The 144,179-nt window shown below is 38.1% G+C and overlaps 8 protein-coding genes and 1 pseudogene across 17 annotated transcripts; 4 read left to right on the top strand and 5 right to left on the bottom strand.

Annotated features, from left to right (window-relative positions):
• Window positions 1-27,452: 27,452 nt before the first annotated feature.
• On the bottom strand, window positions 27,453-52,050 carry LOC148851810 (TOM1-like protein 3). 3 transcript variants are annotated; one of them, XM_088946368.1, is made up of 10 exons: window positions 51,526-52,050; window positions 50,820-50,966; window positions 50,185-50,263; window positions 46,238-46,336; window positions 46,036-46,149; window positions 35,400-35,545; window positions 32,632-32,713; window positions 31,967-32,052; window positions 31,697-31,888; window positions 27,453-28,412 (listed from the first exon to the last, which is right to left on the bottom strand). In XM_088946368.1, exons 2-10 carry the CDS (start codon window positions 50,927-50,929, stop codon window positions 27,731-27,733), a joined length of 1,590 nt encoding a protein of 529 aa, XP_088802494.1. In that variant the 5' UTR covers window positions 50,930-50,966; window positions 51,526-52,050; the 3' UTR covers window positions 27,453-27,730. The 3 variants fall into 3 exon arrangements, with proteins under 3 accessions (XP_088802494.1, XP_088802495.1, XP_088802492.1); XM_088946369.1 differs by having other exon boundaries at window positions 51,480-51,882; XM_088946366.1 differs by lacking the exon at window positions 51,526-52,050 and adding an exon at window positions 51,206-51,439.
• An 8,800-nt stretch (window positions 52,051-60,850) lies between these two features.
• Window positions 60,851-87,573, top strand: LOC148851809 (U2 small nuclear ribonucleoprotein auxiliary factor-like protein). Of its 2 annotated transcripts, XM_088947421.1 has the most exons (7): window positions 60,851-61,400; window positions 61,788-61,908; window positions 78,684-78,845; window positions 82,425-82,471; window positions 83,820-83,973; window positions 86,871-86,937; window positions 87,017-87,573. In XM_088947421.1, exons 1-7 carry the CDS (start codon window positions 61,203-61,205, stop codon window positions 87,069-87,071), a joined length of 804 nt encoding a protein of 267 aa, XP_088803547.1. In that variant the 5' UTR covers window positions 60,851-61,202; the 3' UTR covers window positions 87,072-87,573. The 2 variants fall into 2 exon arrangements, with proteins under 2 accessions (XP_088803547.1, XP_088803548.1); XM_088947422.1 differs by lacking the exon at window positions 78,684-78,845 and having other exon boundaries at window positions 60,964-61,400.
• Window positions 87,574-88,288: 715 nt separating this feature from the next.
• On the bottom strand, window positions 88,289-91,200 carry LOC148851808 (uncharacterized). Its single transcript, XM_088942922.1, has 2 exons — window positions 90,184-91,200; window positions 88,289-88,531 (listed from the first exon to the last, which is right to left on the bottom strand). The coding sequence occupies exons 1-2, from the start codon at window positions 91,002-91,004 to the stop codon at window positions 88,447-88,449; spliced, it is 906 nt and encodes a 301-aa protein (XP_088799048.1). The 5' UTR covers window positions 91,005-91,200; the 3' UTR covers window positions 88,289-88,446.
• A 9,407-nt stretch (window positions 91,201-100,607) lies between these two features.
• On the top strand, window positions 100,608-117,471 carry LOC148851807 (Tetratricopeptide repeat (TPR)-like superfamily protein). 6 transcript variants are annotated; one of them, XR_016099740.1, is made up of 3 exons: window positions 100,628-101,459; window positions 107,980-108,014; window positions 116,987-117,471. XR_016099740.1 is itself a non-coding variant. In XM_088947141.1 (3 exons), the coding sequence occupies exon 3, from the start codon at window positions 111,582-111,584 to the stop codon at window positions 113,718-113,720; it is 2,139 nt and encodes a 712-aa protein (XP_088803267.1). In that variant the 5' UTR covers window positions 100,628-101,459; window positions 107,980-108,014; window positions 111,290-111,581; the 3' UTR covers window positions 113,721-114,373. The 6 variants fall into 6 exon arrangements, 4 of the variants coding, with proteins under 4 accessions (XP_088803268.1, XP_088803267.1, XP_088803269.1 ...); XM_088947141.1 differs by lacking the exon at window positions 116,987-117,471 and adding an exon at window positions 111,290-114,373; XM_088947143.1 differs by lacking the exon at window positions 116,987-117,471 and adding an exon at window positions 111,251-114,373.
• On the bottom strand, window positions 116,643-122,371 carry LOC148851806 (putative ferric reduction oxidase 1). The gene is made up of 8 exons (XM_088947140.1): window positions 121,504-122,371; window positions 121,294-121,396; window positions 120,992-121,195; window positions 120,644-120,878; window positions 118,350-118,677; window positions 118,013-118,256; window positions 117,187-117,896; window positions 116,643-117,093 (listed from the first exon to the last, which is right to left on the bottom strand). The coding sequence occupies exons 1-8, from the start codon at window positions 121,694-121,696 to the stop codon at window positions 116,954-116,956; spliced, it is 2,157 nt and encodes a 718-aa protein (XP_088803266.1). The 5' UTR covers window positions 121,697-122,371; the 3' UTR covers window positions 116,643-116,953.
• A 538-nt stretch (window positions 122,372-122,909) lies between these two features.
• LOC148851805 (pentatricopeptide repeat-containing protein At2g21090 pseudogene) lies at window positions 122,910-125,795 on the bottom strand (annotated as a pseudogene). Its single transcript, XR_016098780.1, has one exon. The product of XR_016098780.1 is annotated as a pentatricopeptide repeat-containing protein At2g21090 pseudogene (transcript).
• Window positions 125,604-128,609, top strand: LOC148851804 (Tetratricopeptide repeat (TPR)-like superfamily protein). Its single transcript, XM_088942939.1, has one exon. It carries the CDS (start codon window positions 126,207-126,209, stop codon window positions 128,217-128,219), a length of 2,013 nt encoding a protein of 670 aa, XP_088799065.1. The 5' UTR covers window positions 125,604-126,206; the 3' UTR covers window positions 128,220-128,609.
• Window positions 128,610-131,212: 2,603 nt separating this feature from the next.
• SLO2 (Pentatricopeptide repeat (PPR) superfamily protein) lies at window positions 131,213-133,815 on the top strand. The gene has a single exon (XM_088943396.1). It carries the CDS (start codon window positions 131,483-131,485, stop codon window positions 133,604-133,606), a length of 2,124 nt encoding a protein of 707 aa, XP_088799522.1. The 5' UTR covers window positions 131,213-131,482; the 3' UTR covers window positions 133,607-133,815.
• Window positions 133,816-141,298: 7,483 nt separating this feature from the next.
• LOC148851802 (ABC transporter G family member 5-like) lies at window positions 141,299-143,549 on the bottom strand. The gene has a single exon (XM_088942570.1). The coding sequence runs from the start codon at window positions 143,330-143,332 to the stop codon at window positions 141,425-141,427; it is 1,908 nt and encodes a 635-aa protein (XP_088798696.1). The 5' UTR covers window positions 143,333-143,549; the 3' UTR covers window positions 141,299-141,424.
• Window positions 143,550-144,179: the final 630 nt, after the last annotated feature.

Genomic DNA, 144,179 nt, shown 5'->3' with positions numbered 1-144,179 from the left:
TACTAACAGGGCAGTGATGTGGCACTGGATAATGGATACCAGTGCTGAAAACATTTTATAGAGCATTGGTACCAAACAGAAAAAAATCACTATTGCTCCATAAAACGTCCTTCCTACAACAACAATTTCAAACAAAAAAACAGACCATTTTTCTGGAAAACAGTGCTTGCAATCCATCATCAGCACCGTTTTCTGTAACAATTATATACAAACAATAAAGACCCATTGTCAACACATGGCTATAGTTTACTGGTGAGAATTCCACGTTGTGGCCATCGAGACCTGGGTTCGAATCCCATGTGTCACAATCCGACTTTAGCCCAGTTGGTAGAGCGGAGGGCTGCAGTGGGAAGCGCCCTTCACCATCATTAGGTCGCTGGTTCGAATCCGGTAGTAGGATCTTTTACAATTTTATTGTCACCAATTTTTTTGAATCAATTACTAAATGTGCATCTGCTTTACACATGGAAATTTAAAATTACATTAAAAATTATTGTTATTATTAGAATTTTATTAAATTTTGTATTTTATTTTCATTACTAATAAAAATACTTTTATTTTAATAATTCTTTTTATTTAATATGATAAATATATAATATTAGAAATGACATTCCCAAATACTTTTCATAAAATTCTGTACTTTTTCATTTTTTGTATTCTATTTATTTTTTTTAATATTTATTATTCAATTATAACATTATAAATTGATTCGAAAAGTTGGATGGTTGACCTGATTCACCGTCTAAATAGGAAAATAGCTTTGCTTTTACATTAGTTTTAAATTATATATTTTATTTATATTATATAAATAATTTTTACTTGTCACACCTACTTTTAATTTGATATAATTAATATATAATATTAGAGATATGTTCAATATTTTCATAATTTTTTAGATAAATTACAAAGACCCCCCTGTTACTATGGGGTCTGTGACAAAGACGCCCTTGTACTTTGTTTTGTGAAAAAGACCCTCCTGTATTATGATCGTGAGACAAAAATCCCCTTGGCTGTTAAGTGAGATGACAGAAAGCACTAAATTACTAAAATACCCCATTAAACTTTTTCTATTTTCTTTTTTTTTTTGCCTTTTTTAATCTAAGAAATGGATTTCTGGTCCTGCAGAAGAAACTGCTTCTGGAAAACAGGGCCACAAATTAGGAAAACAGGGCCAATGGGCGTCTTTAAATGTATATTGTTTTCTACCCTTCTTCAAACTAATGCAGGAAACTTGCCTTGAAAGAGTTTCCTTCTCCTACATATTGATTGGTTGAGCACGATTCAAATAATACATCGGTGAGTGATTATAGAGTTTTTCTACTCTTTTCCAAGCTTTTGGAGGGATGAAACGCTACCCACTTCTCAACGCGTCTCACTGATTGTGATCAGTGAACCAGATCAATTCAAATATTATTATATTTAATACTTATCTAACGACAGAGCTGGAAAAATATTGATTTTGGGGAGAAAACCAACCCATCTGAGCCACCTGAGAGGCCCTGCTACGTTACTGTCGCTGCTCTGTCGAGCGAACAACTGAACATAGATCGGGCCAAGAAGGAGATCCAAGATGGGTTCTCAAGTCGGGTTATCGTTGGGATATTCGGGACAGATACTATTGGATGGCGGCTGGCAACCTGGTTGGATGGAATCCCTAGTTGAGTTTGTCAGCAACGACATCCTGCAAAAGCGGTTGAGAAACATAAACTTGACGGACACACAAAGTGATTATATGACCACCGAATAGTCACTACAATTAGAAATGAATCTAATTTGATATATAAATTCAGGTTATCATGGCTGATAGATCCAGTTTTGCGGTTAAATAGAGTGCTGAGAACTGGAGTTTAATTAGCACAGTAACTAATGCTATGGTCAATCCGATTTGAGCCATTTGAGCCACCTGAGAGGCCCTGCTACGTTACTATAGTCGCTTTGTCGGGCGAATGGCTTTGTCATAGATCGGGTCAAGAAGGTGACCCAATAAGGGTTTTCGGGTTGGTTTGTATAGGGTATTCGGTTTGGGTTATCGCATGTTATCCTGCTCTACTTTTTGGTTATCAACTTTTTAAATTTGATTTCTGGATTATTGTTCACTAATTAGTTATTGTTTGTTAATATTTCAGTAATTTCTGAGAAAATTTTTCGGTAAATTACACATACCCCCCTATGGGGTATGTGACAAAACCCCCTGTATTTTGTTTTGTGACAAATAGGGTTAAAATTGTTCGAATAATTATTATAAAGGCAATATGAAAATTAAAAAAATATTGCAACGGTGGACTTTTCATCTTTTTGGAGGAAAGGTTAATGGAAGGGGGTCTTTATCTCACAAATTACAATCATATTATAGAGGGTTTTTGTTACAAAACAAAGTATTGGGGCCATTGTCACAGACCCCATAGTAGAGGAGGTTTTTGTAATTTATACTAATTTTATATATTCTTTTGATTTTTTGTATATTTTTATTTAAAAAAATATTATTTAATTATCATATAATCATTCAATGTCATTTGACCCAAATTACTAACTCACCACCCAAAAGGAAAATGATTTCATTCTAGATTAATTTTAAACTTTATATTATATTTTCATCATTGATAAAATCAATTCTTATATAATACTTGTTTTGTTTAATATAATGAACCATAGTATTATATATGCATCAAATATTTTATTTTGTAAATATATAACAACAAATATCTGCCCAAAATTTTTTTCTAATTTTTATAATTTTTTGTAAAATAAATCTCGTAAACTACCCTTACCATTCACAAAATTGACCAAATGTACCCTTATTGTTTACATATTTTCTTAAGCTACCCTTAATGTTTCTAAAAATTGACATCGCTGTTAAGTATTAACGGGGAGAAAAGAAATGTCGAATTTGCTCTTCACTATTTCTCAAATTTCAAAATAAAACTCAATTACAAATGTCGAATACGCCGTCCGTTTCCAAGCAAATCATGGCCCGGCTGCAAGCTTTCATTAATCCAACAACTGAAACCATTGATGCGTAAGCAGCGGCACAGGAGAGATTGACGGCAGTAAAGTTCACACCATCTCGCTAGCCTAAATGATCGTCCGCCATGATCGCTACAATGAACAAGAAGAACAAAGGGCTTTCTTTGTTTTGACGGAATCTAAAAAGGCCCATCGAAGAGGAAATGCGGGTGGCGAGCTCTTCATCTACTTCACTTCTAGGCTTTCTTCCTCGTCCATGAAGATCTCGATTCTCAGCCCGGGCCGTGCGGATAAGTTCCGGGTTTTCAATACTCTTGGTTTCCCGATTACAGGTTCCAAGAGTGCTTCCAAGTGCCTTCCCAAAACAGCGACCTTAAGTTTCCACGTTTGTCGATCCGAGAGATCTGCTGAGTTCCTCCTCGTAACGGCGCAGAACATTACGTCTCTAGAGATAACATCGGCAATCTCTTTAGTGAGTGTCAGATTCTTTGTTGTGTTGCCAGAAGTCGGAGCACAGAGAGGAGCTCACTGTAGAGGGTGTCAACAACAGAGACTGGTAACCTCAAGAACCCAGATTGAAACATCACGTCTCTGCAAAACCTCGAGAGCCTATATAGGAAATCACTGTTCATCCCTTTAATCTTGCAATGAGAACAGCGGCGGCGACTGTAAGTTCTTTCTCCGATCTCTTCTCTCTCTTCCTCTCTTTCTCTCCTTCCATTTCTTTTTCTTCTTCCAAGGAACAGAGAGTTGAGCAGCTACAGTACAAGTACACACTGTTCATCTCTTTAATCTTGCGACGAGAACAGGGGCAACGACTATAAGTTCTCTCTCCGATCTCTTCCCTCTCTTCCTCTCTTCCGCTTCTTCCACTTCTTTTTCTTCTTCCAGAGAACAGAGAGTTGAGCACCTGCAGTACAAGTCCGCACTGTTCATCTCTTTAATCTTGCGACAGAACAGGGGCGGCGACTGCAAGTTCTCTCTCCGATCTCTTCTCTCTCTTCCTCTCTTTCTCTCCTTCCACTTCTTTTTCTTCTTCCAGAGAACAGAGAGTTGAGCAGTTGCAGTACAACTCCGCACTGTTCATCTCTTTAATCTTGCGACGAGAACAGGGGCGGCGACTGCAAGTTCTCTCTCCGATCTCTTCTCTCTCTTCATCTCTTTCTCCCCTTCCACTTCTTTTTCTTCATTCATTCAGAAAACAGAGAGTTGAGCAGCTGCAGTACAAGTCCAAAAAATTACTGAACACATCAATCTTGCGATCCTAATCTCTGATGGTCCATATTTTTTTCAGTCTGGGATTTAACGTCTTGTCGAGCTGGTGTATATGCACTATAGGTATACCCAAGACAAATTCGGAGGTCACCGCTCGAAGATGGAGTCGTCAGAGGCAGAAACGGCATTTTCAAAGCGGCATTATCACGTTCTGGCCTCTCTCTCATTTGGACTCAACAAACCCAACTTCAGCTTGCTAACGCCTCCAGAAATGGCAGAAACGGTTCAGTTTGACTATGCTGTAGTTTCACTTATACCGGTCATCAGTGATGTTGATACAGGTGGTGGCAAATACTGTCAATGGTCAGAGGACTGTCCAGTACTTATTTGCACCGTCACCGCTGCAACTTTCAATAGCGGCGGTGAACAAGAGTATTTTAAGAAATTTAAATATAATGATTACATCTGAATGGAGTGTGATGGAAAATTAATGGAAAGTAAGGTTTTAGACAATTATAAACAGTAAGGGTATATTTTGTCAATTTTGTGAATATTAAGGGTAATTTAAGAGATTTATTATTCTTTGTATTTCGTGTTTTTAAAAGTTTTATTATTTGAATATGATATCATTTTATTTTTATGTTGATTTTAGATAAGGCATTCCATTTACATCATTTATAAAATTGCGTTTTACATATCATAATTATTCTAATTTATATAATGAATATATAATATTAGAAATATGTCTAATTCATTCTACTGTATTTTTTACTTTATTTAATTTTAATTTTTCATTATTTAATTATGGATGTTGGTTAACCCATTTGATCCAAATAGCTGAATTGCTTATCCACCACCAAGAGGGAAGAAATTAAAATGGTCGTGTTTTTCATATTATTTTTCAAAATATTTGTTTTTATATTATTAAAATTAATACTGTGGATTTAATTAGTAGAATTTAATGATGAGAAAATACATCTTACATCTAGGATTTAATGAGAGAGTATACTTTAAATATAAGATTTAAATTTTATATTCCATTTTAACAATTAATAAAAATATTTCTTATTTATCATGCTTAGTTTTGTTTAATATGACAGATGTATGATGTATGATGTTAAATATGTTCCCAAATTTTTCTTTAATTTCAATGTTTTTGCGTTTTATCTATTTTTTAATTTTTATTACTTAATTGTAGCAACATTAGTTGATCCATTTGACCCAAAATGGTTTAATTTCTTACTACCACTTAGATGAAAATAGTGTTTTTTCAAGATCGATTTTAAAAATACAAGTTCTAATGTTATTGAAATTAGGAGTGGATCCGAGCCAAACCCACCAAGGTAGTACAAGGCTCGAGATCGGCTCAAGTCAAAAGCTCATAAGCTCGAGCTCAACTTGAGAAAAATGTTTTATAAAAATATAAAAAATTATATATATAAAAAATATTTTTTATTTGATATTTACAAAATTAAGAATTATAATAATTAGTTATTATTATATATATAATATTATATATATTATTTTCTATAATTTTATATTTATTATTATTATTATTATTATTATTATTATTATTATTATTATGTAGCTATTCGAGCCAGCTTGCGAGCCTCACGAGCCGAGCTTTATTAGGCTCAAACTCGGCTCAATGCTCGGTTGAAACTGAGCCAAGTTGAACTTTTCATGAGCTGAGCACGAGTAGTTCGTGAAGAGCTCGGCTCTTGGCCACCCCTAATTGGAATTTTTATGTATGAATTTAATTAGTGGAATTTAGTGATGAGAAGAAACAAAGTTGTCTTAAATATATGATTTAATGAGGGTGAATGAGAGTTAATACCTAAAATGTATGATTTAATTAGGGGAAAGTAAATACACTTAATAATAGTATTCAAATTACATTTTTTGCCCTCACAATAAAGAGGGGTCATATTTCAAAAAAGGGTATTTAGTCAAGACAAATTCAAGAAATTTGCATTAATACAAATGCATAATAGTGTAAATGAAGAAAATGCAAATTCTTATTTAATTTTGTTTTGGGTTTTGCTTTATTGTGTTTCATGTCTTAATTTACTTCATGTGCAATGCAATCAAACAAAATAAGCCAAATTTGAAACAAAAAAATATCATAATTTACACTCAAATCTTTTGCACTGCCATGGTTTTGCACCAGTGTAAATTTATTAGCATTGCAACCAAACACAAACTAAGGTAAAAAGTGTGAACCCGTGATAAAGTGATACATGTAGTTGACATTTTTAACATTATTGAAATGTAATGTCTTTAACACGATTGGAGTGTCTCTTTCTCGACCACACTACTATTAATTGGGTTTGGCTGAAGCATCTTACAACAAAATTCTTGACTAAACATGCATACATGGATCTTCAATACCACACCTTTCAAGCCACTTCTCCAGTACAAAAAGTAATGTTTTAAATGGATCTGAAAACTTACCCTCCCTCTTGGTACAAACTAGACATGTTCATGGGTCGGACTCGGGTTTGGCATTTGTCAAGATTCAAATGGGCCCAGCCCAAAACCCAAACTTGAGATAATGTAAAGTTAGGCCCGAAGCCCAACCCATGAACAGGTCTACTACCAACTATTTATGTGGAGATTAGTTAATGAGTTCTTACCTATCAAAGATGACCTCTTTCATACTACTTTGGATATTCAATGTATTCAATGTGTTTTATGTAATCAAGGTCACGAATATATTAAGCACCTTTGTTTTTTCTATTGTGCCTTTTCTCAATTAAAATACTAGAAAATCGACCAACTCGGGTCGAGTTGATCAAGTTGGTTGGTTTCATTAGTTTGATGAATAAATCTAATTGAAATTAATTATTGTTATTTTTGTACTATAAAAATTATTAAAAGTAGTATATAAAATATGAATAATTATTAATTATTTAAAAAGTTGAAAATATAAAACAATTTTATACTCTTGTGTGTTTCTATTAGAGTCATTTACTAGAACACACCTTATAATTTTATATATTTACTTAAACCTACCTTATAGTTTTCATTTTACTAAAATATCCCATATATTTTACAACTTATTTACTTAATCAACCTTTCATTAAGGAGTGTTTGTTTTGCCATTAGGCCTATGAATTTTTATTCTAAAAATACCCTTAACACGTTTTTGTACAAAAAAACAAAATTGACCAAATATATCCAATAGAGTGGTTGTCCATGTCTTCTTAGGGGTAAAATTGGTATTTTGTTTTTATTTTATTTTGATTAAATTTATTTAAATAAACATTAGGGTCAATATTATCATTTTTCATTGTCATCTAATGGAAGATTAATTAAATCCATTGCAAATTATAAGTGGTGTTTTAGTAAAGGGAAAATCTATGACACGAGAAAGATATGGTATTGGAAGAGTTTTGACCAATCAATATCCACCCATGATTTTTAATAAATAACACCTGATTGGTGATGAAGGAAAATTTGGCCCGACCTCTTTATTATGAGACATGTGGCAGAAACGACAGCTCGGCAAAAGGGGTCAAGCCTAGGCGGCAACAAGGGCACACTCTGCCGAACTAACCCACCTTGTAACAGCTCGGGGTAGACTTCGCCAAACTGTCACCTTGTAACAACTCGGGACACACTTCGCCGAACTGACCCACCTTGTAATAGCTCGGGGTAGACTTCGCCGAACTGATCGCCTTGTAAACAGCTCGGGGTAGACTTCGCCGAACTGCGCCTTGTAACAGCTCGGGATAGACTTCGCCGAACTACCATCTTGTAACAGCTCGGGGTAGACTTCGCCGAACTGCCACCTTGTAACAGCTCGGGGTAGACTTCGCCGAACTGACCGTCTTGTAACAGCTTGGGGTAGACTTCGCCGAACTGCCACCTTGTAACAGCTCGGGGTAGACTTCGCCGAACTGACCGCCTTGTAACAGCTCGGGACACACTTCGCATCATCTTCTAGGCACCAAAGCCAAACAAGTCGTACCATGCCTGGCACTAGGGAATTCCGTGCCCGAGGGCACCACGCCTGACTGACTTGGGATCTGACGTTTTGGCAGCAGCACTCTAAACGGCCACCTGCCACCGCCACTGACACCGCCATCTCCAGTTAGACGGTTAGGCAGTGACGGTTCTGTCTCAGCAGAAGGGACGACAGCCGAGTTGACAAGCGCCAGAGTAATCATACCCGATCTGACAAGGGCCTCGGGACGAGTACGCGAAGCGACTATAAGAGCCCCCTACCCCCCGATAAGAGAGGTATGCAAAAACTTTGCGCTATCTGGTATTACCTTGCTTTAGAAAGATTCTAACTTGAGCTTCGGAGCCTCTACACCGGGTTCCCCCCGGAGCTTTCCCATCTCTCCCGTTTCAGGATCCCCGCTACCTCATTCGAAAGCAAGGCAGCGGACAGCTAAGACCAGCCGGATCGCGCTCCATCAATTGGCGCCGTCTATGGGAACACGCTACAAAAAGCTAAGTTCTCATCTTGTCAAAACTAAGTCCTCACTTTTTAGAAATTGAAGCTATCGCTTTATAGTTTATATTTTTTATAAACTCAGAGACTATGCAGGGAGCTAACGGACTAAGTAGCTCTACCAGCCTTACTTTCAATTCAGATAATGCCACATTAGTCCTCTCCACAAGGTCCCCCCTACAAAGATGAGCTCTTCGTGGCTTCCGCGGGAGTTGGCGGCCAACTGACTACATAGGCGCCCTTACTGGTCGAGCCTTCCAAGGCTCCCGTGTGAGTTGGCAACCTAAAGTTAGTAGTGTTGCCCCCGAAGGTCGAGCCCCTAGTAGCTTCTTGTAGGAGTAGGTGACTGGCATTACGAAGTTGATGCAGGCCAAGCCTACGGGCCACATTACTACATAACACCCGGTCGCCTCTCCGACACGGGCAAAAGTCAAAGAAGAGTAGACTACGAGTCGCTCCAAAAGCCTACGGGCCACACCAGTAATTGGATCAGCACTTACTAGTCCATCGACTTACGGACCAAAAGAAATCTACTTCCTTCGCTGAGTTACTATCAGTTCAGGAGTGGGGGGCTATTGATGAGGGCAGATTTGGCCCTCCAGTGAAATTGTGACACGTGGCACCTCGTGACAACTAGGAAAACACCCAGTCAACAAACTTACGAAGTTGGTGACCCACCCGGGCACCAGTCTGGCCGGCCTGGCGTGATCTGCGCGCGGCCTAACGCGCACCTGCACGACCTGCGCGGCCCACGCGCAGCCTGCGCGAGCTGCGTACGGCGTGCAGCCTAGCCGACCTGGACCAGCCTAGCACATGATCTGGCCAAGCCGCCCATAAGGCGCCCACCGACAAACCTGGCTAGACACTGACCCGCCGACTGACACAAGCGCCAGCTTAATGACCTGGTCTAGACACTGACCCACCGACTGACACAGGCGCCGACCTGACGACCTGGCCTAGACACTGACCCACCAACTGACGCAAGCGCCCCTCTGACAACCCGGCCCAGGCATCGACCTGGCCGCCTGACACAAACGCCAGCCTGACGACCTCGAGGAGTTCACCACCGTACCCCGATTCTGACAAGATGCGACGAGTCTTACCGTTTGGAGGCTTTTCACCCACCTAATCCGCGAGGACTCCGGTATATAAAGACCTCACCCCCCAAAGGGGAGGGGGATGAAAAAAGGGAACTAACCCCTACTCTCTAGCTCTCTCATATTATCTACAAAGCTCTCTACAATAAGAGTGCTAACTTAAGCGTCGGAGAGCCCCCACCGGAATACATACCCCGAACTCAGTGAACTCAGCGAGTACTATCTCCAGTACGATCTCCAGTACGATCCCCATCGAATTCAGCGAGTACAATCTCCAGTACAAACCGAGAACCGCTATCAAGGCCCAAGCTTTGGCAGATTTTATCGCCGAGTGCACTTTCAGCCACGAAGCCCCGCAGGTCGAGCCCGAGGTCCCCATTTGCGGCGAACCCGGAGCTCCTGAGCCCATAGAGTTCGAACCCCGTGAAGTAGCATCCAGTGTGGCATCTCTCCTGATCAGGCGAAGAGCGAATTGGGATGAGGAGCCCTGGATCCTTCACGTGGATGGTTCCTCGAACCGACAGGGCAGCGGAGCTGGAATAGTCTTGTGCGGCCCGAGCGGCACAAAAGTAGAGTACGCGCTACGCTTTGAGTTTGCGGCATCCAACAACGAGGCAGAGTACGAAGCACTAATCGCCGGGTTGGACCTAGCGCGAAAGTTAAAGGCAAAACACTTTGTCATCTGCAACGATCTCAGCTCGTGGTAAACCAAGTTACCGGCGAGTACGAAGCACGCGATCTCTCCATGATCGCATATTTGGCCAAAGTAAAAGAAGCCCTGCTCAACTTCCGGTCACACATCATCAGGCAAATCCCGAGGTTCGAAAACACTGAGGTCGATGCCCTGTCCCGGTTAGCCAGCACGAGTCACAACAATATGAGAACTGTGTACATAGAGGACTTACCTCGGCCTAGTATTCTCGGGGGGACAGAGGAGGTCGCTCCCATCTTAGAAGCAGAGCCGAGCTGGATCGATCCACTCGCGAGCTTCCTGATAGGCAGAACCCTCCCTGTAGAACGCAATGCCGCCAAAAGGGTGCAGCGCCAGGTGGCCAAATATGTCATAATAGACGAACGGTTATACCAACGGTCGTACACGCTCCCCTATTTGCGGTGCCTGCGACCTACCGAAGCCGAGTTTGTACTCCGCGACACTCATGAAGGCCTGTGCGGCGGACACTTGGGGGGCAGAGCACTCGCCCAAAAGGCACTTCGACAAGGATACTATTGGCCAACGATGAAGGCAGAAGCTGTCGAGCTCATCAGAAAATGCGACAAGTGTCAGAAGCACGCTAACATCCACCATCAACCTGCCTCCGACCTCAAAAACCTCGCCAGCCCGTGGCCCTTTGCACAATGGGGCATCAACCTCCTCGGGCCATTCCCACCAGCAGCAGGCGGGCGAAAATTCTTAGTTGTTGCGGTAGATTATTTTACGAAGTGGATAGAAGCCGAACCTCTGGCAACTGTTACGGCCCGAAACATACAGAACTTCTTTTGGAAGAGCATAGTATGTCGCTTTGGATTACCTCAGGTTCTAATTTCCGACAACGGCAAACAGTTCGAGTATATCAATTTCCAAGAATGGTGCCAGGACATGGGGATTCGGAAAAATTTCACGTCAGTCGCGCACCCACAGGCAAACGGTCAGACGGAAGTAATGAACAGAGCCATCCTGCGCGGACTGAAAGCACGTCTGGATCGAGCTAAGGGACTGTGGGCCGAAGAGCTACCAAGTGTCTTATGGGCTCACCGAAAGACCGAAAAAGCAGCCACGGGAGAAACCCCCTTCAACCTCACCTACGGCACTGAAGCGGTGATCCCGGCGAAAATCAAAATACCAACGTTGCGATTAGAAATGTACGACGATCGGACGAACGGAGACGAGTTACGCACCAACCTCGACCTACTGGACGAGGTAAGGGACCTCACGCACATCCAAACAGCGGCATACCAGCAGCAGGTAGCCCGCTACTACAATAGCAGAGTAAAGCGACGAAGCTTCCGAGTCGGCGACCTAGTCCTCCGAAAAATTATGGTGCCCGAACCCGGCGTCGGCAAGCTTGGACCTAATTGGTAAGGTCCCTATAAAGTAAAAATAGCGCTCGGGGGCGCATATGAATTCGAAAACTTGGAAGGCAAACGAGTACCCTGAACGTGGAACATCGTGAACTTGAGGCGATACTACCTATAAACCACCTAGCGAAGTGGACGAAGTCAGGCCGTGCCACAAGGCAAGCCAAGGAACTTTAGCGCATTATCAGCTCGGCAAAAAATCAGTTCGCAGCATAAAAGACTACGGAAATCTAAAAACCCGGCAAAGAAACAGCTCGGGGAAGATGAGCAAGGGGAAAAAGACTCCATTGCAAGAAACAGTACATTAAAAAAAAAAATTTACATTCCCGGAGCTACTTCTTCGCCATCGGAAGGCACTTCAACAACACCCGAAGGCCCTGCCTCTCCTTCAGAGTCCGGCTCGCCATCGGCAGCATTGGCCATCTCTTGAGTTATGCGCGAAGTGGTTATGGCACTTACATCGAGGTCGGGGTATGTATTCCGGATCATCCACCGGCTCAACTTGAACCCCCTCCTGTAAGAGTCCACCATCCGATCGTCAAAACGCGGGGAGGCAATATAGTCTTCAACTGCCTTCTTTTTGGCATCTTCAATGCCTTGGGAGAAAATCTATGTTCTCTCCCTAATGTCCTCCTGAAGATACTCAACTTGATGCTGCAAAGTCCACCATGTGCTTGACAACTACCCCCATGGCCTCGGCGTCACGCTGAGACCTCACCTGTCTGGCCATCGCGACGCGAGCAGCCTTTTCAGCAGCGTAAGCAGCCACCTCAGCAGCCCGGGTATTTGCCTCTGCAGCACGGAAGGCTTCTTCAGCCGCATGAGCAGCAGCCTCTGTAGCTCGCGCCTGTCGCGAGCTCCTCTCCACTTGGGCAGCCAAGGCATGAATTGAAGAATTCACCTACCAAAAGAAACAAGTGAGCAAATAACAGTAGAAGCAACAGAATAAAAAAGGGAGACGAAATCTCACTTACCACCATGGCATGTGTTACGGCACGGCAAGCGACCTGATTCAAGGGAAGATCGGTCCACGCCGCGACCTCCTCGGGGAAAGTAGCATCCCTACTCTTTTGAAGAGCGTAGTTCGATCAACACGCTCCTAAACTCCCCTTGAGCTCCCGAGCCTGAGGGCCCAGCCCGCGTATGAGCAGACCCAGAGTGAGGAGCACTTGAGTACGTAGGAGCGCCCGTATGAGTGGTTTCAGTGAAAGGTGCCCCGGCAGTCTCGTGCACCGGTGGAGTCACTTCGGGCTCCCTGGGCAGATCCTCTGTCGTATGATCTGGGGCTTGGGGCTCCTCATCCAGGGGCAGCTCGGTACGAGTTTGCTTGGCGACCCGCTTCCTCCTCTTCATACCTTGGAACAAACGCCCGCCGCGAGTTCTCTCCGCATCCATCACACCTGCAGAATGAGTTCGACATAAGAAAAAATGAAGGAACAGAGCAAGCAAGAAACCGCATAGCCAGAAACCTACCCGAACTCAGGCCGGCTGCAAAAAGCTTAGCCTCCGTTAAGTAGTGGTGGCACTTTAAGCCTTGCCGTGTCCACTGCCGGAGACCCTTCACCGTCTCTTTATCAAGGATTACGCCCGAGTCGGGAGCGGCCTCACCCCACCCGGTCTGAAAGGGCCATCCTTGTGCACTTCGCACGCCGAAATAGTCCCGTTTCCACGCCGGGACCTTGTTAGGGAGATCATGCAGAAGCTTAAAACCCTGGCGAGGAGAAAGGTAATACGCCCGTCTCCCCCCAGGAAGAGGACCCGCCTGCCTCTTGAGCATCAAGATAGAGGAGAATATCTCTAAGTCCAAGGGGAAATTCTGCTCGAAAAAAAGGGATATCGTCCCCACCAGGTTCCGAATAGAGTTCGGATGAAGCTGGCCAATGGTGACACCGAAGTGGTTTATGACTTCGACGAGGAGGGGATGAACCGTGTTCCCAAGGAAAGCTACCCGAAGGAATGGAATATGTGTACCCCCCAGGAAGATTGTAGGACAGAAGTATGGATTGAAGCCCCTCAGGCGTCATGGTCGAAGGACCAAACCTGTCTAGCATCCGACCTCGGCGGGAGGTAGATGCCAAACTGCCCGAAGCAACTCGGCCCACTAGTTCCTAGTCTTCAAGCTCCACCTCGGGGTCACTGAGGCAGTCTGGGGACACGGCTCGGTTGGTGGAACCTACGTCGGCCCTACTCGAAGAATCATCTGAGCTATCAAAGCTAGACATTGGGGAAAAGATAGGTTCAAGAAAGTACTCACCGGAAAGTTTGAAGAACAAGCTAAAGAACCGTGAAGACTGTATAACCAGCCTTGACGCGAGCTGGAAGAGACAGACGCGAGTTGGAAGGTTGGACGCGAACTCGATAGACAACCGCAGAAGTGACAAACCAACCGGGGTCCCCCACTATTTATAGCTACAGTAACCAAGAATCGACCGTGCAAACTGAAGACGATCTGACGGCCCACGTTCTTACCAACCGCGCAACCCTTAAAGTCGAGATGTGATTGGCGCACGTCTTTCCGAAAAAAGTGAAACGTCAGCACGTCTTTTTGAAACCGATGTCGCTTCGACACGCGTCTTTTCGAAAACGTCAGTACGTACAGTCGACGGCGTACGTACAGCAGTGGCGTGCCTTTTTGAAATGACCCGCTATCACGTCCCAGCGGCGCGAGTTGGTTTGAAATTTAAAACGCATGGTCACAACCACCAGCGTTTTTGAGTAAGGCACGTTTCCAGCCTTCTCGAAAATCGAAAAAAAACCCTAGCAAAAGCATCTCGTACAGCGAAGGTTTGAAGGACGGGAAAAATCTACAACCACCTCGTGAAAACTCCCCGCACCATGGCAAGGCCCTCGGTGCAAGGAGTGGGGGGCAATTGATGAAGGAAAATTTGGCCCGACCTCTTTATTATGAGACACGTGGCAGAAACAACAGCTCGAAAAAAGGGGTCAAGCCTAGGCGGCAACAAGGGCACACTCTGCCGAACTAACCCACCTTGTAACAGCTCGGGGTAGACTTCGCCGAACTGCCACCTTGTAACAGCTCGGGACACACTTCGCCGAACTGACCCACCTTGTAATAGCTCGGGGTAGACTTCGCCGAACTGACCGCCTTGTAAACAGCTCGGGGTAGACTTTGCTGAACTGCACCTTGTAACAGCTCGGGATAGACTTCGCCGAACTACCATCTTGTAACAGCTCGGGGTAGACTTCGCCGAACTGCCACCTTGTAACAGCTCGGGGTAGACTTCGCCAAACTGACCGTCTTGTAACAGCTCGGGGTAGACTTCGCCGAACTGCCACCTTGTAACAGCTCGGGGTAGACTTCGCCGAACTGACCGCCTTGTAACAGCTCGGGACACACTTCGCATCATCTTCTAGGCACCAAAGCCAAACAAGTTGTACCATGCCTGGCACCAGAGAATTCCGTGCCCGAGGGCGCCACGCCTGACTGACTTGGGATCTGACGTTTTGGCAGCAGCACTCTAAACGGCCACCTGCCACCGCCACTGACGCCGCCATCTCCAGTTAGACGGTTAGGCAGTGACGGTTCTGTCTCAGCAGAAGGGACGACAGCCGAGTTGACAAGCGCCAGAGTAATCATACCCGATCTGACAAGGGCCTCGGGACGAGTACGCGAAGCGACATAAGAGCCCCCTGCCCCCCGATAAGAGAGGTATGCAAAAACTTTGCGCTATCTGGTATTACCTTGCTTTTGAAAGATTCTAACTTGAGCTTCGGAGCCTCTACACCGGGTTCCCCCTGGAGCTTTCTCACCTCTCCCGTTTCAGGATCCCCGCTACCTCATTCGAAAGCAAGGCAGCGGACAGCTAAGACTAGCCGGATCGCGCTCCATCAATTGGCTTTCATGTTTATGATTCCAATTGAATGGTGAGAAGTTTTTAAGTTATCATATCTTTCCCATATCATTAGTCGAATCCTTTAGTAAAATACAAACTATAGGATATATTTTAGTAAATCGATGAAACTATAGGGGGTGTTTTAATAAATGACCATTTTTATTATTTATCTTTCACTTAACAAATCCTGTGTATCATAAGGGTCCCCGCTAGTTATATAATATTTGGTTGGTTCATAATGCAAAAGCTTTCAATTGAAGAAGAAGGGACTTTCATCTCGAATTAACTCAACATTCCAATCTTTGTTGATTACACCCCCTAATAATGTTCCTCATAGTCCATCTAATGCAAAAGTTATATGCACTATCTATTCCTGCAGGACTAATCTCGTTCTATTTACAAATGGTGGTGTAGTTTCAGATACTCGTAGTTCTTTTGGTGGCATTTGCTTATCCAGTTTATGGTATGTTTAGGTGCATTTATTTGGCAGGCGATTTCCAAGTAAAGGTCTTTAAGAAGAGGTAGAAATTATGGCCATCTAAGCCACCAGGGCCTCCCATTAGAGCTTGAATCTCCTACCCACAAATACTTCCCACATCCCTATTTCTTCTCCCCCCCCCTCCTCCAATCTACTTTAGATTTTGGCCCCCCTCATAAAAATTCTTAGCTCTGCCCCTGATCTTTGGGTAGGGATCTAGAAAAAATCCGTGGGTCTGAAGTGCTCCAGCTAGCTGCGATTCATGCTCAACAAGGAATCCTGTTTTGCATGGACTCACTTCTTGCGTGATCAATGCTCTAAAATCTGGCTGGCTTCTTCCCTGGCCATGTCTTCTTTTGTTCTCAAAAATGAAGGATCTTCTCTTTCACTATTCTCGAACCTCTTTTTGTTATGTAAATACATAGTTTAACCCACCTTCTAGCCCAAGCTGCTAAATTTGCTGATCAGGATGTTTGCCCCTTTTTTGTTTAACTCTCATCCAGCTTGGCTGCAAGGTGTACTAAACTTTGTATCATTTTAATCTTTATAGGGTCATTTAGTAAAACACCCTATACAGTTTCATGGACTTACTAAAACCTACCCTATAGTTTACTTTTACTAAAATACCCCCTACAGTTTGCAATCGATTTACTTAATTGACCTTTCATTAGATGATAGTGGAAAATGACAGTTTTGACCCTAATGTCCATTCGATAAATTTAATCAAAAGAAAATAGAAATTAAAATATTATTTTTGCCCTCGTTAAGATACAATCAACCACTCTATTTGGCTCTATTTGGTCGGTTTTGTTTTCCATATGAATAAGTGTTAGTAGTACTTTTGGAATAAACAATCATGGGTCCATGTCCTTGAACATTTTCCACTCAGTTTAGGTGATCATGTTACTATTTTCAGATGGCAAAACAAATGTTTCTTAGTGAAATGTCAATTACGTAAATAAATCGTAAACTATAGGGGCATTTTAGTAAAATGAAAACTATAGGATAGGTTTGAACAAATCCATGAAACTTAGGGGTGTTCTAGCAAATGACCCATTTTTAAAATTTAATCAGTATGTTTATAAAAATAGGCATCATTTACTACAACACGGTATTTTCATGGATTTACTAGAATCTACCCTTTAGTTTGCATTTAACTAAAATACCCTCTATAGTCTACAATCATTTACTTAATCGACTTTGCATTAGATGACTGTGGAAAATGACAGTTTTGACCCTAATGTCCATTTAAATAAATTTAATTAAAAGAAAATAAAAAAAAAATCCATTTTGCCCCTTAATCAAAACAAGCAATGCACCATTCTGTTTGGCTCTCTTTGGTCTATTTTGTTTTATGTGCAAATAAGTGTTAGGGGTAATTTTGGAGTAAACCATCATAGGCCCATGCCCTTGAACATTTTTCATTCAGCTTAGGAAATCATATTACCATTTTAATATGGCAAATCAAACACTTCTTAAAGATAGTTCAATTAAGTAAATAGGTTGTAAATTATAGGGGATGTGTTAGTAAACGAAAAATGTCAACTGCAGGGTTCATTAGTGAAGGAAATTTCCGTTCCTGAGTGGCGTGCTTCGATAGGAAATTTACATCTGCGCCTCAAAACATATCTCAACCGTGCATTGAGAATATCTTCTAATGATAAGTACGAGAGATGTGTATGTGGGATGTTTGTGAGGCACAAAGTAGGGTTATGGCTGTAAAGAAAATTAATTAATGATATAAGTTATTCATACCTTTCTGCCACTCTTTTTGCCCTTTCATGGTTTCTAAAAATTTGGGGCCTTCAAATTAGAATTCACATCTGCATCCTAGGATGCCCCACAGGACATCTCAACTTTGTATTGGGGATATCTCCCAGAACATAAGAGACCAGAGTTTAAGGACGGATTGTTTTTTAAGCACAGTTGATCTGAACGGTTGAATCATCTTCGTCAGTAATGTAATGTCACGGGGTCTTTTTTTTTTTTTTATTTAAAATCTGCAGATTGGTAAAAAATTATTGACTTGATCAGAGACCAATTGACGATCTTGGTGGTTGAACTGGTGATCCTCTGATCCTATTATTTAATCATGAGTTATGCACTATAATGTATTGAGACTTTCATACGCCATACGCCCATAACTTTGGACTTTAATTGTTGGATTGGGGTGATCTTGAAATCCCAACTCTAGATTTTGCTCTCTCACTTCCTGAAACTCCGAACCTGTTCTTTTAAAATAAAAGGTTTCATCTACTGCAAAGAAATTCCTCCTTATTCAATATTTGTGCCTTGTGTGACCATTTAGGGTTCAACTATGGAAAAGATGTGATATCGAAAAAACAATTGATTAATAAACTGAAATTATAAACGTGGTAATAAATAAAGTGTTATTTATCAAAATTCATGGATAGATTTTGATTGATCAAAACTCTTTCTATATCATATCTTTTCTGCATAAATAGATTTTCCCTGAAAGTTGAACTGTTGCAATGAAAAAAGAAAAAAAAAATAACTGTATTGTTAGTTGTTCTGTCAAGCTATTAAGAAATCAGAAAACTTTTGTTGATTGTTTGCTATAAACAATATGTTAACAACATGGTTGATTGGGGGGATTTCTCAGCCTGAAGTTGTTCAATTCATAGAATCAATCAACGTATATAGACAAAATTAATGGGCTTACAAATTATAAATGAAAACCAAACAATAGATCCAATACTTACAGAACCCAAATCTCTCTGCAACAGACTAGACAAGAAATTATCAAGAAACACCTGTCAAATTTAAGGATGACTTAGATGATTCAACACCCACTCCTCCATGTACCAATTCCAATTCCCAAACTCAAGTGTACAATTTAGACAATGGACACATTTGTTTATTAATGACTAATGAGAAAAGTAATGGCGAGGTGGACACTAAGTTGTTGCCTTTCCTTTGCAAATTTTATCAAATATGTTTTGCACCGGTGTAAATGCATAGGAGTGTAAATAATTTTCAATCCAATTATTAAAAATTTGCATCCAAATCTGATCCGAAATCCAATTAGATTTGAAGACTGTGCATTTGAATTCGAAACTTAATAAATGGACTTAGATTTAAATTCGGATTTAATCTGATTTTGCTTTACTTTTTTAAAATACCAAAATATTAAAAAGATGATTACTTTTCAACTTTTATATATAATAAATTAATATAAATATAGCATATTGGATTTATTACATATATAATAATATGTAAAAAATATTTTTTTATAATTTTAAGTAGAACTATATAAATTATGTATATATATATATATATATATATATATATATATATATATATATATATATATATTAAAATCAATAAATATTATATTATAACTAGATTCAGACTTTAATCCGATCAGGTAGATTCAAATCTGAATCTGTTCTAATTATTAGTCAGATGCATAATGCAAAATTCAAATCCAATTCAATTACATAAATATATGATTCGAATTTGAGATAATCCCATCAGATGTTGAATTGGGCTGCAGAGTTCTGGGTATCATTATCAGGCCTATTATTCTTGTTTCAGATTTGACTTTGTTTTGTTTGTTCTCAAGAGGTAATATGGAAAGTAAGACAATGTGGCCACATAAGGTAGGAAGCAAACTTCAAACACAAAAAAAAGGAAAAAAGGTATGAAGCAAATCTATATGGTCCCCACTTTATATGAGAGAGGCAAAATGATGCGAAATTTACATCATTTTTTAGATACAAAATCTGCACTACGAATTGATGCAAATAAGCAAAAAGTGCAAACTTTACATAAGAATGCAAGTTGTAGTTACAAACAAATAGATGCAAAACTAAACTAAGCACATTTCCAATAAACGAAGCCTAATTAGTTTTTGCAGCTCTAGGCCTGTAAGAAGGGAAAAAAAAAAAAGAACGATTGTCCTGATAGGCTGAACTGAGAAAGAAGTCCGATACTAGACGGAAAGGCAAGCAGTACACCGATAGATTGATAATTATGTTACCCAAACCCAAAAATGTAAGTAGAAATTTCGGGTTTGGATTGGGCTGCCTTTAACCCAAGCCCAAGCCAAAGTTAACCTAACCCTAACCTTACCTTCAGTCCATCTAAGCCGAAGCTGCAATCCTAGTTAATTGGAACTGCTTGGAAAATAAATGCCCAGATTTAGTGGGAAACGATGTGACACCTACAAATTCAGGCTAAGCACAGAAGAGTACAAACCATATAAAACTGGGCCCCATATTGCACCGAGTATTAATTCAAAAACAGTCATTGTTTTCCAGTCTGGGGATGGGTAGGTAATATGGGATAAGGGGAATAAAATCAAATTGTTTGAATGTGGAGCGGGTCCAACCAAACCCAAATAACATCCGCATCCGGGTGAGTGAAACGAATTCATATGCAAGTTTGAATCATAATTGACAAGAAATCACATCCAATCCATTTCGGCATAGTATTGCTCTGTGCATATGGTTGGGGCATCCAAATTTTGATCGCATCTATGTAGAATATTTGTTAAAATTACATTGGAATGTGAATGCATGCCTATTGATGAGGGTCATCCGTCAAGTTTTGGGTCAACCCGATCCATTTCGTGCCTACATGGCATGACTCGTTTACGATGACAAAGTTTGTATTGTAGCACAGACTGCAGAGGAAATTTCGTCGTACTCGTATACACCACGCTCATGGCCCCACCGCCCTGGTCCACCACCAATGAGTCAATGATGACAATCACCCTATCCCACTGCTATAAACAAGGATCTACACCAACATCGCTTAACTAGTATCAAGTATCAACCACAAGAAACCTCTCTCTCTCCCCTTGTGGTTCTGGGCCTTAAACTGGGCCAAACGATGCCATCAAAGAGACAGAATGGGTGTTTAATTCCTAGGATCAAGAGAGATGGAAGAAAGAATTAAGCGCCGAATCTTCTCCGAATTGATCCAAATTCTGAAGCTCTTGTGCCGCCACGCCCTATATTTCTGCACTCGGAACCATACGTCTGGTCCGATTTAAAACGCTGGTACACCAGCGAGTCAGCGACCGGCTTAGCACTTCGGTTCTGGGTTTTCCTCTTTCTTTTCTAGTTTCTTAATATTGAGATCGTTCGTTCGGGGTTTTCTCGCTTTGTTTTCCAAATTCCAAGTGCCTGATTTGAAAAAGATCGCTCACTTTGTTGGATCTAATTAAGTCTCAGATGATTTGTTGAAGATCCTTCGGAAGTTCAAATTCTCCTCTTAGTTTGAAGTCCCTAAACTCTTTCTGGCAGCTGGCAGTTTTCAGAAATTAACATATCAAGGCTTCATCTAATTTGTAAAATTAGATTCATGGAGAGAGTTGATTTAAGAAATAAGATGCCTCTCTGTGTTTCTCTCTCAATGGGAGGAATGGTTTCATGCCAATCTGTTTGCTTATCCTCTCTTGGCCCAGTACCTGATCTTCAAATAACCTGTGAATTCGATGACTGTTGCGTCTGGGACTGCAAGGCTTGAGTTTTCTTCTCTTTTTGGAAACCTACATATTGTACATAACAGCAATAAACATGAAGTAGTACGACGAGAATGACAGTCAGGAGTTTTTGTTATGTTTTGTATTGTTCTACTTCCGTCCAGTTGGTTTCTTTGTTAAACTCTCAGCACCCAATTGAAGTATTATACTGATAAGAATCGAAAGAGTTATATATGACAAAATTGAACAGATATTATCTCCCAAATCATAACCGGAACTGAAATGGTGACTGAGCAGTAAGCCACCCTTGATACTTGCAAGTTGCAAACTGGATCCAAATTTCTGAACAGAGTTCATTTCATTTGAGGCTTCATATCCCAAACCCACTTCGGCAAACTGCAAAATATATGCTAAATTCCTCTCACGGGACATTATATCTCAAGTAATTAAGATACAAATATAAGTTAATGTTCTCAGAACTTTTCTGGAGATGGGTTCAAACTGTGATTCATCAATTGACTAACATTCATTCTGTGCTTGATGATAAACATATATTCTTCCCCATTTTCCATTGTAGGATTCTGAACTTAGCCTCTAACTTATGCCTCTGAATGAGTCTTTCTCATTTGGATTGATGCAGATGTTTCATTTTATTATTCAGGCGCTTCATTGATGTTTACATAAGATCCAACCAAATAAGACAAGTGCCGATTTTATTACTCAGTATTCAATTTGCATTCTGTGAAGTCCTACCCAGGTGGTACTGCTCTCTCAGCTTCAAGTAAAGGTAGCTTTTGGAGGGAGGGTGTGAAGTGGACGTCAGAAGAGAAGGAATCTGGATTTTGTTGGGTCTACTTCGTCGATCTCCAGTCATGACTGTTATTTTTTTTTAGTTTATTTCAGAGTTCCAAGATCAACGGATATCATTTCTCTTTGAATCATCCTGGAGATCGAATATGATTTACTGAAATCATCTGGTCAAAAGAAATTGGATTTTTTTGCTTATTGTGGTTCAATGTCAAATGCAAGCGCGTGGCTTGCATTCGATCTTTATCATCACCCAACAGTTTTATTTCAAGAATTTTTGTGCCTGAAGTTGCCATCGAATTTCTAGCTTTTTACTTTTTATTGAGGGAGGAAGGACCACATTGGTCAAAGCTGTACTTCAAGCCATACTTCAAAAAAGAGCCTACATACAATACAATTCCATGCAGGGTGCAAATGGATCGGATAGGTACAATCTTATTTTATTCGATTTGGATATATTTTTTCTTGGATTTTCGAATCGGATCTAATTAAAAATTTGATCGAATTCGAATCATCCGTATTCATATGAAAAGATTAGACATTTGTATATTTTATTAAATATGTATATGTATTTGCATATGAAAATATCTTTAAGATAAAATTATTTATAATTTATGGACAGTTATAAGTGGGGGCAGTTTCTAAAATGAGAGTAAATGATATATATGCCCTCTTTATGTCCATTATATGTTTAGACAAAAAGGATTGAAGACATCCATGAAAATTCAAGAAAGAAGGGGCATTCGCTTTTATAAGTAGTATAGATTATATTTTGTTTACTTATTTATAAATATTTTGTTAAGACACATGTACTCTTCCACTTTCGATGACTTTCATTCTTGAGTTCGAATCACGTGGGAGTCTACGTATTATTAAACTAGGGTTCGATACATTTTCAGATCGATACATATTGGTCGATACCATACGATACACACTGATACGATAACGAATTGATACACACAACTAGAAGAATATATCTCTATTTGTAGCGTATTGTATCCTATATCGATATGGTCCTATACCGATACGATACGCCCTATATCCGACATATTGTATCAGTACTTTAATCCTTAATTACAATGTACAATCAGGATATAAATTCCTGATAAAACAACTACCATCTACTTTAGGTCCAAGAGATTGTTGGAGCCTAATATGAAACGCCAGAGTCCCTTTTTGGCTCCAATTATTCATGTGGAAGGCTTGGTGGGAGGGGGTGAAGACAAGATAAATTACACTTCCTACACGATACAGAAACTTTGCTCCTTTTGTAATAAGGAGCAAGAGAATCGGCAACACCTACTCTTTTAATGTTATCATGCAATGGGAGTCTAGGTAACAGCCAAACAGGAATTAATCTAAATGAACTACAAACTTTGAGACAATCCTTCTACATAGCCAAAATTTCCATACTGTTCTGACTCATTTGGGACATGAGAAATGCAAAAATCCACAACCAACATATATTGGATATTTGGGTCCTGTCCAATGCTAGAAAGAGCCAATTCATTTACTTATCCCATAACATGTGCCTTTCAAAGTGAACAACTTTTAACAGTGTGCCACCCACAAACGCCAAAGATACTTGTTTGTGCAGATGGCTCTTTTTATCCTCTAACAGACGTTGCAGGTAGAGGTTTCATTGTTTTAACATATGATCATTCTATCTTGTGGACAGAAAGTAGAAGCATCAGGGCTTTCTAGTGTAGTTTAGAAACATGCAAAAAATTATCTTGGTAAATACGAACTAAGATGGATTGTTGAAAGCCAACTTAATAAATGTTTATTCAATTGGGCTGATTCCCGCACTGCATCACTTTGTTTAGTTGCCAAATAGAATGGTGAGCAGTGACTCATGGCCTTACAAATGCTCAATCATGGAAAGAATACTATGTGACTCTCTTTTTTGATGCTCTAAGCATTTTAAATAGTGCCTATTATGAAGAGGATAGCGAGGACTGGCAAGTGAAACATCTTACGGAGTCTGTCTGGAACCTAGTTTGGCATTGATGATGATATATTTTAAATTAATGTTTTTCAAAAATCAGTTAAGTTTGTTATTTGGTATCATTTCTGCCATTAAGCCGATTTTTGAGAAATCAGTTTTGACTTTGTTTAGTATTAATTCTCAATGGTCGATTATTTTTCTATTAGAGTTATTATTAAATGCCATACTGGATGCCATGCCATCCTCAAAAAAATCGAAATCAGATAGAAATCAGGAAATTACCAAAAAAAAAAAAGGTGATCCTTGAAGAGGACTGATTTCAAGAATCGATTTTTGGCTGATTTCCCAAAAATCAACAAAATTAGCCAATCAAACAGAAATTTCAACACCAATTCCTCTAAGGCTGACATGGCTCTAACATGGCAATGATTTTCAAGAAACCATCAACGATGCAAACATCACCTAAGTCTTTTGGATAATGTATGTATAAAACATATAAGCAGATGAGGTAATTTAATTGCCCATAACCTAGCATATAATGCTTGTAAATATAACTAGACAATACAAACAAGAGGGCAGTATATCATCCTCCTATATGATTTTGGATATATTAGTTAATGAATCACTTCCTTTTGTAAAAAATAAAAAATAAAAAATAAAACTCATACTTGGGTGCAAATTGTAATATAATTGTAGTGTTCTTTGCTCATTGTGACCCCCTCAAATAGTTTTCTATGCATTTTTTAAAGATAAAAGTAATAAAAAGATATTAAATGTCTATTTGATTCATGGGAATAGGGGCCTAGAATTGGAACCGTTTGATTGGGCAGAATTAGAATCCCATTCCTATTCTCGGTGGAATCACGTTTGAGGGAATGGTCATTCCGTCCCCATCCCTTGGGAATGAGATCGCATTCCATCTGATTCCAATTCCGCTTCTGATTCTAGCTATGAACCAAACAGACCCTAAATACAAAACTAATAAAGATTAGATGTCTAATAATATTCAGAACAAATAAATCAGTTTATTTGGATAGCTCATCCCTAACCAAAACATTCTATGCATTAGATTAGAAAATGCTAATTTAAAGTATTAATTCTCTCTAAATTTAATTTTATATTAATCCAATATTTTATGCATTTGACTAGAAAATTATTTTAATAAAAATAAATATAACGATTAAGAAAAAAATATTTGTAATATATACAAAAAGGTTTTGACAATGGTATTGGAAAACATGATACTAGAAAAAGGTTATTAACCAATCAACCAGCCAATCAAGTGGTATTCATTAAAATTAATTGGATGTTTGGTCAAAGTTTCCTGCAAAAAAAGTATAAATTATTGAAGAGGCATTTTTCAAATTCTATAATTACAACCCCTTTGCCCAAACGCAACCATCTAGGTCTATGATGTCATAAATATGCAATAAAAAATATAAAAAATGTAAAAAAATTATCTTATTTTATCATTATATATTCATCATATTAGAATTTAATATCTGACCTATGACCCACAAGAAGGGTTAGATTTGATTAGGGCTATACTAAAATGGATTGGATACGAATCTTATATATAGATCCACTCAAATCCAAATCTAGATTCAATAAGGCAAGACAAGGACTAAAAGCACAAAACCTCTAGATTCGGGCTCAGATTTTGTCTGATGTCACAAATATTAACTACTTTATTGTCCCTATGATTTTTCTAAATTTTGCATTTTTTATGTTTAAAATATAAAGAAAATATCAAATATGAGGTTAATTACATCTGAACCATTTCAATGGTTCTTCTTATCTGGATGGTGATACTGAATCTAACTGCTATAGGGCATTTTGACCAATTACTCCTACTAGATATTAAAAAGACTTCGAGATTTTATCAATTGACGAATTCCGTGATGTTTGTAAAATAATAATACTCTTTATTTTAGAATTTTTTATTATTCTTTTTCTTTATTAAGTATGCTAGTTTAAATTTCAACCTACGCGGTTAGAACCTAGAAGTTAGAAGTAGAGGTGCTATCCCGTGCACCGGGAACATCTCCCTATGCATAACGCCATGTAATGGCCTAAAATGTTCTTCATGTATTGTGGAGATCTTATGTGGATAGATGTAGGTAAAATTGTCGTGGGTAGAAAATCCGGACTCATTGATTTGCATGCATAAATAATGCAGCAAAAATCAACGTGGCAAATTGGTTTGGATTAAATTTGGCTATGTTTTGGCCCAAACCTGTTCCATGTAGTCAAAATAAAATCCCTCTAATTGAAACTTTCAAACAGCAAAATGGGTTTAGCAAAGATGACCCATCTTCATGATAAATACACGTGGCAAAAAAAATACACCAAATGCTAAATACGTAGGAATGTCAATGGGTCAGGTTAAATGGTAAATCGAGTTTGACCCGATCCTATATGTCAGGTTAGGGTAAGATATATTCAGCTTTAGGGTTTTCATTCTTTGATGTTTGATCCAAATTGAATTTGGGTTTTGGCCAATCTGCCCCACCAGCTTATGATACAAGTATTCTTATAACCTTTTTACTTCTAAATCCATAGCCTTAAAGATTAAGATTTCTTTACATTTTGATTTTGACCTTTTTTTTTTAATGGAAAAAGTGATTCCTTAAAATCTATAAAACAAATTCCTCGCTTAAATTAATGACTTTTAAGTTTTGAAAATATGTTAAAAAATACAATTAAAATTTTGAAACGGGTCAGGTTTGTATCGGGTTAGACCCTAAGCATTGTTGACTAGCATTCCTCCTTCCCTTGTACAGAAAAAATAGAGCTTAATCCATAATGACAAGAACAACATCGAAGCTAGATAATGCCCATATCAGATAACATGAAGTAGGTATAAGAACTCAAGATCATGCTTCTAATGTAATGCCACTTTGACCATAGTTCCCCCATAGACGCTTTAACACCCTGGTCACTAGATTATGATCATCACAATAATACTCTCAGATCTATGAAGAGCCAATGACTTTCCTAGTAGAATATATTCGAGTGTCAAGATGCAAATCTAAAGAGAAAATTTGCACAAGGATTGTCCAGAAAGGAGGTTTAGGTAAATTGAAAAGGGAGGGGGAATAAGAACCAAAACACTATAATACATTCATAAAACATGTGTATATTGCATAAGAGTGTAAATTTACAAAAAACCAGTAGCCAATAGTGGAAGACAACCCAGACACCCTACATCCTAAACAAATGACCTGCTATAACATGGGCAAAACACCTGCCAAAGCACTCATGACTCACCCCCGCTTATTCAACATCAAAGTTTCATCCTGGTGTAAAAAGCCAGAAAAACCAATAGGTATGCATAAATATTATGCCTCAATAATCTACAACCGCTGAACAAGCACTCAAAATGATCTCTGACCACCAGGTTTAGACGACGATGAAGACTTGGCCTTTGCAAAATCAACCAGGTCCTTGAAGAGGGCATCCTCTGGTTTAACTTGTTTTGTTTCTATCAATGGATCCCGAGTCTTGGTCTTTCCTTGACTAAGAGAGAGATTCTGGGTCTGTCCTGCTAAGCCATCATATGAGAATCCTGATCCACCACTAGCATTGGAAGCACCATGGATCAGAGTTTGTTCAAAGAACTGTTGTCGTTGATTATATTTGGAAGGTGGGGGTGGCAAATAGCTAGGAGATTGGATGTCCCAAGGTGCCAAAGAGGGGAGATGCTCAGCAGATTTTGAACTTCGTACAGGTTCATCATATTTGGGCTGCTCTGTGAAAATGGACGATGATGTTGATTCCTTCACTTGAGATGGAATAGATGAGAAAGAGTATGTTGGAACTGATGGTGAAGTGGGGTTTGTGTAGTTTGAATGAACTGCAGGGGATGTTTTCTCTGGTAGTTCAGAGGCTCTTTGAGATCCATAGACATCACCACTTAGATAATCAATCATGCCAGCATCTGCACTGACCGGTTTCTTGGATGAAGGTGGCGGAGGAAGAAGTGGACTAACAGGCATCTGGTCCTTCTTAGCATTGACAGCCATCCTAGCCTGCGTAAGCTCATTATCTCTTGAAGACCTGCAATAACATGATTATTACTATCTAGCATGAGTTTATAAAAAAGTCGCACAACATATCGGAGCAATAAGCTGTTTGCTGAATAGAATAAAATTCAAAGATCAAACTTTTCAGCGAAGGACTAGCATGGCATGTACTACAGGCACACACTTTACTAACAGAGAAAAGAACCATATCACTTATTTTTGGTATTAAAGACAGGTGAAATCAACCGAAGTTTGAAGTCAATACTGATGCATCTGCAACCTCAATTATGTGTTTCTCATATAACTTGCTATCCACCTGGATAGACCAGTTGGGTGATAGATTTTTAAGCATGTATTCTATATGAAAATAGGCCTACCTAAGGGACAAAGTGACTGTTGTTCCCACCCATGAGTATTTTAGACCACCTCATAAGGCAACATTTTTCTTGGGTTAATTTGGAATTCACCCACATACGGAATACTACAAATCTTCAAATTAATAGTGAAACTTCAACTTTTCTCTGGTAAAGAGCCTATGAAGAAAAATCCTTTGCGTCCTTATTCTTAGTTTTTCTTTTTTTCAAAAAAGTAAATAAAAGAACAACGGAAGAAAGAAAAAGCATACAAGTAGATAAAAAAGAAGATTAAGCCTCAAAAGTCAAGACAGGAAGAAAAAATAATTGTCAAATTTTTTCTAGGATTATGACACATCAATTTCCCAGAAGATTTTCTAATGGATAACTTGTTAGACTAGTACTAATTGTGGGAAAAAAAGAAAGATGTACAAAAGTATGTCTAGCACCCCTAAATTTCAGGCCAGCCCCTACTTCCCAGACCATTAATCATCTTTTACATGCCCAAATCATGCAAGTCCCAGGGCATTCCCGCAAATATTACTGTTATTTTTGTACTCCCTGTTAGCTAGCACGATCAGCTACACTATTTGCTAAATGACAAACCCAGGAAAACATAATTCTTCATTGCCTTGTCAGATAACTTATTTCTCGTATGTTATGCCTGTTGTTATGAAACCACCTCTAGTTACTTTTTGAGTCACCTTCTACCAAGGCCCTAGACTGTTTTTGTGAAACTACCTCTAGCTACTTCGATACTTTCTGAGTCACCTTCTACCATCGGACTATCATAGTTGAGAGATATCAATTTCATTCCTTCTAATTTCATTACTTCAGCCCTTAATGAATTACCAACAGTTGGGCTGGCTCCATTACGACCTATGTGACCAGGGTTCAAAACTTGGAAAGAGCATCTCTGTATGTGCAGGGGTAAAGCTGCGTACATCTGTCCCTCCCCAGACCCTGCATTGGCAAGAGCCTCATGAACTGAACTGCCCTAACACCTAATTGATGAACCCATGAAAATATTATTTGTGATTGCTCGCCCAGTTCTTTTATTTATCTTATGAAATGTTTGTATTGCAATGGCCCTAGACTGTTGTTAGTGAACCACCCCTAACTACTTTTGGGTCATCTTCTACCAGAAGATTATCATAATTGAGAGATCTTCCCAGCTTCATTCTTTAAAAATGTCGTTACTTGAGCCCTTATTGAATTACCAATTCTCATGGGTCTAGAGAGAATGGCTATTATTTTTTCCATCACAGTTCCTAAAAGCTACTCTAACACCCAAGGCATCTAGATTTCCCATGCAAAATCCATCAAAATTCAGCTTAATAATATCAGTGGGAAAGAGGACCAAACCATGGGTAGTATATTCCTCTTGGCACTTGTTGTGGATGAGGCTGGATATATGTCACCATTCTCTAATGATGTCATCATTAAACAAAGCAAAGAAACTCAATGTCATCACCCAATGGACCACTTTAACACAACCAATGCTTCTTTCATTTGGATGCTCTCTTTGAATATCCTTGCATTTCTTACTTTCCGAACTGTCCACAGGACTGCTTTCTTGTGCATCTCCATATAATTTTCTCTCCTATTTGATGGAGAGAAAAAAAAAAGGTAAAAAAAAAAGTACTTCTCAATTTCAATTTACCAAAAGTTTAGAATAAGAAGCTTCTTCTGACAATTATACTGTGACCTTTTTAGAACCCTTGGGAATCCACTAAATATGTGATCCAAGTATAAAATAGACAGCTTAGAAAATAGAACATTTTTTATTTAATGATCAAAATAACCTATCTATTGTAGAATTGACTTGAGTTTGCTATGTGATGTGACAAAAAAAGCAGTTACAAGACAAACATGCACACACAAATATGAAAAATGTTTCTCAGTCAGGTCAATATGTTTCTTTTCTACAGTAACAACATCCTATGTTTGCCATGAAGAGAGAGGATAGGGCATGCATTCATGTATTCAACACAAATGCATACGTAGAAATATTACATTGAATATAGATGCTGAGAAAGGTTTCTAGATGAGGTCATTTGGGTTTCTCGCAACATAGCCAACCCTATTTCTGACACATTAAGGGATGTTAAGGGATGGTGGGTCAATTAGGACTGCCCATTCAATAAGGGACCCTCTGGATTGGATACATGTTCACTCTCTCAGGCCAATGGCAGCACTATATTCCATCATCCATTGGAGTTCTTGCAGGTAATATTAACCAAAATTTTAAATTTTCTAATAACATAAACGAAAAAGACAACAGAATTGCTTAGTTTGGAACATGGCAGAGTCTCTTGGACTGGAACTTACTGCAATTACATGTTAAAGGGAAAAAATGCAGGAAAACAAAAAGTTGTGAGCCTATGCAACACTGTACCCTGATCATTTTCTACATTAATAAAACAACTACCAATCACTCATCAAAAAAGGGGATAAAACACAGAACCCTTTTAGAGCCTACAATTATAGAGCTATATGGTACCTGTGTTATTTAGGGGGTGTTCTGTACTGTGGCCACAAAAAGTGTGGTGTGTTCCAGGCTACCGTACCCCACTGTTGTGTCTTTGAAATGACAGGTTTTTGGAGCTCACCAAACTTTTGGTAATGATCTATACTGTAGTGGTGTGGTGTGTTCTAAGGCATTGGGACGTAAAATATAAATATTTTTGTCAAAATATACCAAATCAATGTTTATTGAATGCCCCAAAGTGTGGTGTGCTCTGGAACATGAGATTTTGGTATTCCCAAATCTGTGATATTTTGTGTTCCAGAACGAAACTCATCCAGTTCCAGAACACCCATGGCTTAAAAGAAAGTGTGCCATACTGCATTTCAGAACCAAATGAAATGGTATGTGGCCACAGTAACAAACACCACCTTAGGCTATGTATTTGTGTGTGTGATTGTTTATACTGGACAGAAAATGGAAACCTCAAAGTAGCACCTGTGAGCCAGCTGGGTAAAATCATCTTCTGACTCATCGTCCTCATGGTTGACATTCAAAAATGGTGCAACTGAATTGTCTGTAGTTCCTACCCAACCAGTAGGTTTTCCTTTCACTATGTCATCATGTCGGCAAAGCACACGTTGTAGGTCATCATTTAATGTCAACCCTTGACACAGAAGCTCCTCATCCCTGCAAGATAAACAACCAGAATTGTCACTTCAAAAAAAATTCAAGTAAACAAATTAAAATTTTCAGGCATTGGCATACGTTGTATTGTTAACAAGAATCATGACACGCTTTTGGTAAGAACGGCACTGGTCAACAAGGTCAACAATTACTTCTTGTTTCACCCCCTGCCAGAAGAGATGGACAATTAGAAGAAGCCTGTAGAACTGATTCAATGAAATGCAGTAATGAATTCAACCATTCGATACTATCTTTTTCATTACCTATGAATCTACAAATATATCTCAGGTCCCAGTGAGATGAAGGTTCCACCAAGTCTATCACATGCTAGAGATAATTTTAACTGGAAACCACATCCTTGAGAACTTTTCAAACTCGCAATCTTCACTCAATGGTTTCACCATTGTCCCATAAAAAAAATGCACTTAATTGCATACTGGAAAGATTTTTAGAGCAATTCTAAACAGTATTCAAATGGATTTCAATTTCTACAACAGTATTTCAAATCCAAGATCCAGAGACCAAACTTTAAGTATTGTATTCACCAAGAAATTCCCCAAGTTACCATTACAGCAAAGCTTACAGTAGTAGATGGCAAAAATTTTCAAAAAAAAAAATAAGAATAAGAAAACTAAAATCCATCTCCTAGTGTAGTGAAAAGATTAACTAAAGCAGGAAGTGGAGAAGGCAGAATAATCAAGCAAGATCTTCTCCACTCTATAAAGCAATCTGAAAGATGAAATTACCTCAGGATTATGAGGATCCAATGCACCAAGCATTTCCATTAGTACATCTGCTAGGCCACATGCATTTTGAATTTCTAGCAGGCTATAAAAAAAAGGCAGTTTTTAGAATATGATCCCACAGTAAACATAATGTAAAGCAACATAGTTAACTAAGCCAAAATATTTCACAAGAAGGTGAATTAATACATTAATCCCAATCTCCCAGATTTCATTTGCCATATCACCATCTACATTCTACAGTAGGAAATATAAGTCCAAAAGCAAAGGTCAAGTTAAATGTCTCCTTAATACAGATAAGTGATGCATAGACAAATAAGGACAAAGAATACGTGTTATTCTTAAATACTGAGCAATCCCTTTATTTTTGTTTTCTCTGTTCTTTTTTTTTGGGGGTGGGGTGTAAAATCTAGCAGAAGGACTTAGGCATGTTTAAGTTAGTCAATGGTCAGTTTGACTTGACTTATTTTTTACCCTACATTTAACCTAGGTATTACAGTTCAACCAAGGATGACGAACAGAAACAATTTAACATTTTCTAAGTTTAGTCATGTATCATGAGGTAGCCAACGGTGTAAATCAAAAGGAATTAGTATAAAACTGGCAAGACTAAAGAAAGTCCAATAGTGTTCATTAAGATTCTTTCTTTTTATTTCAGTTTGTAGATGGATCAAGATTATGAGAAGTATAAAAAAAAATTAATAGTTCTAGCCAAACATTGTGATGGTATAGATAATTAAGGATAAAGAAGACATGTAAGAAACAAATATGAAGCTTTTCTTTTCCATTTTTCTTGGGGTGTCTGAAATATAGCAGCAAGATTTAGGCATGGTTAAGTTATTTAACACTCAAAGGTTGACTTGCTATAATTCTTCACCCACATTTTAAATTAGGTGTCAAAGTTATACCAAGGGAAATGAACAGTGATAGCTTAACATCTTCATAGAAGTCTAATCTTGTGTGTTCTGAGATGAACAAACCATAGTTGTCAAGGCGACGCCTAGGCGACAAGACACCCTTGGAGGCTCACCTCACGTAATCGCCAAGCAGTATTGTACTTTCTATTACTATTTTATTCTTTATTTCGAGATTATAATTATAAATAGGCATTATTAAACTAAAATATTCATTTTGTGTGCTTATATACTAATTTCTTTTTATTATTTTCTTATTTCTTAGGTTTGATCAACAGAAACATTGCTAAATGCTGTATTGAACCCTCAAAGATTTCAAAACCTGAACCAATAAGGTATAACCTAAAATTTTGTCTAATCAACACATTTTCTTCTTCTTCTTTTCTTTTCTCCTACTTTTTCTTCCATATCTTCCATGCCTTCTACTAACAAAAATAAGGGTTCAGCCGCTATATTTTTTCAATTTTCTTTTCTTTCTTCTTTTTCTTATCATGAATATGTTGATTTTCTATACTTGAACATGAACTTTATACGTTTCTTATGAAAATTGTGAATAATTATTAAGGAAATATGGTTATGGTACCTAGGGAACTACCCTAGGATCTATGTTTTTTACATAAAAAAAATCCATCTCCTAGGCAATGCCTAGGCGACTAGGTAACAAGGCGCCCCCCCTGTCACCTAGCTTTGCCTTGGCGCCTTGAAAACTATGGAACAAACAGATAAAAGCCTTCAGTATCAACAAAAGAATATTATTACAAAGGTGACAAGACTAAAGAGTCCGTTAACATTCATACAAAAGGTTCTCTTTTTTCTTTCAGCTTGTAGATCAATCATGATTATGAGAAACTTGATAGACATGAATAATTGTAGTCCAACATTGTGATTCTCTTTATTCCCTTTTTCAGGAACTAACAGTAATTATCTGAAAAGGTCCTCTATACATGAGGGGATTCATGTACTGTTAAACTATCTTACAAGGTGTTTAGCTAAATAACATAGAAATATGTGATAATTGTATAAGCCTTTCATGATTAATTGAGAAACTATTAGAAATTCATGCTCATCAGGGGTATATAGGTTGGTTTCTTAAGAAGCTCGTTGAGGTTGATGTATTATGTTTTAGTGAGTAAAAGATTATGCTAAGGTTTTTTTTTAACAGCTGCAGAAATGTGATTTCCAATAACTATAAAAAGGTGTATGGGATCCCCTAATTGAGACTACGCTATTGGGAACCCCTTACATCTGGGTGCATGCAGACTGCAAGGTTCCCAGGCACAGAGCCCAGGCATGATGCATGGATTCACATGGACCTCAATACACGTTTTCTCGGTAATTCATATCCTTGATACATGATAACTAAAGTTCAAATCATTTTGACCTCCTAGTCCAATAGTGAAATCAAGAATATAATGAAGGTTGAGATAAGGTAGATGATCATCAAGTCAAGAGGATAAAATATCTTACTTAAGGAAATAAAATAGGGGCCATTACTTGGTGTAATGGTAAAATCTTGGGCTGTCAAGAGTAAGAACATGGGTTCAAGCCTGAGAGTAGCCGCTTTGTGCAAAAGAATGCTAAAGGTTAGAACCGTATCCATCCCACCCCTCCCAAGACCCCAGATGGCTGGGACCAACATTGAGTAGTGGCCTTTTCAATTAAGGAAATAAAATAACAAACATCTTCTTTATAAAAATGTTATACCATTCAATGTTTAATGCATCAATCTCAGAGCAAAAATGCAGTAGAAGGGAATAGTAAAAGAAGAAACTTCATGAATTTAGCACAAAGAAATTGTCTGTTCTAGGCGCAGTGGCAAGGGTGAAATAGAATAGGACTTAAGATACAGAGCAGTACCTGAGACCAGAAGCATCAGATGGAAGAGATACCTCTACAGCTGCTTCTTCATACATTGGGGCTGAACGAAGTATTGGCTGGCTTTGAGGTGGAGTGAACAAGGGTACACTGTTCTCCTCTCGAGGTGGAAATTCAACTCCAGCAGACTGTCAATTATTAATAAACTTGGCTTGATATTCAATGAAATATGATGAAAAGAAAATTAAGATATAAACTTTTACGCACTGAAAGCAGATAAGAATTGGAAATTAATGATACTGGCTATGAAGAAAAGAGCACACCATATGTGAAAAATGGAATTCACGGCAGAATGGAAGCCATTTAAATATGTGTTTTTAACTTCATATTATTAAATACAAAGAAAGCAAGTAGGCACATCAGTTTAAAATTTCAGTAACAATTCACATGTGCAAAAATAGGTAGAAATTAGATACAACCAGCTGAGCATACATTAGGTAAATATCTTTCACTATCATTTTGGCAATGGAAGTGACACAAGAAACATTAAAAAAAGAGCAGTGGACAAAGCAAGAAATACATGTGCATGCATTCATATAAGAATGCAAACCAATGAATATATCAAACGCTGAAATAACATAAATGGCATGAAATAGTTAAACATAATAATCAGTCAACAAAATGAACAAGATATAAGTATTGACAAAAAAAACAGAAGTATGCAGAAGGCATAAAAACTGAAGCAAGGAGACAGATTATCCCTTTAGAATTTTCCCTAAAAAATTGCATGGCCAAAAGACACAATTAAAGTTAACGCTTCTCAACCCAAGGATTTTAGACCAACTAATTTGGTTAGTGAACTCTACAAGATTATTGCTAACATGCTTTCCCTTAGGATTAGGAAGTAACATCCCAGTCTCTTGGAGTTTTTATACAGAATAGATTGATAATAGATCAAATCCTTATAGCCAATGAATGTGTTCAAGAGACTAAGAGAGTGAGGAAGAAGGGATGGCCTGTGAATTGGATCCAGATAAAAGCTAATAACAAGGTGGACAGGTCATTTTTGGAAATGTTTACAGAGAAAACAAGCTCTGGGCCCAACTGGAGGAAATGGATCATGGGATGCCTACATTTGAGTCACTACTCCATTTCGATGGTCAGAAAAGGATTTCTTTTCAGCCAAAAGAGGTCTCAGGCAAGGTGACCCTTTATCCTCATTCTTGTTCATCATAGTAGATGATGTTCTTGGTCATTTAATCTCTAAAGTTGACACTTGGGCTTGCTAAGGCCATGAGGGTAGGACTATAATCAGATCGATTTGGAATCCAAATCTGACCTGAGTTCGATATTACGGATTTTGGATCAGATTCAGGATTTAATTTGATCCTGCTCTAAAAATATAAATTAAAAGGAGATAATGCTGACTGAGCTCCGAACTAAGAAGACCCTAGAGACAAGCATCACCCATCAGAAATTCAGAACAGAACAAAATCAAATGAATACATGGACTGACACAAATAATTTTGAGGGAAATCATTAGATACATATATCTGACCCTGTTTTATTGTCACTAAAATATAGAAAAATAAAAAACAATTAATTATTTTTACCTTATACATACATAAAAATGATTATAGATATAGAATATTATGTATAAAATCTATATAAATATATTTTATAGTACTTATAATCAGACATCCATATCTGAGTAATCAGATCGGATGTCAGATCAGGTGTCGGATTTTCAGAGTCTGCTGACAGCCGTACATGAGGGTAAGGAGAGATGAGGTGGTCTCTCATCTGCAGTTCATGGATGATATTATCATTCTTTACAAGGGGAAATTGCAATCCAGAACCTTAAAATTCTTACTCAAAATGCTTTGAAAGGATTTCCAACTTGAGAGTAAATTTGGAGAAAAGTAGCATAGCCAGCATCAATTTGGATAGGGCAGTAGAGAAGGTATATGTTGAAGTTGTGGGGTGTGCAGCTGTGTCCTGGCCTTAGTTCTATCTTTAATCACCCTTAGGTGGCAATCCTAGATCCCTTAGCTTTTGGAACCCAGTCTTGGATGGGTTCTCAGTTCTCTAAAAACTTGCCAAAAGGATTTACATCTCCTTGGGTAGAAGGATTACATTTATTAAATACACAACTCCACACTTACTAGTGTATTATCTTTCTTTTTTAAAACTTCTGGTCCTAGTGGGTAAGAGGCTAGAGAAGACTATGTGGGATTTCCTTTAGGATCTGGGGGATTCTAAAGGGATCCATTTCAATCTTTTTAGGTTTGGGTGGTTTGGTGAAAAGAAACTCTTCTCTCCACCAGAAGTGGATTACATGGTTCCCATTTGATGCTAATAAGTTGTGGAAAAATGTAATCAAGAATATTCATGGCCTGGTTGTGAATGATTGGAATGTTGGAGTAGTTACTGCAGTACTACCTACTAACAACACCATCGTATCCCCTTGGAAATCTATTCATTCCCTCTATAATTTGTTTTTTCCATTTGTCCAGTATGATGCTTTTTGTGCAGACAAATAAATTTTCAAAGTACCTGTTGATAGGGAGGGTGTTTTCTGCTTAAATATAAATGTTGTTTTATGTATTCCCTCTCCATTTTATAAATAAATCCATATCCCAGCATGTATCTTTGTTTGAGACAAGACCTTGGAATTTGGGTTGAGAGAAGCTTAAGTGATCCTGAAGTAACTTTAACTCTCGATTTCTTATCATATCTTGAGGAGGTCTTTGTTCGAGACAAGACCTTCTTGGAATTTGGGTTGAGAGAAGCTTAAGAGATCCTGAAGTAACTTTAACTCTTGATTTCTTATCACATCTTGAGGAGGTCTTTTATGATGTAACTTTGGATGATCACAGAATTTGGACCTTGGCGAACTCTGGTTCTTTCACTTTCACATCTTTCTTTTCCACCCTTTCCTCTTCTCCCCTTCCCCATAGGCCTTTTCCTGTGATGACTATTTGGTGCAGGCCAATACACCCAAGATCAGTGCCTTCTGTTGGGAGATTTTCCATCAAAGGATTAACACTTATGAGGTCCTACAAAAAAAAGGAGACCTAGTTGCTCTTGTCTCCCCATATCTGCTTGTTATGTAAAGCAAATGATGAATCTACATATTTTCCCTCTTTGGATCCAGGTGGACAGCCCCATGGGAAGTGGGCAGCTTGTTTATAGATAATTTCTTCTCCCCACTAAAGAAGGATGGAAAATTACTATGTAAATGCACTAGGGCTGTGTTGGAGTCGGCTTACAAGGGTAGTATAGTCCTTTTATGTTTAGTTATATATGAGTTGTTCAGCTGATGTGGCTGTCACTTAAGCGAGGGCACAATGGTAATTCTTGTATACCTTAGAAGAGTATAAATAAAAGAAGGGCCGACTAGAGGGATTTGGATATTTTTTCTCTCTAGTTCGGTTGTGACCTTTTCTCCTTCTTCTTCTCCTTCTTCTTCTCCTTCTCTCTCTTCTTCTTCTCTTTCTTCTGATCTGAACTTATACAAACATCTAATCTGAGTTTTATCATGGTATCAGATCCAGGTTAATCAGTTCAGATCAGTCGCCTCGTTTTTTTCTCTGTTTTGCGCATTCTTTTCTAGGGTTTTGCAGAATTCTCATTGATAACTAGATAGTTTTCCAAAAAGAAAGAAAAGGACTGGTCGTTTTCTCCTTCTGGGGGTTTCCATGCCCCCAATGAGTGCAGTTGTTGTGGTTTTGTGTGGTTGGTAGAAAACCCTCTACTCGGCAGTTCGAAGAGAGCTGGTTTTGTGATGGTAACAGTGCAGATTTGGTACCCTCTACTCGACAAGTACATGATCTTCGAACTAAGCTGTGGTATGTAGCAAGTTTTTTTTATATGTTGCAGAACTGAACATCCTATTCGTGAGGTGTGTTGTGAGGGTTTCTAGTGCTGACAGTAGATGGCAACAGTGGTGCTGTTGCTAAAAGTGGTGAAGAGTTGTGAGTGTTGTACCTGATACTAGGAAGCCTAGTGGTGTTCAGTCATTCGTGTGGAGTGTGGTGATTTATTAGGGCAGTAGTAGAGTGACAATCTAGTGGTACAGTTTCCCCTTGTTTCCTTGTGCAGTCATGGGAGACAGCAGTGAATGCAAATCAAGTGTGATGGTGCCTTCTGATTATCTGAATGTGCAGATGACCTCTGTAAAACTGAATGGTGAGAATTATGTTCCTTGGTCTAAGTCTGTTGAAATTTTGCTGAAAGCCAAAAAGAAAGTGAAACATGTGAGAGAAGATAAACCCCCAATTGATTCTCCGAGATATGATGAATGGGAGCAGGAGGATGCTCAAATTATGACTTGGCTATGAAATAGCATGGAGTCCAAAATCGGTGTGAACTTCATGTTTTTAGATACAGCCAAGGAAGTCTGGGATCATGCAAGGAAACTACATTTAGGACAAGATAACACTACTAGGGCTTATCAACTGTACTAAGAGTACTCATCTATAACAAGGGAATCAAAGTCTTGAAAACTATTATGCCAGTATGAGAAATTTACGAAATGAGTTAAATGCTTATCATCCTCTACACCTGATGTCAAAATTCAGCAACAACAAAGAGAGAAGTTGGATGTGACCAGATTTTTAGTAGGGCTGAAGTCTAAGTATGAACCTGTAAGGGCACTGATACTAGGTGGATCTGCTCTTCCCTCTCTTGAGGAAGTGTTTACTCATCTTTGGAGAATTTCAGTTGGACCCACAGAGACTTCCACTATGTCAAATAGGTTTGCATTTGCAGTTACGAGAGGGGGAGGTCGTGGTGGTAGAGGAGGTCAGCATGGTCATGGTAGTGGTGGTGGTCGTGGTGGTGATGGCATGTATAATTGTGGTGGTGGTCGTGTTGGAGGTCAAGACTCAAGGGGAGCATGTGGTAGAGGACGTGGTAATACTCAGAGAAGGTGTACTCATTGTGGTATGGAGAGACATACTATCAACTTTTGTTATTATCTACATGGCCCACCTTCAACCTGGGCAAATCATGCAGCTATAAATGGTGGTAGCTCAAGACAAGAATCTCAAGTTACTAATCAGATCCCCACTACATTTACAAATGCTTCCAGAAAAGAGACAATGAGTATGAGCGGTTCATTCAGGGTACATCTCAATAGAACACGGCTACCCTTGCACAGTCAGGTACGGCTTGTCTGGCATCCACACCTTCCCGTTGGATTATAGATTATGGAGCTTCCGATCATATGACTAGAACTCCAGGTGTGTTTTCATCCATTTCTCCGTCCTCTACTTCCCAATCTGTTACTCTTGCCAATGGCTCTACATCAGCCATATGTGGTGTTGGTAATGTTGACATAAACCCATTATCCCTCTCAGTTTTATATGTTCCCAAGTTTCCCTTTAACCTGATGTCTGTTAGTAAATTGATTAAGTCTCTTAATTGCTCAATAACCTTTTACCCTTCCTCTTGTGTGCTTCAAGATCTCAAGACGGGGATGAAGATTGGTGGAGGGCATAAAGTTAGTGGACTGCATTATCTTGATGGAGGTGGTTCGGCAACAACTCTTCAATCATCTCTTTCCCCTCATCAGTGGCACTACAGACTTGGTCATCCATCTCTTAGAGCTCTCCAGTTACTTGTTCCGTCATTGAGTCGTGTCAGTTTGGGAAACATCGTCATGTTTCCTTTAGTCCTAAAGTTGATAGTCATACATCGAGTCCTTTTTCTTTAGTCCATTCGGACATCTGGGGACCAAACAGAATAGTGTCTTATAATGGTTACAAGTACTTTGCAATTTTTGTTGATGATTATTCAAGGATGACATGGATTTACCTTATGAAAGAAACGAGTGAACTGGTTTCTATCTTCCAGAAATTTTATGTTGAAATTCGCAATCAATTTGGTGTACATATTAAAATTCTTCGTCCTGATAATGGCCACGAGTATTTTTCCACACCCTTTCAAGAATATTTGGAACAACATGGCATTATCCATCAAACCTCGTGTACCTACACCCCTCAACAAAATGGGGTGGTTGAAAGAAAGAACTGTCACCTTTTAGAAACTACTCGGTCCCTCTTACATCATATGAATGTCCCCAAACCCTTTTGAAGTGATGCTATTCTTACATCCTGCTTTCTTATTAACCGCATGCCCATGTCTATCCTTGAAGGTCAGTCCCCTTTCTCTGTTTTGTTTCCCACGTTGTCTCCCTTTCCCCTTACTCCCAACGTTTTTGGATGTGTGTGTTTCATTCATAATCTTGGGCCTGGAATGGACAAGTTGGATGCTAGATCCACTAAGTGTGTCTTTCTTGACTATTCTAGGACTCAAAAAGGGTATAAGTGTTATAATCCTCGTTCTCGGCGTTCTTTTGTGTGTTCTAATGTTACATTTTTTGAGTTCGTTCCTTTCTTCTCCGGGTCGGATACTTCTTCTCCTTTGTTGCCATCACCCCCTTTTCCAGTTCCTATTGAGGACCCCATTCCTCTTGTTCCAATTGTGACTCAGTCTTTGCCTCCAGTGCAGCTACCTGAGAGAGGACCACCTATCCAGCAAGCGTATACACATCGTCAGGCACTGACTCCTCCTCCAGCTTCGTCACCGTTGACAAATCCGGCAGTTGTTGCCACGCCAATCCCAACCCCAATTTCTGACCTTGACCTTCCTATTGCTTTACAGAAAGGTAAACGCAATTGCACTCTCCACCCCATTTCCAATTATGTTTTTGTATCTCACCTTTCGGCTTCCCATCGCCAGTTTGTTTCTATGTTATCCTTTGTCTCTATTCCCAAGGATGTCTAGGAAGCCCTCACTTCTCCAGGGTGGCGCCAAACAATGGAAGAATAACTCTCGCCCCTAACTCGTACTCATACGTGGGACCTCACCACTCTTCCTCCCGGTAAGCATGTTGTAGGCTGTAAGTGGGTCTATATGGTTAAATACTTACCTGATGGGAGTGTTTAACGGTTGAAAGCTTGGTTAGTTGCCAAAGGTTATTCACAGTTATATGGTATTGATTACACAGATACCTTCTCTCCGGTTCCAAAATTGGGTCAGTTCGTGTTCTGATTTCTCTTGTTGCTATGTTTGATTGGCCCTTGTTTCAGCTTGACATAAAGAATGCTTTTTTGCATGGTGATCTTCTTGAGGAGGTGTACATGGAGCAACCACCATGGTTTGTTGCTCAGGGGGAGGGTGGGAAGTTATGTAGACTTAAGAAAGCTATTTATGGACTTAAACAATCTCCCCGTGCATGGTTTGGGAGATTTAGTGAAGTGGTGAAGAAGTTTGGACTAAAACAGTGCCAGGTTGCCCATTCCGTATTCAGCTATGAATCAAATGCTTGGAAGATTCTCTTGGTGGTATATGTAGATGACATTGTTATCACAAGCAGTGAGAGACCAGGGATTGACAGGTTAAAGACTTATTTGCATGATCACTTCCAAACAAAGGATCTTGGCAAATTAAGATACTTCCTAGGGATAGAGGTAGCAAGGTACAAGAATGGTATTAATCTGCACCAGAGGAAATATGTTCTTGATCTGCTAGAAGAAACAGGGTTGTTGGGTGCCAAACCAACTGAAACACCCATGGAACTAAATGTTAAATTGGGTAGTGATACAAGTGAGGAGTTCGAGGATCCGAGAAGGTACAGAAGGTTGGTGGGTAAGCTTAGTTACCTAACCATCACTCAACCTGATATTTCATTTGCGGTCAGTATAGTGAGTCAATTTATGCAAAACCCTCGAATTCCACATTGGGAGGCAGTCCTAAGGATTGTGCGGTATTTGAAGGGAGCTCCAGGTCGTGGTTTTTTATATAAGAGTGGAGGAAGTCTTGAGATAGAGGGATACACTGATGCAGATTGGGCCGGTTCTGTATCTAACAGAAGGCCCACTACAGGGTATTGCACTTTTCTTGGTGGGAACTTAGTGACATGAAAAAGTAAGAAGCAGATAGTGGTAGCAAGAAGCAATGCAAAGGCTAAATATAGAGCTATGGCACACACAAAATGCGAACTAGTGTGGTTGAAGCATCTCCTAGAGGAGATGGAATACTCGATTGACACTCCTATGAAGCTATACTGTGATAATCAAATTGCAGTTCATATCTCCTCTAATCCAGTGTTTCATGAAAGGGAGAAGCATATAGAAGTGGATTGCCACTTTGTACATGAGAAGGTGCTTAGTGGAGTGATAAGTACAACATATGTGAACACAGGAAATCAATGGGCAGATCTGTTTACCAAAGGATTGAATCGGGGAAGAGTGGACTACATATGTAACAAGCTGGGACTATATGACATATACTCACTAGCTTGAGGGGGAGTGTTAGAGTCGGCTGTACAAGGGTAGTATAGTCCTTTTATGTTTAGTTATATATGAGTTGTTCAGCTGATGTGGCTCTCACTTAAGTGAGGGCACAATGGTAATTCTTGTATACCTTAGAAGAGTATAAATAAAAGAAGGGCTGACTAGAGGGGTTTGGATTTTTTTCTCTCTAGTTCGGTTGTGACCTTTTCTCCTTCTTCTTCTTCTTCTTCTCCTTCTTCTCTCTCTTCTTCTCTTTCTTCTGATCTGAACTTACACGAACATCAAATCTGAGTTTTATCAGGCTGCTATACTTTTCTCGCTTTATGAGAGAAATGCAAAAATTTTCAAGAAAGACACTCAAACAAGAGAAGCAATGATGAAAACATCACAATAAAGGTCATTCATTGGGCTAAAACTCTATGGTTTCTTGGTGGATCATGATGAGAGGTTGGCCACATATTGCTTCATCTTTATTTGCAATTGACAGTTTAGATTCTCGAAAATAGCACCCACCACCAGAAAACAGCCTCAAACTGAACTTGATGGGTAAAGCATTGAAAATTCAGGGCAATCACGCATATGGGTTGTGTTTAGACACCATGACAGAACATTAACAGCCTTGTATTCAGGACTTATTGGACGTGTGAAGTTGTGAACTAAATAAGAGTAGAATTACTGGCCGCACTTTGAAATCTAAGAATAGGGAGAGACCTCTACTACAACTAGCTGCAAGGGGGAAATGATAAAAGAGCAGTTAAGAACATACTACGTAACAAGCATGAAATTAGCTAGGGTTCTGATTAAGGAAGATTTACAGACCAGAAAATATCGGTTCTATCGGCTTACGCCTGTTCATATGAAACAAGTTGAAAAGAACCATGTTATCTGACCACATAGCTCACATAGGACAGAAAAGGATACTTAAAGAGTACTTTCAGGGTTTGCTGTTACTAGTCCTAGAGTTACATATATTTTCATTCATATTTGATCACAGCCTAAAGGCTCCGCAAGTGTGAGATTGTCTTACATTGCTAATTTGAAGCCCAGATAAAAGAGGGTTGTGTCACACTGGCAGCCAGCATTAAAACTTTCACCAAACTTTTATGAAAATAGATCCAACGCCAAGAAAGACATCCTAGTATCATTTTCAGTTATAAATTTCTGTATTCCATAATATAATTTTTTTTAGCAAAAGGTAAAGTATTATATAATATAATCAATTCTCCTCAGCAGAGCAACAAGATGTATTTAAAATCATAAATTTTCATATGCCAAGAACCCAAACAAAAAAGAAAGGCAAAGCAACAAGTAATATAGTGGATTCAAGCAAATGAGTACTGCAACACACTGAATCTAAGCAAATAAACAAAGTAATAGCACATTAAAACCAAGCAAGTATTACACCAAGAAACCAAGCAAATAAGTAATGAACAATATATCAATACTAAACTAAATTATTATATGTATCATGGAGCACAAATAAAATGCAACATAGTGCACAGAATATTATAAAGTGCTACCTTCCTCTTCTTGTTGCAATTGAACAAAAGGCATGGTTTAAAGGCACCCCCGAGAAAAATTTGCCAACTAGGCATCAACTTGGCAACTATGTTTGCCACCAACTACTAATTTTATTTATCATGGAGAAGAAACTCTTTTCCTGTAAGGATGTATTTGGATTGCAAGAAGTGGAAACAAGCAATAGGAAAGGATTTGCAAGGTCCAAAAACAAGGTGAAGAGAACATTGAGAACAGCCAAATTTTTTCACAAGTCCATTGATTTGATTGAAAATGGAACAGCTAGGGGAGCTAGTCATTCCCATTATCCATCAAATCATAGAAGAATCTGCGCCAGTTTTCCACTTACACCACACAATCCAAACACAGCCTAAGATATGTAAAGGCCAATGGCTTGGACAATGAAACATTTTATGGATTTCTTATTACTATGATTGAATAAAAACAAAATGATGGGAGAAACTCTCTTTTTAAATTATTTGGACTGTTTCAGTGAGTGGTTGAGATTATAACTCATTCACCTTTGTCCAATATCTAGCATATATGAACCAAAGAACATAAACAAAAAAAAAATGTTACATGAACTAAGATGTGGTGAATTATTAAAAACAGAAAATAAACCAAACAAAGTTGCAAAATGGAGTGTAAAATATATATCAACACACCATTACATGCAATAAGCTTGGCAGGGATCAACATTTGAATTAGCACACTCCTCGTGAATGGGAAAATGATTCAAAAGCAGGCTTCTAATGATTACTAGTTTACAACAATCACCAGTAGAACAATTATTTCACAAATAATACTGAGGTAATAAGTTAATAAAAGGCAAATAAAAGAAAATGTTAAATAAGCACCTTCAGTTCATTGTATGCAGCATAGTACTGGGGATACCTTCCTCCAGGACCCTCAAAAGCTTCTTGCCATGCATCTATGAGAATTAATATCTTTTCTCTTACATTAAGGTCTGGCTGTGGAGGTTAAAATTTGAAGAAAGTTAAATAAGATACTGTAATTGAAAATAGAATATTTATAACCAAAGGCAAGGAGAAAGAGGACCTTTTTCTTTACTATTTTGACCATTTCATGCAAGATGTCTCGCTCAACAATTTGTTGAAATACATTATGCCCACAATTTTTGCTGAGCATCTCTAACACCTGGACCAGGATTTTCCAGAATCATATTTAGGCAGTTCCAAGTAATGCAGAAAACCCAATGAGGGATTCATTGTTCAGTTTTCTCTAACCAAAATAAGAAATGTTAAACTAACATAAGAGAAAGAAGAAAATAACAAAAATAGAAATCTTTTGTCATCCTTTATAAAATTCATTATTATTTTAGTCATTGGCTTTCTTTTAATTTGTCATTATATTTAATCATTTCTGTGCACTTTTCTTCACAGACTTGATCCTTTGATTTCATAGGGTTGACTTCCTATTAAAAAAAATGCAAATTGTGAAAGGTCTGTTGGCATGATGATGTGTTGTGTGTGTGCATTTTGTGTCTATATGTATGTCTGAGAGAGATAGAGGCCTAGAACTCAGCCAGAGAAGAGATAAAGTCCCTACTTCAGGGCCTTTGGTTCAATAGCTGTAATATGCCCAAGTGCCCAGCACAGCTAGAGGGTAGGAGGATTCTCAGGTGGTTATTGGATGGCTCAGAAATGATGTTAACTTGAGGGCTTGGGCTTTCCATCACTACGTCAGAGAGGCTCAAGCTCTAGCATTAAGAATGTAACATCTCATTCAGACAGATCCCCAGGGATCAACCAACCCTTTGGATGAAATTCTGGCAAGAAGTGGTCTTGAGAGAAATGACCCAGGCCAGGACGTAATAGGGAACCTCCCTCCAAGTATGCAATATAGTTTGTATCCATTCTCTGTATTAGTATGAGATGATTTTTGCATATATGCCCCCATGGAAAAGTGGTACTCAGTCAGTCATCTTATAACAAGAAGATGCTTGATGATTGAACTCCTACCAAATACCAATATTTCTTATTAATTGTTACCAATCACAATAATATATAAAAAGAATGAATGATCTGGGTGGCTGAATTAGCAAATCCATCAACCTATAGCAGATTTGACTAAAACAAATCTTAATTTCAAGAGCAAGACATATGATGACTAATGAGTTAACCAGAAAAACCATGGAATTTAACCTCATTGGTAAGTAACCAGGATTCATGTCAAGCATATAATTGTTTGATTTAATAAACCTATAGATTGAAACTATGGGATAACTCTTTTTCAATAGAGACTAACCTAAACATATTTCAACATAGAATATCCTGCAATAATCCAATAACATTGGCCAATTTGCAAAAATGGAAATTGGCCATAAAAAGCTCCCTTGTAATGATAAGTGCATTTGCACTTTACTCTCACATAGGTAGAATAAGAAAATGAAATTGTTGCAAAAGCATCAATTTATAATCAATAATGCATCAATAAAATTATCATGTAACACACCATGCATGATATCAACCTTATGAATCAAAAGTGGCAAACATAGTAGATTGTTGTTGATAGGATGACATATGTTTATTTTATAAAGTCTTCATGGGACTACACAACGGGGGTAGCCTGTCTTCCATTCCCACACCCCCAACCCTAGTGAGAGTTGATCCCAAGTCTCCACTACAACCAGCCAGAGAACTTACCAACAAAACCACAATCAGATGGATGACAGGCTAACAGATAGTTGTCAAGGAATCTAGGCGATTCTAAGCAACATTGGGGCACCTAGTCTCATTGGTAATAAGAATTTTATAATATAAAGAACTAACTTTTGGCTGGTTTCCTAGTTTTAAATACCATTTTGTTGGGACCCAACACTCCCTCCGAACCCAACTATAGGAGTGGAGCAGGCCACCACTGAACAACATTTCACTAGAAGACAGAGAGGCTAGTGTGACGCGCGGCAGAGCCTCCCAGAGTTAGTTACACTCAGAGCCTTTCTCGCGTCGGGCTTGCATCTCAGCCCATGAGAGGCATTTGAAGGGCATAGCGGACCGGGGCAATATGGGCTTCTGATGATCCCCAGTCGGTTTCATGGGCTGCTGATCGACCCGTGGAGGAGTCCTCAAATTCGGGTAGGTCGGTTTGCTAGCTCTACGAAGGTTGTCGATTCTTTCTTCTTGCAGGCGAGTCAATCCCACCGCAGCCATGACAATCGTCGGACAGAGAGCCCTCACCTCCAGAAGGATATCCTCTCTAAGACCTCCCACAAAACATCCTACTAGGGCTTTCTCCGGCCAGCCGTGTACCCTGGTCGCCATCCGCTCGAACTCGAGCTAGTACTCTGCTACCACTCCAGTCTACTTCAACCGAGTGATAATCTCGTTGTAGTCCACGAACGCCGTCAACCCAAAGTGAACGCTCAAAGCTTCGGTGAACTCCACCCAAGTTACCTGGTGATGATTCTGGCGACACCACTGGAGCCATAGAATCGCGTCTCCTTCTAGATGAATGAAGGCAATGGAGACACGCTGGTCTGCGGGAGTTTCGTGGTATTCGAAATATCTTTCTGGTCGAAAGAGCCAAGGAATGGGATCTCCACCGAAATAGTTGGGAAAGTTGATCTTAGTGACTTTTCCGATGGGGTAATACCCTGTTCTTTGGCTATTGGAAGTTGAGGCTTCCGTTCATGCTAGGTGACTGGTCTCGCCGGATTGTTGCTGAGAGGCAAAGCTGGAGACGACCACTTTGAGTTCCTTGAGTTCATTCAACACCTAGTGGAATCCAACCTCAAGCTGGTCGACCCTTTCATCCACGGTAGTGGAACGTGTTTGTGGCATCGTGAAGCCTAGGATTTTGGATAGCCTCGTTCTGATACCAATCTGATGAGTTACTGCTCACCTCGGAAGCCCCTTCGAGGGTGGCTTAACCTCCTGAAACAGAAGATGGGGGGAAGAGAGGGGAAAGGTAGGAAGAAAATGACTCAGAGAGAGATGAAAGGGATATTCATTCACGCCACTTATTACATGATTAGGGCCTTATATAGCTGGCCTACATGTATGCAATCATGGAGAGAATATCTTCTGGTGGCAGTGTAACTAACTCTGGGAGGCTCTGCCGCGTGTCACGCTATCCTCTCTGTCTTCTAATGAAATGCTATTCGGTGGTGGCCTGCTCCACTCCTATAGTTGGGTTCGGAGGGAGTGTTTGGGTCCCAACACATTCACAAGCATGCATATTAACTGGAAAAAAAAAAAAAAAAAAAAGCAATCTTCTTTATTAAAAATATTAAAGTTCCTTTAAAAACGTGGTAAATCACCATATCTAAAAGACAAAAATCTTTTAAATCCTCAAAATCCTTTGATCTTTTAAATTTCAATAGTAAAACATTAAAACAAAGTATGAAATCAACTCTCTTGAGTCTTATTTTCTCCATTATTTTAGAGAGCTTTATTGTTGAAATCAGTCTACTATCATAAATATAGGATTTTTTTCAGAGTATTTTAGGAAGAGAGAGAAAGAGAGATTGTCTCCGTCTATCTCAAATCCACCTATCCTTTGGACTTCTCATTAAAATTATATATATATCTTTGTTGATTCCCCTCCTTGGGTTTGCTTATGGCTTATCTTTCTCATTAGAATTAATTACTTTTAAAGCATTCATGACTGATTTTCCATCATTAGATTTCTTTCTTTCTGATGACATCTACAAATGTCTTACGAATCCAAAAAAAAATAGTTTTGGTTATCTAAGCAAAATTATAAATTTATTCTCTTAAATAACTAATAATTCATTTATTAGATCAAACATTTGTGTGTTTTATGGAAATAATACAGCACCACAACTTCTTCACAAAGAGGTATTACGTGTAGTCAGTCCAAAAATTCTATAATGGGAACTCTTTGCTTCCTTACAAAACAGAACTAAGAAAAAATACATCACATACTATGATACTCTGGCCCACTGGAAATCTAAATTCTAAATATAAGCATCATGCATAAAAAAATAATACGTTGTCAGCATATGAAACATAAATCCTTACAAGGAGAGCAAGAAGTTGTATTTTGGGATTTTTACTTCCAAGGCGCTTCTTGAGTATCTTCAAGGCATCCTTTGCTTGCCTGAAATTCCAAACCAAATTAGGAAAATTGCAATGAGAATTTCTATAATTAGAAACAAACTGCAGGATACCAATAACCACAAAAATTAACATCATCAGAGTTAAATTTTAGAACATACAACAGATCCAAGTACTTTACCAGAGTAACTAATTCACAGATAGCAGTCTCCTAGAATTCAAAGCTTCTAGGAGATTTGCTTACAGCCTAAAAGGGACATATAGTCTTAAATAAAGGATAAACCAGCACATTTTATTACAGCCTAATAGTAGCAGATATCTTATCAAATCATACAATCAATTTCATGGTTTACAAACTGGCTCTGCTGGTGTAGAATTGAATGAAATGATCTCTCTTGTGGCCGAATATCTATCATCCCTGATAACATAACACAAAATTCAAGATCCCTCCCGGCCATCTAAATAGTTTAACATCAATACAATTGGAGAAACCAGAAATCACAAGGTAATCAAGGAAAGAAAAAAAATAACACAAGTACGATATAGCAGTACGACCAAGTAAAAGAATACAAACGAAGTTTAAGTGAAAAAAAAAATACCCTGGGTCCATGTTAATAATGTCGCATAACTCAATGTTTATTGCCCAGTCTGGACCGATCAGCATATCGCTTGTCGCCCTCTCAACACATGCAGCAGCATTATTAGCCATGATTGCTCTACTTTGTACTTCCCCAGCCTCTACTCTCCTAAAAACCACAAATACATAAAAGAAAAATCTGATCTTTCAACTTCAAGCTCCTATGAATAGCAAGCAATGGTGAAATATGCATCTTTCTAATACTACTGTTGAGGACAATTTAAATAAGACTTTTATAAAGTTAGAACTTTATCATCTACCTTTGAAAAGAAAAATACAAATACAGAAGTAGATAAATTTCACGAATGAAAATTGAAATACTGCTAAGGAATTCACTACAATCACTACCATTTAGTCAAACTTTTTCTCCAACTCATCGCCAGAAACTCAAAGAAAATCACAATTCAAGACATCAAACAGAAACCCGGTTGAAATTGAACCGTAAAAGGCATCAACCGACTAAAACAAAAAATCAAGGACAAAATTTTAGGTTTGCCCTGATTCAGATAACAATTGAACAACCAACAAAAGACCTCAAATCCTTCCCAATTCAAAAACAGGTGAAACAAAAACAAAAACCCATTGAGAATTGAGAATATATACAAAGGAAAAAAAAAAAAACCTTTGGCGAAAATCACGAAGACGATATCGAATTCCGGATGGGTTACCTATCGGACGAGAGACAGAGTTGATGAGGTGTTTAGGTAGTTGGTTTGGTTTTGCTTATGTGTTCGACGGTGGAGAAAGTTGAACTCTGATAAGTGACAACAAAAGCGTATTTGACTTTGACACTACCACCTTTCCTCCTTCCCTTATTCTTCGAATCCTCTCTTATTTAATATAATTTTCTATAGAATTTCTAATTCTGTTTCTGTTGATTGATGTAAGTATATAACCATTTCTATATTCCGTCGTCCCGACTTTTCTTCGAGAAGGACTAGACTTCCTATAATACGCCCCAGCGCGTAACGCGCAAACCGCTGGGACGGGGCTCTGGGAGGAAGTTAGGAAGATCAAAGATGAGTTGCGACGTGAAGTGTGAATTCACGGTAAAGAAATGAAGGACCAAAATCTGAATTTGACCCGTGCACGCCGGCTTGGTCTTACATCTGTCTGACCGGACCAGCCAGGTGCCCAACTTGGACTGAGGCTGTGGAGATGGAGAAACGAGTTGACGACCCTGAGGTCAAGCCGAGGGAACCCATTTTTATGAATGTTTTTGTATTGAATACAAAAAACGAATTGATTTTTTGTTGTTTAAAAATAGAAACGATCCATGTGCAATGGGGGCATTTCCAAGAGATCGGATTCAGTTCTCACATTTTACTCACAACCAAACCACTTAATAGATGTGTATTGGGAATATCTCGTCATAAATAAAAATGGAGATGTTTGGTGGCTGTGAACAAGACAATTTTCTGAGGATTAAATCCGATCTCATTCACCAATGTAAATTGTTTTTCTTGGTTCTAGTTTGATAATTTCAAAAATAAATCAGATTTGAAAAATAGATTGTTTCTCAATACAAATTTTGGTGTAGTTGTTGCATATATATATTTTTGTTTTCGTAACTGAAACAAAAACCACGTTCTTAAATTTCTGTTTTTAAGATCATGCTTCCCTCTAGTGATTTGATTATTGATATTACGTTTAATAAGTGATTGTGTATTTTCAAAGCAGTGGAAAAAAAAGGTCAGGCAGTATTTGTGCATAAATTCTAATCCAATAAATGCTAAATGGGCGTCTAGTCTAACCGATGTTGATAGGGTATAAGCTCACCCTGCCTATATTATTGGTCTATAAGCTCACCAAATCCCTTATTTGGGTCAAAGCCCACTATTGGTTTTTTTATTCCCCTTTAAGTATAAAGCCTCTATGTGGGGATTCTCACGGTTCGATTAACTAAATGATGGTTTTTTTCTTTTTCTTTTTTTTTTTTTAAATTGAACTATTTCTATCGACTTTTGCAATTCCTTGAATCAGTACCACTGATTGACCAGTTTTGGTTTTTAATTAATTTGATTCCTCAATTTTTAGTTATTTTATATAAATATGTATAGTATATTTTAAATAGATTATTATTGATGAGGTGATTTGGCCTTTTAATGATATTGTGACACGTGGCACCCCATAATCGTTTCATGATACCTCAGCACCATATAGGCTATGACTTTAAAAGCACTTTGAGCACACTTGCCTGCTTTAACTGTCACAGCACCACCTCGGTAAGGTCAGCCTGCCTTCATTGAGGCCAAGTTGTGATTTGCATGATGTAGTGGTCAACCTCCTTCACACATGGATTGTTGTCTCTGAATCCTTTGGGATCATGCCGCCTCACCAACGGACCTAACTCCCACCTCGTCCGCATCAAAGGTAAGTGGATAAACTCTATCGCTTTACATGAAAGCCAACTCCAAGCATGAAACCACCTTTGAGCGAGACAGGCTAATAAGTCACATCCTCCCAGAGATCTCGGACACACTACATGAAATACATGGAAACCTACGCCTATATAAAGGCATTCCATTAATCAGAGAAGGTAAGCACAATTTAGCTCTCAAACTCTCTTGCACTCTCGCTTTCTAAGCATCTAGACACCTTTCACTAACTTAAGCATTAGAGTGCCTACCTTGGGTAAAGCACCCTGGGTGCTCTAACTTTTATCTTCTTACAGCTCATCCAATCGACCTCGTCAGTGCAACATTCGAGCTATCTTCTATCAAGGAGCACCAGATCGCACACTGTATGATATATAATGCAAATATATTTATAAATAAGAATTAAAAAAAGTTAATAAAATTTAACTAATTGACAAAATTAATGATGTTTTAAAAAAAAGTTCAAATAGATGAATGTAAAAAAGTACACTTTTGGACAAAATTTCCCTTCTCTTTTCTTTGAAGGATCATGGGTGGGTTTTCTACAAAAAAAAAAAAAAAGTTTCATTAATCAAGCTTCATCACCATCATCCAGAATCAAAGATAGCATACAAGAGAGCTTGCTTTGACAAAAAAAAAAAAATGGCAAACTTATAGAAGGTGCAAGGGGGGTCAATATATCTATCACAACCAATTGAAGGTTTCGAAGCTAAGAAGAAAGAATCTTGGGATGATGGTTGGATCTGGGAGCCCGTGCTTTGATCAAATCTTTCTAATGGATCCTTAATCACAGCATTGTATGCAGGATATTGAGTGTTCTTGAAGAACGTTAATGTGGCCTAAAATCTTTTTGTGACAGTGCCATGCTAGTTGATGCTCTCGTGCAAAGTGAACCATGCATAGATGTAGATATCTTATTTGTTTTATGTATAAAAAAATATATCTTGTTTGTTTATCCAAAAATCATGTTGACTGTTGGATTTTTTTTTTTTGCTTTTTTTTATATTTCTTTTGAAGGGCTACACAACAGGGGTAGTCCATCCCCCAACCTAGGTGCAGGCGGGATATAATCCCAAGTCTCCGCTACAACTAGCAGGTGATCTTACCAACCCGCTAGTTGGCACCTTGCAATGTTGGATCATTTTGACATAGTGAAACTTGTCTATATAAACCATGGTGATGATTTTATTACTCACCATTTGGCTAGTTTTATGTATGGATCAGGGTGAGTCCTCTCCCCTTAGTTGGTGATTTTCTATTCCATGTTTGAGAGCTCTTGTAGGTTGGCCAGATGGTGTAGACCCTTTAATGTTCTTTTAGTGCTATATTCATCCCATTTTATCAAAGAAAAAATTAAAATTCAATGGAAATCAGCAAGAAAAATGAAATGACCACAACACTACTATCCTTAGTAGTTACAACTACAACATCTTTTGTGTTTGCAAATTGTGAGAATGGGGTTTTTCTATTTCATTGATGGATGATTATAATTGCAATCTGTGACAACAAGCCTCTTCGAAATCTATAAATTTCTTCCTCTCTTAGAGAACCTATGAGGTCTTGACATAAATGCATGAAATTTTTCGAACCCATCAATAGAAGGGAAAGATACTACCAAGATCTATATTGTTTCTAGCATTTTGACCAATATTTAGAGCCTAAATGCCGAGCATAAAACTCTGATTTTGGGTTTTGAGGGTAGAGAAGGCCCGATTTGCATACCTGCTTTACATCTTTTAAGCTTCTTTTAAGAAGCCCATAAAATCAATCTTTGAAGAGAGTGTGAGAGATAATTAAGAGAGAGAGAGAGAGGAGGTGATGGAGAAGATCAGACTCCCAGGGAAAGTGCAGCGGTGCAAAATATAGCTTTTTTGGTAAAAAACAAAAAAAAATGATGCACCAATAGGGTGTTCATTATATGGTCTAGACTGTCAAATTGCATCTAACTAGAACATAATTAATGCTTTGGTCAAGTTTGGCTTTAAAACAGTTTGATTTAATTTGGTTTGGAAATTCCTTAAACTGTAGTTTTTTTTGGTTTGGCTTTCTAAATTTTAGAAACCAGACCAAACCATAAATTGAATTATTAATAATATATTCATTCATGTATATAATATATAATACATATGTATGTATATTTTCATTTAACATTTCATACATTCTTGTGGTTTGTTTCATTTTTTGACTTGTAATTTGATGCCAAAGGAATTGTTTGTGCTTGAGAAAGTGTGATTGTAATTTATATGATAGTAATAAGTAATACTTGTTAACATTTCAATGTGATATTTGAATTATATTTGTTATTTATGTAGGAATGCATGTTATTAGGGCTTTCAAATTGAGTTAAGCCCAATAGAATGGCCAAAACAGTATTAGAAACCAGACTAAACCGTAATAGAATGGTTTGGTTTGATTTCTATACTAAAATGGTTTGAGAATTTTTCAAACCGTAATTTACTGGTTTGATCTGAGATATCCAAGCCAAATCAAACCAGACTGTGAGCACCCCTAGGCAGCATGCATGAGAAAGGAAATAAAAGACGAATCTCTAGAAGGTGTTAAGAGGGCCAATTTTTAAACTCTGGGCAGTGGACCAGAACCCAAAAATCATCGACGGGGAATGATGGTTCCAAATATTTTTTAGTTGACAAGAAGAAACTGAGCAAAAAATGGTATTTTTGTCCAAAAAAGAAAATTTCTTTTGGCGCTCATGGATTTCAACATTTTTCTAAACAAATTTGTGTTGATCAACTGGCAACACAACACCATGTACCAAACACCTCCTTTGACACCATATATGTGTTCAAACCCTTTTTTTTTTGTCTTTATAAGCTTGTTTAAGGTGTTTAAGTCCCTCTAATAGGCACTTACATCCTTTTCTTTTTTGCACAAAACCTACTCTAATTATTCTCCACTTTCCTCCTCTCTACTTATTGGCAGAAACCTTTTATGCCCATTGTCCTCGATGCTCTTGTTGTGTTCACCACACACCATATCAAAAGTTTGAATACTGTAAATTTGTTTAAATTTGTTTTCTGTTTCAGAAAACATAATGTGGATGGTTTAAAAAACATGGCTTGCTTTTGGAATCAAAACTACATTGTTTTAGTTTTCAAAAGCAACAAACAAAGTTAGAGTGCATGCTTGTTTTGTTGCTAATGTGGCAATTTTGAAAACAAGTGGAAAAAAAAAACATTAACATTTCCAAACACCCCCTAAAGCATCAAAATGATGGGGTTTAAAACAAAAACATATTTTGGAACAATAACACTATTTGCTATGTGAAATATAATATGGGTAAAAGACTTAAACCTCCCTTGAGATTTGTCACAAATACTTATACCTCCCCTCTAATTTTTAATAGGACTTAAACATCCCCCTATCTAAATAAGATGTGGTTATATTTGTCATAATTGATAAAAAGACACTTCTATACTATATTGTCCTTCAAATTTTGAAGATTAGCACCAGCTTTCATCATTTTGAAGCAAAAATGACCGTTGTAGCTTGACTCGACCTTTGTACAATCATTTCAAGTGCTGCTCACAAGAGTTGATTCACAAAGTTGATCTCATAAACATTTTAGGGTAACTTGATGTGAAATCAGCTATGCTTCCTGAAACCATGAAATCATGTCCTTTAGTAAACGGGAGGTTGCTAGAGAATGAAAAGCTTCAGTTATAAGACAGCCATGGCAAAGCAACTATTCAAAAGACTAAACCAGGACTATTTGGGCTACAACAACAATGACAAAGCAAGGGTGATCAAAGCATATCTGAAACTATATCTATTTTAGGCTTTTCTTAAGATTTTAGCTAGTTCTAAAATTATCAATCGTATCATTCAATGGTTTAGTATCTAAAACCTTGAAATCATAACCTCAAGGTCAACCATTGTAGCACGAGCAAACTCATCATTGCACTGTGTTTTCTAATCTAACCAAGTCTTTTAAAACCGATTGGGACAAAGAACCGGTCGGGGTTTGGTTTTTGGGTCAAATAGTTTGACCGTTTGAACCGAATGATTGGTTCATTCTAACAAAAAATTAAAAATTAAAAAAAATAAAAAAAAATGTCAAACCGTTGAACGGTTCAACCACCCGGGTCAGCAGTTTGCCAAATAAATTAACATTTTTTTGGCACAAATCCGATTTTGGGGAAAAATGGAATCAATCACCTGATTGGTTCTCGATTTTTTCGGTTCAGTCGTCTAGTCCAGTCCGGTTTTGAAAACCATGAATTTAATCGCATCGACATGTGATTGATGACAAGTTCTCAAGAATCAAAATTTTGCCACGTATCGACTGATATGTATTGTATCGGAGCCTTCTTGATACGCCCCTACAAGGGGTGTTTCGAGTCGATGAATGGTTCAGAGGATAGACTGGCCTTAAACTGGGTCCTCTGAACCAATTCCAAAAAGCAACTCTCTCTCTCTCTCTCTCTCTCTACCTTCTTTTCCTTCACCTCCCGTCTTTTTTGTTTTTTTGTTTTTTTTGTCCTTAGGAAACCAAAACTATGAGTTCGGTATAGAGCGACAATATTGGGTTTTTGAAAAAAATTATTAAAATTTAACGGCACGTGAGCTCGCACGCAACCAATTCTTAATAAATAAGAGAAGGAAGGTATTTGTCCTATAATGTCACCCAATAGGGAGGTGTTAATCTATTTTGAAATTAAAGAGGAGGTCTTAGTATTTAACATAAACGTGAAGGGAGGTTTAAGTCTTTTATCCATATAATATCATTTGCTAGAGATAAAAATATGCTATTTAAAACAGAAGCTCAATATCATTTTTTGTTTTCAGTGTTTGAATTAAAAAACAATATACAACCAAATGATTTTGTTTTTAGGACTCGGAAGAAAAAAATACAAATAATACAGAAACACCCCATAACCAAGCAAAAATCATCAAACAAAAAATTAATTTAAATTGTACACGTGGATTTCATATAAACCACGAGATTTAGATTCAAATACCATATATTATGATAAATACTTGCACACATACATAACTGATGAGGGCAGATTTGGCCCTCCTCTGAAATTGTGACACATGGCACCTCGTGACAACTAGGAAAACACCCAGCCAACAAACTTACGAAGTTGGTGACCCACCTGGGCACCAGTCTGGCCGGCTTGGCACGACCTGCGCGCGGCCTGATGTACACCTGTGCGCGGCGGATGCGACCTGCATGGCGTGCGTGCGGCCCGCGCGAACTGTGCACGGCCTGTGCGACCTGGCCGACCTGGACCAGCCTAGCGCATGATCTGGCCAAGTCGCCCATAAGGTGCCCACCGACGAACCTGGCCTAGACACTGACCCGCTGACTGACACAGGCGCGCGACCTGACGACCTGGCCTAGACACTGACCCGTCGACTAACGCAGGTGCCCCCTGACAACCCAGCCCAAGCGCCAACCTAGCCGCCTAACACAAGCGCCAGCCTGACGACCTTGAGGAGTTCACCACCGTACCCCGGTTCTGACAAGATGCAACGAGTCTTACCGTTTGGAGGCTTTTCACCCACCTAACCCGCGAGTACTCCGGTATATAAAGACCTCACCCCCAAAGGGGAGGGAGAGGAAAAAAAGGGAAGTAACCCCTACTCTCTAGCTCTCTCATATTATCTTCAAAGCTCTATACAATAAGAGTGCTAACTTAAGCGTCGGAGAGCTCCCGTCGGAAAAATACCCCCGGGACCTTTGATTTAGTTCTCGCAGGTTCTTCAGCTCCCGCGGCCTACAAAGAGGAGGAAAAGATGGAGTTCTCGGAGGTCTCTCATCTCCCGCCACCTACAAAGAGGAGGAAAAGATGAAGTTCTCGTGGGTCCCTCAGCTCCCGCCACCTACAAAGAGGAGGAAAAGATGGAGTTCTCGCAGGTCCCTCAGCTCCCGCCACCTACAAAGAGGAGGAAAAGATGAAGTTCTCGTGGGTCCCTCAGCTCCCGCAGCCTACAAAGGAAAGAAGACCACCTCATGCTGAGGGCAGTCGGATTGCACCGCACCAGGGAGCTCCAGCATTCTCTAAGTCACCGGCCGCCTAATAGGCAGTTCACCACCGAGCAGCTCACCACTGGGCAGTTCACAACCAGGCAGTTTGCCACCAGTTAGTTCGCCACCAAGCAGTTCACCACTAGGCAGTTTGCCACCAGACAGTTCGCCACTAAGCAGTTTGCCACCAAGCAGTTCGCCCCCAGGCAGTTCTCCACCGAGCAGTTCGTCAGTAGGCAATTCACCACCAAGTAGCTCATCACCAAGGTACGCCACCACCGGGTCAAATAACGAGGTACTTAGCCAAAAAATTTTACATCACAAAACATTGTTACATGGCTGATTACATCAATAACAAAAGGCTCTTAAAAATTTTATTATTAAAAATTCCTTTGTCAACACTTACACAGTTTCACCCTATCTCTGCCTTACAAGTTAGAACCATGAACAACAGACGGTTGGATCAATTAGTGAAACTGTTGTTTAAGGGACTTCCGTGTTAACTATTACAATGCTGATGCCTGCATTGGCTTCACATCGAGACCACCATTTAAAAATATTATTATTATATTTATGTGTCTTAGTTAGTTAATAGTAATCATATGCTCTATTTCTTCTTAAAGTTAATTTAATATCATACTTGATTAAGAAAAGCATTTCTTATTCTTTCTCCTCATCCATTTTCAACGTTTTGAATGACCAAACAATTAATCTGTTTATTTAATGGGGAAATCCATTCCATGAAGAAATCAAAAGTTGATGTAATACCTACTTATGAAACTTGAATTAAATACATATTTCAATATTTTTTCTCTATGTTCTCACTATAAAATTGGATTGTTTGTTCTTTCAACCACCCTTTTGATTTGGACGGGAGATTGGTTATACCACTTGCAGAGTTGTGAAGGTAAATTAGCATTCATCAATTACCAAATTATCTAATTACCCTCATAGGTAAAGATACCTTCTCAATCCAATTTGGTCAGGAATGGAAAGAGGACAAGGATTAATGGGGATACTTGATCCAATGATCAGGGACGGGATAGGATTGAACTCCATGTCTCTCCCAATTTCATATTTTTGAATCTGTTATTTATTGTCCATGTGGGAATGACATCGTGGGGAGGTGTTTGATTACCTGAGAATGATCTCAAAAAATATACGAGAGGATATTTTTAATATTATGTAATGTTTAACTAACAAAATAGTATCGGATGTATTCAAGTGTCTATTTTTAAAAGTTCAGAGTACTCAAATATTACAATTGAAAATTCAGGTACCTATTTGCCATTACCCCAAAATACATGGTACCTATCTATAATTTATTTATATATATATATATATTATAAAAATAATTTAAAAATATTGTCTATATTTTAAATTTAAAGAAATTCTGTACCATTACATAAATTTCAACTTATATCTTATTTATAATTCATTTTTTCTTTATTTTAAGCAAGTTTTTTACAGATAAAACTTTTATTTAAAAAAAATCGGAATTCGGGTTCCGATGGAGACCCGGGGATTGGAATGAAGTGAATCTTTACCCGCGATGGGGATCGGGGTCGAAGACGGGCCGACGGGGACTCACATAAAAGTCGGGGTCGGGGACGGGGAATATAGTATGGTTACCGCCCCGAATCCGCCCCGTTACGATTCCTAAATGCGGCTCTTGAAGGCGGCAGTACTCTCTCAAAGCGCGAAACAATTAAAACCGTCGACTGATTTGTCTTTCTGTCAGTGACAAGCCAATCGTGGCAAATCTTCGCATTCTCTCCGCAGACTAGTCTTTGAGTCTTTCTAATGAGGCATTGCCATCTGTTCCGAGGAGCAGAGAATCATCAGAACTTCATATTAACATGCCCTTCACTTTGGGTTTCTCTTATTTCTTCCCTCGAGTTCCTGCGGTTTACTCGTTGCTTTGAGTTTCCTTGGTTGGGTTGTGGGGGTTGTTGAAGGAAGGAGATACTCAGAAATGGCAAAGAGCCTCGAAGGCTTTCAACCCATGTTCGGGAAACCGAAAGCAGAGTGGGAGGTCCCAAGTTCTCTCCCTTTGCTTCCTTTCATGTTCCATGTCCACGCCTTGGACTCGTTTCACCTCAGAGTTCATGTGACGGATTTTCAATCTTGTACTTGGGCGGCCACTCGGTCCATTGAACAGCTCGAAGACTTGGTGAGATTTCTCTTTCTTTTCTCTCCATTGTTTCTCTTTTGCTCAACTTGACAGACAAGCAACTCATTTTATAAGCATGATTAATTCAAATTCGGAATCCAAGTAATTGATTTCCTGCTACTTTTTTAAGCCTAACGAGCAAAATCAGCATAAGAAACACATATGTGCATTTGAGAAAAGCCCTATCTACGAACCCTTTTTGGAACTTACAATTTTATTTGTTTTAAGTTTGGGGTTTGTTAGATTTGCACTGGGCTGGGATGAAAAGGGAACTTATTTTTTTGGTTAATAGGTGAAAAGGGAGCATGGGATGCGTGCATGTGAGCAAATTTAATTATGAATTAATTACTTTATTGACTTTTTGTACCTTGCCCTTTTTCTGTGCAGAGGGATGATATTGGTATTGGTGGTTCTTGGTCTGACTTTATTGATTATCTCATAGCGTCCGTGAGATCTGAAAATGTCAAACTTGTTTTGAGTCGTCCATCGAAATCAGCTGGTGGCACTGGTGATCGATTTTGTTCTCAATCCTTGTTTTGCTAGTAAACAGTGGAATAATCTTTTTTTTTTTTCGGGAATGTAGCTATATTATTTGAGCGAGTAGATCACTTTTTTTCTTAATAGCTATGCTGTTTATTGTTTGGTAACTGCATTTTAAAGATATGGTTCTCATCAGATTAATAGCATAATTGGCATAGAACTGATAGGCACATGCCATGCAAAGTTGCAAAATGAAAGAAAAATTAAACTCCAGAAGTTATAGAAGAAGCTTCCCATTTTTGGGTTTGTTTAGCAATAGTCCAATGATAAGTGCAAATGATTTTTTTTTTGGTAGGTTGATAAATGCAAGTGAGATTCACTAAAGGTTGCGGTTTCATTTGCACTGCAGAAGCTTTGCTTTTGTCTGCAGAGTCATTTTAATTTGGAGATCGTTCCCCCTCCTCACCAGATTTTATTAAAATCTGCAGTAACTAAAGTATAATGCTAAGAGGGGGAAGGAGAAAATCGTTATATGGATGTGAGTATTCTAGATGTTTGCTTTGATTCCTCAGAGAAATAAGTTGTTGCAATTTTGTTGTAAAAAGAAAAATCTTCACAAGATTAATAAAAATTAATTAACTTAACAATCTGCATAGAAGAGGGAAAATTATGTGTATAGCTAGAAACAAATGGCTTTAAATTGCTATGCTATTCAAAATCTGTATTCTTGTTGCTGAAGAATGGTAATGAAGGGCTGAATGAATAGGGACTTGGGAAACCGTTAAATACTTTACCTTTTTTTTTATCAGAAACCACAAAGAAGAATTTTATTAATGACTAAAGGAAATAGATACAACAAGGAGCTGTGAACAACAAGCATGCCCAATACAAGGCAAGCCACCCAACCGATATTACAATTGTGCCCAATACATAAACTGTCTTTGAACACCTTGCTTAGCTAAATTGTCTGCCAAGCTGTTTGCAGATCTTCTAACCCAATGCACTTGAATGTTCATATCTTTTGACAGCACCAGGAATCTTCAGAAATCGTTCCTTAGCTGCCAAGTCACCCTCCTCTCCTTTTTTCAGCCATCGACAACTACCTTTGAATCCCCTTTAATAATCAATCCGTCAATTCCCAATTCTTTAGCCTTCTCTACCCAGTAAACTGCTGCCAAGAATTCTGCTTTCACCGAATCTCCTTGCTCGATTGGGCCTGAAAATAAGGCACTAATATTGCCTCCTTCATATTTAATAACCCCTCCAATACCTAAGGGACTTGGGTTACCCATACTACTACCATCAAAGTTCAGCTTCTTCCAACCACCCATTGGGAGTGACCAAACTTCTAGGGATCTTTGTTTCCTAGAGGAAGAGCCTAAAGTTTGAAAAAAGTTCCAAGGTTTTTGTCCAATGGGCAACTTTAAGAATAATACAATCAATTGATGGAGGATATAAATTGAGGGTCTAATGGGTGAAGTGGAAAGGAAGGAAATGCAGAGGGGGTTTACAGAAGGGATAGAAAGGACAATTGATGGAGGATATAAGGAAAGGAGTGAGAAGAGAGGGACTTTAGATAATGAGGAAACTAGCAAGGAAGAAACAGTTGCAGAATTTGTGCAAAAGCTGGGGTGTAAATTGAAGAATCCAAATGATCTAAAAGTTTATCTGCATAAAAAAGAGGATAGTAAGGTAAAGAAAAGAAAGCTGGGTGAAGTTGAGAGGTTGAAAAGAGATATTGAGGGGGACAAGAAGTTTGAGGTGAGAGGGGATAAAAGGAAAGGGGTTAAGTAGAGGGTGGAGGAATTGGGGTTAAGCTTGAGAAGTTAAAATGAGAATTCTAAGTTGGAATGTGAGGGGCTTGGGCAGTGTTAGGAAGAGAGCAACAATTAAAGAGGTGATTAAGAAGTTTAACCCGGATGTGGTAATGATCCAGGAGTCTAAAAGAATGGATTTTGATTGCAAATGGGCAAGGAGTGTGTGGAGAGATAGGGGGATCAAGTGGGTGGCCGCTCCATCTTGGGGATCCTTAGGCGGGATTGTAACACTGTGGAAAGAAGATATACTAATCGGCTTGGAGGAGCTAATAGGTGGTTACTCTGTTTCCCTAAAGTTTACACAGGTGGAAGACGGGTACGAATGGGTACTAACAAACGTTTATGGTCCCAATGACTACAAGCAGAGGAAGAAATTGTGGGAGGAATTGAGTGATGTTAGGGGCCTCTGGGAGGGAACGTGTTGTGTGGGAGGGGATTTTAATGTAGTGTGGTTTATAGAGGAAACCAACAACCCCAGACAGAGTGACAACTAGTATGAGAAAGTTCAACCATTTTGTGGATACTTTTGAGCTTAAAGAAATTCCACTCCTAAATAATAACTTCACTTGGGCCAACCTTCAGTCGAGGCCAATATGCTCCAGGATGGACAGATTCTTGTTCTCAACAGACTGGGAGGAACATTGGGGTAACCTAGTATCTAGGGCACCCCCAAGAATTACTTCAGACCATTGGCCTATAGTGTTGTGTAAGGAGGATTTGAGAGGTGATGGACCCACTCCATTCAGGTTTGAAAATATGTGGTTAACCTATCCGGGATTCAGTGAGAAGATCAGGGAGTAGTGGGAGCAATCTAATCCGGTAGTAGAGTGGGAGGGAATGAGGTTCCACAAGAAACTTCAATTTCTAAAATCACAATTAAAGGAGTGAAATAGGTTGGAGTTTGGGAGATTAGAGGAAAGGAAACAAGTCCTGCTAGAGCAGATTGAGGATTTGGATATGAAGGAAGAGAGGGGATCCTTTGGAGAGGAAGACAGGAAAATGAGATGGGAGTTGAGAAGGCAGATGGAGGATATTCTGATTAAGGAGGAAATAAGTTGGAGGCAAAAATCTAGGTGTAAGTGGCTAAAGGAGGGAGATAGAAACACTAGATTTTTCCTTCAATGGCAAATGGGAGGATAAAAAAGAATCTCATATCAAAATTGGAAGTAGAAGGAGCAGTCTTGTCGAACTTGATAGAAATAGCAGAGGCCTTAGTAACTCATTTCAAATCTATATTTAGAAGGCCTTTGAATGAGAGGGTGTGGTTGGAGGGTTTGGAGTGGCCGACTATAAGTGCAGAAAACAGAGAATGGCTGGAAAAGAGGTTTGATCCGGAAGAGATAAAGGCAACAGTATTCTTAATGGATAGGACAAAAGCTCCAGGCCCAGATGGCTTCACAATGGCTTTCTATTAGGATTGTTGGGATATAGTGGAGAAGGATCTTAGGTCAGTCTTCGAGGAGTTTCACAGTAGGGTAATAATTAATCCGGGCTTGAACTCAACTTTCATTGCTTTGGTCCCAAAGAAGAAAGAGGCATCACAACCTAAGGATTTCAGACCTATTAGTTTGGTGAATAGCTTGTATAAAATAATTGCAAAGTGTTGTCCCTTAGGATAAAGAAGGTCCTCCCCTCTATTATTGCACCCAACCAAGGAGCTTTTGTAGAGGGAAGACATATCACTGATCAAATCCTCATTGCAAATGAGAGTCTGGTGAGCTTCAAGAAATCTAAGAAGAAGGGAGTGATATGCAAATTGGACTTGGAGAAGGCTTATGACTTAGTGGATTGGTCTTTTTTAGTGGAGGTGTTGAGAAGCTATGGCTTTGGAGATAGGTGGTGTAAATGGATTTGGGGCTGTATTAGGACTTGTCACTATTCTATATTGGTGAATGGAACGGTGGTTGACTTTTTTTCCTGCTTTGAGAGGTATAAGACAAGGAGACCCACTCTCCCCCTTTCTTTTTACCCTGATGGCTGATGTACTTGGGAGATTGATCCATAGAGCAGACTTGAGGAATCTGATAAAAGGGTGGAGAGTTGGCAGGGAGGAGGTACCACTGACACATCTCCAGTTTGCAGATGACACAATTTTGTTTTGTGAGGGTGGGAATATAAGCTGGATCCAAAATTTAAAATTAGCAATACAACTTTTTGAGCAGATGTCTAACCTCAAGGTGAACTTTGATAAGAGTTGTGTGGTGGGGTGAATGTGGAGGAGAGGGAGTTAAGGAATTATGCAGGTGTGTTAGGTTATGCAATCTTAGAATGGCCTTTGACGTACTTGGGCCTCCCTTTAGGAGATAACCCTAAGAATGAAAGCTTTTGGACTCTGGTAGTGGAGAGATTTAAGAAGAGACTTGCGTCTTGGAAGAGAAATTATCTTTCCTTAGGAGGGAGAGTCACTCTGATTAGGTCCACCCTAGCTAACTTACCTGTGTATTATTTGTCAGTGTTTAAGATCCCCACCAAGGTCTCCAACTTATTGGAAAAATTAATGAGGAATTTTCTATGGGAGTAGGGAGAGGAGAAGAAAGATCATAGGGTGAGATGGGATGTGGTAATTAGATGTAAAAAACTGGGAGGTCTTGGGATTGGAAACATCAAGAAAAGGAATATGGCGTTGTTGGGAAAATGGTTGTGGAGGTTCACAGTGGAAAAGGAAAAATTGTGGACAAGGATCGTGGCTAGCATACATGGGCTGGAAGACAATGACTGGGATTCTAGAATTGTGGCAAGGGCTACAACTACCTCTCCATGGAAATCCATCCATGATCTGCTTCCAGTTTTCTCCCCTTGGATCAGGTACGATGTTAACTTTGGCAATTGAATAAAATTTTGGGAACATCTTTGGGTTGGGGTTTCACCTCTGAAGGACTGGTTTCCTTCCTTGTATGCTTTGTCAGCTTTGAAAAATGAACCTATCTCTTTTTTTTTTAGTTCCTTCAGACTCCACTTCTGGTTTTGGGTGGAACCTCGGCCAGCGAAGGGCAATTAGGGATACAGACCTGGACAACCTCTTACCTTTATTAGCCATCCTTGAAAATATCTTCCTTGATCCTAATAGGGAAGACACCAGAATTTGGATCCCTTCTACTTTAGGAACCTTTTCTTGTGCTTCGTTTTTTGAAACCTTAACTCAGTCATCTGTCCCTTCTGGTGTGTCCTTTTCGATTAAGGAATTTTGGAGCAAGTCCATTCCTCCTCGGGTTGGGTTTTTTTGTTGGGAAATTTTCCTAGAAAGAATAGATACAAATGATCTACTTCAGAAAAAGAGACCCAATTCTTGTTTACTTCCTAATAGATGCTCTCTCTATAAAGATGATGGGGAATCCGGTTACCACCTTTTGGTCTCTTGTAAGGTTACTAAAACTATTTGGGAGTGGGTACTTTCTCGCTTTGGGTGTACTTGGAACCCTCCTAAGAGTGTCCAAGGTTTATTCTCCCCTTCTTTTTTAGATGGCCTAAGAAGCGAGGGAAGATGATGTGGAGGAGTATTAGGGCAGCCGTGTGTTGGTCACTATGGGAGGAAAGAAACTCTCGAATATTTTCAGAAAAGGAAAGATCCCTGGAAGAACTATTAGACCTAATACTTTTAAGGGCTGACCACTGGCTAAAAACTATGGAACTGTTCTCAGACTTTCCTATTGCTGACCTGTTAAGAAACTGGAAAGAGATAGCAACCTCTACTCTGTGTAAGAGGACTCTTAGTCCCTTGTGGTCCCCTCCTCCCTCCGGATTTATAAAAGTGAATTTTGATGGCAGTAGCATAAGGAATCCAGGGCCCTCTGGGATTGGGGGAGTTTTCAGGAATGAGGAAGGGATTGTTATTGCTCTGTTCTCAGGCCCTATTGGAGAAGGAGACTCTATTAGGGCTGAGATCCTTGCAGCTTTGGAAGGGGTTCAAAGAGCAAGGGAACTAAATATCAATCGGCTGATTTTGGAAGGTTGAAGAAAGAGGACAGTGGCTTGTGGAGTTACAATAATGAAAAGAAAACATTCTTATGGCTATGTAGAGGCATTGAGATACAATACAGCTAGGTGAAAAGGACTGTTAATTCTTTTGCAGATGGGTTGGCCAAGCAAGGGGTGAATAGGGAGGTTATTTTTTAATCTTCTTTCATTGTAATGTCTTATCTCCCCCTTTTTTTTGTACCTAAAGCTTCATAATTCTTAATAAAGTTTATGTTATTGATAAAAAAAAGGAATAGTACAATCAATTAGCACTCAAGCTTCTCTGGTTCTCCTCAAAGATTCTTGCATTTCTTCTTCCCACATTGTCAAACATACCATTGCCCTTGTACATCACCACAAAATCCTACCTCTGTATTTTTGTGCTTCTCAAATCAGAATGGCCGAACAGTTCATCCAAACAGAAGGGATGAACAGTCCATCCCACCTTTTTTTTTTGTCTTCAAAGCAGATTTTTCTTTGGTCAATAACTGTAAAAGTTTTATTAATGTAAACAGAATGTACAAGCTGCATAACTGAAGAAAATGTTTTGAAATGGTAAAAAATTGATATATTCATTCCATTGCCAACCGACCTATTTATACAGTAAGCTGTTGCAATAAATGGAAAAAAATCTTCCTAAATCAATCCCTATAATTAAGGGACTAATTATTTTAATCCCCACATTTAAGGGATTATACTCTTCCACAATCCTAGGAATACATATTTACACATTCCTATTTTTACACAATTACCAAATATATATGCTAACTACCAAATATGCATCTACACTAGTAACCCCATGTTTTCCAACACTCCCCCTCAAGCTGGTGAATAGAGATCCTCCATTCCCAGCTTGGCTACAATTCTACGAAAGTTTGTACTACTGAGCCCTTTAGTAAGTACATCGGCCAGTTGTTCTTTTGTAGATACATAGAGAGTGCAAATCAACTTGCTGTCTAGTTTCTCTTTTATAAAGTGTCGATCAATTTCAATGTGCTTCGTCCTGTCATGTTGAACAGGATTGTGAGTAATATTGATGGCTGACTTGTTGTCACAATATAGTTTCATAGGCTCTTCTCGTGGAATCTTTAAATCTTCTAAAATTATCTTCAACCAGAGTAATTCACACACTCCTTGTGCCATAGCCCTGAACTCTGCCTCTACACTTGACCGAGCCACTACATTTTGCTTCTTACTCCTCCAAGTGACTAAGTTTCCTCCCAAGAAGGTACAATAACCAGAAGTGGACTGTCTATCTACTGGAGATCCTGCATAATCAGCATCTGTATATGCTTCAAGAGCCAGTCCCCCATTCCTTCTGAATAAAATTCCTTTCCCTGGATTGGCTTTCAAATAGTGCAGAATTCGATGAGCAGCCTGCATATGAACTTCTTTAGGATTATGCATAAGCCGACTTATTACACTTACAGCATATGCAATATCTAGCTGTGTATGTGCAAGATAAATGAGTTTTCCAACCAGTCTTTGGAACATCTCCTTGTCTACACTTGCATTCTCGTTGGCTTCTCCAAGTTTATGATTGGGATCTATAGGCGTGGAAGCTGGTTTACATGTCATATTTCCTGTTTCTCTCAAAAGATCAACAACATACTTTTGTTGAGAGATAAAGATGCCTTGTTTAGAATGTGCAACTTCAATTCCGAGAAAACACTTTAGTCTCCCCAAGTCTTTTATCTCAAATTCTCTGGCAAGGCAGTTTTTCAATGCTTCCTTCTCATTTTTATCATTCCTAGTAACGATTATATCGTCCACATAGACTAATAGAGCAGTAACTCCCCTTGAGGTTGTGTGTTTGATAAACAATGTGTGGTCACCTTGACTTCGCTTGTAACCTGTACTAAGCATCACCTTTGTAAACCTTCCAAACCATGCTCTTGGAGAATGTTTGAGACCGTATATTGCTTTCTTCAACTTACAAACTTTGTTTCCCTTAATGCCTTCTCCAAAACCTGGTGGAATGTCCATGTATATCTCCTCTTCTAGATCACCATGGGGAAACACATTCTTTACATCAAAGTGTTGCAAATCCCAATTATAGTTAGCAGCCAAAGACAACAACACCCTTACTGTATTCATTTTAGCTACTGGGGCAAAAGTCTCCTGATAATCTACCCCATAAGTCTGTGTATATCCCTTGGCTACCAGTCGTGCTTTGTACCTTTCTAATGACCCATCAGATTTGTACTTAATTGCGAACACCCATTTACAACCTACAACCTTCTTGTTTTTCGGTAGATCCACAACTTCCGACATGTTGTTCTTTTCTAGTGCCTTCATTTCCACTCTCATGGATTTTTTCCACTCCTTATTAGAAAGTGCCTCGGCTAGAGTATTAGGAATTGGAATGGTGTTAAGGCTGGCTAGAAAGCTTTTATGGGGTTTAGAGAATCTTTGGAATGACACAGATTTGGCTAAGGGTACAATGGGCGTTTGGTGCATTCTTTGGTTCCTTTTCTCAGGGCAATAGGTAGGTCATACTCATACTTAGACTGTGAAGGTACAGGTTCAAGTTCTGAACATCCCTCATTTCTAGGATTAGGAGTTGAATCTTGGACTTGCACAAGTTGAGGATCTGGATTTCTTCTCCTAGAGTAAACCTGCATATATCTCACATCATCATGCACATCATTGGTGGGGTTAACCGTGTCTGGATTTGGTTCAATGGTCGGGTTGTTTGACTGTTGTTGAGGCTTGGAAATGTGGGGCTCAAAGGAATGTGACTTAGAAGGATGTGATTCTTGACGATTGGATGATTGTGAGGAGGGTAATACATCTAGGGACTCAGAGGAATGTGACTCAAAAGGATGTGATTCTTGACGGTTGGATGACTGTGAGGAGGTTAATACATCTAGGGAGAGTAGATCCGAGGCCTTACCTTCCATTAATGAGGGCTCCCTCTGAAGATAAGGTTGAGTGAAAAAGGATTGTCTCTCCTCAAATGTGACATCGATGGAAGTGTAGAATTTTCTGGTGGCTGGATGATAACATTTATAACCTTTCTGAGTTGGGGAATATCCCAAGAAGACACACCTGATTGCTCATGGATCTAATTTTCCCTTATTATGGACATGAACAAAGGCAGTGCAACAAAAAATTCTTGGTGTGAGATTATTCGAGGTTTGAATATTAGGGTAGAATTGAGAGAGGACTTGTATTGGGCTTCGGTTGTCAAGAACTTTAGATGGTAGTCTATTTATGGTGTATGCGGTGGTAAGGACAGCTTCCCCCCAATATTGTTTTGGGACCTGGTTTTGAAAGAGAAGGGCTCGGGTGGTTTGCAATAGATGGCCATTTTTCCTCTCAGCTACCCCATTCTGTTGGGGAGTGTTAACACAGGAGGATTCATGCACAATGCCTTCTTTCTGAAAAAATGGGGACAAATTCTGATTAAAATAATTTGTAGCATTATCAGATCGAAACCTTTTGATATTCACACCAAACTGAGTTTGGACCATGTTATGAAAGTTGGGAAGAATGGTGCCCACATTAGATTTAGACTTAATAAGAAAAATCCATGTGACCCTAGTGCAATCGTCAATAAAGGTGACGAACCATCTAGAACCAGTAACGTTGGGAATTCGAGAAGGGCCCCATATATCCGAATGGATCAAATAAAAAGGTTGAAGATCTTTTATTGCTGATTGGGAAAAAAACCCTTTCGTGTTTAGCAAATTCACAAACATCACAATAAAAGGTTTCAACATCAATTCCTTTAAACAAGGAATGAAACATTGTTTTTAAAATAGGAAATGAAGGATGACCGAAACGAAATTGATGACGCCAAATTAAATCTTTATTGGAGGTAGATAAGAGTGACTCGTGTATGACATGCATAACAGTGTGAGATGGTTTGCTGGTTGCTTCAAGGTAGTAGAGTCCATCCCTTTCCTTAGCAAGTCCAATCTTTTTCCCCGAAACTTGGTCTTGAAATACACAGTAAGAAGGAAAGAACACAACATTGCAGTTCACATCCTGGGTGAGTTTATGTATAGAGATAAGGCTAGTGGATAACTTAGGAACATGAAGCACATTTTTAAGTAATAGGGGTGGATTAATCTGAATATTCCCAATTCTTGCCACTGTGGTGAAAGAACCATCAGCAATAGAAATTTTCCTACTACTAGGACAGGGTGTATAGGTGAGAAAATGTAGTGAAGAGGGTGTCATGTGGTCAGTAGCTCCAGAATCAAGAATCCATGGAAAAACACTAGCCGAGGCATGTAATCCTAGAGATAAAGACTCACCTGAGAGAGCAAGAGCGGTAGAACCACTTCCTGGTTTCAAGGATGCCAGGAAACCCCTTAGTCTTTCAATTTCATCATCATTAAATGGCCCCCGACGTGACTGCGGGATTGTGGAGACATTATGGGCCTGTTGAACTGTTTTCGAAACTCCTCGGTTGCCCCATTCCTTGCTGGATGTGGGAGCACTTGTTGCAGTCACGTCGGACATTGTCAATGGAGGAAGAATAAGGCTAGCGGTGAAAGGAGAATAAAGAAGGAAGAAAAGAAACACTGCTGATTACAGATCAGCTCTAAAGGCTTGGCAATGAAGGCCGAAAAAAAATCTCAAGGTTGGCAAACCTTGAGCTCTGATACCATGTTTTGAAATGGTAAGAAACTGATATATTCATTCCATTGCCAACCGACCTATTTATACAGTAAGCTGCTGCAATAAATGGAAAAAAATCTTCCTAAATCAATCCCTATAATTAAGGGACTAATTATTTTAATCCCCATATTTAAGGGATTATACTCTTCCACAATCCTAGGAATACATATTTACACATTCCTATTTTTTCACACATTCCCATTTTTACACAACTACCAAATATAGATGCTAACTACCAAATATGCATCTACACCAGTAACCCCACGTTTTCCAACAGAAAATAACATAAGACAAAATCTTCACCTACTTAACTAGTTTGTAACAGAGATATGGAACTATTTTCTAAAGAGCTTAAAGGTCAGCTGGAGTATGCCTACCTCAGTTAAAGAATGCTTGGAGGCTTGGCACATACCGGGGATGACAAAGAAGGGGAAGTTACGCTGGTTCTCTTTACCTCTGGCTATTTTGTGGGCAGTATGGACTGAAAGGAACAGGGCTATTGAAACCTCTTGGCCCTCTTCTGAAGCTGAGGTCATTAACAAGGCTATTGAGCTTCTTTGGGGCTGGCTGTCTATACACAGGATTTAAAGAAGATACAGCTGATTGTAATTTTTTGAAGGTGACCTTTTTTTGAGGTCCTTTTGTTTATGTTTTGTACAGCTTCTCATTGTACAAAGGACCGGTTGATTAGTACAATTATACTTTACCTTTTCTAAAAAAAAATCAATGATCCATCAATTGCTTGGTAATATTTGTCCCTAGGAAAATAGTGCAAGCAAATGGAGAGAGGGGGTGGGGGAGAATAGAAACCCTAACTAGTGGGTAAGTAACAGCTGTTATTTTTCCTATGTATAGTACCCACAGGGGTACTATTGTACTTTTACTCTTTTTTATTTTAGTTGCTGTTGCCCTAGTATATATATTAAAAAAGCTGCGTCACTAGTAGTATCTTTTGCTCTCAGTTCTTTCTTCTCTCTTCTTCTCTCTCTCTTTTCTCTCTTCTTCCATTCTTCTCTCTTGCATAACATGGTATCAGAGCGGGACTATTAGATCTGGAAGGAGAAGTCGAGTGAACAGTTTTTTTCTTCTTCACACCAGATTTCCAGATCTGCCGCCCTCATCTGCTGTTTGGCTAATTGAAGATCTCACACACAAAGGTTACTTTTCTCTCTCTCTCTCTCTCTCTTACCTTTTTTTTCTGGTCGTGTGCCAGGGCAGAACCTATACTAGGTCTGCCGATTGGATGTGAGGTGATCAACACCTCTTTCTTTCCTTTTTTGTGGGGTTGACTGATCCCTGTGAAACTGTAGGTCGTGAGGACCTTATTGTGTGCTGTAACAGCAGCTTTTATGGTGAACTGAAGGTCAGAAAGTGACCAGTACTTGCTGTAACAGCAGTCCTATTGATGCGTAGGTCAAGAGATGACCTGTATGCACTGTGGCAACACTTGTGTTGAGCTTGTAAGTCAAGAGATGACCTATTAGTGTTGTAACAGCACCTGTGTTTTTACAAAAGGAGGTGTGTTTCTAAAGAATTTTTTTTTTTTCGTTCTCCCTCAGTGTTGAATTTTTTTAAGGCTGTGTACCCTATTTAAGAGTTGTTTTTGAATCTGAAATCATGAGTGGTGAAGATTCTGCTATATCCGGTGTTTCCTCAATGCTGAATGGAATGAGTGGGGGTGTTGACCTATCCTTTCCCATGGCTGTTATTCCTCTTGATGGTTTAAATTATTTAGAGTGGTTAAGAGGGATCAAGCTGTACATCACAGCAAGGGGAAAGATAGGTTATATTAATGGGAGAATCAAAGAACCACATTTTGGGAGTGCTGAATATGACAGATGGAACCAGTAAAACAGCATGATCATGTCTTGGCTTTTGGTTTCTATGCAACCTCAAATAAGAAGGAATTTCATGTGGGCTGAAACGACAAATGAGATATGGGAACAAGCAAATTCAACATATTCGAAACTGCGACACTATGGAAAAATCTACCAGCTATAGGCATAATTGTCTACTTGTAAACAGGGGGAGAGGTGTCTATCTATGCACTACTAAAACTTGACCTCTGTCTGGAAGGAGTTAGATCATTATCAAAGTGTGGACTGGAAGTGTGGTGAAGATGCAAAACTGTACAAAAAACTTGTCTCCCAACAGCGAGTGTTTGCTTTCTTACATGGTTTGAACCCTACATATGAATCTATCGAAGTCTAGGAAGTTTATGCTCTTGTACAATCAGAAGAAAGCAGAAGGAATTTGATGAACGGTTCTGGAGATGTAGTTGTGTTGGCAGCGAAAGGGAGTGTTACTACCGATGGGAGAAATACTTCTAAGAAGGGGGATCTTCTGAAAAAGATGGATGACAAGGACAAATTGTGGTATACTCATTGCCAAAAACCTCGACGCACCCAAGACACATGCTGGGATCTTCATGGGAAGCCGAAATGGGCTCAAGATCTGAATAAGAAGCAAGGTTCAGATATGAATAAAAAGTCAAGACAGCAAGGTACAAGAAAACACACTATGGCAAACCTGGCTACTCAGGAGAATCAGCCCCCCATTCATACTGTGACTCAGACACATCCATCTGGATCTGACCCAAGGGAGGATATATAAATTCCTTCTGTGACCATTTAGAGCTCTATGGTGGAGCAATTCGTCAGATGGATGCTTCTCCCTCAATTTCATTTGTGTCTAGATCAAGTAACTCTGCCACAACTTTCCATGTTGCTTCTCATAACTCTAACACTCCTTGGATCATTGATTCTGGAGCGTCAAAACACATGACTGGTACGTCCTCTTATTTTCAAACCTATCACTTTCTTTCTAGAACAGACAAGGTGAGACTAGCTGATGGATCTTACACTACCATAGCTGGTCAGGGAACCATTTCTCTCTCTCTTGGCCTTACCCTCTCTGATGTTTTACATGTTTCGAAATTTCCCATTAATTTGTTCTCTGTTAGTAGTAATACTAATTCCTTAAACTACTCAGTGACCTTTTTCCCTTCTTACTGTGTGATCCAGCATCTAACATCAGGGAGGACTATTGGTAGAGGATGTATGGTTGATGGACTTTACATGCTAGATAATAAGGCTGGGCTTCAAGTCACAGAGTCTAAGAGTCGGTCCTGTAAGAGTCAAGTTTATTTATAGCATTGTTGTCTTGGTCATTTATCTTTTGAGTCTTTGAAAGTGGTGTTTCCAGAATTGTTTAAGTCAATGTTCGTTTTAGATTTCTCTTGTCAAACTTGTCAATTGAGTAAGCAATGTAGAACTCATTTTCTTTCAAAAAATAATAAGTCTGAATTTCCTTTTCACATTGTTCATTCTGATGTGTGGGGCCCTGTTACTTTATCATCTGAGAGTGGCTACAAGTATTTTATTACCATTATCAATGATTATTCTAGATATACATGGGTATATCCCATGCGGACCAGGGATGAAGTACAAAAAATTATCAAAGATTTCCAACGGATGGTCTTCACCCAATTTCAAACTGAAATCCAAATTTTTCAGTCAGATAATGCCAAAGAGTATTTTCATAGTGATCTCACGAAATTTTTTGCTTCACGTGGTTCACTTCACCATAGCTCTTGTGCCTGAACACCACAACAAAATGGTGTTGCTGAAAAAAAGAACTGACTCCTCCTTGAAGTGGCTTGGGGTTTACTACTCCATATGAATGTCCCAAAACGCTTTTGGCCTCATCAACCGTATGCCCTCTCGTTGGTTAGAGTGCAAAGCCCCACATCAACTTCTCTTTCCTAAGGCCCCGCTTCTTCCCATTCCTCCTCGTGTGTTTGGTTGTCATTGCTTTGTCCAAAATTTGTTACCCACTCATGGAAAATTGGATCCTCATGTTATTCCTTGCATATTCCTGGGGTACTCCTTCACTCAGAAGGGATACCGTTGTTTTGATCATGTTTATCGGAAATTCTATGTTTCCATGGATGTCTCTTTCTTTGAGAGTGAGCTTTTTTCCATGTTTCAGGGGGAGAGTAGGAATGAGGAGAAACTGGTTCAACTCCCTCATCTTCCTGATCCTCCTCCTTTTCGTGTCTTCTTCCATTGTCACAAAGGCCAACCAAATTCAAGAGCTGTGGAGAATCTAGAAACTGTACCTCCAATGCCATTAAACTCTTTGGGGGTGGATCATACTCACTCAGGTATCTTGGTTCCCATTGATGTCCTTGACCCCATTGCAATTGATACCTTTGTTGCTAATGACCTTGACCTTCCTATTACTCATAGGAAAGGTGTTAGATCATGCACCACTAAACACCCCATTTCCCACTTTGTTTCCTCTAAAAACATTTCACCCTCTTTTCGAGCCTTTCTCACATCCATCGACAGTGTCCCTATCCCTAAGAATGTGGCATAAGCTCTTTCAGTACATGAAGGAATAGATTCTATGAAGGAAGAAATTAATGCCCTTCATAAAAATGGCACATGGGAACTTGTACATCTTCCTAAGGGAAATGATCCAATTGGATGTAAATGGGTGTTCACGGTCAAACATAGGGCTCACGGTGGAGAGGTATAAAGCTCGTTTAGTGGCAAAGGGGTTTACACAAGTGTACGGAGTTGATTATGCAGAGACTTTTGCACCCGTTGCCAAGATGAACTCCATTAGAGTTCTATTCTCTCTTGCTGCTAATCTTGACTGGGATCTACATCAGCTTGATATCAAGAATGCATTCTTCAATGGTGACCTTGAAGAGGAAGTTTACATGATACAACCTTCTGGTTTTCAGGCTCAAAGCAATGAACAAAAGGTGTGCAGGTTGAAGAAGTCTTTATATGGGCCGAAACAATCACCGAGAGCCTAGTTCAACAGATTCCATGCAGCGGTTCAGTAGGAAGGATACAAGCAATGTCAATCTGATCACACATTGTTTGTGAAAAGAGAAGGTAAAATTGCTGCTTTGATAGTATATGTTGATGATATAATTATCACTGGCGACTGGAAGGATGAAATCCAAAAGTTGAAGAGTTTTTATGCCACACAGTTTGAAGTAAAGGATCTAGGTCCTCTAAGATACTTCATAGGAATTGAAGTTGCCCACTCAAAAAGGGGTATCTTCATTTCCCAAAGGAATAGATTTACTCCAGGATACAGGAAAAATGGGAGTGAAGCTAGTTGATTCCCCTATTGATCCTAACCATAAATTAGGTGACAACCAAGGTGAACCTATCAAGGATGTGAAACAGTTTCAATGACTTATAGGGAGATTGTTATATCTTTCTATGACCCGCCCAGACATTGCTTATGCAGTTGGTGTCCTTAGCCAGTTCATGCATGCCCCTATGACCACTCATCTTGAAGCAATAGAAAGAATCCTCCAATACCTTAAAATGTTTCCAAGTGTTGGCTTGTTGTTTCTAAGGCACGGACATTTGAAAGTTGAAGTGTATACTGATGCAGATTGGGCAGGATCCCTAAATGACAGAAAGTCAACTAGTGGCTACTATACCTTCATAGGAGGAAATCTAGTTACCTGGAGAAGCAAAAAGCAAAGTGTGGTAGCTAGATCCAGTGCTGAAGCTGAATATCGAGCAATGGCTCATGGAGTGGCTGAAATTATGTGGATAAAGAATCTGTTGAGTGAGTTGGGTTTTCCAGTGGACAAACCTATGACCCTATTCTGTGATAACAAAGTAGCCATAAGCATTGCTGCTAACCCTGTGCTACATGATAGAACTAAACACATTGAAGTCGACAAGCATTTTATCAGAGGGAAGGTTACCATAGGGAAGTGTGTACTCCCTATGTCAACTCTAAGGATCAACTTACAGACATCTTTACAAAAGGACTACACCACTCACGACATCATGATTTATGTGACAAGTTGGGCATGATTGACATCTATGTCCCAACTTGAGGGGGAGCGTTAACAACTGTTATTTTTCCTATGTATAGTACCGCAGGGGTACTATTGTATTTTTACTCTTTTTTATTTTAGTTGATGTTGCCCTAGTATATATATTAAAAAAGCTGCGCCGCCAGCAGTATCTTTTGCTCTCAGTTCTTTCTTCTCTCTTCTTCTCTCTCTCTTTTCTCTCTTCTTCCATTCTTCTCTCCTGCATAACAAAACTTATGCCATCATTGAACAAGATCATCTTAATTTTCTTTTTAATTAATTTTATCCAACCATGCTGCTTTGGATGTGTTTGGTGTAACTGTTTAGTTATTACTATTTAGTAACATATTTTCAGTTTTTTTTTTTTTTTATCATATTCTTTTTATGGGTGTGTATTGTGTAATCATTATTTCCTTTGTTTTCTTGGGCAGCTTTAATTGTAAATACATTTTCTGATTACATTATTAAATTCACATTAACTCAGGAACATCTAAAGGGAAGGTTATCTAATCCATGTAGTTCCTGATTTTTTGGTTTCAGGCCCAATGTTTGCAAAACTAATAGCTCACAAATCCAAAGGAATGCCTCTCATTTCCATTGCTCTTGACAGAATCATGGACTCAACTGCCAATGATGCCATGGCAAATCTATCTTTGGAGCTATTTAAAGCATATGAAACCAAGCATAATTTAGTTGTAAAAGGTAGTAACATTCTCCATGTAGAGGAATACTGCTGTTATTCTGTCATGTGTAACTGGATATAATCAGATTCTTTTTGTCATTTATTTGATCAAATATCATAGTCTCTTGTCTCCATGGTTCGCAGTATCAGCGATATTTGGTGAAATATCCCTGATATATCATCCCATTTTACTAAGTGGCGATACAAAACATTCTTGGAATCCTTTTTTTTTTTTTGCCAAATATCACCGATATTTGTTGATATGCCAGTGATATTTCAAATTTCATTGATATTATTAAAAGCTTTTGATATTTCATTAAAATCATCATGATTTTTTAAAAGAATTTTCCTAAAAGAACCATTGGGGAATTGGTATTTGGATAATTGGTTTACTCTTTTCATATGATTCACCACGTCATTGTAGTTCAAAAGAAAAAGAAAATTGCATATAACTACAAAAGAGTATTCCCAATCTAATGAAAGCATATAATAACAAAAAAGGCAAAAGTCAAAATGACAAGTAATCGACATATATTTAATAAAAAGATGGCTAAAGGAATTAAAGAGAGATAGAGAAAGATACCTATTAAATTTTCTCTTTTTTGATTCATACATGTTTTTCTGCTATTGTTTTTTGAACCTTAAATGTACAATTATATTTCTTCTAATGATTCCATTAAAGGTTTATTAACTAGTTCCATGTTTTTAAAAAAATTTCCTGATTTTTTAGATTTTCCAAATATCTTAGCAAAATTAGTGGAATGTCTTGGAGATACCTCCATCTCTACATGGAAAAATATCCATTGACATCTCCTTTGAAGATACTGTTCCCCTCAATTTATGCCCTTTCCTCTCTAAAGAACAAACTGGTTGCTGATTTCTTAATCCCCCCTCCCTCCCAGTCCGGTTTTGCTTGGAATCTGGGGCTTTGTAGAAATGTGAGGGATTCTGAGATGGTCTTGGTGTCCTCTCTCCTTCAGCTGCTAGATGGGGTGTTTCTTGATACCTCTAAACAAGATACTAGGCTCTGGACCCCTCACCCCTCCGGAGCCTTCAGTTGTACTTCCTTCTTTAAAACCTTGCCCACTTCTGCTCAACTTGGGGTACTGTTTCCAGTCCCAGAGGTTTGGTGTCGCCCTATTCCCCTGAAAGTGAGTGCTTTTTGTTGGGAGGTCTACCATGGTGCAAATGCAATTGACACCTGTGATCTGATGCAGAGGAAGAGGCCTGGCTGGTGCCTTTCACCTAATTGGTGTTGTTTGTGCAAGTCAAGTGGCGAAACTGCTTTTCATATTTTTGTCTCCTGTCCCGTTGCTAGCTGTATTTGGGACTGGCTTTTCTCTCTCTTTGGATGCAGGTGGGAATACCCCGATGAGTTTGGAAAGGCTATTTGACTCCTCCACTTTCAGATGGTCAAAAAGAAGAGGTCGAATGCTATGAAGATGCACTTGGGCAGAAGTGCTTTGGGTGATATGGGAGGAGAGAAATTTGAGAATTTTTGAAGAAAAGAAAAGATGCAAGGAAGTGCTGATAGAAGGGATCATGATAAAGGTGATTTCGTGGGTAAAATCTGTGGGATTGTTCTCAGATTTTACTGTGGATGATATCTTCAGAAATTGGGGGACAGTAGCTTCTCTTTATCAACTAAAAAGGTCTTAAGAGAGTGGGATCCCTCTGATTCTGGCTTCCTCAAATTAAACTTTGATGGAAGTAGCTTTGGCAACCCAGGAATGTCTGGAATTGGAGGAGTGATAAGAAATGACAAAGGGATTGTGGTGGGGTTGTTCTCAATCCCTATTGGAAGGGGAGACTCCACTCCAGCTAAACTAAAGGCATTGGTTTTTGGGATACAGAAGGCTATGGAGTTGGGAGTGAGAAAGCTGGTTGTGGAAGGCGACTCCAAAGTGGTCATAAGCTGGTTAAAGCAAAATGAAAAGACTCCCTGGCTCTATAGAAATGAAATTAAGAAGTTTAAATGCTTTTACAAGGACATGCAGTTGTTAATACAGTGGACTCCAAGAGCGGCGAATGGCTTTGCAGATCTGGTAGCAAAACAGGGGGTTAACAGGGAACATTGTTTCTGGGCTCAGTTGTAAGGCTGGATAATTAAAGTTGATAGTTGGCAAACTCTAAATTGTAATGGGGTAGCCGAGGCTAGGCTACTCATTTCTGTAATCTTTCTGAATTTATTAATGAAATCTCTTTTACTGATAAAAAAAGTCCATTGACATTGAAATTATGAACCATGGTCTCCATTATTATGGGTTTCAATATCCCATTCCATTGGTATTTTGGGGAGTCAAACATCGAGTTATTGTTTTTCATTTTATGTCATCCACTAAATTAAGTTTAATGTGATCCATGGTTATCAATATCAAGCATTGCAATAGACCTGATTAAGATTCATTATATTCTTGGTTGTTTCATTTCAGCTGAAGTTGTTAAAGGATGTGATATCCATGTGGTTCATGATCTATAGTTTATCCTTGAAGCTAGAGATTGCTCCTATTCTTTTTTCTCGCTGAAAAAGTGGTCTGTTACAAGTTGATGGGTGTAGAAGAGCTAGTGATCTGTTACAAGAAATGATTTAGGGGCTCATAGTTTAACTGACCACATTCTGATTACATATACTATTAAATTTGATTTTTAGTGAAACTTTTTATAGGAAAAAGTTATCTAACTAATTAGCTCAAGTAAGCAAATTCCCTACATGACTGTTCCTATTTCTCCCATGTAGAGGGATTCAGTGGCTGATCCAGACTGTCCACCAGATAGGGGATAGTGAACCCACTGAATTGAAGTATCCAACGTGGTATGACACCCTTGTACAGGTATCTGGGTATCATAATTGAATTAGCCAGCTCAATACACAACCTTCTATTGGAGTATTTCCCAATCAATAATAGCTTTCATACTTGTAAGATTCCAATTTAAAGTACCTTTATAAAAGAGGGTCTATTTTGCACGTGGTAAAGGCCTTTTGGGCTGAAATATTTTCCATAAAAGAGGGTGGGAAGAGAGTGATTTGATGCAGGTTGAAGTTTTTAAAAGGAAAACAAGAATCTGGATTCAAGTAGTTAGAGAAGTTCAGTAAGCTTCCTCCTTAACAGAACATATACAGAATTGAGAGAGGATTTCTGCTGCTGGTTCCATTTGGATGGGATACAACAAATGATGATGATATGATGGAAAAATGTTTATATTGTTATTAGATTACTTCTATGTCTTTCTGTGCTTGTGAGACCTTGATTAGGGATGAGAAAAATATCCTTTCCGTCAGTTCTAATATAAGATAGGGAGCAAATTAGTCCTCCCCACTACCCCAACATTTTACTTGACATCAATGCAAGTGTTTCAATCCAATCTACTATTTTTAAACTCCCCTTTCTAGTTTCTGGATGCAATTTATTGCATTCTCATTCTTGCATAAGAATTTAACTATTATGGTATTGTTTGTGGTTTCTTTCTAATAAGATTTTATTGGAAAAGATAAAAAATGTTACATTAGGTTTACATTGTTTTGCACCTTACTTTTTTGGCTGATGGCAGAATTGAGAAACTATAATGATACTTTATTCTTATATTGTTTGTGTCAACAGAACAAGAGCGCACTTGCTGGTTGACACAAATTCTGTCTGCTGAAAAGGTATTCTACATGTTTCTAGCTCTTTGCCTTAAATGCTGGTTGTTTTAGTTTGATTTTATTTGCATATTTAATTAGAGATGCCTCTTTTGAACTTTAGACACTCTTCAATTCCATGGAAAGGAGGTCATAGTGGAAGTTTGTGATATTGAGTTTGTCTATTCCTGTATAAGCACATATAATTCATATTGTATCCTCATGTGATCTTGAGCTGGTATTGGTGACTAAAGGATGAAAATGGCACAATACTAGAATTATTTTCTAGTCCAATTGGAGTGGGGGGCATTGAGAGCTGAAGTAATGCCATTACTACAGGCAAATTTCGATAGAGGTCGATACTGTACCCTTGGGCACTTTTATTTTATTTTTTATTTTTAGTTATTTTTTCAAACCTGTTCAAGGGGGTTAGTATGAGGCCTGTCTACCCCCAAAAACCCAACTTAAAGTGGCATATTGGTGGGTCACTGATATGCTGCGAAATTTTGATCATTGACTACAGGGGTTGAGCATGACAAAATCAATGGACTTGTAGAATGTAATAGTTGAAGGAGACTTGAAGGTGGTGGCGGGCTGGATGTTAAACAGTACCCAAGGACACTGGCAATACATGCATATCTTGAGAGAGAGAGAGTGTTTTTGGCAACCTACCAAACAATTCAGACACAAGAATAAGAGAAGAATCAGATTAGAGAAGCAAATTACTGCCTTAAAGCATGCAAACTTCATTCTCTTGGGTTGTCAAGTCTGCAGATTCTCTAGATGCTTCCATTTCTGTGAGAGGGAGTAACCAGATAAGATTAGAGGAGTATTGGGTGTACAACATAGGGGTGAGCAGCAGAGGGACTGGATTCCTTTTCTATTTTCTCAGGAAGCTGACACTTCTCCCTTTGTATGTGTGTTTTCTATTATTCTTGACTCTATAAATTCCTGATGAGTTATTTATCAAAATAAATAAATAAATAAATTCCTGATCAGTTACTGATAGACAAAGATGATTTCACAAATTATTCATTATAAACTTAAAAATTGTTTTTGTTATTGAGATTGAATATCTTGATCATAAGTTTGAGAATAAAGTTCCCTTTCTATTTCTATTTGATTTTTATTAAGAAAATAACTTACGAGTTACATGGAACTTCTAGATGTTATAGAAACATCTATTCATTCCAGTTTAGTAGATGTAGATGAGTGTAGAGTACTTATAAATTGCTTCATGCTAGATTTTCTGAACCGTGGATAGAAGTTTTGACTAATGTGGTCTTGTATTCATGTACTTGAATATGCTCATATCTTGCATAAATATCATTGTTTATCTAATTATAATATAAGCTCATTTCATTTCATCAATTAGGAGAAAAGTGAAAGCCTTCAGCACCAACTTGATACACTCTTGTTTTCAAAGAGAAAGAAGTTGCAGAAGTCGAATGTATCAGATAAAGCACTTCCTGTTTCTGCTTTCAGTAACTCAGATGTGGTGTCAGTTTCTGAAACACATAATTCGCCAGGTGTGCTACACCATTGGATTTGTATGGCATGTCTGTTTAGGTTGTGGTGTATATAAACCATTAACACCCCCATCACACACACACACACAGTGAATGCATTTTTTATTAACAGTTTAATGCTGGAGGTTGGACTCAGTCTTATAGTCAATATGATTACTGCTTAGGTACCAAGTGGAGTAGAGAGGGAAGAGGATGTTTTAGGAGTGGTTGATTTAATATATACGAAAGAAGTCTACTGAAAGGCTTAAGGTATAAATAATTACACTGATGATGGGAAGAATAAAATTCTTTGTAGGTTATGTAAAAAATGCTTTACTCTGTAACAAATAGATTGTTTCTGAAGCAACAGAGTCAAAGGGGAAAAAAGAGTTAAGTCATAATTTTACATTTACTGATTTAAAACAATTACATATTTTTCCTTTCAAAGAAAAAATCAATAATGATAATAGAATAGAAGAACATCATCTATAGCAATTGTAAAGAAAAGTGAACTTAGATCTGTAATACATATAAACCTGGGTTCCCTGTGCTATATTTTGTGGATCCAAGTGTGAGTGGTCCTAGTTTAACATAGGTTAGAACTGTCGTACCTAACAAGCCACAAGCCCCAGAATTAAGATTCAATGACTCGGCATGTATACTTTATTGTTATATTAATGATATTATTTTATTATCAATGGCACTAACCAGAACAGAATAGTGAAATAGGATTCATGTATCCAACCCCCCATTGTTGGGATAAAGCGTAGATGATGGTGAATATATTTTAGGGAAAATTATTTAAACTACTCCAAGGATTTCTGACAAATTCTTATGGTTTCAAAAATTACTTGAAGTACTTAGGCAGCTTCTCCTTGTTTCTCCTTGTTCTTTTCCTCTCTTTCTCTCTCTGTTCCTTCCCATTTCCCTTCCATCCTGCATTGCTGCTAGCCTCCTGTTTTGGGCTTTTTTTTATCAGTAACAAAATCAATTCATTAATGATAAAAGGATAGGTACAAGGCAGGGGAGATAAACTCTCTTAACTCCCCCAAAATCAAAATATAAAGATTACATGTAAGCCCAGAACAATTGATTTCTTTCCACCCCTTGTTTATTTAGTGCATCTGCAAATGAATTAGCACTCTCTTTACCCATTGAAGCCTCACTGTCATGTCTCGGGTCCACCATTTGAAGATTCTCTTCTTGTTTAGGTAATTCCACATTCTGCTTTCCTCTTTCTGCAACCAATCTATTACCAGTTTTGAGTCTCCCTCAATAATTAACCTCCTTAAGTTGAGTTCCTTTGCCTTTTTGACGCCTTCTAGAACAGCTAGAACTTCAGCTCGGGGAGAGTCTCCTTCCCCAATTGGATGTTCAATCTTGAAACTCTCCTTGATGTCAAACCCAGTTGGATGTCACATGTCTGGAGTTTCCTCAACCCCCATCCTCTCTCTCTCTCTCTCTCTCTCTCAAGTTAAAGGAGATATTTTTGTTGCAAGTACACAAGATTGAATAAATATTCAATGGGGGAATTACCTCTGAAATGTCTCTTTAGAAATGGAGGAATTTTCATCATCACCTCTAACTTCAAGGGAAAGATCAGTAATGTTAATGTCACACTGGCTCCGAAGTTCAAGCGGACCACCAAGTGAAACCAAGGAAAATCCATTAACTGTATGAACCAGAGTCAGATTCTGGATGGATTGCTGGTGTGGAAACAAGAAATTAAAGGATGATTTTCCAGAAGGGCGTTGAATGATTGGGAGATTGAACCCATTGGAAGGCAACTCCAGAAGCTGTACAGCATGCAAATTGATCTTAATGCAGAAGATAGAAGGGTGTGGTCAGCAGATAGCAAGGGCCAGTTCACTGTAAAATCTTTTTTATAATAAACTGTCTCAAGAGGAAGAGCAGGAGTTTCCTATGCATGTAATATGGAGCAAGCACATTCCTTTGAAGATGGCTTTTTTTGTTTGGTCTGCCTACCTGAACAAGATTCTTACAAAAGACAACTTGGTTAGGAGGAGAATGGTGATTGAGCCACCTAGGTGTGTATTATGAAACAGGGAAGAAGAATCAGGTGAGCATTTGCTACCGCATAGCAGTTTCACCTCAACATTTGGGTGAAAATCTTCAGGATCTTTGCTATCAGAAGTTGCTGCCTGGCCTCAGTGGATACTTTTGTGAAAGGGTGGTGGATACAGGGTTTAAGTAAGAAAGGGAAAATATTATGGCATTTGATTCCAGGAGCAGTCTTCTGGTCGATATGGCAGGAAAGAAACTCAAGGTTATTCCAAAACAAAGGCTGTCAAGAGGAGGAAGTGTGACAGAAAATAGTTGGGAAGCTGTTTTCCTGGTCATCAGCCCAACTAGCTGTTGACAGTTCTTTCTTTAGTTCCCTTTTTAAGTTTGAAAATATTTTTGTAATTTCAAATGGGATAGTGGTCTAACTGGCTTTTGTACTTCCCCGTTGTACAGCCTCTGGTTGTACATGGGTGCTTTATTTTTTCTATTTTAATGAATTGACACTTTACCTCTTCTCATAAAAGGGATGTTCTTAAAATTCAAGATTGTAATTTTGATAGTTTTTTTTAATGTATTTTTGGTGTCTCCTTGACACCAGGTTGATTGTATTGTTGTTTTTTATTTTAATTAAACTTTCTTGTTACTATAAAAAAAAACGATACTGCTGTTCTATATTCATTTTCTTTTTTCATATTTCCTTTTCCTCGAATTAAAAATGAAGACACTTCGTAGTTTACCTTGTTATTTGGTAGATATCGTTTTATTTTTCTCTTCTTTATTTACTGCTGAATTCAACAATTCCTCCAATTCATCAGTTGACTTGGGTTGTTGAAATCTGATCATCTCTTATTTCATTGACATAAAAGACTGTATGTTTACCCTCTCAACTGCAGAGAAGCCGCCTGCCCAAGATCTTCTTTCCACAAAAGTTGGTCAACGGGTTGTCCCTGCATATCGCAGGTAATGAAGCAATTTCATTCATTACATACACATCAATTCTATGTTCTGCCTCCTTTTGTAATTTGGCATTCATTGGCAGGGCAAAAGTAAGAGGAGTCTTCCTGCAGGATACCGAGGGCAGTGAAGATAACTGAAAGGTGGAAATAGAATACAGAACATTCTTTTTTGTTTCAGCTACATCTTACTCAAGAAGTTTCTGGTCAAAAGAACCTTGATTTTCATTTGCTACATGATGAAAAAACAAGTCCAGCAAAAAGGAAATGGTGCTGTAGGCTCCGTCACACATAGGCCTATAGCTAACACAACAGATGATGGTATAGATAAAATTAGTGGGGATTTGCTAATGCAGTTGCCATTGGACTTCCCCACCTGCCCATTGTAAATGAAGTCACCAAATAGCTTGAACCATCTTTTTTTTTTTTTTTTTTTTATAAACTTACATGATTACAAGACTAATGTGTTTATGAAGAGTGGAGACAAGTATAGATGTTATTTAAACTTGATGAATGTGACTATTGAGTTGGAGAACTACTAGAACTGACAGCTGGCCAGCTGCATATGGTGGGCCTGTTTGGATGGAGCTTGATCAAATTTTAAATCTTTACCAGAGTTTAAAGAAGAGGTAATTCATTACTATATTTGGGAAATTAATTAATGCTGTGGAGTGGGCATGCCTTGTTTAGTGGGCCATTCACCAATTTTGGGTGTCTGTGACCCCTCCCCCACAAGACTGTTGCAACCCTTGACCAAGCGACCGAACCACTTTGATGAACAGGATGCATGATCTGAAGTGTACTACTGGTACTGGTAAATGGTTCTAACCATGCCATGCGTACTTTACTAGAGATAAAGTTCACTCTCATAGACCACTCACTCCAATAGAGCGCAGTCTCCTTTGATCAGTGTTGTATGGTTTATCGAAGACCTTCCAGCAGAGGAGTTGGAATTCCTAATGTGGATTTCTGATGTGCATAGCTTCCCACGTTTAATTTAATGATCAATAAACCTAGTTTTAAGTAATCGTAGGGCATATGCTCCCCAGCCATGATTACGATTTGCCCTACTTAATAGTTTGTATTGAAGCCATGATAACCATGATTACGATTTGCCCTACTTAATAGTTTGTATTGAAGCCATGATAACCATGACTACGATTTGTCCTACCTAATAGTTTGTATTGAAGCCATGATAGCCATGATTGCGATTTACCCTACTTGATAGTTCGTATTGAAGTGCAGTTTGTGGATATCATTACCATGATACGCTATGGTCAAGTGAACAGGGTCCATTATGGAATCAACCTTACACATCTCTCACCCAACAAACCAAAGACAGAGGGGCAAAAGAGTCAAAGACCAAAGAAAAACTCACCACAGATTTTCCTTTTCCAGAATATACACATCATATTGAAACTCTTTTACAGGGTAAAGAGTAGAATTGTAGAAACCGTTTTCAAGCAAGCTGTTTCTAATAACAACAAACATACAGGAACATATGTAGTCTACCTATTCAAAAAGGGGACTCGTTGTGGTATCTCGTTTTGCTTTCCTTTGTGTTGAAGGGCCAGATAACAGGTAAGCAACCACCTACTTGCCTGCAACACAGAAGAATATAGATTAAGTGCATGCTTATCAATTGCCAATGTACAATGTATATTTGAACACCTTAATTTATGGTGGGTTACCAATCCAAGTAGCAATTCCAGGAGGTTTACCATGAGGCTCAGTTTGGAAGGAGTACAAATGTAAATATGTACAGTACAAATACATACACTTCTACATATTTGCATTTGTATTCCTTCCAAACTGAGCCTAAGGGATTTATCATTGAATGCATGCACTTCTTATTTAAGGACTCAGATACCGGATTCAGAATTATGTTTGTCCAAGGGTTTCACTTGGCAAGACGAAGAACAAAGATTTATTGACACATCACAGAAAACTACAAACTATGCTGCTGAATTTTAACGTACCGGTGCTCCTACACTTACCCAGTCACTCCAGATCTATTACCCACGTACTGTTCCTATATCCCTACCCACAGATCACTACCACTGTCTATTATGAACATCTTTTCATAAATGACAAGGGAGATATTCCCAATACATAATTGTAATGGTTCGTGGGTAGTGCTAGTGATGTGGGAACAGCTTGTGGGCAGCAGATCTGAGCCCTTACCCCGGGTGGGGGTGGGACCGCGGGATGTTGTGTTGATTAGTCAAAGTTCTCCCAAAATCATATCATCCACTCTGATATTTGAGATTTTGACCAATCAATTCCCTGGTGTGGATTTTGGTGAATTTTCATTGGTTAGCATTAAGTGTGGGGTGACGTGGATTTTGATGAATTTTCATTGGTTAGTATTAAGTGTGGGAGATCGGGATCGAGATTGATGGTTTTGGACTCTGACGACACTTCATCATATTGTATTTTAGTTTTAAGTCAGTTGTACATTTTTTAAAACCACGTACTTTACTAATCAATTCTCGTCTCTTAGAGTCTAATTAGATGAAAAAGGCTGCTCTTTCAAATAGGCAAACTTTAGGCTCAGTTTATTTGCACTGGTACAATTGCATGGGAGTGCAAATAGGATGAGTGTAAATTTTGGTTTAGCTTTATTTCATATTTGAGTTTATCTTATTTGTTTGTGAGAAGTAAAATAAGAAGCTAAATGATGTTGTTCTGACTTTAAATAAAAGAGAGTGGAGGTATGAGGAGGGTTAGTTGTTTTGGAGTATTATGTGATCCCCATTTTATATGAAAGGGAATTGAGATAAGAGAAAGTGTAAATTTTGCATTGGTAAGAGTACAAATCGTAATTCAAAGTAAAATAGGATGGCTAAATGATGGTGTCCTCACTTTATATGAAAGAGAATGGAGGTAGGAGGATGGCTATTTGTTTTGGAGTGAGGAAGAAGCAAGATGATGTGATCCCCATTTTATATGAAAGAGAATTGAGATAAGAGAAAGGTGATGCAAAATTTGCATCATGTAGGACTATAAATCATAATTCAAATAAGTAGATGCAAAATTTGTATCCTACCGTAAACAAACAGAGCCTTAACAGATTTTCCTTCTCTTCTTTCTCCCTAGTGTATTATAGATCAATTGATCAAACTGAGTTAATCAATCAATTTTGAGCCTAATGATTGATACCCTGATACTACTCAAAGAAGGAAATCATCACCATTCTTGTTTCTTTAAAAATTCTGTTATATTCATTCTAACTAGAAATTTAAGAACATACCCGCTTTTAATGCTGTTCCTGCTACTGCTCCTACCACTGCTTCCGGCGTTTCCTTTGCTCCCACAGTTGCTATTTGTTCCACCATCATCAGCCTCTCCTGAGACAGAGAACCTTTTCTTCCACCAATCCTTATCTACACCTCTCTCACTTCCCTCCAGCGATGGTCTAGGAGAAACTTTGGAACAATTACCCGTTATCGAGCTCTTCTTCTTCTTCTTCTTCTTCGATCCCATAGAAGTTGGGAAGAACATCTTTAAAAGAAAAACCCCACGATCCATGCTTTCAGTTCTCAAAATCCCTTTCTTATCATTTCTCCTTCCATTCCTTGCTCCTTGCTCCTTTTTCATCTTCCTGCCATTATTCAGATCACTATTTTCATCCACTGTCACCTGTGCTACCGCTTGCACAACTGGCTTCTCAACAATATCTTTCAAAGAGAGCTCATAGTTGGACTCGGGCATGTTTTGGATCATCTCCATCATCTCCCATCTTCCTCTGGCAATAGCCTGGGATCGGGATGTCGGAGAGAGATACTGGTAGTGGTGGTGGTGGTTGCGGCGGGGGTGCAGTGGTGCAGCTTCTGTGGGACTGGGGGGTGAACTTGTCTTCCACAACGGTGGTGACGAGACACCAGACTCATCATCTTCAACCTGTGTTTGAGTTCCGAACTCAATCGCACTGCCTCCTGCTCTACCATAATTCTCGTAATTCTGAGCCGTTCTTCGAACCCGCACGCCAAAGTCCATCTGGGTTCTGCCAACTTGATTGGAATTGGATGAATAGACAAGGTTCCTGGGAGGCTCTCGCCGGAGATCATGCATTGTTAGGGGAGAAGGGAGAAACCCAGAAAGGTAATCGTGGTTGTGTGAGGACTGAAGGACTGAACAGAGGTTGGTGTGGTCGCCCTATGATGGTCGGCCATTTTTTTGAGTTTAATTTAATGGAGAGTTAGTGTAGTGGGGGTCATGGTCAAGGCCTTCTAGATGAGGCTTACGTTGGCCCAATTCCCAAACCTTTCATCATTTATCCTTCTGTTTTCTTGTTTTATGAGAATTCCTGTTCTGGGTCCCTTCTCATCAATTTCTGGGTTACTATATTTAGACCGTGTTTAAGGGGGTATTAAGTCATGGGTGAACTTTCTTCATCCTGCTCTGCTTTCGGTTCGTCGAAATACTTGGAATTCAATGTAAATTTCGGAAGGCAGTTGCCAGAGTTTCGGATGGTTTGGGTGGGTTGTCCTATTCCTTGTTTATGCATGATTGTAACACATTGGAGGCCTGATCCGACTGCCTTTGTCATAAGAGACATTTGATGTATTAATTGTTGGCCCCACCCCATGTCATGTAGCCGTTGATGAGATGCCTGTTTCAAGTGGAGGTATTAAGGGATAAGAGAGGCAAATGATTTAGTATATAAGGATTGATCAATTAATAGTTTAATAGCTTAAGCTTTTGGTTGAAAGTGGTGTTATTTTTTTTTTTTTTGTAACTTTTATACATGTAGAAATTCCATGATTTTGGTGATTCCTCCATTCTCGCAATAATGGAAAGTATCACTTTTCTAAGTTTGAATAAAATTCAGTTCTCGGTGTTATAATAACAACAAACTAGCCAAATGTCTAATTCAACTCCAATCCCTCTGATAATATACTTCCATTTTCCAATGCCATTAAGACTTGGCCAGAAACTTTTTTACCTTGTGCTTGTCTGTTTGTTCATATTGTTTATCAATTTTCTTTTTCTTTCCATAAATGTCCAACTCCATTAAACAAAAGTTACAGTGAGCGATAAAATTATAAAATGTCCATGTTATTACTCTCTTTTTTTACCTTTCATCTTTTTTCTACCTTTAAACTTTAAACACAAACTAACGGCTACAAAGTAAGTGTCCCAAAGTGAGATTATTATTCCTAATGAACAAACCAAGGTGAACTTACTTTGCTGCCACTGATTTGCATTCGAAGTCTAACGGTAGAAGAAGATAAATAATGAAAAAAGAGAATTAGAACATGGGCATATTCATGATTTTACCCCTCACCATTTAGTCCCTCTTTCTTTTATGAAATTTGTAGCAGCGAAAGGACGTATCTGTCATTAAGAGGAAAAAAATGTCTTCAGCAGTCTTTATATCTTTAATGGGTGGACTAAATGGATCCTCCTGGGCCCTGACTTTTCTTTGATGCCGAGAGTCTGCAATTTGCATCAATATCCAGAGTCTTTCATTATCTATACTTCATTAATTAATACAAAAATTCTTTTACAATTTTTATAAAAATCTCTCTATAATGCAAGCTCAAGAAGTGGACCACGTAATAGGGCCGGCACATGCACACGTGTGAAAGGTTGCTAACACACACACAAAAAAAAAAGGTTTTTCTTTCTGGGGTTTTCTAGAAGAAATCCCTTGTATTGATCTGGTCAGTCCTCTCTTACAATCTACATTTTTGTATTCTTAATTTAGACTATTGTTGCGGAACAAAAATTAGCTGACGTGTATATATATATATATATAAATATGAATGAATCCCACTTCAAATTTTGATGCATTTATTTGATTAATATAATTATATATTGCTGAGGTTTATTTGGTCAGCTAAGAAAATGATGGACGAACTTAATTGGACAATAGGGTAAGAACAAGGGAGACTCTTGAGGGGATGACTTGTAAAGCTGTATGCCTGTGGTCTGGCCTGTGGACTTTTGGCCATAAAATGATGACCAAATTTCAATAGAGAGAGAGAGAGAGAGAGAGAGAGAGAGAGAGAGAGAGAGAGAGGAGACTAATAGCATAAGTGGGTTGGTTTAGTGAGATTATTAATTAATGGGTGTGATTAAAACAATCAAGAGACTGAGCTTTAGAATCAATAAACTAATAAGAAACTTAGAAGAGAATGATCAAAACTTATCATAACTTCCTCTTTTTCGCAATTCCCATGTTCATTGTTCATCATTATTATTCTCTAAACTCTAAGATGATTATCATATTAGCCCTTTAAACAAGAAAAAAATTGGAAAAAAGAAAAGCAGTGTCTGCCATTGTTAACAAGCTGCTAGCTGTTCATGAAATCATCCTCCAACAAAAAGAGATGACGAGGGGGGGAATACAAAGCATTGAAATTCATGCATCTTCGGGTTGATGGGGGCTGGGACGCTTATCTCAAGTAACAGTAGAGTGAAGATAAAAGCTCCCAACTGACCTAATAAATCATTAAAATTTTAAAATTTTAGAATGATTTGGGTGTCTTTTTTTTTTTTTATCTTTGAAAGATTCGTATTTATAAATTTATGTCTTTATCCACCAACCGCAAAGCTAGAAGCTGCATGGGTCTCAAGCTCTCAATTAAGAGGGTTGCTCCTTCAACAATCAATATGGCATAGTTGAGGGAACTTTTTTCCTTAGGCTATGTTTGGTTTGATAGAAAGTGATTTAAGAGTCTGGATCTTTTTGTTTTAAATATGCTAGTTGGATTTGTGACTACTTGTGTAGGATGGACTATTTTATTGTTGGCCATCCATCTTAATTTGTAGTTTGCTTTTTTTATATCTTTTCCTGTTGTTCTTGCTTTCAGTTTTAATAGAATTCTCTTTTCTATCTAAAAAATGTCTCCAATGTCTTTTCAACAACACTCTCCCTTTTATAAAATTAAGTGATTTAGGCTGAAAACAAGGTGGAATGAGATTTGATCTACTGGATTCAGATTCGATAGATTTGGAATATATTTATAAATTAATAGTTACAAGATGATCAAAATATTATAATATATTATTAATGAAAATGAGTTTAAAAGAAGACTTCCATGATACATGAACCTACCTCCTTGAAAAATCCAGTACTTCAATCAATTTTGCCAACAAACTTATATTAATATATTGGGGTGGGTCTGGATTGTATATGATTAATTATAAAAGGATTTGATATTTGAGATATAAATCTAGGCTATCCAACATAATTCAATCGATAAATAAATGGGTATTATTTGCAGATATGTAAGGTGGTGTTCTATAGCATGAATGCTTTTGTTTTCATATAATCAAAATATATTCTTGAATTGTGTTTTTGTTTTGAGAAGAAAAACAATTTGTTTTTGTTTTGAAAAGCCATTTATGTTTTTCAAATAATCAAAATGATGGTTTTTAAAATGGAAACAAATTTTGACGTGCAAACATGATAACATATCATTGCAGTGGTATGAGACAAGAATTTTCCTTTGAGGGGGTCAAGAGATAAGAGAATGGAAAATAAAGACTAGGTAAAATTTTCTATAGTGCATTTATGGGATGTATTCTCCATCTAAAATCGGACAAAAAATGTTTAGTTTAAAGTTAACTTCTCTTAAGATTATAGTTAAAATAATGTAAACCCTATTTTATTTTAGAGTGGGTTAAGATCGAGGCATTGTCCAATCTGACTCTATCATAGGAAAAAATAATTCATTCCAATTCAGGCCCAACATAAAAATCCAACCCAAACAATTTGTACTATCATAGGAAAAAATAATGGGTTACGTTAAAAGTTATAATATGAGTTTTCAACAAATCAAATTGAGATAAAGAAGTATTAGCTAGTGTGGTCAAGGTCAAAATTTTGATACGTATCAAACCCTATTGACCAATGTATATCATATCGAGGGCTTTCCAATATGCCTCTACAGGGAGTGTTTCATGTCACACCATGGTTTAGAGAATAGATGGGCCTTAAACCAACCCTTTTGAACCAGATTGAACAAAAAAAAAAAAAACTAAAAATAAAGGGACAAATGAACTTCGATACCTACTAGTGTATCGGCTGTATCTGTATTTTGAACCTTGCTAGTAAAATTTTCTTTCAAAAGCTTTGGGGGTGATTATTAGCCCAACCTGGTTGTAGATACAATGGATGGGCTACCCTTGGTTGTAAGTATAGGGATGGGAAAAGTTTGGGGGACCAAGGACCAACCATGCGATAACTTGGTTCCACCCTTGGATCATTGGATGAAAATATGTTTAATGTTTTTTTTTAAACAAAAAAAATTCAAGAAGATGCCTTTTGTTTTAGTTTTGAAAACGAAAGTACATGCACAACCAAAAATGTGTTTTTGTTTTAAGAACCAATTTATAAGGGTCAATTTGGTTTACAGGAATAGGGATCTGGAACCGGAATTAGAATGGGCTATTCCGATTCCAACTGTTTGGTTGAGTGGAATTGGAATCCCATTCCCATTCCTACTGGAATGGCCATTCCCCCATTCTCTGCCCCTCCATTGGGAATGAAATCCCATTCCTGCTGATTTTAATTCCCATTCCTATTCCTGTCTCAACCAAATAGATTATGGGAATGGACTATTCTGATTCCAATTCTAGAGGATTTTGATTCCAATTCCGATTCCGACTATGAACCAAACAGACCCTTAGTTTCAAAATTGCTAATTTGATTATGGGAATCACAAAAAGAAAAACAATTCATATTAGCCAACACCCCTTACATTATTTATTCCAATTGATCTAAGTTCTAGATGAAAAAAGTAATATGTTTTTCTAATATACTACTTGCTTTTGTTAAAAAAATGAAATTATGTGTACCCATATGACCCCATTTGTTTTCTAAGAAACTATTTGTTTGGGTAATTGCATTTATTCAAGTTATTTTAATTAAAAGTATTTTCCAGGTAAGTTAAATAATGACTATTTTTATCCATAAAATGTCATTATTAGAAAGGGTAATTTTGTTTATAATGCTGTGACAATTTTCCCTTTGGATAGGAAAGAAAAAGCAATTTTCCATGGGACACAGTTTACTACTCGGACATGGGATTGTTGGTCAATTGAAATCACTTTTCCATTGACCAACTTTCCCTCCATTTACGGAAAAACAAATGGGGCTCAATAGTGTTTTATTCATATGTATAATTTTGTTTTTCAAAACAAAAATGATTGTCACATCAATGAAAACAATATGAATTTGCAAATTTAATAGTTGGCTTTCTTTTGTTTTTGAAAAACAAGATTATATATATAACATAACTATAAATATTTAAGGGGTTCTTCATCAATATGCACGAGTTTATTTTTTAAAGTCTAAATTACAAATTGCCACCCTGTACTTTGGGCGTGATGACACTTAGGCCATTAGCCTACCAAACTCTTTTTTGCAATAGAGACCCCTTGAACTTTTGGATTTTAACACTTTTCCTCCCTACTCCATTGATGGGGTTAACAATGAAAAGAAATAACATTACTAAATTACCCATATGAGATTTCATGGGTTAAGAGCAAAAGCTATAATGATGAAAATGGGCATGCTGAAACACAAAATCGCTTTTGGGCGGGGATTTTGTACTTCAAAATCTTCAAAATCCCCAAGGCGTTGTAACCCAATCCAAAAGAGATAGTCTTAATATGTCCATTTTTGTCTTTTTATTTTTTTATCTTAATTCATTTGCATCTTGATATATCTTGTCATTCAGTACTGGTTATACCCTGTAGCAATCCAGACCCAATCCCTTGACAGCCTTAATAACAATCTACGGTCACCCCTATTTAGATTTCAGACGATTGATGGTGAAGGTAAAATTATTAATCTATCCAAAACAAAAGAAGTTTTTGACAATGTGGTTAGTTTTGTTTTTTGAAAACAAAAACAATTGTTATATTGATAATATTATATTGTTTTTGCTGATGTGGCAATTATTTTTGCTTTCAAAAATAAAACCAACCTTGGTGTTGAAGAATTTGGATTCAGTTCTCAAACCGTCCTCACAATACTTGCAGCCATACATTTGGAACATCTTCCCATGATATGCTAATATGACGTTTGTTTTTATTTTCAAAAAACAAAACTAACCATGTTAGCAAACACCCTCTTAGTAATATTTTTGATAGGTTAATAATTTTACCTTCACCATCAATCCCCTAAAATCTAAAGGTTTGGGATTGTTAAGATTATCAATGAATTAGGTCTGGGTTGGGACAGGGTTGAACCAGTCCTATATCAACAAGAAATATTATCAAGATTCTAGAACCATACCAAACCCTATAGGATCCAAAATTTTAGACCTAAAACCAAACTGATTGATTCTTGAAAAAATCGGGTCTGACTCAATAGACCTGATATAGGTTGATTAACTGAACACAGTGGCTGTTAAGACATTTAAATATTACATAACATAAATAATTTGTTTAGTTTATTATACATTTAGGGCTTGAATCAGTTTGGAAAAGGGTAGAACTGGTCCCAAACCAATAAGAATTGGGACAATGGATTAAGAACCAAAAGCAACCCATTACCCATTGATACGGATCATGGAACTAAAACGATAAAACCAGTACAATCGGTTCGGATCCATCTGATCAAACCCCGAGCCATTGGCAATCCTAATTGTTATCATAAAACAATGTTGGGGGGCTAAGTGCCACTACTCCTTCAAGTATAGGGTGGTAAAACATGCTTATTGGTCAAAACCTCCTCACCATGTTGTTTTGGATAAATTATAGACCCCTTGTACTATGGAGTCGATGACAAAACCCCCTATACATTTTTTTCAAGAAAGACCCCCCGAACGTTGGTCGTGAGGCAAGGGCCCCCCCTCCGTCAGCGTTTCGTCAATTATCTTTCGAAAATATTCTCTTTTCACTGTCGCCATAGTTTTAAATCCCCAAATTGCCCTTTTGAATAATTTTCAAACAATTTTACCCTTGTTCTCATTTTTACTTGTTTACCTTATGGGTGAAGTTCCCTTTTCTTGTCTACCATGGAGCTTCAGAAGCATAAGTGATTTCTTCTCTGCGTGAACTGCATCAATGATTATATGCTGTTGTATCTACAACAACTCTTTCTATTTCAGTGAATACACATCCATCTGGTCATGAGTTTTGATTTTGTTAGGGTTTATCTCAAGCGACAAGACCTGAGTTTTTTTTTTCCTTGATGCTTTTCCAGGTTCTTTGAGGTAATAGGACCATAGTTTTTATAGTTGAGGTAATGGTTGTTTATGCGAATTCCCAATCATTGTTAGAGTACAAATGTTATTTTTGTATTATCTGAAATTGATATGTGAAATCATGTTGCAAACAGTGGGATATTCTGCTTTTTGATCAGAGGCATGATGCATGAGTCTGTTTAGTGCTGTTGGGTGAATTCTTTCATTCACCCTTCATTATATTTATGACTGGTGATACTATTCCTACTAGGGTTAAGAATAAATTTTGATTGAATTTAACTTTATCCATGACTTTTTATTCATGGACTAAAGTGAATATGAAAACAACAAGTATGCTGCTATGTTCTCCCCCACCCCCAGCCACTATGAGGCATTAAATTGAGTTTCATGAATTTTCACATTTCATTTACTACAATGCTAAGTTTGAGCAAGTATGCTATTTATACATTGTATTCAAAAGGAAGACACCTAGCTAATGCAACCATCCAATGTAAAGGCCCAACATGTGGATGATGCTATGCAAAATGTACAACCTAAAAGTTACTTCAGGAAATGAAGCATTCAGTACAAATTAGTCCTCAAATAGAACTCTAAACCCATCTAAGAAGGGGTTCTTTCTGGAAACCAAAGATTTGGCATCTCTAACATAATACCTAAATCTCTAAGGCCCACATGATCCATTTCTAATCCACACAATATGCACATAAAAGTTTCCATTAATCTTAGTCTCTTGAATATGATAGGAGAACAGAATAGGACTTGAAGTAGGTTCAAGATCTCAACTCCAAAGGATTAGAGAATAATTGAACCTCCACCCTCATTGTTTTTTAAATTCCATCAGAACCAAATAGTCCTACATGACCCAATATCCTTTAAATTATATAACACTTAAGGGAGGGAAAAAATGGATGATGGTGAAGGATGAGTATATAGAGATAAGAGTAGTATAAATGCATCCAAAGTGGATCATATCATGGTATTGAAATTAAGTGGAAGATTCATTTTCAACCCTCTAATAAAACTCAAACCCTTTTTATGCATCTAACAATACCTATGTCTAACCCAAATTTGTCTAATGGTTAAGGGTGTGCAAATGAACTAGTTGCATGGGTAACTATAGCAACATTGTGTAAATGTATTGGTTGCACTGTCATATATTAGTGATAATGCTTGTACTCTACTTTCCATTTTCTCTAGATTAAAGTTCACGAATGAGTTTATCAATTTAGTAAGTGCAAATAATTGTAATTTATTCATTTTTATTGTAGAAATGAGTGAGTGTTAGCACCCGATTTTTGTTTGGTCTACCGCTTGAACCCCTAATTCACCCCAAACACTCAATCATATCTTTCTGATCTCTTCGAGACACCAAAAAAACCCAAATTCTAGGGCAAAAGCCCTCAAATCCATCGTTAAACATATCTGATGCCAATCCAATGGCCTTGATTAGCCCCCATTTACACCCTAACTTTTAGATCAAACACTACCATTAGATCCCTGACACCCTAAAATACCTCTCCATAAAATTTTAACTCAAGAGTCCTCCATTTACCCTTTCATCAAACCAAGATCCTTTTTGAGCTCTCTTAATAACCTGTAACACCTACAACCTAGATCCCCTTGGTCTTAGCACATCACAATCAATCAGATCACATCATTAAACCCCAGACACACCAAAACATCTACCTACAAAGTTTTAACCCAAAATTCTCCTATTTACCCATTTATCGAATTGAAATACTATTTTGGATTCTTTCGCCGACTTAAATTCCCTCAATCTTGACCCCTTAAACTGATCCAACATCACCATCCAATCCTAGACATCCTAAAATCCCTACTTACAAAATTTCAGCCAAATTCACCTTTATTTTCCCTTCTATCTAAAAAGATTTTATTTCAAGGCTATAAATTGACCAAATCCCTATCTACCCGATCTTTACCCATTTGGGCTAATTTGAACCCACCAATTTAGAATGTACAAAAACATCACCTTGCAAGGTTTCAACCAAAGCCACCCTCATTTTCCCTTCCATTTAAAAAGATTTTATTTTAAGGTTCCAAATTGACCAAATCCCTATTTACTCGATCGACCCAACTGGGTTAATTTAATCCCATTATTCAATGCAAAAATGACTAAGAAACCCTCCCCATAAAATTTGAACTAAAAATCCCCTTATTTTTTGCTTTGTTTGAAAAGATTCCATTCCAGCTAATTTCGTTAACCCACAAGTACCAAATCATTATGAATGCCCAAAAACTCATCCCAGCCTTTCATTTTATCCTAGAATCCCAACCTTCCATCAGGAACCCTGGGTTGACCCCTTTGGAGCCGATTGAATCAAATTACCCTTGATTTTTCACAAATACCAAATTACTCCTCAGAATCCTTAAAATTACTAAAATGCCACCATACCCTAGTATAAAACTATACCTAAGTTTCCCATTTAGGATAAAGGCAAAAACCAATCATTCACTCTTTTCTCCCTCTCGACATAGTGACAAATCTAGTGGCGACGAATGGTGAAGTCCGATTATTTCCTTACTTTTTCTCTCTCTTTCATTATATCCTCTCTCCCTCTCCCTTATATTTTCCTTTTTAATTCATCAATCCCAACACCTTCCCCTCCCATGTTTGTTGATCTGATGCCTCACCGTCGTCGCTACAACATTCGGCAGTAATCATGATATTCCACTCTGTTTCTTCGATTCTCCCTCTCTCTTTCTCTTCCTCTCTTCCTCCCCTTCCATTTCTTCTTTTTCTTCTTCTGTTTTTCATTTTACAACCTTTGTTCTTTTCCAACTGCTGTTGTAACTCAAAGTGGTGATGATCCATTCTCTTAATCTTAGCATATCATTTTCTTTCTCACACACATTCCCCCTCGTTATCTTTCTCTCTCTCTCCTTCCATTTTTATTACCTTTCTTTGTCTCTCTTTTCTCTGTATCACTCTCTCACTCAGCAACGTTCCTGACCACACCCAGGTATCTCTCTTGCCATTGCAGCAAATAAATCCACTTGTCTTTCTCCCTTTTGCTAGCTAAGCATCTCCTCTGTGTAGCATCTCAAATTAAGCTAACTCAAGCCATCCTAGTCGAGGACTGACAACTCAAGACCGAAGAACTAGAATCTCCCCTATTTTTTATCATATTCAAGTCGGGGTCATACCAGAGCCAGTTGTAGCTACGAACACCCAACACTTCTCTCTAAATCAGTTGAGGAAATTTCCATCTAAAAGCCCAACGAATTTCCATTACTTCTCAGATCACATCTCACCAAAGTCCCTGTTCAAAGGTGAATAAGCAGCAACCAAGGCAAACTGAAATCTCCTACTTACATTGTTCTAAGGCTATATCTCCATCAGGTAACACTCATTTTTGCTTCGTTTGCGATTGCCCCTTATTCATTTTGTTGTGTGCTCAATTAGTTTTTCCATATCTGCAACTGGGAGGAGAAAGACTAGGTTGATTCAGCTCCAGTAACTCTTGATACTGGCCCGGATTTGCTTCTTTGTTTTTTTCGTGTTGTGATAGCTATGCAGGTTTTAGTTGAATCTGTTTGTTTTTTTGGTTTCCTTGTCATTAGTGCTTTTATGAATTTCTTGGTTTAGTTAATGGTTGCCATTTAATTTTATTCATTCTCTTTAGTTTTACTTTGTTTATAAGTCTAAAGTTCTTTCAAAAAGAATAGTTTAAAGGTGTTGAATATTAGTAATTCATTACATGCTTCTCTGTTGTTCTATCCACTCTCTATAGCTTTATCATCTAGTGTTTGTAATCACTGCCATGCTTAAGATGTATGCAACATGTGTTTGTGTTCTTTTAATCAAGGGTGCTTAGTTTTGGTATTTGGTTTTGTTATGAAAATTGGATTGAATAGCTGTCGGGTTTCCCCCCTTTCTGAGATGGATGAAAAATAGGATTATGTGTTGATTAGTAGCAAAGGAATATGTAGATTAGGATTATGTGTTTTTTTCTTATGTTTGTGCATGATTGGAACACCATGTGGGCCCCACCTATTGGACTCGAGAGAGGGGTTCCTAACCCCTTCCCTCTTTCATCCGACTTTTACCCGGACCGGTTAGCCAGTGCCTCAGGCTTTGGGGTCACTATTTGATAAAAACGATTTTGATGTACTGCTCAGAGGTCTCATCACCTCCATGTCCTTAACTGATGGGTGGTAACTCCATTTCAACCCAAGTAAGCCATTTTTTGACACTCATAGTAAGCATTCAACATTCACCCTTTAGTCACCAAGTAACCTTAGGTTTGAAACAAAGGTCTATTATTGTGGCAAATAGTATGTCATCAGGGTGTCCAAGATAACATCTAACCCACAAAAATTGTTTTATACCCATCCTTGCAAAGTTGTGAGTGTTATGATGACTTTACTTTCTTTATAGCTGGGATGATTACAATGGTTCCTAGTTGTCCTAACGTGTATTCTATGCAAGGAAAACAACCAAATTTGAATCCCTGTTATTTCTCTGAATGGGTAATTCTAATTAACCACTCAGATGAAGTCACTTCACATATGTACCATGAAGATTCTTAAGCATACTATGTAAAGGGAAGCTGAGAAGTTTGTAACTAAGCTAGACAGTTGGGTAAGAGCATTGGAAAGCAAATCAACTGTTACTTGAAGGCCTAGGGATCATGTGCCTCTTTAAACTACTAGTTCTCTTTGGCTTCATTATACTGTTTATGTTTAAAAAGTAGGGTGTGATGGGAAAATGAATGATGGAACTATGACTTTTTTAATGTTCACATTTTGGGGAGAGGACTTGATACTCTTTGGTTAGACTGTATGGTTATGATGTTAGATACTTTTAATTAAGTGTATGGATAGAACTTATACTCTATGGTTATGATGTTAGATACTTTTATTATGTTTTATAATTATATTAGTAGGTGGTGTGATGGATTGGATTGGTATATTAAACCTTTATTTGGTTGGTGATGGTTCAACTTAGAGACAGAGAGAGAGAGAGAGAGAGAGAGAGAGAGAGAGAGAGAGAGAGAGAGACTTCTAGTTCCCCCTTCAAACTGATGCTTTTGAATAGATAAGTAAACTAAAACTCTGCTTTTGAATATTAAGGGTTCTTCTCTGGTTTCAATATTGGAGGCTAACAATATTGGAGGCTAAAATGTCTCTCCCCAAGAGAAAAATAGTATTTCCATAGTCAAATGAGAGAGTTTTTTCAAGGGAAAGTGGGCGTTACTCAACTTGGTTCTTAGCAAATCGAGATGATTTGTTTACTCTTTTTTAACTTTTAGTAATTCCCTCCCCCTTATATGGGTGATGGGGCCTTATTGTTTTAATGATTTCACTTGCTAATGGTATAATTAACTGAATGTTAAACTATAAAATCCATGACCCATTGAGATATCTTTTTGGTTTTTTTGTTCAATATGAAAACCCATTGTTCAATTAATTTCAGTATACGTGTTATGTGATACATAGCCTGTTGTCTCATTTCTTCAAGACTAATAACAACATTTTTTGTCCACATCAATTGCATCAAATTGATCTTTATTAAGATCAACCAATAAGAAAGATAAATTAAACTTCATCACAACTTGAATGTTGAGATCTAATCAATGTACACTAAGCAAATAAGAAATATAAAATGGGAGTATTACAACTTGAATTAATTAAGCATCATCACAATAGCAAATAAGCGTTCTAATCCGATAAAATATTACACTATACTCTGCATAGTCAATGTACTAAACAATAAAACAATGTACATATAAGATCCTTCCTATACAAGCATTTGTATGAACATATTTCCAATTGTGCAACATCCAAAAAATAACAAATTAAGCATGGGCACATCCTCGTTATGCGCAACCTTGACCCTTGTTACAGTAAGCATGTAAGAATAAAAAATTCTATAACCTTGAATGATCACAACTTGATCCAGCTTTTAATCCAATAAAAAATCTATAAAATCACAAAAATAAGAACAAATATACAGAATTTCTAACTTGGTCCATTGTTCCCAACTTTTTCACTATCAACAAAAAAAAGATGAAAAGTTCATTTCTTTGACCTTGATTCACCCCTTGCCCAACTAATGTCCATGTCCATATGATGTACCGTACACCAGTTGAAAAAAATAGAAGTTAGTGAACCAACATTTGTTAAATGAGCTTAAATCGTTAACATACATCCAAGGCCATTGAAGATTGAACTTTTATTGCCTTTAGTTTCAAGTTTCACTGAACCCATAACCATATGATTTAGTTTGGGGGGGATAACCCGAATTAAAATTCCATCTTATGATGAAGTATATGTTACAATCCATTGCCTCTAGTTTCAAGCTTCATTAAGCCCATTGGAACACAATTTAAATTAAAACCTTATTGCATTCCAATTGGAGGTATTGGAAGGGCATTTCTTTTCATCTATTTCTTGGACCGGCTCCATGGAAAAGGGTAAAAAGTATAGTGCTCTATTCTCAGAGACCATGTCTCATTAAGCATTATAGTGAGTTCCAAGTTTACTATTTGTGGATTTTAAGACATGAGGTTGATTGGTGTGTGACTCATTGTGCCACTAACCTATAATTGTTATTTGTCATCTCATGAATAAGTGGTTCTAAAGTGAATCTCTTGGTTCATGGTAGGAAGGGGCATCTAGGATGAGATCTTTGGATGTGGATTTTGTTTTGGATATGGTTGCTAAATGATGGGGCTAAATTTGGAACTTGAGATGGGACTTTGTAAAAAATAATTTTTTGGTAATAATTTAGATAGAAAAATTTTATTAAAGAAAAACAAAACAATATAACAAAGTGACAAGATAACACCCACACAAAATTCAATGCCACAACCTCAGAACCCTCCAGCCCCTTAGATAACAATACCAATCTTTTTTTATTTCTAACCTTTAAACAAGTTATAACCTCACTACAATGACCTAGATCATTTCACCATTCTCATGTTGACCATATAATTAATGTATGTCATTTGATTTCATTTATTTTTTTTTCTTTCTCTAATTCTCAAATTTGAAATCTCCAACAATCAATTTGATATTGAGTGGTTTTACCTAGTCGATACACATGTTATTCTCTTATGTTAAATTTCTTCTTCATCGTACATAAATTTTGTAGTGAAGTTGGGCACAAGGTGATCAGGTTCCCAAGGAGACCAACCTCCCAAACTTTCATTTTTACTACTCATCACATTACATAAGAAAAAACTAAATTTTTCAACAATACCTATTCTTTGTCTTAGTATTAGAAAAAAATATTTTGAGATAAGGATCAAGGGTGCAACAATCCCATCCCCATCCATATATGCATATAACTGAAGTTTCACATTTCCATACTTATCAGACCTAGGAAGCATAAAGCTAAAACAATTCATAAAGAAAAAACACATGAACAACATGAGAATATAAATTTGATGCAAATCACCAACAATCATTGGGATCATATTCCTCTTACTCTCCATCTCTCACCTTCTCTCTCCCTCTCCCTATCATAATTATCATTGGGATCATATGTTGAATGTATGTGTAGTTCAGACCATAAAAACTTATTGATTGAGCTTTCAAGTAATTCATTTGATCATTGTGGATGCATTAGTCATTGGTTTGGGATATGTAGTTACTACTTGGTATGATGGGGGTATTATTCATCTACCCCTATGGAGCATCCATTTGGCTTATTGATTTGATTGCAATGAACATATCACAAGAATTTAAATAATTGATTCCTAAAAAAGGAACTCAGTTGCAAGGGAACAAGTCAATAAGTTAAATACCCAAGTATTATAGAATGTTAATTGGGATGGTGTCATTGGAGCATTACCCTCAATCCATGCATGTATAGATATACTTGACTGACTTCCCTATACAAAACAACCATGTGAGCAGACATTGATGTTCCTTAATCAAGACTGGTTTTGATATTTACTTATCATGTACCTGTGCAAGAGTAGGTTGTAATGGGGATGGTGGTATTAATGACCCAACCCTACCCATAACACAACTCCTTGGATGAGTAATGATTGACTAACTCCCGTTGGCATGAGTAATGACAGACTAATTAACTTATAAAAAACAAGTTCCACTATTTTATTTAGTTATCTCATCATTATTAATAGATATGTAATATATCTTGTACCTATGGAGAAACCTAATTAAAAGAATTATGTGAGGGGCCCCTACCTTGCCCCTGCCCCTAGAATGAATGTTAGCTGACTCCCGTTGGTATGAGTAGTGGCAGACTAATTAACTTGTAAAAAACAAGTTCCACTATTTTACTTAGCGATCTCATCATCACACATTAATAGATATGCAATACACCATGTACTTGTGGAGAAACCTGATTACAAGAATTATGTGAAGGTAGGGACCCACCCCTACCACTGCCCTTGCCCCTAGAATGAATGTTGACTAATGGACTAGCTTGTATAAAAAAATAAAAGCCCCAATGTTTGGTTAGATAGTTATAACATCCAAATACACTTACATAACAAAATTTACTTGTAAAACTATTTACTTGAGAAAAAACATGTGAAAGAGTATGTTGTGTCATTCCTCTACCCATACCTCTACCTTTGCCCATAACACTACCCTTACGATGAGACACTTGGAGATTAGCGTAACTTAATTAGGATTATAATAACAATGTGCAATCCCCACCTCTAGCTTGCATTCTCATGCTTAATTGTCCCTCTTGTACATAAAACAACAATGTTATCAATGTAGGATATTTATCAAATCATGAAAAGAACTATAAATGTCATGAATTACCTTAGATAATGGCCTTTGAGCACCTTCTTTCGTTGTGCCCTTCAACACTACAACTTGTACATTTCATCTTCATGAACCTTCTAGACACATGGATCGTAGAACTTACCTCATTTGGCCCTTCCTCCAAGCTTTCTTTGGCCTACCATGTTATTTAATAAATGGTGGTGGTTTGATTGGAATATCCTCTATCATTGGCCACTAGGATTCATTGGGCACTAGTAAAACATAATGATTATATGCCTTGAGGCTCCTTTCATTAGTATAGAATGGATCCACATAGTCATAAATTATGCCTTGTGACATGAGTGCATGAAATTGCATGGCAACAAGGCATCCCTATTAGTGCCGAAGCCCTACGACTACATGTTCTAAACTATAAGTTCATCACCACTCTTCTTTTGAAATGCTCAACCTCAAAATTTTCATTCCTAACATATACTGAGAAGCAATTTATAGCTTGTGTATGTGCATTTTCCAATTTCTTCCTAACACTAGGATTAGGCTAGGGCTTATATTTCAAGCCCAAAACCCTGGGCCAGGCCCAGGCCTAAGCTATAGCCCTTATCATAAGTGCAAAGCTCGGCTCGGGCCCAGCCCATGATCACCCCTACTCTCGACTTCTAATGCATTCATTTAATAATGTCAAAAACCAAGTCTAAGGATCCTTCACCTCAGCCTCTACAATTGCAAATGCTATTGAGAATATTCCATTATTCTTATCCAATCTAACATCATATAGAATATGCCCAAAATGAAGTTCTTTTAGATAGCACCCATCAAGCCTAATGATAGGGCAATAACAATCTGTAAACCGATTCTTTATTGTTGCCAAACAAACAATATTTGAAACTCCCATGTACATTCTTAACCTATACAATTCCTCATGGAACCCGATCTTCATCACAGTTCTACGATTTATTTTTAAAATGGATTCACAATAATCCCATAGCTTACTATACTATTCAACGTGTATCCCTTCAAACTCAATATTAACAACTACCTGCCTCTTTGTAGTGATAATAAGCCTAAACTGTTGTAATGTCTCATTTTGTAGTGTACTACTCTTCCACTTTGGATCATCTCTAAATCCTTGTATTTATCTACTAATCATGCAGACTTTACCTTTGTGTTTTCATACACACGTCCACAGGTATGTGTTCTCCTAAATGGCTTTATTTGAAAGGCTTCCTTACTTGGCAACTAGGATACATGCACGCGCCACTCACTTTTCTTTCATGTAAATTGTCGTCACTCTAGCACCCTCATTCTTAATGTACTTGAAATCAAACCCACCAAATGTCATGCCCACAACCAACTGTGGATTCTCCATTTACCTATCAACAAAAGCCTTAAATCGAAGTCCTCCTTCCTCATCAGGACCATATAAACTTTCCAACTCCTCTAGGTGCTCATAATCAGACAATATGTTTTGATCTAACAATAACATCAACATTGTCAATAGGAACTTCATCCCCATTGACATCATCACCCTCAACCTCATCCTCAAAACACTCATCATCATCATAGTCAACTTTCAATTCTTCGTCCACCTCATATTCCAACTCATAATGAAGATTACCCTCTTTATCAAACCCATAATTTGCTTCAGACCCATGCTCAAATTCAAAATCAACATCAGCCCCAAAATCAAGTTCATCCACATGATCAATTAAACTTGATGGTGGTGGGTCAATGCCAGATGAACCAGATTGTGACAATGTTTCTTGTGGCAACCCTACATTAACCCTCTTACACCCTTCACGTATATATGAATGTGTCTATATTTTCATGGACTTTGTAACCACCATGATGTATGTTGATACTGTACATATTACTTCACATCTAGGCAAAAAAGAAAAAAGAAAAAAGAAAAAAAGAAGCATACACAAGCATTAGTGCTAAAATCATACCAAATTTCATGTTGATTCGCACTTCAATAAACCAAGAGATAAATTAGCACATATATGCAAAATCCTCCTTCATCATTCAACTAGAAAACTATGTTAAATAGTTTTCAAATTCATTTTTTACTAAATCTGCACTTTATAAATATTAGGGGTTGAAACACTCCCCCGACCCCATGTATTGGTTTCCCCAATTTTTTTAATTAACCCCTTGTAAAATTGACAATTTGCAAAACAACCATCTTTTTTTCTTATTATTTTGTAGCCCCCTCTCATGCTGACATAGACAAGGAGACAAAGTGCGTAACAAATTGGAAATATAAGTTCATTTAGGTATATGTTAGGATCCACCACCATTGACTTCAAGTTCCAATCCTTGACCTAACATTAATATGCTTGCAGTCTAATAATAAATAACTGTTAAATACTACAAGCTAAGAGTAAACAAATGTTAAACCCCAAAACAAATGGTTTTTCTAACATTAATATACTACATATCTAACACTAAAGAACTAATAAATACCCAAAGATAACAATAAACATGTGGTGAAAAAATCAAATCAAATCTAACAAACATATACTAACATGTATCCCTCTATACAGATAATTGAGATAAAACACATTAAAGAGGCGTTAACCTAAACACTATTTTACGGAGATCAAACATAATGAAATCAGGAGCTAAGCCAAGGCAGACCGGGGGAGACATGGTCATCACTATGGCCTAGAAATCCTACTTTTGCATGTGTATTTTCCCCCTTCCCTACTTTTGCATGTCATCACTATGTTTATTCACTTAAACATAGTGAATAAGTGCTAATACCAAAATCAAATTCAATAAATAAGTGTTAATAGAAATCAAACATAGTTAATAACTGTACAAGATCTAAACATAGACCTCAACAATATTATTCTAAGATAAAACACCCACTTCAGGCAATATTATACCAATAGAGAACATCCATAGGTACAAAAAACACTATCCATGCAAACATCGAGGTATATAACAAACATGAACAAATCGAGGTATACAACGGGCTTGGAAAATTCATAAACGACAAAAATAACACTTCTTCCCCAATGACAACAAAAATAAGTCTTCTTCTCCAACAACGACAACACAGTTACTCTTCTCCAACAACGGTTTGATATTATGCTTAGTTCTTCTCTGTTCTAGTGTGATATTGGCTTGAAATCCAGTAGAGATCGGTTCTTGAACAGAGTTGGAATGAATTTTAGGAGGGTTTTGGACTAGATTTCATGAGGGTTTAGGTAAAATCTCAAAATAATTAGAAATAGTCAATATGGGGTGGGATGCCCATCATCATTTAAAAAAAAAAATAACACCTTCCGCTAGCCAAGTTAATGGGGAGGGGATCTTTTGTCTCACGACCAAAGTTTAGGGGGACTTTCTCACCCAAAAAAGTACATGGGAGTATTTGCTACTGACTCCATGGTACAAGGGGGCCTTTGTAATTTACCCCTTCTTTTGATGGATGAAATACCATGTTAATAAAACTTAATTTCTCTACTGAAATTGTAGTATATTTTGAAAAATTTAAAATTCCAAAATTTCCATTAAAAATATGCATAAATAAATTGAAATATCATGAAAACCAAAATATTCAATTTAACGTTTTAGTGTGGCTTAATAGTAACCTGTTCATTGGTCGGGTAGCCCAATGGGCCGGCCCAGCCCGACCCATCTAAGTCAGGCTTGGACATTATTTTAGGTTCATAGGTGGACCTAAAACACCGAGCCCGACTTTTTTTTGGATTAGGCTTGAGTTTTCTCAAAAAAGCTCAACACAAGCCCGGGCCTAACTTGTGTGTGTGTGTGTGTGTATTATTTGCTTGTTTCTCTTCTCTTGTTTCAAGTAATAATGGGATCTTTTATTATTTTTGAGTTTTAAGGGTTTTTAATATAAATAAAACACTTTTTTCTTATATACTAAAAAATGAGAATGTTGCAATTGGTTTGGTCAAAACACCTTGATTTTACTTTCCAACTTTATCCTCAAATTTCTATTTTTTCCATTATATATATTATCACTACAAAATAATTATGAAAAACATAAAATGATGAAAATAATATAAATTACAAAAAACAAAAAAATACATTGAAAATTTACAAAAAATGTAGAAAACCATAGAAACTTATACATCATGCTGAAAAATGAGAATGGTACAATTGGTTTGGTCAAAATACTCTAATTTTACTTTTCAACTTTACCCTCAACTTTCTATTTTTCTCATTATATGTATGTTATTGCAAAATAATTATGAAAAAACATATAAAATGAAGAAAATAATATAAATTATAAAAAATAAAGAAATACATAAAAAAATTATAAAAAATAGAAAATCATAAAATTTGAAAAAAATAACATAAATTACAAATCATACTTGATGTATAAAAATACAGTCAAACATCACCATCAACATATTGAATAAAATATTCTGTTTCTAAATTTTTGGTCAGGCTTGGGCTCAGAGTTGAATGTTTTCTATTGATACATAGGCAAGGCCCAGCCAGAACCTGACCCGGCCATGAACAGGTGTACTTAACAGTCCCACCATCGCAGATGAGAAGCAGGTCACATGAACGAGGATACGTTGTTTGACACAGTTCAACCAAGCTGGCCTCTGGCCTGGGCATTGTTCAACCAAAAACAAAGCATCATAAAACCCCAGTTTGTTGCTCCTTTCATCTTGTTGTGTTGGCTTGAATGTTCAACTTAGGATTTCAAAATTCTGAGACTCTTTGAAGTACTCATGTGCTTCATACTCTCGTCTCATGCGCCTTCTAATACATGGGTGTGAATGCGGTCTCTCTACTAAACCGTCTTCTTCAGAATAGCACAACTACCCAGAGGCCCAAACCTCTCCCCGCCAACGCAAAATCCATAACCAACACAATTCTTCGTTACCTCAAATCGCACCGCCTCAAAGAAGCTGTCTCAGTCCTCTTTTCTTCTCCAACACCGGTCCCTCCTTTCATTTACGCCCGTCTGTTCCAAATCTGCTCGTCCAAGCTTGCCATTGTCGAAGCCCGGAAGGTTGAGTCCCATCTCGTCACGTTTTACTCCACCCCACCAATTTTTCTTCTCAACCGCGCAATTGAGACTTATGGTAAATGCGGCTGTTTGGAGGATGCCAGGGAACTGTTCGAAGAAATGCCTCGAAGAGATGGTGGCTCCTGGAATGCTATGATCACTGCATACTCACAAGGTGGGTATGCTGAGAAGGCGCTGTCATTGTTCAAATGTATGAATAAGTCTGGAGTTTTAGCTAATGAGATTACTTTTGCTAGTGTTCTTGGATCATGTGCTGCGGTTTTAGCTCTATTTCTTACGAGGCAAGTGCACGGGCTTGTCATAAAATATGGGCTTTGTTCGAATGTTATTTTAGCGAGTTCTATTGTTGATGTGTATGGGAAATGCCAGGTTATTAGTGAAGCTCGTAAAATGTTTGATGAGATACCCAACCCAAATTCTGTTTCTTGGAATGTGATTGTCAGAAGGTATCTTGAGATGGGTGATGGAAAGGAGGCAGTAGTTATGTTTTTCAAGATGATTGGCTCAAATGTAATGCATTTAAATTTTACTTTCTCCAATGCTCTTATTGCTTGTTCTAGTATTTCTGCACTTAAGGAGGGGCACCAGATCCATGGTGTTGCAGTTAAGATTGGTTTCGAAGCAGACGAAGTAGTTACAAACTCACTCATTGATATGTATGTAAAATGTGGGGTTTTGGAGGATGCTCAACGACATTTTGATCAGCCAGAATCAAAAAACATAATTTCTTGGACTTCACTTGTGTCGGGGTATGCAATGGATGGAAAAACTGGACAGGCACGGGCACTCTTCAATGAGATGCCTGAAAGGACTGTGGTCTCATGGAATGCAATGTTGGCAGGGTATGTGAGGCATCTACTGTGGGAGGAAGCACTGGATTTTGTTCTCTGGATGCACAGAATGACCAAAGACATTGACCATGTAACCCTCAGTTTGATCCTCAACATTTGTGCAGGACTGTCAGATGTTGAATTAGGGAAACAAGTACATGGTTTTGTTTACAGACATGGATTCTTCTCTAATCTTCTTGTGGGCAATGCCCTTCTTGATATGTATGGTAAGTGTAAGCACTTGGATAGTTCCAGGATTTGGTTCTCAGAGATGTGTCATTTGCGTGATAGAGTTTCATGGAATGCTTTGCTCACTAGTTATGTTCAACATGAGCTGAGTGAAGAAGCTATGAGAATGTTCTGGGATATGCAATGGGAGACCACACCAAACAAGTTCACATTTGGAACCCTCTTGGCAGCTTGTGCCAACATCTTTGCACCTGACCAAGGAAAACAAATCCATGGGTACATGATTAGAAAAGGTTGCGAGATAGACATTGTTGTTAGAGGAGCATTGGTTGATATGTACTCCAAATGCCGTTGTCATGAGTATGCAGTCAAAGTATTTAAAGAGGAAGCCCCAAGAGATCTGATCCTCTGGAACTCCATGATTTTGGGTTGCGCTCACAATGGCAGGGGTGGGGAGGCTCTTGACTTGTTTCACTCAATGGAGGAGGGAGTTAGAGCAGACCATGTCACCTTTCAAGGGGTTTTGCTTGCTTGTATTGGCGAGGGGTATGTGGACTTGGGGAAGCAGTATTTCAATTCAATGAGCAACAAATATTGCATCATACCTCGCTTAGAACATTATGAGTGCATGATTGAGCTATTCGGTAGGTATGGGTATATAGATGATCTTGAGAATTTCGTTCAGAGTATGCCATTTGAGCCAACAGAACAAATGTTGATCAAAGTTTTTGATGCTTGTAGAGAACACAAGCATTTGAGGTTGGGAGAATGGGCTGAAAAACATCTTAATGAATTGAACCCTATAACTCCATATAGGTTTGAGGTTCTATCTAGGCCTAGTTTGGTTACATTGTGATGATTAAGGTGCAGATGCAAAACAAACTTAGTAAGCACTTATGTCTATGATAACACTGATTCTGATGGGATTTTCTTCTATGCAAGACTGCAAGAAGATAGAATTGGGATCTGGATTCAGTGTTCAGAAAAGTATGCATGGACAGACAGCCAGGTTCTTGGTTCTAGATAGGGACTGAAAAATCAATAATGCCATCCAATTAAGGCATTGGATGTCAAGATCTCTTGTATATGCTGCTGACTAGTCCAACTCTTTTCCCAATAAACTGTCCTTGCAATGTCTGTATTGGTTATTGAATGGACAGCTTAGATTGTTCAGATTGTTGAAGGCGGAAAACCTGCTTTATGGAATTGATGATAACTTGAAAATTAATCTGAGACCAGCAAACTGAGACTGTATACCCTAATGAAGAGAAATCCTGTCAAGAGAATGGGTCCATTGGAACATTTTATTTTATTTCATCATGGGGTTCAATATTCTTAGCAATGATAAAACTGGGCATGAAGAGGAGTGAGTATATCCTTCTCCCAGATTGGAACAACTTGGAAGGGAAATACTTGTTCTTTTGGAGTGGCATTGTTATTAGCTTGGACCTAGAGAGGAAAATGTACTATGGTCCTTTCTATGTATTAATAAATTGTTTAATCCTGAAATACTTCTTTGATTAAAGTTAAAGTTTACTGTAAAAAGCCAAGAAAGAGGAAATTTTGAGGATTTATTTATGGCGATTGATGTGTGAAAAAATTCTCCATGACGGTAATTTAGAAATGAAGGGAGCATTAAAAGCCTCTAAAATGTCTGCTTTGTGAGTATCTCAGATGTGTGATCTTATTATAGCTTTGCTTAATATGGGGATGATTTTTTTTTTCCCTATAGAAAAGTGCTAATCTAGGACTATCTTTCTGAGCCATTTAAGAACCATTTATTGTGTTCATATTATTACATTTCCTACTATCTTCTCTTTTTTATGATCTGAGCTCCCATATTTTGAAAACAGTTTTGCCATCGTCACACAGTGGATGTCTCCTAGTTCTGTATTATAGGAACTTGACCAAAAGTGTTGCAATCAGGGTTCAAAGTACCAGTATCCCATGGAGTATCAAGAAACACAATTTTAAGAGATGTATCCAGATATGCTTTGGATACACACAGAGAACGTGGAAAAAACTATATATAGACAAATATGTTAGGGAAACTCAAAAGACTCTTAGAATCACATAAATAATACTAACTTTAGGCTCATATGGATATATATGTGGCATAAAAACATAATAAACACATACTTTCATAGTTTATATTAAAAGTAATACATAACAATCAACATATGATAGCACATGTTGTATGCATGTGTATACATGTGTATACATGTGTATACAACAAATACAAATCAAATCAGCCTTTAACTACTGGGCTATCAAGAAATGTTTTCTATCAAATTGTATTATACGTGTATGTGTGTTATGTGCCACACTAAAAATAAACCTTCAGAAAAGAAGAAAAAGAAAATTATTCCTTGACTGAAAAATGAGAAGAAGAGGAGGCGGCGACTTGGATGGCATTGGTGCTGGCAATAATGGTAAGAACAACAATGACCAGGTATTGTTCATTTTTTATTTCTTTTTGTCTCCCCTTCCTTTTTATTTCTTTTATAATCTCTGTTAACACCTTAATTTTTATGCTTTTTGTTGAGAAAAAAATAGAAGATCTAGTCACCTGGCCTTTAGAGAGCTTCCCACAAATGTTTATACCAAAAGAGGGTGATTTGAATCAAGTTTTGTTGTCCTTGTCCATATTGAGTTTATAAAATACTGCAGAGCATTGGTGCATATTGGTTTCTATTGTTGTTTGTATAGTCTGCATAATGTGTATTGGTTTAAAAAAGACCATAATCCATTGTTGGTCCCAGCTATTTGGGGTCTTGTGAGGGGTAGAGTGGGTACTGTTCTAACCTTAGGCATTTGGCACACAAAGTGGCTGTCCTCAGAGTCAAACTGCATTCTCATCCTTGCCAACCTAAGATTTTACTATTATACAAAGTATCAATGAAACAGTGAAACCCCTTTAAGGTATCAGATCTATATATCATTGCTGTCCAGTTGGAAAGATTGACTTGTAATGGCCCATTTTGAGCCTTGGATGCAATGAAGAAGATAATAGGAAAATAAGAACATTGGGTTGGAAGGGTTGAGGTTTTTTCTTATGCTCTCATCTTAACATTTCTTCCTTATCATTTGAGAGTAAAAAAAAGGCAGTCCAGTGCATGAGTCTCCCACCAATGCGGGGTCTAGGGAGGGATAGATGTACATAGCCTTACCCCTGCACATACAGAGAGGCTGTTTCCAAGATTTGAATCCTGGTCACCCAGGTTGCAATGGAGCAGCCCAACCATTGCACCAAGGCCCACCCAAATTGCCTGTGTAAGAGTGGCTTACAAATTTAGGTAAAGTTTTAACCTTGTTTATCAGTTCAATGGAATACAAGATACCTATTGAAACAGTAAGCATCTGCCTTAATTCAGATTCTTGGTGACCTCTGTCTTGATAAAATCTTTTAGTAAGATAGACTTTGACCCTCAAAGTCTGTTATTAGACTTTGACTTTGGAAACCTGTTATTAAACCACGAGGGCTTTCTTGGAACATCCATGTTCCCTAAACCCTAGTGGTGACTCCAGCATCTAGAAGTTTAATCATGATCGAGCTGAGTTAGAGAGCTCTATTTAAAATTCTAATAATTTTCCATTGCTTAACTGCAATCGCTCTTGTGAACATCCTGAATACTGAGGGAAAATTCTAATAATTGGGGTTGCTGATAGACCAGAATGAATTGAACATACCTGGACCCAAATTTGATTTGTTAATATCCAGATTTGAATTGAATAAATGACTTGAAATAACTTCTATGAGACTTGAGCCTTAAATATATGACATCTAAATTGAATTGCCCTACTATTGCTATGACCACGAAACCATGTTTTACAAAAACATCCTCATTAAGACACATGTTGCTTCCTTAGGCTTGATATAATACACAATGGACACTTTTATATATCAAGCATTATAGAAAATTCTTACCCTAGTTTTATCAAATTACTGTCTCATGATTGGAATTTTCCAAATCAAATGCTGCAGAAAACTTCATTCCAATTATTTTAACTTTAATTTATACTCTGTAACAATGTCTAAGTAGATCTGATGGTTTTCTCTTGTTACTGTTGTGAGTTTTGAGGCATGTATCACCAATTAAAACTAATAGATTCAAAATGCAGTTTTCCCACAGGATTAGATGAGCAAATTTTTGCAACATCATGTCGCATCTTCTTCGGGCCACAAACAAGAACTCCAATACTCAAACCTTCACACTCAGATAGCATCTCTGCAAGAAGAGAATACATGGATCCATTTTAGTCCCAACTTTATCAACTATATATATGCATATCATGGAAAGAAAAGGATTAAGTAGGCTTACTCTTCAGATTAGGTCTTTCACCATAGTACACTTTGGTAGCTTGGAGAAGAGACTGGCGAGGAAGGGTTTCCAATTCACAATCAGCCACATTATGGGAAGCTGGACCTAGAGATTCCATTGGCATTGATGCATCATTATTTTGAATTTCCTTTGCTTCCATGGCATTTTGCTTCTTATTCCAAAGAACAACTGCACTAGCTGTCATGGCTATGCAGATACACAAGAACAATGTATTCAGAAGTGCTCTTAAGGGGTGTGAGTATATCTTTTCAGTGTTATGGTCAATAGGATATATATAGTAATGCATGAGAATGCCCAAAAGGATAAGGAAAATGACAAAAGAAGTAGAGATAATAATTCCAAGCCAGAGCCAATTGTTTTGGCCTAGGATGGGATATAAAGGTGCATCTTCTTTGTGGGGCTTGAACCAGATTGTTTCAAGGAGCTTCTGGTTTTTGGTTGCAGGTTCTTTTTCTTTTGTAACAAAGGCATTAATTTGTAATTGCATATAGGAGAAGCTAGGGGAAATGCCCTGAACGGGGAGGAGGAGTTCTAGCATAGTAAGATCTGCAGATCTTTTGAAGGCAGCAATAAGAATAATTCTTGGAGACTTTTCTCTTGACGTAATGCTCCTAGACAGGATCTCCTGAATTATAGAGATGAAAGGAGTAATACCACTGCCTCCACTCACCATGACAATGGTATCGTGCCTGCATCAATGTTCCCTAATGCCAATTAGCTTGAAATTTGCGGAAGGATTGAAGCCATGATTTGTCACTTTATTTGTATCCTTTTTCTTTTTCGTTTCATAAATAATTATACAAACCTTAGAAAATGAGTTGAAGCAGGTCCATAGGGTCCTTCTATAGAAACTTCAAGATGGTCCACAGGAGATGGTGATGACAGCATCTGATAAAGCCTTTGGGACCAACTTCCTTCACTTCCAATAATAATGCTTAACTTTGCTGGATCCATATTGCTGCTAGAGCTTATCGTGAAAGGGTGCCACTGAAGCTTTGAGATGCTTGGAACATTGAGGAATACAATGCTAGTGGGAGCATAAGTCAATCCTATGATCAAGAAATCCAATGTGGGACCATTGATCATGATCTGAAAATGTATAGGAGATGAAATTGCATTACATTCCATGATGGTAGCCTTACCTGGGCGCTTTGAGAAGTTCAACTCAATAGTTTCACATGGCAAAAGACGGGCACAAACCAACTTAACATGTTGTCTTGACTGTAAGAAGCGCAAGTATCGATCAACCAAAAAGAGGTACAACCCTGGAAGCATGACATAGGAATAGACACTTCCCACATGTAAAACAAAGAAGACGAGGAAGAGGAAATAGAGCTGATGGGTGTAGAAAAATAACTCAAACTTCTTTCTCCTTATACAAGGGAAGCTCGTCATCCACATGGCTAGTCCAGATAACAAAGAGAGTTCCCCTGCCATATTTGATATACCGGCTTTAGCCCATTTGATCACCTACACTCCACAAAAATAGTCGTAAGTCTTCAGTTACCAAAGTAGTCGTAAGTCCTTGCCATTTTTTCTTCTGAAAGACTAAGCAAACCTAGGAAAGATATAGTTAGCCTAAGGAGAATAAATAGTTACCCATTTCAATTATATTTGTGGGATAGAATCTCATTCAAAAGCTGAAAGGTGTTTTGCATGGCCTTGACCTATCTAGATTGAGGTAAACTAAAACAATGTTGAAGTTCAGCCATATCAAGGAGGGTTGAGAAATCTTTTATATAAAACCCAAATTTGACAAACTCTTATAACAATATTTAATTTTGTAATTTAATCTTGTTTTTATGAATAAGAAAAAAAATGAAATGTTCTATCAGTCTATCTGTATCTAGAATACCAACTAGAGTTGCATATCTAATTCATAAATTGATAATGACAATTCAGGACTTGGTGAAACATGCAAAAAGAACTTAATTATCGGGATTTTTTTTGAATTAATAGTATTATTCCTTGGATTATGTTGTACACAGTTATTATCAATGAAAAATATTTATTAAGGTATCATGTATTGTTTTAGTAAAATTTACATCCAAAGCAATTTACCTCTGGTTTAACCTTAAAAACTAAGAGGGATTTCAAAATAATCTTTAATTTCTTATATATTTTGGATTCGAGAGAATTATTGTGTAGACAAATGTTTGACCATTCTGAACTCCCTCCCTAAGGAGTTCAGTGACTGAATATAGTAATCAACCCAACGTGCCATTCAGCCTTTATTCCTAAGGAGCTTAAAACCTATGCTTAATGATATATATACTGAAAGACAAAGCAATAAGTCATTCAGTTCAGCCATTTCAGTCGTTATCAAACAGTCCAATGACACATACCACTGGTAGAGTGGTACGTGCAGTGAATGAAGACTTTTTTTTTGTAGAAATGAGACTTGAGGTGTCTTGTCTTAGAGATTTTTATGGAGGCAAGACAAACAGGGTGTTTGGTTCCGTTTACGTTTATCCAGTAAACATTTTGTACTTGTATGACTGTAAAACCGAGAAACATTTAATGAGGGCATTTGTGACATATAGGCGCCATTAGGCACCACATCAACAAAATGCCAATAAACGTCTATCCATTTCAAGAAACTCCAAAATGAAGTTTTCTAAAATAGAAAAGGCACACAAAAACCAAAATTTATTTTTACAAATTTCGAGCATTTGCTGATGGAATGGCACCATCAATAAACATTTATTGAATAAATAATTTTGCAACACTTTCAGTTGGAAAAAGAGGATGGACTATTTGAGGCTATGTTTCTACTAGGGCCCACTTATCAAAATCTATAATTTGAAAAAAGATTCCTGTTACAAAAGGCTTCGGTCCACATACTACAAAATGAGCGGTGGCTCTTTTTGACCCGATAAATAGTTTGGTTGTTCAGGTTGGTAGTTTTGACCCGGTTCATTGAATTGCCATTCTCAACCACAAGTCCATTCTCTATTTCTCTGTGTAAGCGAGTCGAGTTAACTCGTGAGTTGGTCAGACTTAAATCGTTTCGAAGATTATTGAGTTTGAATCGAACTTGACTTGAGTCGAATAATCAGTCGAGACGAGTTTGAGCTTCGAAATATTCTGTTTGAATAGTTCATGAGCCTAATTCAAGTTATTAATAAAGTATTATTTTTTAATATATTTTTATTTATAATATAAATTTATAATCAAGTTTTTTAATATATTTCGTTTAAAATATTTTAATTATTAATTTATTTATAATTTTAATAGCAATTTATTTATAATTGGCTTAAACCGAGTCGAATTCGACTATGAAATTCAGAACTTGATTGAGTTCAAGTCAAATTTCGAGCTTGAATCACCCAAAACTTAACTCGGCTTGATTACACCTTATTCATTACAAATAAAACCTTCCTTAGAATAATAATAATAATAATAATAACACCTTAAAATCTAAATATTTGATTACCTGGGAAATCTGATGAGTTGCAGCCCAATAGACGAAGTAACATAGCCCATGAGCAGTGAGCAGAATCATGGCAGCATGCCCAACCCAAGTATGATACTTGATGCTCGCCTCCCAAGTGAGGCCCAACAGCGGCAATACCGACGAGCCTCGAGTCACAGGGAAGAAGAGAAAGGCAAGACATACGTTCCCAACCACGCCTAGTCTAACAGCTGCACAGTCCAACTGAGCTTGCCACCTGGCAAATCCACCAACCCACAAGGCCACAACCTTGATTAATATCAGTTCTTAGTATGATACAAGAAATAATTAGTGGATAAATTGGATATATATATATATATGTATTCATACAGTTGCTCTCCTTTGGCCTCGGCAATCTCTGAAGTGATGTAGTCAAGGCCGACTTGCAAGTAGACGGCATAAGACCAGACCAGCAGAGCAATAAACATGGTGAAGAAGGCTAGCTCCGTCCATGTAACAATCCCCAGTGGGCCGTCGACAAGCATCGGCCTCGCCCGTAAGAAGGCCAAACGAATTAACTTGGTTTGGCCATTGCTGTGTTGAGAGAAAACCAGGGAAGAAAACTTTCAATTCTAGCATACTATAACCCAGAAAAGGATCAAAGAAGAAAAGAAAACACAGAGAACTAATACCTTCCAATGGAATTATCACCATATTTCTTTTCTAAGTGAAGATAAACGCAGCCCAAAACGGCAAGTAAGAGGACTGGGACTGTGTAGATTAAAATTAATGTCCCTGTAAAATCATGATTAAAAATTTAATAAGCAAGCTAACCAAAACTGAGGCCAGGATCCCATGAATGAATAAGCGAAGAGGAATACAAGAATGTTTGATTTTCGAACCTTGCCTTCCAAAATATGTTGAATTAGTCTTTGCCCTGATGTTGGGGAACCACACCCGATTGTATATACTGGTAGGAGTTATTATCCACAGAACGAGCAACCCAAGAAGTAGCAACCTTATGCTTGCCCAGATGGTTTTCTTCCATTGTGAAGCAGTAGGGAAAGAGCATCCTTTCTTCACCTCTGAGTCCATTGTCTTTCCTGAGTAATGGACCTTCTCTCTCTCTCTCTCTCTCTCTCTCTCTGCAGAGATGGTTCTTTGAAGTCTTGCTACATATTTCCTTTTTTGAGGAAAAAAATGAAAAAGTAGTCCGTCTTTTTCTGATAAAGTTTTTTTTTTTCAGCGCATTGTAAAGAAAATTTCTACCATGGGGTGTTTGAGTGTCGCTTCTCTTCCGGAATCTCGATTAATACCATGAAGCTGGTTGCTTCCATCACCACCGCCAAGGTTGAATAATGTAGGGTGGACCCCTGTCAACAGATTCCACTTGGTGGTGGTGAATTGGTGATGTATGCGTAGCACCCCTCTACATGCATGGGCTTTGTATTCTCCTTGTTTGGGTGGAGGGAGGTATTGAAGGGTTTCCAAGTAATTGCATATATATAAACCCCATATACTGAGAAAATACCAACTACTAGTCTACTAGGATGACTGTCAGGGAACCAGAGGAAACCCAATGATGCATCTCCGTTTGTATGAGAGACCTTAAAAGATTCCGCTCTGTTCATTGGGCATTTTGCCTGTAACTGATGTATATAATTCGTGGCACCTCCAACGAGGCACGGCATTTAGTTGATGAGTGGAAGAGGTGTCTGACAGAAACCCTTTCTTGTGGGAAATCATGATTGAAGCTAACTAGAAATCCGGAAACAAGGAAAGTTCCCTATAGTTTTGTATTTCTATGCAGCACATGAACGTATTCTTATGGAATGCAGTCATGTCACATTCTCGAAATTAGGGGAGCTTGAGGTTGCCAGAAGATTGTTAATGAAATGCCTCTGGAAAATTGGCTTGCTTGGAATTGTCTGATTCATGGATATGTGTGTTATGGCCATCCTGAAGTTGCTCTGGCGTTTAAGGGTTCAGAGTGCTTGTCTCAATTTGGCAGCTCTTATTTTGGCAAACAAATCCAATCCCGGATAATTTTTAGTGGAGTGTATTTTGAAATGGTGCATGGAATGGTGGAAGTTCTATTGTTAACATGTATGGGAAGTGTGAAGATTTGGATAGTGCAAGCCACATTTTAAATTCATTGCAGGAACACAATAGTTATTTCCTGTTTGCATCAATTTGGCGATATACAAACTGTGGTCAATTGATTGATGCAGGAACAATCCTTGACAGAAGTAGCTCATGTGTTGTTTTATATGAAGTACATGTTTGCCAGATATGTTGCCAATAATGAAGCTGGGGAAGCACTGGAATTCTTCAAAAGGATGAAAATAGAAAGAATTTGAGCAGACATCTCTACTATTGCGAGTATTTTTGAGTGCCTGTACTAGCATGTGTTTTCTTAAAACTGGTAATCAAATGCATATTTATGCTTACAAAGCTGTGCATTACTGTTGCCAATCTTCTTGTTGATATGTGCACCAAGTGCAGAGATTCAGTAATGCCTGAAAATTTTTGGTGACCTCAAAGATTATGACATGATTTTGCTTAGTTGTATGATCAATGTCTACTCCAACTGTGGAAGAATACAAGACACAAAATAAGTATTTATTTGATACAATGCGAAGTAGGATCCTGATCTCATGGAAGTTGAAGATAGTGGGTTATAGTCAGAATGGTTCTCCTCCTCCTTTTCTGCATGATGAATAATCTGGATTTTAGAATGGGTGAGGTTAGTCTGGCTGGTGTAATTAGTGATGGTGCTAAATTCCTTCCCTGCAACTTGGCAAAACAAATCTTTGCTTGAGTTACTGTCACTGACCTTGAGTCTGATCAAATATTCTGCATCTCCTTAGTTGATCTCTATTGCAAGTGTGGTAAAATTGGAGATATGAAGGTGCTAATCCCAATTTTACTGCTGTATTGTCTGCCTGCAACCACCATTGACTGGACAATGAGAGAAAGGTGGCTATATCCAACGAACCAAGTCATATTGAGACAACTTTAGCATTACTTGTGCATGGGTGATCTGTTTGCCCATGCTGCTTTTCTTGAAATGGCAATGGATAATGGATCTCATCAATGCTGTTGAGGCAGATCCACATATGCAAGCATGTATCCCCAGTTTTTAAAGGGGTCTTTGGCTCATAGAAATGAGACCCCCAGAAGGAAGGTGAGAGCAAGTATTATTTGAGCTTGATCCTCGGCATTCAACTGCTTATGTGCAATTATCTAGAATGTATGACACTCGTGGGGGCTTCGAGAGATTAGCACAAGTTCGAAAGACCATGCAACATAGGAGAATCAGAAAGAATCCTGGTTACAGTTAGATTGAACAAAAGAGCTCCATCAATGCACATTTACATGGGCCTGTGAACAGTATATCGCTCTTCCTCTATAAGAAATGTGAGGCTGTTCTGGGGTTTATAGCCATCTTCCTTCATTTGATCAGAGATTTTAGCAATGACATCATATATTTCTTCTGTCTGACAGTGAGATTTATCTTCAGCTACAAACCCATGCCTCTCATTCCTCACCTCAATCAAACTGTAAGCTGCTTCTTTTTTCAAGCCCCTTTCCTTCATGAGCCTCCTCATTTGACGGGCATCATCCCATCTACCTGCAGCTGCATAGATATTTGAGAGCATAACATATCTTGCAGCATTCCCAGGTTCTAATTCAAAGAGAGCTTCTGCAGCCTTTCGTGCAAGATCCAAGTTCGCATGGACCCTGCAGGCACCAAGAAGTGCACCCCACATCCCAACACAATGTGATCCAGGAGGTGCTTTCTTGATCAACTGCATTGCTAGGTCAAGTTTGTTCATTCGTCCAAGAGCATCAATCACTATTGCATAGTGCTCTGCCCTTGGGCATACACCATGTTCCCTCTCCATAGTCTCTAAAATCCAGTGTCCCTGAGAAAGTAAACCTGAATGGCTACAAGCAGATAATACCCCAAGAAATGTTACATGGTTTGGAGCAACACCTTCTTCCATCATCTTATTGAAAGCATCGATTGATTCTTTCCCGTACCCATTATGAGCAAATCCAGTTACCATTGAGTTCCAAGAGACAATATCCTTCTCAGGAATCCTCTCAAACAACATTTTTGCCGATTTCATGTCACCACACTTGGCATACATATCTATCAAAGCATTAAATAAAAACACATTGAACAACTCAATTCTACCACTACTTCTGATAATGTGCCCGTGAAGCTGTTTCCCCCGTTCAATGAGTGCCAGATCTGCACAAGCACTTAGAACACTAACAAATGTGAAAGCGCTAGGTGGGATTCCCTCATGCTGCATCTGCTCAAAGAGATACAATGCCTCGTTGCTATGACCATTTTGTGCATACCCTGCAATCAAAGCAGTCCAAGAGACATCATTCTTGACTGGCATCTGATCAAATATCAAACAGGCTTTTTCCAATCTTGATGCCCGTGACAAGGCAACCACCATTGCAGTCCATGAGATGACATCCCTTTCATCCATTTGATTAAAAAGCCAGTAGGCAGCATCTGGATCACCACATTTTCCATAAGCATCAATTAAAGCATTATACATTATGAGATTCAACTCCATGCCAACCACAACTACTACTCCATGTATCTGACGCAACAATTCTAGCCATCCCAAGCTGGCACAAGTACTTGCTATGCTGACAAAAGTGAACTTATCAATCAACACACCATTGTACTCTGCTTGTAATTTCTTGAACACTCGGATTGCTTCTTTGTGAAACCCGTAGTGACTCAACCCTGAAATCATCGAATTATAGCTAACAAGATTTGGTTTGGGCATTTCAGCAAACAAACTCTGAGCTTTATTGAGAAGACCCGATCGAGTATATGCCGAAAGGATTGTGTTCCATGAGTGCGTATTCTTAGTGGGCATATCGTCGAAAACCTTTTGAGCGCTTTCCAGATAACTGCATTTGGAGTACATGTCCACAAGACGGTTGCAGAGGAAAACGTTGAGATTGAAAGCGATTTTGATCAGACGTGAGTGTAGGAGCTTTCCCAGCTTGAGATGTTTGCTTGTGATGCATTCCTCAATAAGGGAGGAGTAGTGATGTACGGGATCAACGGTTCTAATGCTTCCATTTGATAACATGACGTTGTTTCAGACTTCTTGAGTGAAATAAGCTCTAGATTATTATGTAACGGCCATCTCTGTTTCTGGCATTTCCCTCGTTTAGTCGTTTTTATAGGGGTAATCGGATCCGAATCCGTATCATGGTCTAAAGAACCGATCCAAGTAGGTCCGAGTCTGACTTTCTTTTAAATTCTCTAGCTCAAATTGAACAGAGAAATCCTTGCAACCAAACACCCTCCAGTAGTCCTCCAGAACCAGAGCCAGGAATCCATGACCTCAACTCTTCAAGGTCGGTCTCCAAGTCGCAACGGCACAAAGGATGAAGGCGGCATTTTAAATTATTTTTCGGAAATCGTAACAAAAAGCGAGGGAATACTTGCAGCACAGACGACCCCTTATCAGGGCCTAGTTGGTTGAAGTAAAAGCGAATTAAAATTGCGATAAGTTGCAGACATGGAAGAAGAGGAAGAAGCTCTGCATTTTTCGGTAATATGATTGGTCGTCTCCAGGCCTTAGAGAAGAAATTTGGTCTGCCTTTGATATTTTGTAAGAATTTTTCTGTACCCATTTCGAATAAAAGCTCACAGAATCTAACATCTTATTATTCTAATCTCATAGACCGTTGTCTCTCATTGAGATCTTTGGTTTATGCTAAACTCCTACATGCCCAGTTGATAAAAATTGGCTTGAGTGGCTATACTTTTCTGGGTAACCGTTATATCGATCTCTATTCCAAACTAAGTACTATTGATGATGCTTTGCAAGTGTTTGATGAAATACCCAACAAGAACTGTATTACTTGGAATTTGTTGTTGATGGTTTTAATTAAATTCGGGCGTCTTGAGAGGGCACACGATTTCTTTGGTATTATGCCCGAGAGAGATGTTGTCAGTTGGAACTCAATGATTTCAGGCTATGCTGCAAATAGACTAGCTAATTCTGCATTAGAAGTTTTCAGAGAAATGCAAAGGGTTGGTGTAAGACCTAGTGGATTCACATTCTCGCTTGTGTTGTCCTTTGTTTGGTCTGCTGATCATGGTAAGCAGATTCATGGGTGTGTTGTTAGAAGTGGTTTGAATTTGTCCAATGTAGTGATAGGAAATTCTTTGATTGGCATGTATGGGAGATTCACTCTTGTCCGTTATGCTTTTAATGTATTTCTTTCAATGAAGGAATTGGATATTATTTCTTGGAACTCCCTTATGTCGGGGTTACAAAAATCAGGTTATAGAGACTGGGCGTTGGATCAGTTCTGTTTGATGAGATCTACTGGGCATTGTCCAGATCATTTCACAATGTCAATGGTGATCACCATTTGTTCCAACTTGTTGAATTTGGAAAAAGGTAAGCAAACTTTTTCCCTCTGTATCAAGATGGGGTTTCTTTCTAATTCCATAGTTCTAAGTGCCATCATTGACATGTTTTCCAAATGCAACAGATTGGAGGATTCACTTCGGGTTTTTGAAGAAGTACCTAGATGGGATTCCTCAGTTTGCAATTCTATGATCTCAGCTTATGCAAGGCATGGGTTTGAGGACAAAGCACTATGGCTATTTGTGTTGACTTTGAGGGAGAACTTGAGGCCTACAGAGTTTACGCTCAGCAGTGTTCTAAGCAGGGATTCCTCAGTTTGCAATTCTATGATCTCATCATGCCTTTTGCCAACAGAGCAGGGCACTCAAATCCACTCTTTGGCTCTTAAAATGGGGTTGGATTCTGATGCAATTGTTGCTTGTTCACTGATGGACATGTACAGCAAATCTGGGTCAGTGCATTCTGCATTAAAAATCTTTCCTAAAATGAGTACCAGAGACTTGGTATTTTGGAATAGCATGATCATGGGTTTTGCTCGAAATGGATGTGAGTTTGAAGCCTTAAAATTATTTGAAGAGCTACTTGAGAGTGGTTTACAGCCAGATGAAATAACGTTCTCTGGGGTTCTATTGGCTTGTAGCAATGGTGGTTTGGTCAATGAAGGGATGCATGCATTTTTGTCTATGGTGGAGAAATACGGTATCATTCCCAGGGATGAGCATTATGCTTGTATGGTAGATATGATGGGCCAAGCAGGTAAACTTGCAGAAGCAATGGATATTATTGAAACAATGCCTCATAAGCCAAATGCTTCCATTTGGGGGTTATTTCTTCGTGCATGTGTAATTCACGGGAACTTGAAACTCATGGAAATAGTTGCAGAAAGGGTGCTGGAGTTGAAACCAATCTCATCTCTTCCTTACTTGGTGTTGGCTCGTACATATGGGATCAAGGGCAAATGGGAGAGTGTGGTTCGAGTAAGGAAGGCCATGAAAGAGAGAGGTGTGAAGAAGGTGAATGGCTGCAGTTGGATTGGGATCAGGAACCAAGTACTTGATTTTAAGACAAACCAAATACAACATTGTGGAGGAGAAATTTATTCGATATTGCAGTTACTACTCTGTGAAATGGCAGATGAGGGTTACATCCTTCAACAGCACAATGTAGTTGAGGATGGAGGTGAACAGTGAATAAGTATTTAACCATTCTTGTACTTACTACAGATCTTAACTTTCTCTCTGGCATGACCCAACATGAATTTGGCTGCCAAAATCAGTTGGTGTTCAGCTGACCCCATATAGTTGGGAAAAGACTTTGAGTTGAAAATCAGTTGGTGTTCAGGGGAGGGGAGATTCAAGTTCATGTTGCTAAATCCCTCATTACATTCCTTAGAAGAGTGTTGTGCATTTCTCAGTGGAGTTAAAATTACCTGTGTAGATTTATTTTGGTTCAGATAATTTAGTGTTCACGGGAGGGGAGATTCAAGTTCATGTTGCTAAACCCCTCATTACATTCCCTAGAAGAGTGTTGTGTATTTCTCAGTGGAATTAAAATTACCTGTGTAGATTTATTTTGGTTCAGATGATCTAGATTATGTTCTCAAGTTAATTTATCTGAGCTGGTCTGCAGGGAATATAGAAACCAGAATCAGGAAAAGGTAGATTATTGAGCATTCTTTTCATCCACTTATTTGTAAGAAGAAACAGGTTAGTAGGGAATACCGAAGCTAGAATCAAGAAAGGTAGATTATAGAGCATTCTTTTATCCATTTATTTGTAAGAAGCAGGTTTCTGGTAAATTGTGGATTTAAGTGCTTCTGGATTGAGCTGGTGGTTCTTAGCTTAGTATACAGTTGAGGAAACTTCAAAAAATCAGTTGAAATGTAACCTGTATTTTGCTTGTCAACTTTTTACAATGGCCCCCAATGCGTTGCCTTGTGATGCAACTGCTTACTTTAGGAAAATAGTTAGAAAGCTGTTGAACTGTAGAAATTAACTTAAAAGCCCAAGGTTGACTTATTTGACTGGTGGAGATATTGGTTCTTGGTGCAATGGTGCAGACCTAAACAACCGTAGATACAATTTTTGATGGAAGCTTCTAATGGAAATTTGTGTTGTTGGATGGTTATCGTTCCTAAATTTCCACGTTGCACCCAATTGGTTGGTCATTAAAAATGTATTTCAAATTTTGAACCATTTCATCAGCTATAGTTATATTGTGCTTTACTTTGGAAAATATCAAGCACATTGTTTTATTATTAAGTTTTGAACTTTTCCATCTTGTTTCTTTTTCTTCTTTTCATTTTTAAGAGGGAGATGTAGACTTGAAAGAGGTAGGGTGCTCATCTTGTTGGTTCTAAGATGCTCCGAGAACTCATACCATTTTTCTGCTTCTGAAGCAATTGAAATTCAAAACTTGGTTTTGGAGATACAATAAAGAAGAGGGCTAAATGGTCTCATAAAAGTTCAAAACTGATGGAATGCTAACAGCAAAAGGCAAAAGTATAGTGTTAGGATCTGAAAGTACAGCTGTACATGGAAGAGGGTAGCTCTCTGTCGCAAATGAAAGTTCAGAGACCTAAGTGTCATTACCCACAAAGTACACTGTAGGTCTTTAATGTGCAGGCTTTGTTAAGCGAAGTTGAGTTAGGAGCTATGTGACATTCTCAATTAAGCCAATTCAAATGATTTTATCTTTTTAAAACCTCTAAAAAGCATAAAATCATTTCTACTTTTTTTTTAGATTTTAGACTTGGATAATATCTTTTTAACTTTTTAGGTTTCAAATTTCAGATTTATCAAATGCCACCTTACCAAATTTATAATGTATCTATTAGTAAGGTTGATTTGAATGTTATGTTGCTACTAAAGTAATTGTCCATAAAATATAATATTAGGTTATTTTTAGTTCAATTATTATTTTTAGGGAAAATTCCCGATTAGTACCATGCACTTTGGCTCGAGTGACATTTTGGTCCTTGGACTTTAAAATGCGACAATCTAGTAACCGAACTTTCAAAATGAGACAATCCAGTACCTAAACTTTCAAAATGTGATAAGCCAGTACCTGTTGTTAATCAGTCCGTTAATCAGCCGTTAATTCTCTTTATCAACCATCCAATTGTTGACAAAAAACTGAGCAGTCCCAAATCCATGCCTCTTCTATTAAAAAAAAGTTGGTGATTGTTTAGAAGAATCTAGAATTTGGGATTGTTCAATTTTTTGTCAACATTTGGATGGTTGATAAAGAGAATTAGATGGCATTAGAAGGGTATTTTTGACTTTTCAAATGTCACTTAATAACTGATTAACGGACTAATTAACGACAGGTACTGGCTTGTTACATTTTGAAAGTTTGGGTATTGGATTGTCACATTTTGAAAGCTCGGGTACTGGATTGTCGCATTTTAAAGTTTGGGGACCAAATTGTCACTCGAGCCAAAGTACAGGGTACTGATTGGGAATTTTCCCTTATTTTTAGTTTTTAACAAAGATGTGGCCTTTTCAAAAGGTTCAAGGAAATTATAACAAATGTCATATTAAAAAATTGGGTTCAACTATGATACCCAAAAAAGTGTATGAGATTGGAAAATTTGTAACTAATCAATCGGTATTAGGAGTGAGCAAATGGGTAGGTTCTACCTGTAACCAACCTCGAACTGACCCTACCCAATTTATTACGGGATAGGGTCTGGTTCCAAATTCTTGGAATCGACCCCATCTAGGCCGATTGTAAGGTCTAGGGGTTTACCCTACCCAAACCAACCCGATAAATCAGGTTTGGTGGAACTGAACTTGCCTTGAAATAAACCTTAAAATACTTTTGAGGATGTGAAGATTTGAACCCAAACATTTGTGGTTACAAAGGCCATGGTCTCACTTGACCATTGAGTTATTCAAGTGATTTGATCATTTGTTTTCATTATAATATTTGAACGTGTATAATAAATAGTGTAAAAGGTAATATTTACAAAGTTTAAATTTAATTTATAAGTTTTTAATCAATGATAATCTATATATCAAGCTATTCAATTTAATCGATAATATAATATAAATTTAAAACTATATATTATTTTATTAAAAATTAAATTTTTAAAGAACATGCTTTTTCAAAGGGTGAGAATTAAAAAAGTACAAGTTACATAAGTAGACACAAACTAAAGCCAGAACCAACCTTTAAACCGACCTTCACAGCCCCTCTGCCATGTAACCGAACCGAACCCCGGCCCATGCTCACCCCTAACCGGTACCATAAAAGTGGCAAGCAACTAAGCACTAAGCAAAACGAAAGGGAGGGGCCAGGAATTCAATTTCTCTAATGCTGCTCGACACCGGGGACTTTTCTTTCGTTGCTTGGTCAGGCATTTCTATTTGGCTTCTAAATCCCTTGTCAATATTTCGCATCTGGAGCAAAAAGCACTCGTAAAGTAGTCTTCCCTTTGAGGAACGATGGAATGGCAAGATATGGATCATTTCGACATCTTGTTGGGGACCTTTCTCTACCCAACTCGACGACATTCGCCAAACTCTTGGATTTATGCATACAGTCGAAGTCTCTGCGAGACGGGCGTCGTGTCCATGCCCGTGTCATGAAGACCCGATTTGCTTCTGAAATTTTCATTCAGAATCGGTTAATTGATGCGTATGCCAAATGTGGCTGTATAGATGATGCCAAAAACTTGTTCGGAAGAATGCGCCAGAAGAATACCTTCACATGGAATACGATAATAAGTGCTTTTACAAAATTGGGTTTTGTTGATGAAGCTTTGAATCTCTTTAGAACGATGCCCGAACCTGACCAATGCTCTTGGAACTCAATGGTATCAGGTTTTGCTCAACATGATCGCTTTGAAGAATCCCTGGAATTCTTTATTAATATGCACAGTGAGGATTTCGTACTCAATGAATACTCGTTTGCCAGTGCTCTCAGTGCTTGTTCGGGGCTAATGGATTTAAAAATGGGCTCTCAAATTCACTGTTTGATGTCAAAATCCCCATATATATCTGATGTATATATGGGGTCTGCGCTTATTGATATGTACTCCAAGTGTGGGAATGTAGTTGATTCGCAAAAGGTTTTTGATGAGATGACAGAGAGAAACATAGTCTCCTGGAATAGCTTGATCACATGTTATGAGCAGAATGGTCCAGCTAATGAGGCTCTAAGAATCTTTTTGAGGATGATGGGCTCTGGGGTTGAGCCAGATGAAGTTACACTAGCAAGTGTGGTCAGTGCCTGCGCAAGCTTGTCAGCGATTAGAGAAGGTTCACAAATTCACGCCTGTGTGGTCAAGTCTGATGAGTTCAGAGATGATGTGGTATTAGGCAATGCATTGGTTGATATGTATGCAAAATGTGGAAAAATTAATGAAGCAAGGTGGGTTTTTGACAGGATGCCAATTAGAAATGTGGTGTCAGAGACCTCCTTGGTTAGTGGTTATGCAAAGGCAGCAAGTGTCAAAGCTGCAAGGTTAATGTTTACAAAGATGACAGTGAGGAATGCGGTATCTTGGAATGCACTTATTGCAGGTTATACTCAGAGTGGGGAGAATGAAGAGGCATTGGGACTGTTCTGTCTATTGAAGAGAGAATCAGTTTGGCCAACTCATTACACATTTGGAAATGTCCTTAATGCATGTGCAAACCTTGCTGACCTGCAGCTTGGAAGGCAGGTTCATAGTCATGTCCTGAAACATGGTTTCAGGTTTCAGTCTGGCCCAGAGTCGGATATATTTGTTGGAAATTCCCTTGTGGATATGTACACAAAGTGTGGATCAATCGAAGATGGGTTATATGTATTTGAAAATATGGTAGAAAGAGATCGTGTTTCATGGAATGCCATGATTGTGGGGTATGCGCAAAATGGTCGTGGGAGTGAAGCTGTTGGCCTCTTCAAGAAAATGTTGTCATCTGGAGAAAAACCAGACCATGTAACAATGATTGGAGTTCTATGTGCCTGTAGCCATGTAGGCCTGATTGATGAGGGACGCCAGTATTTTAATTCAATTAGTTCGGATTATGGTTTGGTACCATCCAAAGATCACTATACGTGTATGGTTGATTTACTAGGTCGAGCTGGTTTCCTTGATGAAGCAAAGCAGTTCATTGATAACATGCCAATGCAGCCTGATACTGTTCTCTGGGGATCCTTGCTTGCTGCCTGTAAAGTTCATGGTAACATTGAAATGGGAAAAAATGTGGCAGAGAAACTCCTGGAGCTCGATCCCAAGAACTCAGGTCCATATGTTCTTCTCTCAAACATGTATGCAGAGCTTGGAAGGTGGGGGGATGCCATGAGAGTAAGGAAGATCATGAGACAGCGTGGGGTTGTTAAGCAGCCAGGGTGCAGTTGGATCAAAATACAGAGCCAGGTTCATGTGTTCATGGTGAAAGACAAAAGCCACCCTCAGAGAAAGGAAATCTTTGCACTTTTAAAGATACTCGTAGAACAGATGAAGCTATCTGGATATGTCCCCGCAGTTGGATATTCAGCCATGGAGATATGTGAGGAACCAATGGAATTGGAAATAACTTCCCATTGTCATAAGGAAATACCAACTATTTCTGCAATAGGATAACACGTTTGGATATTATTCTAGATTGATGGATAGCTCTAGTTAATCAAAATCAGATCAACTTCATAGTGGGTATTCTAGTATTTTTTTGCTATGAACTAAATGGGTTGAGAAACCATATACATGTATATGTATGGCAATTGATGCCAGTCCCCAAACAACCACCAATGGTAATGGCTGAAATAGACAGACCACAAGACCCTCAATTTGTTTGTTTTGGTAATCAAATAAGTAAGAGAAAATAGAACTGAAAGGTTGGTAAAATACTTTAAAATAGTCTTCTTCTTAAAAAGGGATTTTAAATAGTCTCTATAGGATGGTTTAATGAATAAAAGAAGGCTACTAGGATTTAGAAAAGTGATAGGGATTTTACAGTGGATGAAGGTGACTTCGTGGGTGAAAACACTGAATTTATTTTCCAATTTTACAGTGGATAATATAATTAGGAATTGGAGGTTAGTTGCTACCTCTTCCTCGGTAAAATTGAAGATCCTGAAGGATTGGGTGCCCCCTGAACCAGCTTTTATCAAATTAAACTTTAATGGCAGCAGTTTTGGTAACCCAGGAAGATCTGGAGTTGGAGGGGCTATAAGAAATGAAAGAGGAATTGTGTTGGGGCTGTTTTCAGGTCCCATTGGAATCGGAAATTGCACTACAGCTGAAATGAAGGCAATGGTACATGGGATATAAAAAGCTAAGGAGCTCAGGGTGGAAAAGCTGGTTGTGCAAGGTGATTCCAAAGTGATCATTGGTTGGCTAAAGCAAAATGACAGCACACCCTGGCAATTCAGAAATGACATGTTAAGGGCCCGGGAATAGGATCTCATCACGGGTCGGTCCATGGAAAAACCCTCTTGTTTCCCCTTGTCCCTCCCTTTTCTTGAGGTACCTATCTTGGCGCTTTGATGGTGATTTGTTCAAGAGATCACCAACCCTCCTTACTCTCTTCTTGACTGAATATTCGATGCCTTTATTGAATAATAGCAACTCATTAAATAGAAGATTATAAGAGGTAAGAGTCCTGCTCTTAGGGAGACTCTATCTTGATAAGATAAGACTGATAAGATAAGATAAGCCAAGCTTCTCTTAATTCTAATCTAATAGGATAAGGCAATCTATTCTATCTTGATAAGATAAGACTGATAAGATAAGATAAGTCTCTCTTAATTCTAATCTAATAAGATAAGGCAATCTAATCTAATAAGATAATAATTTGCTGAATTGATAAGAATACTGTTGTTGCCGAATTAGATAGGATGAGAACACCGGATAACTGTTGCTGCCTGTGGTGGTATTTCCTCCCGATAAATGCATCCGTATCATGACATCAAAAAGATTAAAAGCCTATCCAAGGACATGCAGCTATCAATTCAGTGGACCCCTAGCAGAAAATGGATTTGCGGACCAGTTAGCCAAAGAAGGGGTAAACGGTGATCACTGTTTCTGGGCTCAACTGTAAGAATGAAAAATCAATCTAATAGTGGATACATTACATTGTAGTGGGGTAGCCAAGGCTACTCGTAACCTGTAATCTCTGTAATTTCTCTTTTCATTAATGAAACTTCTTTTTATTGATCCAAAAAAAGTGATAGGTGTTTGAAGCTAAAAAAGATGCCAGCTTTATGGTTATAAGGAATTGGCAGAAGCTCAGTAAGAAACCAAGGGAAATGAAGGGTGAAAAATAGTAATAGAAAGAGGGAATAAGATAACTATCAGATAAGAAATTTGAGAACTTGCAAAAAAAAAAAAATTTAACAAACAATATGCAACAAATTAATAAAGATAGAACTTAATATGGTCAACACCATTAGGTTTCTCTAGGAATGAGCACCTTCAAAAACTTAGAGTGAACAGCAAACCATAAATTGGAAGAAATTTATAATCTAATTGCACTCTCAAAGGAGTATTTACAAAGTTCATTTATGGATGAACACTACATCTCTGAGATCTACATTTCTTAATAAGTATACACTAAATATAAAAATACTTGCTGATGAAGCAAACAAAGGCCTATTTAAAGCTTAAAAATCTTCCCAGTATTTGACAAAACTTGAAAATGCAATCAAATCTTTAATTGATTTAATTGGGAGAATCTCTTGGTCAGCACATAGAATCGACTTGAGTTGGACAAATTTAAATTATCGGACTTGCTTGAATAGGCCTTAGGTTCATAAGCTTTACACTCAAATTCAACTTATTAGGCTTGGGCTTGCTGGTGCAATTTTAGTCCCATGGAACCGGGCTGGGTTTACATGGATTTATGAAACCCAATTACTGGTCATTTATCAAAAAATCCAATTACTGGTGTATCTTTACAGTCACATGACCATATAGGCTGAGACAAATATGGGTTTGCTTCCCTTTTCTTAGACTTAAGTCCTCATTCAATAGTTCTAGTCATTACTTTATTATAATAAAAAATAAGTTGAGAACAATTCTTGTTGAATATCTAGATCAGAATAGAGGGAAGAAGAGCAGTCAGCTTTAATTTGATCAATTAATACTAAGCGGAAATTTGGATGCAATTGTTGATCCTTTGACATGATTCTCATTGGCAACCCATTGCAAGCTAGCCTGTAGTTTTGTAGTAAAGAACAAAGTAGTCAGCTACTACCCATGCATGGCTTCATGCAGGAGAAAATATAGGTGGAAGGTTCATGTTTGATAAATAAGGTATTCTTCATGCTGCCAAAGTCTTCAGTTCATTACGGACTTTAAAACAAATATGCTTGACTGAAGCTATTTCCTTTTCCTTTTTTTCATCTTCTCCGGCATTACACATTACACAAATACTGGTTTGACATAGTCAACCAGCACACGCTCATCATATATAATAAAAACCAAGCAATCAATTGGATATCTCTAAATCTGGTTATAGCTACTTCAGTGAACCTGTAGAAAAGGCACATATGCACATAGGATCTAGTTAAGCAATAGATCCTGGCAGTCACCCTAGAGAATTTGTAAGGTGCACTAGTAGCATTTGCTTTAGTTGAAGCTGGGTAATATACTAATATCAATTTAGAAAGCACCTTACTAATTCTTTTTTCTTCAAATATCTGTTAAGATCTCAGAAACAACTACCTGATCTCAGGAAAAGTTTTCATAGACGAGTGTTTACTTTTCTCAGGAGAGTCAAATTTTGGAACATTTTCTTCTATACCGTCTCTTCACTAGCATATTATGGAATAGATCATTGAGGCATTTTGGGCTGTATGGATGGTGACAAGCAGGATGTGTAAGATAACATTGACTTTGAGAACCCCTAGAAGTGTTAACTGAGGGAGGATTATTTTGTGATTGTTTCTCTTGCTTTATGTTAAACCATCTGGAAGGAATGGGACATTGGAATCTTCAAAAACATACAAGGAATTCCAGGATGTGAGGTCTATTTTAGAGCTGGAGTGAATTCTTACGGTGTTATCTAAGTCTATTTTGTGACATTGGTTGTGTAAAGAACTCATGATGTATAACTTTGTACTCTCCCTTTTTGACATAAGCGCAATTTTGAACTTGAGAGGTTCGTTTATCATAACCCATTGTATATTTTACCTCTCAAATCTGATAAATAAAAATTCACAGATTATGGCATTAGTTTTGTAATATATGTTTGACTTAATAATGGAAAGAGCAATATATTATTAGGGAAGTTGCTTGACAAATTCCTCTAATGTGTTCCAAAACTTGTAACTTCCTGCAGCCTTTGTGTACGAACTTCAAATCCAAACTAGCAGAAAAAGGAGACAAGGTGCTACTTGCTAAGTTTACAACCATTTCACTTGTAGCTTCTTCACAAGCTAAATTGTAGATTTGGCAACTTTATCTTCAAATGATTTGAGATCTTGATGTAGGTACTAATTCTATTCATGGTTTACCACCATTGTTCACAAAGATAGGCAAACATAACCACTCCACCATGATATACATATATTTCCAATCATGTTCCCTATCAGTATGTTTCCCCCTCTATCTATTACTCCTTATCTCAGAGGTCTTTCCCCCCTAGGCATTTTAGTGAGGTTTTAATTTTCCTACTTGGAAGGAAATGGTGTTTATATAAATGGAAGCTGTTTAACAACACCACCACCACCACTACCGCATAACAAGTTGTGATCTTTTGATAGAAGAAAGGCTATTGTAGGATTTAGGTGGGACAACTGCTAAGCATACGCAGTAGTTAGAGCAATTGAGTAGTATAAAGCAGGGAGAGTGAAACAATTTTACAAAATTATGAGATTGACCATACAAAATTTTGTTCTGTTATTAGATTAAGTTTGAATAGTTCTGATGGTTTCTTTTATTGTTTACAGTTGAGAATTCTATTAATTATGAGAAAAGAATAGTACATTCAGAGTAGTATACAAATAATGTTGGGGACTAGTAGAAGTATCCAACCCCTTTTCTTTTACATCATTGTTGTACATTTTCCTAAAACAATTGTGTCATATTTACCCCTTGTTTTACCATTGAATCTGCTGAACTATTAGCTGTTCTGTGTCCATGGTAGTTGCAAGATCCGCCTCATCACTTGTCTTTATTGTCAAGAACCTTGACCTTTGAATACCTCCCTACCCCCACAATCATTTTTCTAAATTTCAGTAATTTGCCCAGCCTAAAGCCTTGTAACACAGCAAGCAATTCTGCTCTAGTTTAGTTACCAATTCCTATTGGTCCTGAGAAGATTGCAAGTACTGCTCCATTCTCTCAGTTTCTACCAATGACAAGTGATTCTCAGTTTCTTAGGCACAATATCAACTTGATGTAAAGAATCCATTCATCTGGTCACCTGTAGTGGATGCCTACTTGACCCATAATTAGCATTTTATGTCCAAGATGGAGATGGAAACTAAATTCTTCCATGATTTGGTATGTTTAGAAATCAGTAGACCTATGGCTGGGATTGGCTACATAAGATGTAATTTCCAGTTGTAAATATAATGCCCTTCAAAGTATTCCCTAAGAATTTAAATTATTCAACCAAAAGAACACTTGAAATTAGGATGGATTTATGTTCCTTTGGAATAAAATCATAGTTTCCATGTGGAGGAGGAAAAGGTTTACTCCTTGGTCATCGTTCATGCAAGCAATTGTTTGTAATTAGTTCTACATCACCGTTGAGATCCATTTCATTGCTAATATTATAGTAAACTGATCCATATACTCTAGCACCAAACCTCAGTATTTTACCAGAATACATGCATATGGTGGTTATAAGGTCATTGTTATGGACCATCAATGTGAATGGGATGTCAAGAGGTAGGGTATGTATCAGACTGAGTGTGGTTTTCTCATAATCAACTAATCAAGGATGTCAGTTTCAGAAAAGTTTCATTTTGTTTATGAAATATAAGTTTAAACATGTGAAATTTCCTAGTGGAAGCCATATATTGGCATATAAACCTAAAAAAAAATAAAACAAAGAACAACATATAAACCTAAAAGTATGCATGTAGGTAATGGGTGGCTATGCTAGTTGGGTTGTTTAGTAAGCTTTCCTAGATGATTTAAGAATGTTACACATTCCTAAATTCCTCGCCCACCCTCTTTTCATGGAAAATTTGACTCGAAGTACCTTGCCAAGTATGCAAAATTAACCATTCTTTTTATATTAAAAATTTAGTACTTTGAGTGGCTAATACTAATTGTAAATAACTAAATACTACCAATACAAGTTGTGACATAAGGATGATATGGAGTGTGATTGAACATATGTGCTATTCAGTGTATCTGCCACAAGATCCCTGCACATGGCAGAAATAGGTAGTTTTATGTGGAAATCTCCCTACTTGACCCTAATAGTACCCAACTGGACCTATATTATTTTCTCATTTCTTCTATGATCAGATTCAATTGGATCATGTAATTGGGTGAATTGATCCATTAATAACCTGGTTGTGACAATCAAGCTATCATAGATCTCTTAAAAGAATTCCAAGAACATGCAGAGCAAAATTAAAGTGGGTATTGCTTCTTTATTATGAGATAACCACAATGTAAATTTGCATACTATATGAAACTAATATAATAATTAGCTATTTGTCTGCTAAAGCATCTGGACTGCTTAACATCATGTGATATTTGGCAAGCTGCCATATTTAGTATCTATAGAACCTAAGAGTAAGCGTTTGAGATTCATACCCTATAATGATGGGCTACTTTTATAATTATATCTTGATTGAATAAAGAAAAAGAAACAAAGTATGAGGCTATAAAGTAGATGGACTGGGTAGAAACTTTTCTAGGACATCTGTATCCTTTGTCTTTTGCTTTACAAATACTGCACACATTATTTCACATTTTCTTTTCTTGGATAACAGAATCATTTAACCCTCGTTTATTAGTTAAATTGGGATTAACAAGTTGGTTTGTTTAAATGAATTGAGTGGTCAGAATCAAGTGACCAAATAAATTATTACATTCCACGTGGATGCTTTAGAAAATACTGGCAGACAACAATTTGTCCAAAGAAAGGAAAAGTCCACGTATTTGTGGTCAGGATCACATTATTGGGCTTGTTCTGGGGTCTGCAGGGCCTTCTTTGGTGGGTCCTTTGATTGAAGGTGCATTACACATCTGTGCCACTTGCTGAATGATGCATGTTTCTTTTGCTTAGTTGGAAGTGTTTTTTTCTTTTCCTTCTACTCTCCTTTTCTTTATGGTTTCGTCTGGTTCAGGCGTTATATCTTCCTTTCAACATTGGACTTACTTTCACCTATTAATTTCTTTGGATTGAATGTCAGTGTATACATCGAGCACACAAAGCAATTTTCTGTGGCATAGTTTGTCTTATTTTTCTCTCTGCCTCATATTTTTCTTCTCATAATTAGCAATATAGCCTTGGTTTTCTCTCAGGTCACCGGAAGTTTTTTGTAGATCCAGAGTTTGATTTCCAGCAACAAAACTGAGCTATGAAACAGAGGGCTCAAATTCATAATCTCCTTTAGATTATGAATATAATTATTACCATTTATCGAACAATGGGCATAGCCCTGGGCTATGAACAAAACTTCAACTGTGTAAGTTCCCTAGACAGCATGATTTACTACCAGACAAATAGTCTTGGGCTGTTTGTTAATGCCAAGAATGGTGGACCACTGGACTTTTCTCTTCCGCTTGGTGAACCCATACACCAGAAGTTCGTTTATTGGCCATTGACAGGCTGCATATGACAAAGCTGCTCATCTCCATTTTCTTCTTTTGTTTTCCTTTTCCCCAAAACTAGAAACTGTGTAAGAAACTAGTGTAATTAGCAAAATCACTTTTGTCTTGGTGTAATGAAAACTATTAGAAAAATAAGATGTTAGCTTTCAAAAATTGGCAAAACACCTTGTTTGGAGGGAAAACATTTGCACTGTTTTCATTGCTGCTTAATAAGCTAAGCGCCTGAGCTGGTCAGGCAAGTTATTGGATTGCATGCATTTCGTTAGTCTGGCAATCACAATTACAAATTTCACTTGTGGATCATATGCATTGCTTTTCCTTTTTTTTTTTTCTTTTTCTTTTTCCTGTTTCTGCCTTCGTAAAATTACTATTCTCTGCCACATGTCAGAATTTATAAAACAGTCCATGCATTGCTCATAACCAATACCCTTAGATGATATAGTCGAAGTCTCTTTTGCTTTTGTTTTCTTAGAAAACGAAATGAAAAAGACTACAAAGAAAAGAATAGCCAAAGGGAAGAGAGAGAGAAAGAGATGTCAGAAATGAAATTTTCATGTTAGTAAATTTGCTCTTATTACATTTCATGTTTACTGAAATGAGACTTGTTTCTGAAAGACTACTTTATGTAAATTCCCAACAATATTCACAGAAAGAAAGAGTTCAAGCCAAACTCTTCTTGAGACTCCTCCGAGAGCACCTACATCTAAGTATGACATAAGCAATTAATCTGTAAACCAGGATGAAGCAAATCACGAGCACAACGTTCCTCCACTTACTCGCATTTCCAAACCCTTCTTCTCTAAGAACATCCTCACCACTTATGACACAAGTACCAAACATGTAATCAAAGCATTTCCCTGAACCAGAGAACTCATTTAGCAAGAACCCTTCAAAAGGATACTTGAAAACCGAAATGTAATGCATGAAGATCCAATAATTTGGAATCTCATTCTTTGATATGAAGTAGCCGGAGAACAGGAAGAATGACCCCAAAACGCCAGATACCACCGAGTTACCAATGATGAAATTTGGCACAAGGGCGCTGAAACAAACCACAACCGAATTTGCTGTGTAGAGTATCAACCAGATCAATAGCAGGAAATACATGAATGCCGTGAAGTTCCGATTAAGCCCCACCAACCAATACAGTGGAATGGAAAATAACAGAGCCAGGATGAGAAGAAATGGCAGGAAAACAAGCCCATTGGCGATTGCATAAGATGAGATCCTATAACTTCCACAGGCTGTCTCCCTCATCAAGATCTCCCTCTCTTGCAGGAAAATGGGTAGAGCTTCTGTGGTGGAAGATAACAAGAATGTCAATGTAAATGCAAACAGACCTACTCTTTCTTCGGCACCCATAAGATCATCTTTCAGATCATAAAAGATTGAACCCAAGACCAGCCCGGCTATCAGCATTTGAATTGTTCTACAGGCAAAGAGCTCCTTGGTTCGAAAGATGTTCTTTGAGAACCTATGTGTCAGCACAATCGTTTCTCGTAATCTAGAGTTAGCAAAACCGCAAGGAACATCGATCCCAACATTAACTACTTCTTCGTCAACTACCTTAGATTGTTGAAACAGCTGCTGCAGAGTGAACCTACCACTTCTGAACTCACCTTCATCCCCTCTCCTGGGTGGTTGCGGCAATTGTGGTTGTTCTCGTTGCTGTTGTTGAAGGGTTTCAATGGCATCAATGGCGTATTCGACGACATTAACCTGAAGGGGGAGTTGCAAACCCATGGACCGTAAATGCATGCTCAGCTGATCTACAGCCCCGTGGTACAGGACACAGCCATTGGCCAACAAAAGAACTGAGTTGAAGAGCTTCACGATTCGGAACCCAGGCTGATGAACACTGAGAATTATCGTCCTACCCCTCGTCTCAGCCATGGTCTTCAGCATGTCGATGATTTGGAGAGCTGACGTGCTGTCCAACCCCGACGTGGGTTCGTCGAGGATCAACACTTTGGGGTCGTGTATTACGTCGACGCCAATCGACACACGTCGCTTCTCACCACCTGAGATGCCACGAACTCGATCGTCGCCTATTCGGGCCCCCGCGACATGGCTCAGGCCTAGCTCCTCCATCAATGACTTCACCCTGGAGCTCAGCTGTGAACGTGGCAGCCTCAACCGGAGCTTGGCACTGAACATGAGCGTCTCTTCCACGGTGAGGAGAGGAAAGAGCGTATCTTTTTGTGTGACATACCCTGATATCTTCTTGAACCGAGCCTTATCGACGGGCTTCTGATTGACAAAGATGGACGACGTCTGAGGCGTGAGCTTGCCGGCAAGGATCTCCAGCAGCGTCGACTTGCCAGCACCGCTCGGGCCAACAATGGCCAGAATTTCCCACGGCTTTGCTAGACAATTTACGTCCTTTAGTACGTGCCGGCACCTGGGTTTTGTTTCCTTGGCCTTCTCTAGCCCATCCAATTCTTGATCTCCTTCCGCCGCTTGCTGCTGCTCATCTCTGTCGAAGACCTTAAATGGGTGTCTCCTTTTATTTGTGTAAATCTTGTAGTTGATACCAACTGCTGCTATCTCACAACCTTGCTTCTTCATGGAAGCTTTTTCCTTTCCCCCCCTTCTCTCACTCACTCTCTACCCACTCTTTCTTTTGCTTCTGATATCTGCTCGTACTTCAATCTAGTCGACTGTTCCTCTCCTGTGAAAACATTCCCAAGCTTTTGAGAGCTCCAATTCAAATTTCAGAAAGCTTAAGACAGATAAAATGACCGTAATATCCTCTTTTGTTTCATGGTTCACGTGCTCTCGTTCTTCGCCATTTTTTATTTTTTGTGAGGGAAACCATTTTTTGTAGTTCGCGTGCCCTGTTGGTGGTTTGACAAGGTTTCTATCGTAATTCCCATGAGAATTTCCTGGTCTTTTGGTAAATTTGATACTCGATGATCTAGATTGACACGTGTGTCTTGCATCGGCCATCCAATATAGAGGATCATGGGTTTCTGCCAAGAAATAGGATTCAAGGGTGGGTACTAGTGTGGTAATTTAATATGATAGCTCGGGAGGTAATTAAGCTCAAACTCAAATAGGGAATTGGGGATAGTTTTGTTATTACAGAAGTACGGCCATGGCGCTTTGGAAACAAGCAAATGGAGAAGTGGGCAGCTGGTCTCCTCTAGTCTAAGATTGTAGATTCTGGCTGAAATCACATGAAACCTTATTAGTGGCTAACATCCCAAGGAGGCATGGATGCAAGGAGATGGAGATCTCTCATGGCAAAATGCCCCTTCCATTTCCCTTTTAATTGCCATATTGCCACTACAACTCTCATCTATTGATCCGGGTCGGGTTGAATTGTCCACGTCAAACTGGTTCTTTTGATTTAGACCTGTTTACGGACCAGCCCGGACCGGATTTTAACTGGGTTTTGCCTTTTTATTAACAG

Source organism: Nelumbo lutea, chromosome 5 (genome assembly GCF_056320005.1).
Source record: "Nelumbo lutea isolate HS-2025 chromosome 5, American lotus-T2T, whole genome shotgun sequence".
Lineage (NCBI taxonomy): Eukaryota > Viridiplantae > Streptophyta > Magnoliopsida > Proteales > Nelumbonaceae > Nelumbo > Nelumbo lutea.
Note: the sequence above shows the minus strand (reverse complement) of the source record. Positions and strands in the feature narration are given on the sequence as shown.

Coding starts and splice junctions, on each gene's coding strand:
- LOC148851810 (XM_088946366.1), bottom strand. CDS start 51,234: ATGAGTTGGAGAAAAAGTTTGACTAAATG. Junction 50,264..50,819: donor ATTATTAACATGGACCCAGG/GTATTTTTTTTT, acceptor TTGGAATTTCAG/GCAAGCAAAGGATGCCTTGA. Junction 32,714..35,399: donor TCTGATGCTTCTGGTCTCAG/GTACTGCTCTGT, acceptor TTTTTTTTATAG/CCTGCTAGAAATTCAAAATG.
- LOC148851809 (XM_088947421.1), top strand. CDS start 61,203: ATGGCAAAGAGCCTCGAAGGCTTTCAACCCATGTTCGGGAAACCGAAA. Junction 78,846..82,424: donor GCATAATTTAGTTGTAAAAG/GTAGTAACATTC, acceptor TTGTGTCAACAG/AACAAGAGCGCACTTGCTGG. Junction 83,974..86,870: donor TGAAACACATAATTCGCCAG/GTGTGCTACACC, acceptor TCTCAACTGCAG/AGAAGCCGCCTGCCCAAGAT.
- LOC148851808 (XM_088942922.1), bottom strand. CDS start 91,004: ATGCATGATCTCCGGCGAGAGCCTCCCAGGAACCTTGTCTATTCATCC. Junction 88,532..90,183: donor AGGAACAGCATTAAAAGCGG/GTATGTTCTTAA, acceptor TCTGTGTTGCAG/GCAAGTAGGTGGTTGCTTAC.
- LOC148851807 (XM_088947142.1), top strand. CDS start 111,582: ATGGGTGTGAATGCGGTCTCTCTACTAAACCGTCTTCTTCAGAATAGC.
- LOC148851806 (XM_088947140.1), bottom strand. CDS start 121,696: ATGGACTCAGAGGTGAAGAAAGGATGCTCTTTCCCTACTGCTTCACAA. Junction 118,257..118,349: donor GAACTTCTCAAAGCGCCCAG/GTAAGGCTACCA, acceptor TCTTGATCATAG/GATTGACTTATGCTCCCACT. Junction 117,094..117,186: donor TGAAAGACCTAATCTGAAGA/GTAAGCCTACTT, acceptor CTCTTCTTGCAG/AGATGCTATCTGAGTGTGAA.
- LOC148851804 (XM_088942939.1), top strand. CDS start 126,207: ATGATTGGTCGTCTCCAGGCCTTAGAGAAGAAATTTGGTCTGCCTTTG.
- SLO2 (XM_088943396.1), top strand. CDS start 131,483: ATGGCAAGATATGGATCATTTCGACATCTTGTTGGGGACCTTTCTCTA.
- LOC148851802 (XM_088942570.1), bottom strand. CDS start 143,332: ATGAAGAAGCAAGGTTGTGAGATAGCAGCAGTTGGTATCAACTACAAG.